Below are 105,856 nucleotides of genomic sequence, written 5' to 3'. Positions count from 1 at the left end.
AATGAGATACGATCTTATTTCCTTAAAATTTAATATGGGAAATGGGTGCAAGATAAAAATCTGTGATGTGGTTGACTTGTTTTTAAAGTGAACCTGAGTAAGGGCAGGAAATACAACATTATTTATGAGTAAAAGAATAAAATTCCTTCATAATTTAAATAGCTGAACAGGTTTTTAATGTTCTACCACAAAACAGCAAGGCAACAGATGAGAATGGCCTTGTATTCAATGAATTATCATGAACATCCACTGCAAACCTGAATATTTTCTGCAAAAATAAAACATCAGATTATGCACAATAATAAAAAGCATCAGAAATAGATGCACCTGGATTTTCTTTCCTCTTTTTAAACCACAAATATCAGAATTCAGCACTTATGTCACAGTCCTTGTACAGTTGCTCTGAGATGACTACATGAAGCACACTACTGCACTAAGTAGACACCCCACAACAGGCTTGCACTGCAGCAGTAACATAGTTTTCATGTAGGCACAGACTTTTTTTCTCATTCATGTTCAAAAACAACATGAAAGAAGCAACTCAAAACAACATTAGGATTCATCCCGCGGTTCCTTGTTAGCGAAAAGTTCTTGCCACTTTGGTAATCAAAGTCACTGAATGTTTTTTAAAAACTGCAGGTACCTCAAGGAAAAGAAGAGTTCCATATTCAGCAAGGCAGCATTATATCAGGATATTTTATACCAACTAAGGCATAAAGAACTTTGCATCAGGGTATACAATACTCAATCTCTGAATAAAGTTCTGTATTCTGTGTGTGGCGAAAGTGCATAGGAGTGGGATTCCACCAGAGCACAAAGAATCCTCTCACAGTATTAAGGCCTTTCGATTTTATGTGTGTGAGCTGAAGTCAGCACAGTGGAAAAAACAGGCTGTCATCACACTGGACACCACTGGAGCTCCCTTAGCACATCTTCTCTTCTCCTAGCTGTCTTTCATCATCTTCATCAGCTTCCTCAATAACCTGAATGTCATCTGCTTGAGGTAAAGATGAGATTTCAGTCAGCAGTTTGGCTCCTTCTGTTTTGTTTTTCTCTTCCTCTTCGATCGCTTTCTTCCATATTTTGTGATTTTCACTGAGGTGGTGTATTAGCTGGCAAAATATTCGTCTACCTTTTTTTCTTTGAGCTTCTGTAAAATTATAAGCATATTGGATTGTTTGACATTCTGAGTAATTGTATTTTACACAAACAAAACCAATGGCACATTGCAAGCAAGATGTACATTTCAGCGAGGCACGTGGATGATTATTCTGAATGTTTAAACAGTGGCATGGCAAAGGATATCAACAAGTCTCTGTATTAAACTGCAAATCTCCTGGTAGCAACAAAATTTTTGTTAAAAGAGGAAAATTTATTCAGCAGCAGAATAGCAAATGCTACAAGATTTGTACAGCACAATTTCAACTGCCACTGCTACGTCTGAAGCTACTGAAGGACAACTAAGCACCAACTGAAATACAGGAACTTACTTAAAATAAGATCATCTTCCATTTCTTCATCATCACTCTCTAACTGTGCACCATCATCATCTTCAATGCTTTCTGCATCCTCCTCCTCTTCATCAACCCACTGCCCTGGAAGCAACCCAGCTGCATTGTAGGAATTACAAAGGGGGCCAACTATGTGAGTGATGAAGGATTCCTGCAGTTTCGCCAGCTGGGGAGAAGAACGATCCATGAAGGGGCTTATAGGTAACCCAAGACTTGCTTCCTCATCACCCTGAAAAAGAAATGAAAAAAATTATCAGAATTTCTCACAAAATTGACTTTAAATTCTTATTTTAAAAATTACTTTTAATGAATGGAGTAACCTCCAGCTTCCTCACAAGGGGAAGCAAATTGGAAAGGCACCAATCTCATCTCTCCAGTGAGCAGTGACAGGGCTCGAGGGAATGGCATAAAACTCTGACAGGGGAGGTTTAGGCTGGATATCAGGAAAACGTTCTTCACCCAGAGGGTGTTTGGGCACTGAACAGCTCCCCAGGGCAGTGCTCACAGCATCAGCCTGACAGAGCTCCAGAAGCTTCTGGACAATGCTCTCAGGCGCATGACATGATTTTTGGGATGTCCTGTGCAGGGATAGGAGTTAGGCTTTGATGAGCCCTGTGGTCCCTTCCAACTCAGGATATTCTGTGATTACATGAACCACCACATGGACTGTATGTTTTTACTGGGGAGAAAAATTGTACTGTATGGACTAAGGGAACGAAAATGTAATTAGGCCAATTTAAAATAAAGACACATTATGGCTTAGACTTGCACAGTCCATAATCCTCCCACCAGCTTTGCTTGTGTCTGGATGGAGAACTAGTTCTACTGGAGCTGCCATTCCTCTGCCTTTACAGGATGGCTTCAGAGCAGGCAGAGACTCAACTTCAATTGCTGAGCTGATGAACAGGGAAGGTGGCAGAGAAATCAGCCATAGCAGGACATGCTGGTAATGGCATCCCCCACAAGGCCACAGGAAAATGAAATGAGCTATGACATCCAGAGTAAAGTGGTTTGTTTTGCTGCCGCCGATTTTTTTCCCATAATTTTACAAACTGGAGAAGAAAAACATTGAACAGTTGCTCATTGAAAAATCTGAGCTGTAATTACTTATCTCAGCACTTCCATGGACCTGAGAGCCTTAGAGCTGAACCTACACTCGCAGTCTTGAGGATATTCCTTCACCTAGAAACACATCTGTGAACTAACTTCCAAAATTAAAGACTTTTTTTTTATTTATTAGCATCATCCTAAGGAAAGAATCTCTCCCCCTCAAAAATCCCCTAATATCTGAAAAATGGAGAATACTGGCTGAGAGAGCTTGTTTTCTAACACAATTATTAGAAACTAAAAGATCATGCTAGTAAGCTGCCTGTGAAAATAAATTTCAGTATTCAGAATGAGAGGATGGAAATACCTTACCTGAAGATTTAAAACAACTTATAAAGCTTAATTTAATTAAACCACTGGTAAAACAAAGTATTATCTGCCCATCATTAAAAACAGAAAATTGCTCTTTCCATACCCACCTGCTCATAAAATTCATTGACAATGCCTTCAGTCCACTTCAGGTGCAGGTCTCTGATTTTGGCTGGGCCATTGATATCAGCCAGTTTGATGCATATTTGACAGGCCAGCAGGCGATCGTTCTCATTGCTCCATTCTATGCCATTGCTGTTCATGTCATTGACCTGGGGTAGGCACAGACACCCAGTTCAAACTATTCAGTCACGGGTTTATTAGGCAACCTACAAACCATCTACAGCTGGTTTGCACAAAGGAAATACTCTACTTGCATTTTAATAGCTTAAATTTGAATAATATAAAACTTTAAATGCAAGGAATTAAAATGAACAATAACTGAGAAGCAATGATAAAATCTGTATATCAAGACCAGATGAGTGCAGACACTAAAGTGGAACAAACCTTGGCATTAAATTCTGCAAGGAAATCAAAATGCTTCTTGAGGTCTGTGGCAAGGATTGCTTCAATCACTAAGAAACGAAAGCGCTTGAACTCCACGTGATCAAGGTTTGATAAAAAGTTGTATTCTGGTCGTGATAAGAAAAGATTCCAGGCAGATGCAGCATGGTGATTTTCTAGGACTGATCTGTCATTGTAGAGAACAGCCTACAGGAAAAAAAAACCCAAGTGAAGAATAGTAAATTACACAGGGAAGTTTTAAAGTTATCATTAAACATTCTGGAATTTCAGGGCTAGCCAGAAACAACACTAGGTAAAAGTAAAAAAAAAAAAAAAATTCGTCATTTAGTTTTGGGGTTAAAGTGACATAAAAAATTACAGATGAGGAAAACCCTCTCCCCACCCCCCCCAAACTTAACAATTAGTAATGTTCTTTTTTCTTTCAAAGTCCTTAATGATGTCTTCTTAGTTATAGCTACATTCAGACTGTAGGCACACACACAAAAAACACTTAAGACTTTGCACAGTGTATGTGTGGAGCAGTGCGTGTTTTATGTCACACAGTGATGTAAAAAAGAAAACAAGAAAAAAATAAATCTGAGTATTTGTTTTTAGTTCCTCTTAACTGCGTTGGAAAAACAAAAACGACAAAAACTCCAATCCAACAAAAATAAAGAAATAAACAAAAAAGCACAACAAATAAAAAACCCCACTAGAAAAAGGACTCCAAAACACATAAGAACTGTCATAGTGGAAAATGGTGCAAACTATCACTAGTTTTCAAAGGGCTATGTTTAATGCTAATGCAGAAATTTTAACTGTAAACAAGCTAACTAAAATATAAAAACAGTAGCAGATTTAACTCACAGCTTCCATGTTTATAAAAAACACCCTATAAAATGATTAATTCAATATAGATTAAACAGAACCTGAAAAAACTTCATTTTGCCAATACTTTTTACAATTTTTCAAGGAATGCTTGCATTTTTGAGACTTGGTGATGGATGTCTGTGTAGTTTGGTGTTGTTCCTCCTTGTATGCTGTTTTCAGCAGAAATACATAACTGCCTACATTCTAAACTCCCTTTGTGATAAGGAGTTGTTGAAAGTTCATTTTCAAAGCCTTTATCTCCAAACAAGCTGTACCATCAGTTTCTGATCTATTGTTATTGTTGATGCTATTATTATTATTATTTAAGTTTCTTGTCTGTAACTTACTAAGAGATCCAAACCGCCATCATAGTTGATTAACAGACCTAGGGCCAGCTCTCTATAAAATAATCCTTTATGCTATCCTGCACTGGTTTATGTTGTTATTTTCAATTTTGCAAATTGAAAGTTGTTTCTGCATGCATACACAACCAGTACATACAAAACACATCAGATTTAACAGGAAAGAAAAATAAAAATACTACACAATATAGTACATCTTAATTTCCCTATTTCTTAAATCAGGCCTTAAGTACTTCAATCCAAAACAACTTACTTTAGAGATATAGAATAGAAAAAAATTCTTCATACTGATTTCAGACAGAAATAAGTGATTTTCTGGGTGAAGAGGTTCTTACCTGAGGTGCATTTGTGGCCACTAGAAAAGCATTTGTACGTCCAGGATGATCATAGTCGTGCATGGCAGCTGCTACATACAAAGCCATCAATTCCAAAGCAGGAATGTTTGATGCCAGGCAGCCATAACTGTCATCAGTAATAGGACAGCTTTTTGAAGAAGTGTAGCTGACCTGAACTGGGGCAATACCACTGGCTTCATCTAAAAAAAAATCAAAGTACAAAACCAGAATATTTTTAGAACAGTATTTCATACATGTTTGTAATATATTATAAATGTGTATAAACAGCCAGACACTGTTGCAAACACAGTATAGTTATCCTTGCTGTCATGGAGCTGAATAATTGTCAAGGACTAATATTTTTAAAAAGAAAATTAATGATAATTTTTATAGATTAACAATTTTGTAGAAAAGTTGAAGTGCCATTGAGTTGCAAATTTGTAGCACTAACAGAGCATTCTACTGCTTGTCTCCAACATGAATTTGTCCAAGAAAAAATTAAACAGCACCTTCCTTAGTGTTTCTATAATTTTCCCATTTCTTGAACTTGCAAACCTACAGGAAAACTTGGAGGGGGGCAGTGGAGACTACTGCAAAAGGAATTAACTCCATTGAATTAGAAATACTTGCATGATAAGAAGATTCACAGTTTTATTATTATCTTTCCCATGGACAAAGTCACTACTTTAAAAAAAGGAAAAGAAATAGCACTTATTTTATTAATGCATAATATCAAAGGAACTCCCTTGCCTTAATAGAATAAACAAGGATTAAAAACCTGAGAATATTTGTACTGGAAGAGTTTCCAAGCAAAAAGATTAAAATTTCATATTTTAATTTTTCTTTTTTTTGTAGAGGAGAATAAAAATTGTTATCACTTTTTTCCAGTTAAGTCCCAATCCATTTAACACTTGGAGAAAGAAAAGGCAACAGGATGCAATCAACAGATAGGGACAAACTTGGAAAAAAAAAACCCAGCCCTTTAAAAGTCACATGACTTGTGTTTTGTCTTTTTCTACTACACATTTAAAACAGAGTTCTTGGAGAGTGCTTGATTTTAATTTTTCTGAAATACAACCCATTTAGCATCAAAGGCTATGTTACAACCTTTTTCTTTTATCCTTTACTTATAGGATACAATTAGGTAAAAACTACAAATTCTAAATTTAAAAGTTTGTTCTACAAAGTCACAGACAGATACACAAAAGCAAGTTCCACTGGTAGTACCTTCACACAACATTTGAATTTGGAGATATTATTTCCTTTTCAGGGATGCTCTGATGCAGTTATTTTTGGGGTGGTGACTTCAGTGTTTGAAAGTCTGCATGTGATACCTAACTGAAAATTCTAAAATAATAATTTTTATACTAAAGCTGTTAAGGAAAACTTCAATTAAGTTAAATACTTAGGTATTTTTTCCTTTGGTCTATTTAACTTTCCAATAAAGTTAAGAAATATTAGCCTAATGTATTTCAAATGCTAAAAATACCCTGACTATGGCAGAATACAGAGGTTTCATTCAGCATAGAAAATTTATTAAGTGAACCAGTTTTCTTGGCTAACAAACTAACCATTACTCATCTACTAATTTTTCTAAAAGTCAGTTGCATGATAGTTTCTGAACGGTGTGCTTTGTGATTTTTTTCTACTGCATTATATTAAAGTACAAAAAAAAAAGTGAGTCATAAGAATAATTCTATATTTTCTTCCAGAGCAATTTGGTTTCCCTGCTGTAGTTTCATTTTAACATTCTTCAGCAAAATAAAAACAGCCTGTGTGAATACATACCTATTTCAGTCTCCATTACGTGCTCATTGCGGATTTGCTGGAATCCAGGAATGGGCCGTGTGGTCAGGTACCACACTGCATGGAGAACATCCGTGGCATGGATACGATTGTGATCTGAAAATCAGCAAGACACAATTAAAAAATTGTTATCTAAAATGCTATGACATGGAAAACTAAAAACAACGAAAAAAGAAAAGTACAAAACGTACTAGAAGAGAGATTTTGATTGAGTCTAAAAGGAAAAATAGAATTTAAAATATTAGTGGTAGATATCTGTATCACTGAACATTTTAAGAAGGCAGTTAAACAAATAGTGTCTATGTACACTTCATCCTACCTGGGCCTCAGGAAGGGATTAAATGGCCTTTTAAATCAATAATGGTGAGAAACAAGTGTGGCCTGCAATCTGATACCTACAAGCACCTGAGCTGGGCAAACATCTGTGGAGTGGGGAAGTGTGTTTTTTTTGTTTTGTTTTCCAATAAATTTGTCTGCCTTGCACAGCAAGGTAAATAACTACCATCAAAATTCTACATTTTCTTCTCATTTTGTTAAGGACCTCATCCAAATTTCTGTTAAATCAGCAACTATTCTCCCATTGACTTCAGTGTGTTTGACTCCACCACTAGAATTCAAATTCTCTAAGGTTATCTTCAAACTCCAAATGAACAAATTCAGTTTTAGAGTCCACCTACTTTGTCCTGCAATTCTCTAGACCTGTTCTAAGCTCTGTCAAACGCATTCACTAAAAACACACTAAGCAGCCCAGAAATACAAATTCCCACACCAAAGGAGAGCCACTGATAACAAAATTCCATGTGTAACCAGGGAGCACTTACAGGGAATATCCCGGTAGCCGTTTTCCAGCGCACAGAAGTAATTCATAAATTCTTGAGTGGGGATTTTGAAAATTTCAAACAAGCCAGTGTCTTGAAACAAGGCATAAGTAACCTAAGCAAAGATTAAAATTAATTTAAATCTGAAAGATTTAAATACTGTTGCATGTTCTGCTTTTTGAACTTTAACAATATTCTTGTTTTTAAAATTTTACTTGCTGACAGACATGGAAATCACTGGAATTCCACTAAAGAATTATTGGAATGCTATTGTCATAGAGATATAGTTAATAAATTTTTAGCACAAAAAAGTGGATTTTTATGATTTTCTCAATTAAGAATAATAAAAGCTTTTATGTCATTACTGATAATTCTATGCACAACTTATTTGTAATAATATACCCCAAAATTTTTAGAGGGCTAAATAAGCCATGCTTTATTCCATTAGTGACCTAAAACACAGAAATTTATTTTCAGACTTATTATCCAAAACTTCAAATTATTTAGTTATAACAGCAAAGTCATAATAATAAAATAAAGAGAAACAAACAACACCAGCCCCTCCAAGTTGTTTTTGAGACTTTGGCAAAGAGATGCTATTTCCTCTATTTATTATGATTTCTCTTGAGTGTTTTTAACAAAACTAGCTGGCAAACGAAGAAGTACTTCAAAAAGGTACTCAGAACTTCCATATATGTTTATGGACCATATATCATTATTTACATGTAGAACTTAGTGTACTTCAAAGTCTAATCTCCCCCATGGCTGCAAATATTTTTAAAAAGTTTAAAACAAGTCTCTGCTACTCATTCTTGTAACTTTTTTTTCCTAGACACAGGAGAGGAACAAGAAGTTCTGAAGCATGGGAGGTGCTCAGAGGAACAGGAGCTGCAAAATAGGGGACATCACTCCAGGGTGGAAAACTAAGGTACTGGAAATAAAACTGTTTAGCAGTCAGATCAGAAGCTCCATGATTGCTAAATCCACTCTAAAGAAAGAGGCAGAAGGATTCCAGATGACCTTGATGAATGGGAGAAGCTGGGCAAGAGCAAACAAGATCCTATTCTTGCACCTGCCAGCAGGATTAGCTTCAGCAAACATGAAAATGTGTGGAAATAAATCAGAAAGAGATAAAAGGGATACTACGTGCAGAAAGCAGAATGGAAAAAAAGCCCACTGTTTGTAGGATCAAGAGACAAAAGGCTGCCTAAAAGATCACTTCTCTTCCCTCACAGGTGGGGCAGAAATATTTTACTGAAATAGAGAAAAAAGCAATGGTTGCCAAACAGAGTAGTAATTCTGAAAGCACAAGATAATTCTGCACAGGAAATTATGGCAAAACCTCGTCAGTGTGAGTCTAGCCTATTTACATTGAGAATGAAATTCAGAAAAACTGGAGCATGTTCTCTATATATAAACCATTCTTTATGGTTTACAATGACATGGAGTACATGAGAAGTCATAGTTCTGCTTTTGAAGATATTCACATAAATGTAATTTCAAGTATTCACATGAATGTTGACTGCAAAATTTCTTCATGGTTTAAATAAAGGACAACTTTACCTACCCTCCCCTCATATAATAAAGGACAACAAACCTGGCTGAGGATCCTTCCAGACTGATCTCCCATTTCTTTTACAAGGTCAAAAACTTGGAAATTCCAATTGCTCATCTTCTCCATTAGTGAATCATGGTCTAATAACATTGTTTCTAATGTAGAACTCTGTTCCACCTGTATGAGATTAAGATACTTTATCATCTCTAAAATAACAATGAAAATTAATTTATCAGTTGTGTTGGCAAAAAAAGCCTTGAAAATGATAAATCATTAGTGAATTTATTGAATGGAGCTGCAACTATGGCTATGAGAAAATCATAAATCAATATCACAAATAGCACACTTAAAGGCTTGAGTTTTCCTGTTTTGGGCAGCAGATTCTGGGGCTGTCTGAGATGGTGCTAAATTTTCCTTCTTATTTATTTTTAGACAAGATGAGTTAATAAAACAAAGCAAAAACATGCATAGACTAAACCAAAGATTTACTGAACTTTAAGAATAGGTTAATTTGATCTATTTTAAAGTTTTAAAAACACCTGAAGTATAAACCCAAAATGTTAATAGCACTGTATTGAACATTCATTTGTGTGTCTCACTGCTACTGCTGCATCCTTCATGAAGTTCCAAAAGAAAATATTAGCCAGTGTTTGAGCATACCCTCTCAACATTAAATCTACACAAATCAATATTGATCAACAAAATCAATACAACCACAAGCTTTCCCGTCATTTGCTAGTGACATTCATGTAAGATAAACAATTGTTAAATGAAAATTTGAATTCCAACCATGCACCATAACCCTTTAGAAATTACTATTTTAGCAACATAAAGGCCTCTTCACAGCAAGTTAGAAATGATAAAGAAATAGTGAATTGAGAAAAGTTATTGCAGGGGGGTTTTTTGGCAATTACATGCTTACAAGCAGTATATTTTGTGTTTGATCGATCATTTCCTTCCTTTCATCTTTCCTCGTCTCTGTATGGTGGAAAGATTCTTTGGAGACATTAAGACTTGCAATTTCACCTTAAAAAACACACAGAGAAATACTATGTCAGTAACTGATTTGTAAGTTACTACTGTCTAATAATTTTTAACTGATCATACGGATCTGTCATAGAAATATAAGTAATAGCTTGTTTCTAAACCATTTTATTTAGGAAATATGCAAAAGAAGTCATTGAGGACAAAATTTATTAGACAAAACCTATTTGAAGATTAAGAAAAACTATAAGCATAGTTTTTATAAAACAAAAGTGATTAGTTTAGCTTAGTAAAGCACTTGTTTGATACATGGAGTATAGAACTATAAAGGTATAAAGGTATTAGTGAAAGCCTGTTTTAAAATCCTTACTATGAAGCAGGCAATATTTAATCTTATTTTCATTATTCTAAAACACAAAATAAAATAAAATATGTACACAGGTTAAAATACAGGAAAAAATTAATTTAACAAGCTTGGGGAAAAAAAGCAATAAGTTGATATCAAGTATTTGTCTATTTTGAAATCCCACCTGATTTTCTGTCTCTGTATTCTGCAGAGTCTGGTTCTGGTATTGGAACAGGCTTGAGTATCTGACGTCCACAGCTTACAGAACACATGAAAAATATTTACAACATTCAGTAACTTTCTTCTTTTGCTACTGCTGTCTTCTACTGAAAAATATCTGCAGATTACTTTTTTTAAAAAGGCTTGTAAAGATTTCTTCAACAACTGACCAGAGTATTTTCTCCTAAATTTGGCACACATAGATTTAGTCTGTCCTTAGATAATAACCAACCATCACCTCCCCCAGACTTAGAGCCCCGAATTATTAAAAAGTAGAGCTCACAACTAAGCAAGCATTCAGAAACACAGAACCCAATTCCCAAGTAAGAAATGCTCCTTTTCTAAAATTCCACAGAATATTGCTCCTCTACAATAACAGCTGCTGAGAAGGATGGGCCATTTCAAAGCAGCGACATACATTCAGCATTCTTTATTCTCCCCTAAATAACACATTACAGATTATTATGAGATTTATGTCCTTCTTTAATCCTAGTAGGCGCACGGGTCTTGATTTTTTGTTTGTTTTTATTTTAATTGCATTATTTTCAACCCTTACGAAGCGACTGAAATTATAACAGAGTTTACAGTACCTGCTACACATATAACCTACAGGTGTTTTAACTGGCTGCTGAAAATCTGGAGAGCTAGGAGTGTGTCCTAGAGGCTTGTGTATATTAATGCTTGGTTTTGTGAGGAAATCAGCAGTGTCAGGGAACTCCACAGGTGACCAGTTGCTGAAAGCCCCGCTGGAGACAGATCCATGGCTTGGTGAACCCACGGGACTCAGGCCAGGAGAAGCACCTTCCAAAACAAACATGACACGGGGTCCAGATGACAATAAAGGCATTGCTGTTTACAAAAAGAGGATATAAACAACGAGGGCCATGCTGGAGTTATTTTAGTGCTTTGTCTACATGAAAAAACCTGTGATGTGCCATCCTGTTACTGTACAAATGGCATGATCCTACCTGCTCGTCTGGGAGCCATGTGATGAGTCAAGGTCACAGAGGATGATCTTTGCTTTGGTATTGTCAGCAAGTTTGCACCAAAAGACCCATTTGAGTGAGATCCTTGGCTGAAAAGAAAACAGTGAGGATTTTTTTTTCATTGTTTCTTAGTTTGTCTTCCACTTTTATTAAATAAAATGCTTTTAAAATAGCTACATTGCCCTGTGACAGGTCCACCACCATTCAAGAAAAATACTACAAAGCTGTCAAATTCAAAACCAGCTAGAAAATAAATGTCAATTACATGAAATAAAAACTGCTATGTACTGATTGAAAGCAACAAAAAACTTAACCCATCCTAAAATGATGCAGTAAATATACTCATATTATGTGTCATAGGTTTTAGTTTCTAACATGCTACCTTCCTTGAATATTTGAAGCAGGCTGCTTCCTAACAGATCTGAAGATTGATCACTTTGGAAATACAATTAAAACATTACACAGCCACATAAATTTTGAATATTCAATTAGGTGTTTGTTTTATTTATTATAAACTTAAAACTGAAGCTGTTTTTGACATCAAAGTGTGTTTTGCTTCCCTGGCCAAGTCCTTAAACTCGATTGCTCAATCCTGCCATCTGCTGTTCCAGGGACAAAATTTCACTCCATGGTTTAAAATTGTATTTCCTTTAGGGAACAAAAATGTAATATGCAATTAAGAATAACTGTATGTGTTTACTTCAAAGTGAAAATAGTTAATGTAAAACTATTTTTCTTCAGAAGGGGAAATGAGTATTTACCAAAACAGATTTAATCTTCCTTAAGCCGATGGCAAAAAAAGTCCAATACAGAAATAATTCTTGATCTCCCAACACTAGTTTAAATAGATGAATATGAAAAATGAGTTCAAGAATAAACACGGATTTATTTCTGTGTATCTCCAGCTACAGGAAAGGGTCCAGTGGAGGCCATAAGATGATGAGGGATCTGAAGCATCTCCTATATAAGGAAAGGCTGCAGGAGCTGGGCCTGGTTAGTTGAGAGAAGGCTGAGAGGGGATCTCATCAATGTATATAACTGTCTCAGAGGAGGGCTAACAGGATGGTGCCAGACTCTTTTCAGTGGTGCCCAGCAAGAGGAGGAGGAGCAATGGCCATAAACTAAAACATGAGAAGCTTCACCTCAGCATGAGGAAGAACTTTACATTTTGAGCTTGTGTTTGAATGAGAAACCAAGTCAAAAATCTGCATACAAATAAAACAGAAGAGCTGCTTTTGAATAGTAGGAAAGTGAGGAAGCCCTCTGTAAATGTACACTGAGACTGCAGCAGGAGGCCTGAGCCTCAAATTGAAATCCCATGGTTGCTAAGGTTAAAGCAATTTCTCTGGTCCCTGGTTATTTCCAGTGGCTACAAATGGGGAAGTTCATCTGGACACCAGGTCAGCATGGAAATACAATCTTTTAATGACTACTACTGCTCATATTAGAATCTTTAATTGTAATTCATACACAAATTACAATCGAGTTTACAAAGTAAAAACTTAAAAGACCATATTTTATTCAAGGGTGAAAAACCACTGAAAGGGACAAATTATTCAAGCGGGTCACTTTAATATTAAATATAATACTGATAAGTAAATTCTTGGACATGCGTATATAAATTCCATCTACTACTAATAATTACCAGTTATCAGCATAATTCACTTTTTTTTTAAAAAAAATGCATGTTATATTTCCTTATGACCTGTGTGGAACAATTTAAAGAAAAAAGTAACAAACAAAAAACCAAATCAAGTAAAAACCCAAACACAAAAACCGCAAACAAACAAAACAAACAAAACAAGAAAAGCAAAGCCACCCACATTTTTAACAGATTTCAGAAGTAAAGACATACTCATTTATACATTTAAATAAAATTAAATGTGTGAATTTTCACTAATATACAACATTATACAAAAAGGAAAAAAAACCCATTGATCTTAATCCTAATTCAGAATGTTATCTGATTCTGGAAATAAAATGTCTATTTGCACCATAGTTACTAACAAGTAGAGAAGAGATTACTACCTTAATTTATCTTGAAACTTGCTTGATGACTGGAGGAGTAATAAACATTATAATGCCAACAACAGTGGCTACCAACCACAAGAAAATTGTCTCACCTTTTTAACTATGCATGGGCATATGGAAGTTGGCAAGTGATACATATATTAAACAAAAAGAAGGAGGCAGTCAGTGCAAGTTTAGACACTAGCTTGTTTTGCAATCATGTATGCTGGACTTTTTTTTCATTTCCTACTCAAGCTTATATCAAGTTTTGCTTACTATGACAGAGCACACCATTTAACCTCAGAACAACCTGATTTCTACTTAAGATCAACCTGAGTTACACAGCATAGTACATCATTAACTTTTCCAGTTTATGCTGGCAGAATTTGGAGGCTTAACTCACAAGACTCTACATCCAGTACTTCTGCTGCCAAGTTCCAGCATTATTATTGCCCTTAAAATGCTGTCCCAGTGCTTACCTTGGTGTGTTATATTCCTGATGGGATCTCTTGCTAATGCTACTCCTTTCCCATCTGGATGATGTTGATTCCATAGATGACAAGCCAGAAACTCCTGAGGATCGTCTCAGCTGTGGGGTTGGCAGGCTGCTCCTGCTACTTAATCCCTGTTGAGTAATTTGAGCGTGGTTAAAATCCATGGAAGTAAAAGCAGATGTTAAAATTTTATTTATGGTTTGTAAGGGCTATTTATTGCTAATTTTTATAGCCAAACAGCTGATGTGGTACCTTACCACAGGTATGGTCTCTTACTCCAGGTGGAGGTCTCTCGAGGGCAACAAGGCCAGGAGATAAGAGGTGTGCACACTCGGGGGTTTGCCTAGACAACTTTTACTTGCCTTGACTGTGAAATCTAATAAAATCATGACTGTTAATAGCAGAAACCCACCCATCTGGAAAGCATCCTACTGTCATACACTGGGAGATCTGGGGACAGTTCTAGGGACAGTCCTGATTGAAGTGGAAACTGTTTCTGTTGCAGAGCAGCCTTGCAATGTTTTTTGTCTCCTATTTTTTTTTTTTTCTGAATACTGGGTAATTCACACTTTGAAAAAACCCAGGTGGAAGGGTTAGCATTAGGTAAGCAGTTATGACTAGCTGAAGATCTGAAGCCCAGTTACATTCTTTTCCATGTTTTTAATTCCTTTGCTATAGAGGAGAACAGGCAGCTCACCACTGAGTCATGGAATGGTCTGTGTTGGAAGGGACCTTAAAGATCCTGAAGTTCCAACCCATCATGCCACGGACAGGGACACCTTTCCCTAGACCAGATTGCTCACAGCGCCATCCAGCCTGACCTAATATCCCATCTAATCCTGTCCTCTTTCAGTTTGAAGCCATTTCCCCCCATCCTGCCACTACCTGCTTGTGTAAATTCCCTCTCCACCTTTCCTGCAGGCTCCCTTCAGGTACTGGAAGACCACAATTAGGTCACCCCAAAACCTTCTCTTCTCCAGGCTGAACAGTCACTGTAGGAGAGGTGCTTCAACCCTCTAATCAACTTGATGACCCCCTGATCTACTTGAAAATTATAACTGAACACATTTTGGAAGCCATTCAGGAAAGAGAAATAAAGATGTGCATAATCTACAGCAAAAAAATATGGAGGAGACCTTTTATATTCCTAGAAAGGGAAAGAACGAACGGGAACCTTTCAAAATTATCCATTTTGAAGAAATACTTTCATAATATTTTCTTTGCTGTGTTATAACCTGAAATTTTTGCTCACTTACCTGGTTTTTAAAATCAAAAGAAACCTTTTCTTGCAGTAACATAGATAGGGGGAAATATTTGGGCTTACTCTTAAACATACCAAAGCCAAAGAATTATTGAATGATTGTGGCAAGCACTAGAAAAATTTATATACAGAAAATCTCTGGAACTTGAGGAAAAAGTTACTTTCTAGGAAGGAAAAAAAGAGACCAGCTGTGAAAAACCATAATATTTCAATCTCGCATACTCTTTATAACTGGTCTGTAGCAATGAATATTTTTCATTTCACACTATTTTGACTAGCTACAAAGAAATTTTAAGAATTAAAAGGTATGCCAATCCTTAGCAGCTTTTAAAGACATCCACAAAGAAAAACATGCTGAATGACTGATCCCTGCCCAACTGATCTCTGCAAGTATCCATGTGACGTTACAAGGAATTTCATACTGAAGTGGTTCTGCAGGATCTTCCACAGACTAACCTATAGATACGGAGTTTTTCCCCCCAAAAAACATGGTTCCCAACAGGCATTTCACAGGCTGAATCAGGCTCCAAAATACTAAACCAATCAGATGATCAGTTTGGGTCAAGTTGCCCACTTCCTGGAAATGTAAACAACTACAGGGCATGTCCCAGAGCAGCCTCCACAACAAATCGCCTCAAGCTGTCAATACTGGGCTGGAATTATTAGCTCTGGTGCTCTGCAGATAAATTCCAGTATCATAATCTTTTTCCCACCACATTCTTTAGCATTTCATATAGTAACTACACTCTTGCTTTCACTTACTAACCCAGGCTAATGGAGAAGTGACAGTAGATTTTACACTGGTCACATCAAGTGATTTGCTGAAGAAAAAGAAGGGATACTTTTTCCTCTTACATAGCTGACTTGCTTCTGTGTGATGGCTGGTTTGCTGCCCACAAGAGTAAATTTCCTGGGGGAAAAAGGTCAATGAAAAAACCACACTGACATTAATGGTTAGATAAAGAATGTAGAAGAATCAAGAACAAGCCTGTTTGTCCCATATCATGAGACTATAACACCTTCAGTTTATATTTGCTGTTGTTTTGAGGAATGTCGTGATCAGGGTGCAGACCAGTGCTTGTACTGTCTACCCATCAACCACCTGAATTTGCATTTTAGTACTTATCTCCATTTCATTCAATGTGTTTTCACAGCCGCTCCCTTTTGACATTAAACATTGTCCACAGGTACTCACTAGAGAACCTGCTACGCATAGCATTCTTTCTAGATTAATTTCCCTTTTTCTATTTTTTTTTTTAATTACAACACACACGTGAATGCAAATAAAAGATGTTAGACCTTGAGCAGCTTCCGGTCTTTTTCAGCAGGATCCTCTATTTCAGGACAGGGGAAGAAGCCAGGAAAGGGAGTGAATGGGCTGGCCTTTGGCCTGCATGCTCCTGAGAAAGCACCAATGAGGCTGTTAATGCTTCGAAGGGAGGAGATCACGTGTGGGGGGAGGCATGGGTCACTCAGGAGCTCCGCGAGCATGTTCCGAGCCTCGTTCAGCACTGAGAGATCGACTCCACTCCCACTGCCAGCACTCTGCAAGAGATGGAAATGCTGCAAACCGTTAACATGCCAAAACACTTCATGCTATTCTTTGTTTCAAGTATCTTGTGCATTGCAAATTTAGCAAAAATAAATTTTAAAAAAATCAATGCAACCTAATTTCTTTTAAAGAAAATATATATATAGACATTCAGACAGCACTGTCTGCAGGTTTTTGTCACATATTAAAAAGTAATTCACAATTCAACATTAGCTTTCATCTTCCTTTTCTCTATTTGAAATCTGTTGGCAATTTTTAAATCTCTACTTTCATTACTTTGTCTCAGCATTAAACTCACTCTTCCTTCTCTTCCAACAATATCAACAAATTTTGGCAGTCAAACTTCTAGAGCTCCTTACAGAGGTACAATTTCCACAACCTCATAATTTTTATTAACCCTGATTCTACTGAAAGAAGTTATAAAAAATTTATCCAAACAAAAGTGATTCGTTTTAATTTTGCATAATGCTCTGAACAGGAACAACAAGAGTCTACTACAATATAAGAGACAGAGAGAAAAAATAGGCAAATACAGCATCAACAGAAGAACTGAAATTTGACATTTTGAACAGTTTTGAAATCTGTACTCAATCAGATTTCACAAAAAAAAAAAAAAAAAAAAAGACAATTAAAATCATAATATACTGACCTGGTAGTAGGGCTTGTACCATTGCTTCAAATCCCAATCCCAAAGTATCATCTGTAAAGATAAAAAAAAGGAGAAAAGAAAAAATTAATAAAAAGGTAATGTGTTAATGGTAATTAATGGTTAAAGGTAATTAATAAATGGTGATGTGTTAATGTTGAAAAACAGCAGTGGCATAAATTTTGATTATGTGATGCAAAGGGGAATGTTTCTCCTTTTGTTTTTCATATGTAATTTGGGCCATATTCTCAGTTAAGGCTACCCAGCAGGAGCCCTAAAGAAGAGTTTAAAGAAATTGCATGTAACAGAGATATCGTGATGACAGAATAATATGGTCTTATTTCAATATTTTTGGATTGCTCATAAATCATTCAACATACACATTAAATCTGATGGTGATGCTGCTTTCCTGCTCCTGTTCACTTCAACATAGAAAAGCAAATCTAGCCTAAAACCTCCAAAATATTTTTTCTTTCAGAATCATTCAAACAGAAGCAATTTTTGTAAATACAGTGAAGAAAGCATTAAATCATGTACTTTTAAAAGGGGCAAAAATCTCTCCAAAGAGAGGTTAAAAATTGGTATCTTTAAAAAGATTTTCTTGCAGGAGGTTTTGTTAGGCTTTGCTTGAACATGGCTACAAAGCCCCATGTTCCGAATAACCTCACTAAACCCACCAAACCCACAAAAGAACGTCAGCAACACAATCTGAAGATGCTATCAGCTTCAAGTACGTCAACAGCACTCACTTAATTTGTCTTTTATACTGACAAAAAATGAAAACAACATACAAGAAATGAAATTCAGATGTCTGTTCTGTTTCAAAAGCTTTCAGTCTTCATGACTTCTCGACAGATTCTAATTATTCTTTGATAAATTAATCCGTCTGCAAAATGTGTATTCATAAATTAAACATAGCTTTTCACTTTTTTACATTGCTACAGAGCACAAATAACATGCCAATACCCCACTTGGTAATTAATATTTTGCAATCCTGGAAGCTCTTCTGCTTATTTTTACAGGTGAGAACTAGGTATGTTTTTGTTCCTCTGGCACTAACAGCACTTCCAGGGAGAAAGCACAATGTTCCAGTCTGGTGCTTGTCCAGAGGAAGGTGCAGAAAGTGTCAAAAAAGAAACACAGGTGGGGACATGTCAACAGTGCCCAGGCAAGGGAGGCACTTAAAGGCTCTTTTTCTCCTCAGCTGTCTTCACAGAGATGCCACTAAACTGTGTTTAAAGTTAATAGTTATGACATCTACTTGCTAGAAAAACTGAAGAGATCTACCATGAAACATGTGCTTGAACTGGGAGTAAGTTGTGCTCTATCAGAAAATCATACTGGGTAAGGCAAGCAGATCAAAATCAAGAATTAAGAATTTAGGTATTTGAGAGTTTTGGGGGATTTTTTATGTGAGTAATCTAGCTACCATGTCTTTTTCTCTTTTTTTTTTTTTAAACTGTTTGTCACCGACAAACAGTAAGATAATGACCAACATTCTGTGGCCATACCCATTTTGCCATGATGCATTTGGTTTTAGCAACATCTTGCCAGACTGGGTTGTTTCTTTTCATTTGTTTGTTTGTTTGAGTGGTTTTATTAAATTTTCTTCGTTGTGAAGCGTCTCTTTCTAGATTGACGTTTCCTTACTGTATTGAACATCAGTAAATCTTTTGGTTTCATTCTGTCCCCGCACATAGAGACTGCATTAATCTGCTTCATTAACTTTTGCCTCAATCAGCAGCAGAGATCAGCTGTCCACATGGGTTTTGTTAGTTGTATTAGTAACCTTTGATACTAATGGGCCACAGAGTTGCGTCAGCTCCCTCGTAATCATGCAGCCTCCATTAGGGGACACAAAAGAGGTTTTCCTCTCAGAGTGTTTTATTTTTCTTTTGAATATGTGGTATGTTAGCTGATTTTATTTGTTTGCTACAAATGAGCTCACAATAACAATAAAAAAACCCTTAACTAACAAACAAAATACCAAACCAATAAACGTCTTGCTTACTCCAGAATATTTCTGAACCAAATCATTTACTGCAACTCCTTAATTCATCCTTTAAACAACATGTACTCATACACACGTTCACATCAGCTATAATTTTGGGGGTTAATCTTTGTGACCAAAAAGGTTCAAAACCTTCCTTTTGGTTTAAGCCTTGCTATGGTAAATAAACAGGTTCTAATGACCCACGCTTACCCAGTAAACACAAGGCAGACAAATCTTCCAATCTACTTTCAATGCAAATAATTGTTTGATATTTTAAATGATGGGGCATAACTTTATGTAGTTTTATTCAAATGAAAAATTTTACAGCTTGGATTCATCACTGAAAATTTTCTGTTGTCATTTAAACCAGAAGATTTAAGCTTCTTCACTTATACCAATTTTACAGCAAATAAAATAAAACAGTTTTGAAATTAATACAACTTCACTTTACATGTACTTTTCTATCAGATTTCTCTTTAATTCATTATATATCACCATTAACTAGAAGCCATATCTCCTGAGAGAAGACAAGGCAGTATATTAACACAGCCAGCAGGCTACCACAGCCTGCCATATTTTCAGGAGTCATTCCACATTCTACACATCAAAGTAATTAAAATGAACTGATGAGAAGTTGAGGTACAAAGTAGCAATCTCAGCTGCTAAACACGACTGGAAAAACATGCAGATCTCCATAAGCAATGAATATATTTCCAATAAATGGGACTGGGTACATCTCTGCACTAAGCACATCCTCGCAGGTTAGAAGTAGCGAAAGGGGGGTTACCTTTCCCTAGGTGCTCAGAACGCACCACAAGATGGCACTCAAAATCCAGAAAGCCTCCCCCACAAAAACAATTTCTGGAGAAAGTAGCAGAAAGCAGCAGGATATTCCTTAACACACCTTCTGCAGAATTGCCAGGATTTGAAAAACAAGGAGGGTGACGATTTTAAAGGTTAACAGCTGATAAATTCTATTTCCCCATTTAAAGAAGAATTTTCTCCTTTGCACTAAGAACATTTTATTCTTTCTCTCACTATCTACCAGACTTAGTTCAAGCAGCCTAACTCCTTGCATTGCAAGTTAAATCTGGAATACTAAACAAGCAGTATTTCTGGCATTACTTTTTTCTTGAGAGCTTAGCAGTCTAAGTTTTGTTTCATGACTGTGCATCAAGAAAAGTTACAAAGTATTCCCAGAGTCACACTAATCTTACAACAGGAGTGAAAAGACACCCTTTATTTTGACCTACTGTGAACAGACCAAGAGACCTTAAAATAGGTCTTAGGCAGAGCCTCAGCAATTTCTGATTTTGCAACCATGAGACTTGTTGCAGAAAGATCTGTACTCTGTAATACTAAGATTTTGTAATCCATTGCACATAACGTTCTTCCCTCACCTCCTCCATCAAGAAACACCTTATCTAGGATGGACTTGAGTCATAAAAGTTCCAAGCTGCAACTTAGACCTCTGCTTAGTAACTCACACACTTCAGCTTTGAGCGTCCATGGTCAGGGGCAACATCACAGCAATCGCACGCATTGGAGCCCCTCTGAAAATCCAGCTTCAGTGGGCTCTGATACTGCAGATGAACTTCTGAAAGGTGGCAAATACAGCCATTCCCACCAGAAATGTGCATAGGACATTACCAGTCAGATTGGAAGAGAAGTTCTCATTCCAAGCCCAGAGTCTTCCCAGTTCATCCAGAGAGCCGTGAACACTCTTTTCTGATTTTGTATAATTGCCTGACAAGCTGCTCAGGGGCTTGAAGGACAGCTTCAATAGAAAATAGCTTCAAATAGAAAAAAAAAAACTAACCAAAACAAAAACCCACACATACACCACACCTTGTTCTGTAACAGTCAGGGTCTGTATTACTTTCAAATATAATAATTGAATCTATTTAGTCTCAGAAATAAATTTCAATGTGGCTAAAAGAAGACAAGCCAGCTTAGAGAACCCCTTTAAGTACAAGTGACTTTTCCCTATTTGGCCATCATCAGCCAGCATAGGTCAAACTGAAACTTGTCACTCAAAACAGCCTAAGAGCCTCAAGAGAATGAATTTGCATCTCTGAAAATAAGTTTTTAAAGGCTAAAAAAGTTGTTAAAGTTGCTGTTCTGAACAATGAACACTGTATTCAGTACTATGGGTGTTCAGTCAGATCTTGGGAGATTTTAAATACCTATCACTTAGTGGATATATGCAGTAAAAAAAAAGGACAGTAGGCATCAGGCCTATGTTTTCTCAAACAATAAAAACAATATTTCCATGTACTTCAGAAGAGATCCCATGCTAGTTGAACACAAGGATATCAACCTAACCATCACCAAAGCTTAAGGACAGCACTTTGGCAAAGCACACATCATTAGCAACATCAGAAGCATGTTAAAAAAAATAACAAGGTAATGGTAACAGGGGCCTTCCCTAAACCAGCTTCGAGCTCCAGCAGCAGCAGCAAGGCAACTCTGTTTTTCACAAAATAAAAGGCAGTAAATGCTCCTCTGAGAAGTTTATAGTCTAAGCAAACTAAAAACAGATGAGAAATGGGAGAAGACAATCAAGGCAAACCAGCAGGGCTTCAGGGGGTTTGTTTGGTTTTTAATTCCTGTTCCATAGGAAAGGTTATCTTTCCTGTGGCAGTGCACCCAGTGGTTCCAGGGCCAGAAATAGATGTGTCTTTCAGAAGAGCTGATGCCATGGAGGGTGGAGGCTTTTTAGACCTTCTTTATACAAATACCACAATTCCATTTATCCAAAAATCTGTTTGAGGAGCATTTTCAACTTCCAAAGGCTTAACCATGGTAAAACAGTATGGATTTTACTTTTGTCAAGCTATAGATGACTGAAATTACTATAAAAGTACACTAAGCATTTTTAAACCTTTTTAAAAAAATTTAATCTTAAATATATATTTGACTAGACAACTTTGCAATGATGTTTTCTTAATAATTTAACTCATAAAATACAAAACCATATCAGCTTAGTTACCCTAGAATTACTTGTGACAAGTTATAGTAAGAACAATGTTAATGCTTATGCAGAGATTTAAAATACACAGCTAAAAAAAAATAAAATTTTGGAGCTTTAGAAATGTAAAAATAATTTTTAAAAGCTGAATAAAACCAACAATATTCTCCTTTTTCCAAGCTGAAACGTGCACACTAAGGCCACACACAATATTAAAATTTGTATCATTGCTATACAATTCCCTGAACCTAAAATAGGATTTCATTTCACTGATGATACTTTTTAAGAGACTCAATGTATGCTTTAATGCTTATAACAAAAATAAAACTTGTCCTATTTGGGAACATCCGTTCCATTCCATGCTCCAAAATTATAACGGAGAAAAACGAGCACAAAATTGAGTTTCTACTTCTGACTGAGTCTTTCATTGATCAAATATAAAAGATTCCTAGTTGCCAGTAGCATCTGTTTGACACCATTAGGCATTAGCTCCGTAAATAAGTATTTCCATAGCAACCAAGCATAGAATTAACTAAACAATGAAACCAACACCACAGCAACTTGATTCAGAAATCAACTCTGTGAAAAATCACCTCATTCAAAAGCCAAATTCTACAACTAGATAAGAAATAAATTTATTGTAAAATATGAAAAAGGTTGTGTTACATACCCATTTCTTTTCATGACTGCCTTTCAAACAAGATTGATCCATTGCTTTTATTTCCAGATTAGTCTTTTGTAGCAGCTTACAATCAATAACTGTTTTTTATCCATATAATTTAATAATGGAAAAAAAACCCCAGAGCATTTTACAATCTTGAAGCCTTAGGGGTCTTATTTATTATTAGAGGTCTTTTCCCTCTCTGTAGAAAAGGTAGATGTTGAAAAAAAGTATGTTAATAAGTAGTTAAATTTTATACAGTACGAACTAAAGGTGATGCAACCAAAGAATGAGTCTCAAAGTAGAGGCAGCATTATTTAGATAACAAAGACAACGTTCTGTTGTGAAATCCTGCAGGCCAAAACAGCAGCCACTTGTGTAGACTGCTGTGATCAAGACAAAATGCAGCCCTCAGTACCATACCCTGGGCATTTAGAATCATCATAGTATTTCTCCACTCCCTAAACCTTCCCATGAAAATAAACGGAAGAGGGGAAAAAAACTACGGTATTTTTGGAACCCTAATACTTATCACTTCCTGACTCTATACACAATTTATTTATCCAAGGGTGTAAAATGGCCAATGGGTTGTGAAGTCTGCAGATAGCCACAATCTTTGAACAGAAGCTGTGTGTGCTTTCATGGTTCTGAGGTTTGGACACATATCCTGACGGAAACAGTCACATCCCCTGTCCAACGACTCAGTTGTTGACTCTGCTGCACTCTTTTATGAAAGACATTACTTTTGCTTTTTTAAGAGCCCTAAAATCTTCCTTCAGTGAAAAGAGATTCACTTCTTAATTGCTTTAATTAACACTCTTCTGTACACTAAGTAGTCCCTGCAATATATTTGGCTGGACACATAAGAACAACACTGGATCATGCAGGTGTCTCGCCACCACAATGTTTCCAGCAGACTCCAAGTATCCTGATCTCCCCTGCAAATACAAATCTTTGACAAGAGCTGCACCTAAGTAAGCTTTAATAAGTCACTTTGGAGTTTTCACAAGCTTAGTTACTATTTTCAGTAACTTTGCCCTCAGCACAGACACAAAAAACAGAGCAAAAATGATCCAGTGTATGCTAAAGCTTCAAAGAAGCCTTCAGCAAGCTCATTCTTACAGCTAATACTACTCCCTGCAAGCAGATTTTTTTTTTTTTGTTTGTTTGGCTGGGGTTTTGTTTCTTTTTTTGCACGTTTGTTTCATTTGGTTGTTTTTAAAAAGACATGCTACTTCTGCTTTTGTACCCAGGAGTATCACAGCAGGACAGCATCTACTTTGTCTGCTGTAGAAAGTTCTCAGTTCTTATTGCCTGTTTTATTTGATCTGATCATCTTTTTTAGATATATTTTTTAGGATCTTTAAATGTTTCAAAAAGGTTCTAAAAGGTAGAAAGTTGAGGGGTTTTTTTCTTATTATGTAGGTAATGAAAAAAAAAAACTGTCTAAAACCACACTTAGATCATTTCCTGTTCCTTCTAGGTTTTGTCAGACTTGCACGTCAGAGTAAAGGCCAACCAGTAATTTATGACAACTGGGGGAGGGAGGGCAGAGGGGGGGAAAAAAGCCTGCTATGTGCAGATCCTTTAATTGCCCATTATAAGCATTTTCCTTTGGAGCATGTGGTTCTAATCACCATCAAAGGAAAGCAATAGTGCTAGGTGGATTACTGCTCTGCTCCGGTGCAGTTGCTTTGGTGTTCTGGCATTCTGCACCACTTTTACTGTCATCCAAAACCCAAACCCCTTTTTTTTTTTTAAAGTGGTGTTTATTTTGCAGAAAGCAAGATCTAGAAATTGCTCCCCAAACATCCTTTTCCCATTTACCTATTGGCATTATTTTACAATTACACACAGTAAAAGCCTTTACTGCTGTGTTGACACACTGTTAATGCATCATGTTGGAACAGACAGAGGGAACAACCTCACATTTTATCTTCCTTCAATAGAAGGATGTGCAAAAATCTTATGCTGAAATATTTCATTGCATGCTGATGTATTCTTAATACAGTAACTAGAAACACTAAGAAAGGAACCAATTTCTCCATCTTAGAACTTATATTTTTCAATCAATTGGTGGTTTTCCATCTATTATCCTGAAATACATCTTGGATTTTTTTTCTTATCAGCAAAGAGAAACAATTCAATATGAACACAAGTGGGTTTTTCAGAATCGAGCTGAAAAGGGGAGATACTGAATTTTTCACCCAGAGTTTTCTCACAAATTTTCTCTTTAAAATCTCACACATATGTATAAAACTACTTATATTTTCCTCTCTCCCCACTCCCTCTCTAAAACAAGAAGCATAAAATTAAAGTGTATAACTGATTTAGTGAAAAATTATCACAAATCTGAGAATGGTTAGCATCAAATGAATTAGACCAAATGATCATCTAGTTCAGTATCTTGTTATCAGCAATGGTAGCCACCTCAAGATAAGGCTATTCTTAAGTAAAGAGCAGCACAGCCATATGTTACAACATATATTTCATGAATATTACAGAAGTCAGTGGATTTTTCACCTTTGTCGTTCTCAGACTAACATAATGTTCCAACATCACACACAAAGGCATTTCAGAAGTTAAATGCAGATTTTGCAAAGTTCCCTTTCATTGTGGATCCGTTGCACAGTGAGGAAGCAAACAACCAGCAGCACTTTCATGCAGTTCACCCACTGAACAATTTGTTTTTGCAAAAGCTCCAAGTTGTTCTCCAGCTGACTTCAGGCACAAGACAATTTTTTTCAGACTATGAGGCTGCATTTTCATATCCTTCAGGCTACTTCACAGACACAACACCTTCAGCAGAACAAACCTCTAAATCACTGAACACCAACACTTTTCACTCGATTGTGTTAATTGCCATCTTAGGGGGTTTTTTTGGCAAAATTGCCACAGGGTACAGGCTTTACACAAATGAGTGTTGTTTTCTTTCAATGACTTGAGGATGACCCAAACAGAAATATTACAGGGACTGGAGTTAGAGAAGTAAGCTGAAAGAAGCTGGTCAAGACGCCAAAGAAGATATTATGTCATAAAGGAAAGCAAATATTGCTGCAGTGCTTTGGTTGGAAGTTATACACTGGGGCTGAACTGACTGCACCCTCAGTTGCTGAAGCTAAAGACTTAAAAGTAATAATTTAAAGCCAGATGAGAATATAATTATGAGACTGATTACAAGAGCAAATATGTTAGTGAAAGTTAAATCAGTATTAAGAAAATTTATCTTAATGGACAAGTTTCTGGTTGAAGTGCCAGGAAATACAAGATGATACCTCTTAGGGGGAGAAAAATATTGAAACTCTGAAGAATGTAATACAGATTGCTCTCAGTAAGAGAGGGGAATGCAAATTGCTGCATTCTACAGAAAGTGCCAATTTACTTTTCTCTAATGTATTCATGGTAAGTAGTACTTTAGTTGGCAGCTTCGTAAGCAGCTGAGAAAAGAATCAAATGACAGCAGATTTGAAAGAAAGCAGATTCCTTTTCCCCACATAGTAACACTGTGATGCTGTTCTAAACGAAAAAAAAAAAACCAACAGTGATGCCTTCCCACTTGCTGTAGCATTAAGTGATGACTAACTTAAACAAAATGACTTGGGAAGATCCACTTTGTGCCCAAAAAGCAAATCTTGCGTAAATATTTGTTTATCTCGCATGTGCAAAGTGAACAAAGGAATTACCACCACCAGTATGGGAGAGTCACAAACATCATTGCACCTTGCCTCATCATCAATTTATCAAAGAAAATATGCAGTCAGACTGCTCTGGTAGTGGCTACCATTTACTAATATAGTGAATGAGTTCTCTGTGAAAATACTGAAGGCTCAGATTTCAGCTAAAAGAGGGAAAAAGATTCCCAACCAGTCTCAAACTCCTGAAGTCATGGTGAAATACTGTGGGTTTAATAAGGTTTAGTAGCACATCCTTCTTAACGTGTGTAAACTGAATTTCACATTCAGGTGTAAACTGAAATTCAGGTGTAAACTGAATTTCACATTCTGCTAATGTGGTAACTAAAGGTGCCTGCCACAATCATCATTTCCTAAATCAGATGTTCTTTTTTTCACTGGCTTTTCACATATGATGTTCCATTCTGCTGTTTCAATTATCACAGGATTCTCACACACTTAAAGACACAGCTGTGCAACCTACTAAACACAAAGGTAGTGGAAAATTGTATCCAAAAGCCTATTTCCATTCCATTGTTTTGATTTACTCTCTAAGCTATTTTGCTACCCTATCTGTAGAGCACAAGTTACAGTTACCTACAATATTATTATTGCAAAAGTTTCTAAGTACCATCAAGTCAAAGCCTAGCACAAAAAAAAAAAACAGGAGAAAAAATATTATGCTGACTTGTTCCCTAGTTTTGTTTTTATGTTTTCCCACAATTTTGATGAGTGAAATCCTAATCCAATCTCCCCTGAACTAAAAGAAAATATATTTTTTTTTAAAAATCAAACTTTTGTTTCTATAACCTATCTTACTTAGGATTTTGATGAGTAAAATCATTACCCAAACCTCCCACTCCCCTCCAAAAGAATAAACCTCTTATAAATGCCCAGACTCAACAAAATCTTTTTTTTTTCCCCTTTCATTTTGGTAGCAAGACTCAGATGGAGAAACTAATATGAAAGAAAGAGGTCAAGATGGGTCAAGTGTCTTCCAGTGACTGTAAGATAATAAGGACAGCTTGCCAGTTTTTCCTATACAAGCAGAAAAGCATTGGAATCTTCTTTTAAACTGCAAGACAATTTTAGCAAAATCATCACAATAGTGAAAGTTACATAAACATCTACAGAGAACAACATTGGCAGTGAGAATATAATTTGCCATTTGGGACAAGTATTACTTACAATAAAGTTGCAGTGTAGCATGCCCAATAAATCCATCAAATTTTATAAATGCATGCAAAGGAACTTTTCCTTGGGGAACAACACTAATTTTTTAGTTTCTCAGCCTTTTTTTAACAGTGTTTAACGTGCTTGCTACGAAATCTCTTTCAGACCATGTTTTCAAAATACTTACTAATAAGATGAACCTAAAAGAAAGAAGCTTACACTCATCTGTGACTAATTCCATGTTCTTATCAACAAATTCATCTCTCAACCAGCATCTCATAGAACTTGCATATGTTTTGATTTATTTTCTGTAAAGCAGAAAAGGGGAAAATACCAAGAATTTTAACCATAGAAAAACAATGGGATGCCAAGACTCCCAGCAATATCTGACTAGAAAAATACTGTCCCAGTGAGAAAAGCAGGAAAGCTTTGACAAAACTCATCAGACCATTTTAATTTGCCGTTCCATTAAAAAAAGGGTCCCCAAAACCTCATAATCTTTATTTAAAAGGCAAACATTTATATAGCTTGGGGGTTTTTAACTGAAAGCTATGCACCTCATGATTTATAAACAAATGTTTTTTCCAATTCAGGAATTATAATTTTACTCTCAAATTAATACATATAAGAAATATCATCTACAGCATTTCATTTACTACATTTAAACTGATATGAAGCAATTAGAATTTTTTCTCTATTTGAGTGTTTTTAACATGAGTTAACTTATGATGTCCAAAATACACATATTAATCAAATACTCTTGCAAAGCATATACAAATTAAAGTAGGAGAATGTCTGGACAAAACAAATATTCAGGTATTTAGTCATTCATGTAAAATAAGATTTTATTGTAGGGACCTTCAAAGGAATAAAATCTGTACATTGTGTTAAAATCAATCACAAACTATGTCTTGTACCATAGGACCAGCAAATGACAGCTACACCATCAGCTTTTAAAAGGATGCATAAAATGTAAGGAAAATGTCAGAAAAATTGGATAGAAATTGGGGGGTGAGATAGGGACAGAACCCTACAAAATTAATTTATAGCTACAAAGTATAAATGTAATATTGTCAAAAATCAGTAGGATTTTCTTCACTAATACTTTGCCAAACAAATCTACTGGACTTTTTGAAACAGACTGCACACACCAATAAAAGTGGACCAGCCAGTCAGTGTGCTTTGATTTAAAAGCCAAACACAAGGCAAAACACAATGAACAATTTTGATATGGTCTGCCTTTAATGATCCTGAAGAAATTACATTTACATGGGAAGAAAGGAATGGCTCTCCTCAGGATGAGTGATTTGTTAACACATAATAAATCAAGAATGAGAGTAGAATGTTCACCAAAAAAAAAACCAATAGGTACTTCCTCAGAGTCAAGCTGAGATCTATCCTAATCAGCCCACTCAAAATGAATTTAAAGAGCAATAGATGTCTAAAGTGTCAACATCCATTGACAACACAAAATTCCTGAGGATATTCAGAAACAGTTGATTGTGAAAAAACAGCAACAGGCCTTAATATAGTGATTAAATAGGAATAAAGCATTGCTGAAATTCTGCACTAATGAGTAAATGCTGAGAAAAAAATTTATTTAAAAATATTTATATAGAAAGCTGGGCTTGTATTAACAGCAATAACAACCAGAAAAGACATCTTGGAGTCAATTGCTTCAGCCCAATTCTCAAAGACTCTAAATGAAATATTTAAAAAAGAACATCAAACATTACAGACAAAACAACATCACTGCATAGATCTGAGCAACACCCACAGCCCAAACTGCAGAGAGACACAAGTATTGAAGAAATAAAAAAGGGTAGGCTAATGAGAGAAATCAAAGGGATGGAGCAGTTTCTACTGTGAGGATCTGCACAGGCTGTGAGACTGGGATCCCTCAAGCGTGAGGAAAACAGGGATTATTACAACGCTCTGTAGTTACCAGTGGCATGGAATGGTTGGTCTGTGCTGTTCACAGGCACTAGAATGGGGGCCATGTAATTAGACCATCTGGCAGCAGGCTTAAAACAACCCTAAGGAGGTATTTCTCACACACTACATAAATAAATTATTGCAGTAATTGCTGCTGTTTTTTACAGGAAAAAAATGTAACCGAAGATGTTAAAAAAACTTCACACAGACTCATCAATCTATGGCTACTCACCACAGCCCAGATGTATCCTCTAGCTAAGGATGACAAAACATAGCAGAGAACCCCAGAAGCGAAAGAGTCTTCTGGGCTTCTGAAAGAAATGCCACTACTGACTATTGCTAAAGATAAAAACCCTGAGCTGAGTTCTGATATTATCTCCAATTAATGTAAAGAACTTAATTATAAAAATGGGCCCATCTTAGAAATCTTCCTAGTTGCATGAAACTGTACTGTTCTTTATATGCTTGGGAAGTTTCCTAATGAGGCTTATAGAATTGCTCCTCTCATCCATTTCTGTCTGAAATAGAGGTCTCCAGCCTTTTTCTGCAAATCTCACAGAATCACAGAATAGTTTGGGTCGGAAGGGACCTCTGGAGATGGTCCAGTCCAACCCCCCTACCAAGGCAGGGTCACAGGAGCAGTGATACAGGAACACATTCAGGTGGGTTTGAATGTCTCCAGAGAGGGAGACTCCATGGCCTCCCTGGAACAGCTGTCAGGTGCCCTGACACCCTTACTGTAAATAAAAGTTCTTCATTTTGAGATGCAATTTCTTGTGCTTCAGTTTATGGCCATTGCTCCTTGTTCTGCCCCTGGGCACCACTAAAAGAGTCTGGCACCATCCTCTGAACATCCACCTCAGAGATATCTGCATACATTGATGAGATCCCCTCTCAGTATTCTCTTCTCTTGACTAAACAGGCACAGCATTCTTCCTCCACACTGGTAGTTTGGAATATTCTTCCCTTCTGCCCACTCAATATGCTGTCAAGGGCAGCAGCAATCTCCTACTCCACCCAGAGAGTTCCACATGACCCAGTCATTCAGTTTAAAAAAAATATACTTTTATAAAATATATATTGTCCACTTGATTTGTTTATATTATGGCTTAGATATTACGTAATCAATTTGCTCCTTTTGCAGAGTAAGTGACATTAATGATCTAGCCCTCCTCCAGCAATAAGTAAGTTTGTGGCTTCTTCAAAACTTAAATACAAAACAGATCAAACAGCTTGGGAAAGCCTAATTTCCTTCCATTTCAGGCTGTCTATATTTTTATATACACATATGCATATACATCTGTATATGTATGCATGTATATATACACAAACTCTACAGAAAAGGCTATACAAAGTATCTAATCACATTATTAAAGCTCTTTAAAACATATCATTGCATCATTATCACATCTGTCATGCTAGAGCATCAGCAAACTAAGTAACACAAGTGAAGAAACATTAAAACATCACCTTGCATAATAGTCAGAAAATGCATGGAAAAAGTAAGCTACAGAACTTTTGCTTTTCCATGCAATGCATCTCTTATTTTTCATTACACTTTCAAAATGTGAATATCTGGCAGGCAACTAAAAATAATCAGGAAGGTTCAATAGAGACAAATAGGGGGAAGAACAGCACTTGCAGCAGCAGAGATCACAAGTAACAAAATGCAGCACCAAATATTAACCACAAAACTGAACCAAGTGCAGACAGCAAGGGAATAGAGCTGAGAAGTTGCTGACAATGGTACTGAACTAACCAAACACATTGATCAATCTGTTATCACACATCCAATTAGAATCTAATTTTGGAGATCATAGGAAATTGCAAGTCTAATCCAAAGATGACAGGCTCTGTCATAACTGTAACGATAACTGCTGTAAAAGGCACAGGGTGCACATCTCTGAACATCATCACTGAACAGCTTAAAAGGGCCTAAATTCAGAAAAGATATGTAAGAATTCTTGAGGAGATTAGCATTTCCTTAAAACTAGCTAGACACCTTCAGAGGCTGCATTTGAAGTTTGAATGTGTTCATTATAATTACATTTCTAAATGTGAACAAGTTTAGTTCTTTCCCCATTCTTCATCCTCTAATAATTTTACTATTACTGATTGGAAATAAATTAGATGAGCAGCAGCAAAAGGAGAAAAGGACGGCAAAAGAGAAATAAGGAAAATATTATTGTGAGATCCTAAATTACTGTTCCTTAACTCACTATTTTCTTTCAGAAGGATGATTTAATATTTTTAAAATATTTTACAGATTTCTCAGATTGTCATACAAAGATCTGTTCTATCTAGACAAATGTATATTTTTTAATTTGATGGGAGTGGCTGATGATCACGTGATCCATAAGAAAGAAGAGAAACATAAACAAACTGTATATATAGAAAAAGTTCTATTTATGCCAATGAAATGGGAAAGAAAAATCCCCAAAAGCACTGGTATATAATTTTATACACCTTAGACACGATTAAGTAAAGATATTTTGCAGACAAAAGGTTAAAATTAGGCAGCCTTAAACTCAGAAAAGTAAAAACAGATGGACAAAACCTTCTCTGAACTATATGGAAACACAGAATTATTTATTCTATGGTACCTTTTTTCCTTTTTTTTTTTTATCCTTTCTGTTCAATCTGCCTTTTTGTGCTGCCTAACTTTTTGTATTTGTTTCTGCCAAGGACAGTCAGCTGGCCAATAAGGGCAATTAGATCAGCAAGACATCACATAATTGCCATGGATTTTGACCCAAATATCATTCAGGAGGAAGTTGACGGGAAAAACAAAACAAAACAAACAACCAAAAAAACTCTCAAATTTTGAGGAAGACAGACTTCATAAAAAAGAAACAAAAAATAAACAAACAAAAAACCCCAAACCCAATTCGCCTGAAAATTACCCACTGCATTTGCTGCTTCTTTTTTTGTTCCTGTTTTCATAGTTTTACAATAAAACCCCATTAGAATTTGCCTTTATTTCAAACCCCTTCTTCTCCATAAGGCCATTAGGATTTCAATCTTTCCAGGCCCACATAGGCAGTGGTTCTTTCTTGGTCAGAGAACACAGTTACCATGGAATCACAGAACACCCTAAATTGGAAGGGACCCACAAGGATCAAAGTCCAGCTCCTGGCCCTGCACAGGACATCCCAGGAGTCCCACCCTGTGCCTGAGAGCATTGTCCAAAAGCTTCTTGAGCTCTGTCAGGCTGGCGCTGTGACCACTGCCCTGGGGAGCTCTTCCAGTGCCCAAACACGCTCTGGGTGAAATCCAAACCTTTTCCAGATATCCAGCCTAAATGTCCCCTGGCAGAGTTTCAGGCCATTCCCTCGGGTCCTGTCACTGGTCACCCCAGAGGAGAGATCAGTGCTTGCTCCTGTGCTTGGCCTCGTGAGGAAGCTGCAGATTTCAACAAGGTCTGCCCTGTCTCCTCTTCTCTGTTACACAGTTATCAGTCAGAAATGCTCATTAAAGACCCATTACCAATTCCAGGTTAAATTGGACAGGGAGGACACCCTTCTTCCTTCCGAGCTCTGTGCTGGCAGTTGCCTCTGCTCCCTTGTGCTTCAATTATGCCACTGATTGCTGAAAGTATCTTTTAACACTGAGGAAAAGCAGCCAGAGCAGCTTTAACAGCAGATGACAAAGCAGGATACACAAACAGTTATGAAATATTAAGCCCAGAGGGACTCATTTTATTCTTTAATTACATAAAACAGAGCAGAACGTAGTAATTTCTGCACCCATCCCATAACTACCAACTGGTTTGCTCTAGAACCTATTTTTAATGGTAATGGCTGGGTCTTATGACAGAAGTTAATTTCAGTTGAAAGAGAGAATGTGTGAATGAATGCTTTAAATATTTACTCTAGATTATGTCATATGCAGCATTATTGCACCAAATCACCTCACCTCTCCAAATTACATGGGAGCACAGAAAATTCATCCTCCAAAAATTACTGTGATTTTAAAAACTAATTCTGTGTTGAACAATTACAGCAAGAGAGAGTTTATATCTCTCTTCAGATTCCAACCTCCTACAGCATCTTTTGCATGTCCAAGGAGGAGTCCTATGTCAAGTTCAGCAGAGCAGGAAGATCACTGTTACACTTCAGCTTTTCCTCTCGGGAGTAAAATAAACAAATCTTGCATTTCAAGACCATTGCAAGTACTGGGGGGCTGAGAGATCAACATCCACCATAACCACAAAAACTAAACTATTTAAATGCTTTAACAACTAAAAAGCAATTTATAAAAAACATCATGAAAAAGACAGACAGACTTTGGTTCTGTGGGCAGTTTGTAATCAGAACTGCTCCCAAGTGCTTCACAGTCAGGCAGGAAAGCACAGATTTAACAGCAGTCCATGTACAAAGGCAGACTGGACCAATATTACAGATCAAAAGCTCTGACACAGCTCAACTTAAGAGAATTGCTTCCTCAAGAAAGAAGCAAGCACTGTTTTCTCCAAGATAAATTTGGTTAGAGACCAATTCTTTCTCAGAAAGTATTTCCCTCTCATTTATAGCAGGTCCTAACTTAGCCTGAAGTAGGTTTAGAAACCTTCCAAACCTTCTGCCAGAGCATCAAAGTTTAGGACTTCACTGGAGGAAATTATTGGTGTTTCCCAAAAAAATCCTTTCATTCCTGGGGATGAGTCCAGATCAAATATCACATTTCTCAAACACAAGTCTAACTGCAAAGGTGTTCAGAGACATCCAACCCTGAAGCAGCCTCCATAATAAATGCTGTTCTAAGGCATGGTTAAGTGTAAATGAGAATCTTTAAGGCACAAACTAGAAAAGACCAGAAGCAATTTGTTAAACAGATGTTACAGTATGGGAACAGAAGACTAATCAGACAGCAAAAGTAGTAAGTTGCTAAGGCTTAAAATTGGTGTGTAGTTTTAAGAAACAGTGATTCTAGGATTAAATTTTTAGGATTAGCATGGTTTATGGCAGTGAGAAGACACTTAGAAAGGTAAGGTTTGTGTGACTGCCCATGGGTCCTGATAGGGGAAGAGTTTTTCCAGTCTCCAAAGCAGTAGCATGTGTACACCTATGGAATTTAACTATGGATGCAGAAGCACAATAACAGAATTCTTAATTAGAAGGAAGATGCACAAGTCTCATACTATTCTTTAGAAGGAGTTTTCTCGGATTCTGGCTATAAAAATTCTTCCTGTGAGCATGAACTCCAGGAGAAAAATGTTACAAAAACTTGAGTAGACCATTGAAGTTTTCCTATTGTATGCTATTCCATTTCTTTTCTTGCTACAGCCCTTACTGCGTGCTCTTACTCTCATTATATAAAGGCTATCTCCTCTTTCTGATATAACTTTTTTTTTCCACCACCTTCTTTCACATAGACAGCATCACCAATGGTCTTTTAATATAATTTAACATTTTCATGCTGCTTATATTGTAGTGGCTGCATTGTCCTACAATTCTTTCTAAAAAATAGAGATGACTGTAAAACGTGCTATTTAGACACTTCCAAAGAAATTTAGCAAGGTGTACAAAACCCACTTTGAAACATCATCTCATCAGGTTTGCTCTCACAGAATAGTTTGAAAAAAGTAGCAATGGCCTAATTTATGGGTGCTTCTCTCACAAGCCATCTGCCTCAAGCAAAACAGCTGCCAGTGATGCAAGCTGGGAAAGTGGCCAACCTGGCTCACGTGCAACTATATACCCAATAGAGCAATTAATAAGTCACGAAACAGTGCCCAATTATGCAAGAACTTCTGAATCTTGGGGCTCAGAACAGGGTTGAGAGAGCATGAGACAGCCTGAAGGAACTCTCAACATTCAACTCCACTGGATAGATGCTCCAGCACCACCTGATCTTTCCCTCCGAGTAGGTTTTTCCAAAAAAAATGAACCCAGATGCCAATATTTAAATTGCAGGAAATATCTTAAATAATTGCTTAAGCCCCAAGACTCGCATAATGCTACTTTTCATTCAAAAAGCACAGGGTACTTATTCATGAAAAATGAGTCAATAATGATTTACACAAGTGACATTATTTTACCCTACTTATGCAAGCAAATTAGAACGTTATTTCTATTGTCTTCTTCCAAATAGCACCATCTGAGTTTTGTATATTTTGTTTTTAAAAAGAATTAATAATTTAAAATTTAATAAAGAAATCCTCTCCAGACACAAACTGAAATGCAGCCAGGGTTATTTTTTGGCAGGTAGAAAGCAAGACTCAAGCTGAGCACATCTGAGTAAGTTTTGACAGTTGCGTCATTTCAAATTAATTTTTCAATGCTCTTTTGTTCACAGCAAGTTTCACTAATTGCAAAAATATAGGAAAATTAAGGTCTACACATGTTTCAGTCTCTGGGGCCTTCATCAGGAAGAAGTCAGGTTATGTTAGAGCTAAAAAGATTAGTCTACACTTTGTGTTTTGTCAGATTAACTGGAGGAGCTGTGTATTATGAGACTGTCTCCAGGTTTATTAAAAAGAACACAGGCTCATCCATAATATAAAAATCAAACCAGAAATGTGATTAAACATGTAAATATGCCTTGTTTGATAGCAGTTCCTGTTTTGTTTCCTGACATATGAGGGATACTTGTTTGTCAAAATATTGTTACAGTACCACTGCTTGGCCACCATCACTACAAAAGGAGATAGTGTAAAATGAAGAATACAACTATACCTCTGTTACAAGTCCTATCCCAACATTACTTCCCCAAATAACAATATAAATTATATTAGTTTCAAATGTAGACAAACTGAGAAGAGGCCTAAATCTCTCTTACTTTCTCTCTCTTCCCTGCAAAACAAATTAAATTATTTGTAAAACATAGCAACTTGTTCACACTTGCGCAAAAATTAAAAATTATCCATCACATTCAATTAAATAGAACATTAGAAAGTCATAAGATCAAAATCAATGTGGCAAAATTTAATTTCAAAATTGTAAACATCTTCTAAGAGGTACATAACAGTCACATGTTTACTCAACCAAGCTACTTGATTCAACAAGACACTTTTAGAGTAGACAGGGAGCAGCTGGAGGAAGACAGAACCATAAAGAACTTCACCTCTTTAGAAACCCCAGGATAACAATGCAACAGGGAAACACCTGCTTGATTAACTGACACCTGCAATGAAGTTAAAGATTTACTGAAAGGAACTCTGTTCCTTGTAGTTTTAGCAAATCTCTTGGAAAGGTTTCACTTCAAGGGAGAAAATCAAGAATCAAAAATTCAAGACTGATGTCTCAAAATTCATGTGATTAAATATTGCATGGAAAAAGAGCAAAAGGGGACAGTCAAAAACAATACACCAAAATATTGAAATGAAATTAAGATTGCCATGCATTCACAATGTTTGTGAGGTCTTTCTCCCACAGTAATCTCTTATCTGGTAGAGCACAGACAAGAGCTTGCCCTGAAATCATTGATACCTGCAATCCCAAAACTTAAAGGAACTGGATTATCAGTCAAATGTCTACCCCTTCATCAATTTTTTTAATGATGCAACATATTCAAAAGCTAGCAAGCAAGAGGGGACAGGTGTACAGCTAAATACAGACAGCACAGACACTGTCCTGCACCCTTCTGCCTACAAGGCAGAATCACATGAGCTTCACTTCCTTTGGAAACTGAGCTAAAATACATATTATACCCCCAATATTATTTACTGAATAAACATACCTCTTCCTCCAAAGGAATTGTTCTTTCTGCTCCACTAACTTCTAAAAAAGGAAATATAATAGTTCGAATCTATCAGTTGCATGAATCTAGAATGACAAAATTGTGAAAGGCATGAAAAAATGCAAGGCAGCTTCCCCAGGACACTGAAGGGATGCAAAGGAGCTGTGCTTCTCCTGCCACTGCACAATCTCTCCATTCCCACATCACACAGAAATGCTGAGGCCATGGGGTTGCCCCTCAGACTCAGATAAGGTCAATATTTATCTCTGACCTCAGCCCTGGCACAGTTTTGCTACTTGCACCACCCTAAATTTAGCTTCGTAAGCCTCAACACAAAGTGCACTGTCAATACTCACAAATGCCTTTGTCACCTTTAAGGAGTGAAACAAAAACAATCAAAACCTTTACAAAAATATTTAGATAGATAATAACTCCACAAACTTTTATGACACCGCATTTACCCAACTAATAACTGGCTTTAGAAAAGAAGGCTTCCTATTACCTCACTATTTATACGCAAAGGATAAAGCTGACAGGACAGAAATGCCTACTTGGGGCCTGCCATTTACTTAATAAAGTCATGGCATGAGGTACAAGCCAAGGATTGACCACTTCTAAAAACCAGGAGCCATCTGTCACACACCAACATCCTGCAAGTGCTCCAAGGGCTTTATGAGCATCTCTAGTCAGCCACACCAGGGCACCGTTGTGAAATTTTCCATTCCACTTCACAATACTCCTGATTTTATGGGAAGTTTAAACCCATAAATAATCATTTTACAGAATAAGGAAAGAAAAGAAAATGCATCTTTATGTAATATAAATGTGGTTTGTGTAATCTGTTAAAAGAGTAAGATTTCAGTTTTTGTAATGCAGTCCTTTTGAGCAAGGATCAAGTTTAACTTGAAAAGTGAAACAAAAGTTACATAATCCCCACATAACAAGACTAAAATGTATAAAATGGCTAAAGAATTGTTTCCTTAATTTTTTTTATCCATAATAATACCAAATTATTTTTTTTTCTCTTTACTCCCCCTCTGCCATAAGCTTTTGTGTGTTTAAAGTTAAAACAATGACAAAGACATTTGCAGGAAAATCAAAGTGCCACAAAGCAAGGAAGGTCAAAAGTGTGACATCAGAACTGAACTTTACTCTACAATGACACCTTTTACACCTCACTATCACATTTCAACACACAGGTGGAATATATTTTACCAGTTCGTTTTTCAGTGTAATGCCTGATAGTTTTTAAAAATCTACAGATCTCCAAGGTCCTTTTCAACCTCAACCACTGTGATGGGCACACAGCAAGTCTAGAGTCCCAAATGAGATCAATTAGATTTCTAACATTTCAATAAAATTCTAATATTTTTCCCATCATCATATCACTTTGTGAAAAAAACCATAAAAATTTGCTTGTATGCCTATATCTAGACACGCTAAATAACTTTAGAATTGGGATAGAAGTTGATTTCTTAATTAGGCTTAAATTGGAGCTTTTTGCCTTCTTTGCTTTTCTATACTAGTTATTACATTTTGAAACAAAAATGAGAGTATATAAATACCCAGTATCAAAACACAAACCAAATACAATCACTAAATATTAACAGTAGTATGAAAGTAAACAGAAAAATCCTACAGGTTGATTTCTGCATCATCAATTTCCTAATTTTAGTTAAAAATTCCAGTACTTCCTGCCACCATCCCTCTTCCTTTGTGGCACTGATCTAAAATAGGAGGGATTTTAAAAACTTCTTGATGGCTTATAGTTATTAGATCTACATGGTTCACACTATGGTTTTCTCATCCTTGAGTGAACCTTTCTGGAAGGAGGCTAATAAATGTCTTTATTAAAAAAGCTCCTGAAAAACTTTCTTATTTCAAAACAGCCAGAGCTTCTGATAATACCACAGATAACACCATGCTGGTCATAATTTTATACACAACTACTGAGAATTCAAACGGTGTCATTTAAAACTTTGAAAGGTCTAAGGATGCAGCCTATTTTCAAGTTACCACACTGAAAAACTACATCAGACACCATAAATAAAATAATTCAAGAGGCTTAATGGTCTCTCTGGGCTCCCCAGCAGGGTGCTGAGGCACTGGGCAGAAGATGCTAAAGCAGCTCCTGCCTTCAGTCAGCTCAGGTAACAGCCCTGCTGCAGCAGAGAGAACTAAACTCATTTAAAACCTTTTACCACTGCTCTGTCATTCCAGACACACGTCATCATGGCCATTAGGGAATTTCAGAGAGCTCCAAGTTGCCCAAATCTGCACGGTGCCATGGTTTTGTGCTGAGCTGTGGCGTAAAAGGCCCTGGATTTGCAAAGCAGTAAGCCCCAGACCCACACAGCCTGTGCAAATGTTTCATGGGGTATGACAACATGAGGACAACGTGCTTGGATTATTAAGCACCTGATAAATAAGGGCTGATGATCTTACACCTCAGGCATGTGTTCAGTGATTCCTCTTTATGGCATCACTCCAGGCTGATTATGTACAATGACTGTCAAACACAAAATATGTGCCCAGTGAAACTACAGGATTGGTCAGTAATTACAGAAAAAGTTTATGCACTCCATCAGTCTGGCACATAGCATATGGAAGATAAAATTTTTAAAAGGAGACTATTTTGTCTGGAAGATACTTTCTACAAAGTGCCACTCACTATGTCCCTTGACTGTGGTGGTTTTTGTGGCAATAATATAAACTTATGGTCATCTTGATTTGATTTTATTTTTTTTAAGACAACCTATGCCTTCTTCCCCTGAAGAGCTTAAATTCCCAAAACAACCTCCTTAAAATCTGGGATTAAACTGAGAAAGTGCACAAAGAATCACATAAGCACCAACCTTTTTGGATGTTTCAGACAGGCATTTTTTTTCTCAGAGACAACTTGTGAGTTGCATTTTATAATATTATGATAGCAAAGGCTACTTAAGTGGACAGATTGACAGATAAGAGAAAACAAAAATATTTTTCCTTTGAGAAGACACCAGTCTGCACTTGGACAATAGCAAAGTCTCTGCCAAGCAGAAACAAGTTTAGAGGTCAAAACCTAGCGCCAGTATTACTGTCTTGAACAAGAATCACTGTATCCAAAGAACGCCTTTGCTGCTGCATTAATATTTCTTCTGTGAAGAAGGAAAAATGCAGACTGAACCTCATAGGATTGCCAGATGTCCTGTATAATTAAGAAGTTGTGTTCTAGTGGCCAAATCTATAGCCTCATGAAAAGCCTTAATGGTATGGCTTTTCCTTCATTTCTGAAGTAACTGTTGTTTTTCCAAACACACAAGAGTCAAGGCATCCAGAAGAAGTGGTTATTATGCAGATAAATTGTACTTTCCATGCACAGTTAATCTACATATGCACACTTCAGTTCTCTGACATCATCCAAGATTTTAGCATCTAAACTCTGGCAGCCCTAAGACACTGCCAAATTTCTACAGACAAAGAAAGAGTCTGTTTCAGCTCCAGATGTGATTGTGACTAAGGAGCTACTTCTGACCCCCCTCCTCTCTCTCACTGACCTTGGCAAAATACTTGTAAAATGGGACTATTTATATTCATGAGCTGCCCTCTCAGAACTGGTTCATCACTGCATCCTCAGTCTGTACACAAAACAATTACTGGGGGCAAAAGATGCAAATTTGACTTTTCTGATATTATTAACACACAAATGTTGAACCAAATTGCTACAGGCTGGTAGGAAAGAAAAGAAGTCAAACTGCTGAGAAATCAGCATCTTACATAGTGAGCAGACACAAGCTGTCATTCTGAAAAACAGCATAGAAACTGTTAACTCAACCTTTAATCAAAACAAACAGAAATGCTGACATTCCTCACATTAATGTTGTAATAAATTCAGTCAACCCACTTAACTTTCTTATATATGCTGTGCAAGCAGTAGTCCAAATTTTTTTGGAGTATTGTAAAGAAAGTGCAAAGTATACACTTAGAAGTCATGACTAAAGTAATGAAAGCTCTAAAATTAAAATAAACTTTTAAAGGAACAGGATGAATCCCAAATCCTCAATATACATCCCTCTTAAGTCTAGGAAATCTGAGTTACTAGGTTTCTCAAATGGAAGAAGCAGGGTGATAATGCCTGACTCGATTGCTGCAGTTTCACATGGAGTGACTCTGCCCCAGCTCTCTGGGACATTTTCCTAAGCGTTAGGGCCCCTCAGACACAACCATTAGACAATTAGAGTGGCTTGAGCTGCTATTTTACAAATGCTCTAACAGAAGCATCTTAGTCTTTTTAAAAACCAAAATACTTCAAGTTATCACCCCTCAGAGATAATACACAGGGAATGTCTAACTGCACTGGAAATAAAAGCAAATCCACGGACAATTACTGCAGAACAGCTGATGTACCATAAACCAGCCAAGCCATGGCAACACACCCACCCACACAGCTACATGATCATGGGATAAAAAAGGTTAACTTAGACCATTTTAGAGTAAGGAAACAATTTAGTATTTCTTTCTATTCCACACTTTCAGTGTGATCTCATATGTTCCTTACTGTAAACCTTCCAAACTGTGATGCAGATTAATTTTCTAATGTGTTTTTTATGATGATGTTTAAAACAACTTCTTCTCCAAGACAGATGAAAGCATTATGATAAATACTTTAAAGACAAAGACAGAAAGACAACTGACATAGACTGGTTAGCAGCATAACAATGCTGTATCAGGCAAAGATTCTTTGTCACTCGCTTTTTACAACCATAAAATGACCTTCTGTCACCATATTTTCAACTCTGAAACAAAACAAGGCATAGCTCTTAAAGTTTCATCAACTATAGAACGTCTCTAATTACCAACACTGATTATTTTCACTGAACACATCCAGGCTGTACCTGGAAAAGAGAAAAATGATAGCTGGAAAAGCAAAGGTCTTATGATAATCCTTTGCAATGGAAGAGATTTGAGGGCTGTTAGTATGGTAATATTTCAGGCAAAGCTGCAAAGCATAAATGCAGGTTTCTCAAATGCATCACATGCTTTACTGCACTTAAAACCCCAATATTTGAATTGAAATATATAAAAATCACAGTACCACTGCCACGTGCTGCTGTGTTATTAACAAAGATTTCGATTCATGACTGGCAGAACTGGTTCTGTTGCAGCAGTACAATTGATGAGCTGTCACATTCCTTTTTGGTGATGTGTTCAAGCAGTTCGTCATCACTCACTCCAGCAACCAGAAAGCATTTGTCAAAATTCCACGGAGAAAATGTATCTGTGGAGCTCTCAGTCACACGAGGTTGCCTCGAGTTTGATGCAATGGTTGTGTTTGGGAAACATCATGCTAATGTGTGTGTCTAAATAGAAAAAGAAGCAAACACTCCCCATGTCAAAACACTAAGAGGTAGTTCTAAGGGACCTGCAGATGGGCAAATGAGGTAGAAATTTTGTCTGCCAGCAAGGATTATAGCAAGTGTGAGCTGTCACACTTGAAAAACAACAGATCAGGCCCACAGAAAGAACAGAGTGCTCTGCTGCTTTATTGTTCAGGGTACAGCCCCGAAATTGCTGACTACAGTTGAAAACTGCTCAACCATTTTTCTTTTCACTCCCTCTGCTTTTGCTATAGTGCCTCCCATGATAACACCTGAATATTCACACACATTCTTACAAAGTTAGTAACAAAATGCTTGCAAAATATTGCAGTACTTTACTGATCAGTACCTCAGATTTAAAAAAAAAATTAAATTACCTTCCTAAATTTGGATGCCTAAATGTTTGTTCAGTTTCTTTCACCACAACTTAGACTTCAGCCACTCAAAGTAGGATTGACGGACTTCAGTTACAGCTGCTGGTTCCTGTTACTGCAAAACAGATCCACATTCACAAAACACAAAGCTAACATATAACAAAACTGAAACACACACAGGCAGTTAGGAACCACTTGGGAATAACAAGATTTTAGTGAAATGCCAAGGATCTCACACACACAAAGAAATTTTGGTGACAAAGTCAGAATAAAATTCAGTTCTCCAATGTAATGTTTAATTGTCTCAAGCCTAAGTACATCTCTCTTTCTTTTTTTTCCTGATCTCCAACTCAATTCTTTACACTTACTTGTGGTCACAGAACTGGGAACTACATCAAGAAACAAAGAAAGAAGAAAACAAAACAACAAATTTCTCGTTGCTCACTGTGATGTACAAATGTCAGGATTTGGAGGGAAAAGGGGGACAGAAGACACGAGTGGAATTATATATTTAGAAGTGGCAAAATCATAGGCACTTTTATTTCCAGCATTATTTAAATTCTTAAGTCTTTCAGAAACACAGAATGGCAGAAGTCAGATTAGGGTTTCTTTTTCTGGTGAGTATTAGATAGCACCAAGAGCCCTTCTCAAGAGCTCTTGCAGCAGAGGGAGATGGTGTCATTCAAGCTCCTGATGTTCCTCAAGAGGCTCAAATTTCAGCATGTTCTCTCAAATACAAGATTTACAGCCTCATCCATTCAGCATTAATCCAGACCCACCCCATCCCTCCTTATTCCAGTTTCATTCTTCAGCAATCTCCAGCTATGTTTACTCACCAAAACCTCCTTGTCTAGCATGTCAATCTCATTACTCCAGACATAAAATTATCCCACCCTCATTCAAGCTCAAACCACCATTTCAGCCTCCTCTCCTTCAGTCCCAAATTCTTCCCCTCTGCTTGCCAAAACATTGGACTTATTTTCTTCTCCACACCCACAGCCCGTTCTTATCCCTACTGCAATCAAATCAGGCAAGACAAGGCAAGGGAGAGACAAAGCACAGAGGAAACTGTTCTCCTGTTCAGTTCTGGGGCACAGCCCAAGCTCAGAGAAGAAACTACAGGCCAAGTCCACTTCAGATCAGGTCATACACATTGTGATTAAGTCCCCAGGTGCTCTGTTATAAAAATGAAAGAAAAAGGAGCATATGCAAAAAAAAAAATTTAAAATACAGCTACTCTGAGAGCAGAACTTCAGAAAGACAACACCCCACACATCCTTGCCATAAAGGCTATTTCTATTCAACTTCCAGTCTTGTCCTACAACAGAGGACTTCGAGACAATATTCAAACCAATGAAGGAAAACGAAAGAAAAAGGTAAGTTTAGTCTGTGTGCCAATTTAGCAGCTTTCAGTTTGGAAAAGGGAAGGAAAGACAAATTAGATTATAATTTAGAAATCAATTTACTAATCAATTTTGGCTAGACAGGTTTAACAGAAGCTTGACTTCCCTTCAGAATCCTTTATCTAACCTAACAAATGTGAGCTCCTATGTGGAGAGGTGAAAAACAAACCATACAAACATTAACTCAAATACATCTATGTTCAGCCCAAGTTTCAACATTTTCATGATCCATGGCATTATGTAAAAATGGGCTTTACATGCTTGTATTTTGAGTTGCTTGAGAGGGACTCCATGCATTCATACTAAAAAATGCATAAAGTAAAAGCAACTTGTGGACCTACTGTATATCCCGTAATTCTTGCTGTCACACACCAGCTGCCCCTGTCTTTGGCACTCCAATCAAACCACATTCTTCCAGCTCCTCAAATTCCTGATAACTGGTAATTCAGGTGACAAAGTGGAGGGAGCACAATTATTAGAAATCCAAGCAGACTGCAGTAGATAGATCTTTACTATCTACAAACTTGTAGTTCCTTCAAAAAATTCTCACAAGCTGGTTTGATTAAGACTCAAAGTAGCAGTGTTGATTCGCCCCCCAAAACATCTTTCTCTGAAATTAGTTAGTTAACATTTGTTATGATTTCTACCAATTTGCTGCTATGAAAGTCATAATTATTGGCCAACAATTCTTTCGAGCTTTTTTGGAAACTTTCATTAAATGACTTGCATTGGCCAACTTGCAGTCAGCAGGGACCTAATCAAATTTAAGTAAAAAGTTGAACATGACATTCATCAGTTTGGGTGGTTTTTCCTCAAGTGTCTTGAGAACCTTGGGCATGCATTATATAGTCCTGAGAGTTTGCTGCTCTCCTGCTAGCAAATGTATTTTGCAACACTTAAATTTTACTTAGAGCCTCTGAAACATTGCCTGTAAACTTCCAGCATAGGCATTTTCTCCAGATTCTCCCACAATTAATTTCCTCAAAAACAATATTTTCTTTACCTGCTGTGGCCTTATCTTGTATGGATGGTACCTTCTGTTTCTGAGAGCCTGCTAGTCCTATAGGCATTCTAGGAGGCTTCAAGCTTCTAATGCATTTGTAAAAATATTATTAATTTTTTAGTATATTTTCTACAAGCTGATAAGATTTTTTTTATCTGCTTTGAATTATTACATTTATTCTGTCTGTTCTAAATACAATTATTTTAAGAATACTTACTTTTCCTATGAGCCCTTTTTAGCATCCTCTTTATTCATGGCATTTTTCTTTTTACATTTACATCTTGTTCTGATAAATGGCATGCATTTGCCTAAAGTTTGCAGTATGATGTCTTGGAACAGTCCTGATGTTGCCTGCAGGGATTCTACTTCATTTACTTTCCTCTTTTATTTTAAAAGTTTTTCTGAGCCCAGCTGCAACAGATATTTTACCTTCCACTTCTCCAACATGAATTCTGAATGATCATTGACACTGCCATCATTATTATAGAAATGTAGAAATGTTCTCTGATTGCTATTTTGAAAGAGAACCTAAATATCTTCCTCAGGAAGAAGTTAACACTTGTGTTTCCTTTTCCGATTGGCTGCTCCAATAAACAATCATTGATGTTATCTAAACATTTCATCCCAGCACTTCACCTTCATGCAAAACCTGCACAATCCACATAAAGATATGCCTAATTCATGTAGTGTTAGAATTTTTAAGGTACCACAAAATGCAAGACCTCAGAGAGGAGGAAAAAATCTTCAGTTAAAATTAATATTGATACTACCTCCAACTCATTCAACCTGCAACAATTTATAATTATCAGGATTATTTAGATTTGTGAGATTTTTTCCCTATTCCTAATTAAACATGAAAGCCAACTTGTAAAAAATGGCAACAGTGTTCTTTATTTTGTTCAGACTCAAACTATACTAGTGCGTTATTTCAATCCATAATATCACTCTTAATTTCTAACTTTCTAAATAAAGCCTGGTGTAAGTGACTATCCAACTTCTTAAATCCTATAACATAAACCTAGTGTACTGTGTACTGATGCAATGAGGAATTTTTACAGACCTCTGAAGGATATTTTTCTGTTACAGAGTGTTTAGTAACGATCTCTTAGTGGTCCAGTCCATCAAACAGCTGCTTCAACCCTTATAATAATGAAGATATTAACAAGTATCAAAAGATCCAAGCCTCAAAAGAGATGGCAGTACCATCCTCTGATGGAGGAGAATGACATCTAGCAAGGACCTTTGTTTGTGTGGCAAGGTTTTGGTAGGAGGGAGCCACAGGGGTGGTTTCTGTGCAAAGCTGCACGTGTGCAGTTTATTCATTCTATATTACATATCTGTAGTGAAGGACAAGAATCATATGGCCTCACTTCTTTCTCCAGTTTAAGAGGTGCAAATTTCTGATAGTTCTATATGGAACATTTAATGGAAGGCACAGATTTATGCTGTTCAGCAAAACATACTTCAAAGCTCATTCCATCATGACTTCCTTCAGCAACCTTAAGAATCCTAAATCAACAAAAGTTACACACCAGGATAGGGATAAGAGAACTAAATTAAAAATATCCACAAGACATTCAATTTTTGAAGAATTCAGTCACTGACATGAAAGGCAACTGATATTGCAGTCAGAAGGCATTGCAACACAGAGTTAAAGCATATGAACATCTTCCTCTAAAATTCACAAGATTCCATCAAGATGCTGAGGCAAACATCAGAGCAACTAGAAGTTTGTGCTGTGTTATCAGAAGTATTCAGGTTTCAATTATATTCAAAGGCACAATGTGACTTTAACACAAAGCTGCTCTGACTGCTGTGCTACAGAATGAGAAAATGTTAAAGGCATCTTAAATGCCTCCTTCAGAACACTAAACATTTATTCTGCTCCCACTACCTTCTGAAACACAGATTTAATATGTGCTGATAAGTTTACACTAACACAATGAGCTAACAGACTGTTCCAGGATCCTGGTTATAGCAATAAGGGTCTGGTTTTTTGCAAGTTTAATCTCATGAACAGAAACATGGGAAATGTAATGAAATGTGGCCTATTTCTGCAATGACAGGAGAGTTATGAGCAGTCATCAAAGCTGCAGAGATGCTTCCAGTTCATTCATAAAGCTACAAAGGAGCATGCTAGAAAACTAGAGAACCATGAGCTAAAAAGCTCAGGCAGCACTAGCTCAGTAGCCACTGAGTGGCTGGAGTTCAACATTGACTCAATACTTAAATATTTGCTCAGCTCCTTTCCCAGGATTCACAGCCTGAGAAGAATTATGTGCTACTGCAAACATGCCCTCAGCAGTACCTGCACTAGGTTAGCTGCGTCCACACAAAACTTCACACCAACAGGTACAGTCTTCCAGGATAATTCTGCTTGCAAGGAGCCTCAAGGGGTCACAGAGTCACAGTGTGTCAATAGCAGACGTTTTCTATGAAAGAATAAACGTTATCCCATATCCCCGTCTCACCTTGGAGTAGTTGCCAATTTTATTTCCCTTGTGATAAGTTCCATTTCAAGCCTCATTTCTCTCAGGGTTAGAACTCCAAATGCTAATGAGCAGTTAAGCTTTTACACCAGGGAGGGAATTCCCTTTGCAAGTGCTGTTACCCAAAGTAGGATGACAACCATTCGTCAACCCAAGTAGCTCAGGAACCAAAGATGTACACCACATAAGACAACCAATACTTTTTTGCCAAGATGAACAGTCAGTTTCTGGAATAAAGCAAAGCTACCAAGAGCAGAGAGAGAATAACTAATATTTCAGAAAATATGCTGTGAATCCACTCTAGAAACACCACATAAAACAGCTGGATCCAAAAAAGAACACGGCAAAAGGAAATCACAAAGCCTGTATGTCCAGACTGCCTCCAAAAACTGCACTATGCACTTACATACTGAGCTGAAACTAATTCTTTCAGCCATACATAGCTTAGGTACAAACCCTCTCCTATTTTTGGCAGCCATATGTGAACTATCCCTCACAGAAGTGTTTATCCTGGGCTACTAAAATCCTCTTCAGGACTTATTTGCAAATATATTTGATTTGTAACTTTATAAATGCACTTTATTAGCTAACTTTTCTGTTAATTGTTCAACACATGCTAACCAAACCCAAGGTGTATCTGTTGAAGTCTCCTAGCCATCCAAGGTGTTTCTGAAGACAAAAGCTGCCCAACTTTATATCTAAATATCATGTGACTTTTAAGCAAAAGTCACATGAAATTTAGGAAGACATTTATAGGATCAAAGATCAAATATGTATTTTCCCTAATCTTTGTATCAACAAAAATAAAATCTCACTGATAGCCAATTATCAGTGGGAGATTATTTAAGTTCCAGCATCTCATACTAGCATACACATCTTCACAAGTTTTTATATTTCCTTATTTAAAAAATCCAGCAAATAAGTCATCAAAAAGTTATAAAGAGTCAGCATGGGTATTCTTGCAAATCTCGACAAATACTTCTCAGTTTGTCTATTATAAATCTACAGAGAGCAGGTTATGGATCAGAGCCCAGTTACAGTTCCACAAACTAACAGAACATACAGGATGGTAACTAAGAAACCTGAGACCAGAATGGTTGTTATAGGCTGTACTGTAATTAAGAAATATAATAAAAGCCTGTTGTTTTGTCTCAATTTAAAATAATTATGGTTAAGTCACAAATATCCTTAAAAACGTTATTTTACTATTTTATACCCTTAATTCAAGAAGGGGTTACAGTAACCTCCAAAACTGTTTAACAATTTAAAGAGCTTCATTTAAAAAATTATTATAGAAATTTCTTTTGTACAGTATCCTAGAGCAGCATTTTGAAATTGGACTGTTATAAGATCACAAGTCATAAAAAATGAACAAGGAAACAGTGACCTTTTCTGTCTATAGACCTGTATTTTGGGATCTGCTGCAACTGCTTTTTGAACTCAGAGACAATGAAAGAATAACTTTTGGAATAATACATTTCTTCACAAAATCTTTAAAAATTTGTTCTCTGTGAACAACAGCAGAACAAATACTTGCAAAAACCCAAACTGTATGTCCAAGGTGCACACATTTCTCTGGAATTATGTAAAGACAGTTGAGGTAAATCCAGCTGATCTCACAATACCAAATCAACAACATTCCCCTGCAGAAAGAAACCAATGTAATAGCATGGTATACACAGTGGATGTATACCAATAGCACAGGGGGTGGATTTTTTTGCTTTTCTTTTGTCTCCAGAGTTTTTGCACAGGAACATCTGCTATCAGTGGGCAGAATTTTGAGTTGCATCTGCCTGCAACAAAAAAATTCTAATGGCAAATAGTTATCAACCTTCAGGAAACAGAAAACCTGTGTATTACTGCAATATATTCAGAATATAAAATCTTATTAAGATTGCTGTGCCAAGAGGGTATCTGAAGAACCTTAAAATAATTTTAAAATCAATCACTTATTTTCATTGCTACAGTGAACTCATGATTGTTGCAAATTCTGCACAAGGAACTGGTCAGCAGAAAGTTAAACACATTAGAATACTTTTTACAGCACAAGAACCAGATGCCATTAGCATGGGCTAGGAAGAAGCCAGTCCAAACCAGAAAGAGACAGTTCTTCCCCAACAAGGAGGAAGTAACCTACTTTATAAAAGGATGCAAGGAGTTCAAATGTGTTCAAGAGAAAACTGGACAAAGGAGGAAAGGTCCATACATTGAAAAGGAGACTGAACAGCACTCACAACGAAAGAACTAAACCACATCAGAAAGTCCCCCAAGGTGAAAACAGGTGGAAGTTGGGAGAGTGTGGGAAGGTGGTATGGGCAAAAAGAAAGAAGAGTATCATATGTGATCATATTTTTATCCTTCCATTGGCTTCTGATTACAGCTACTTTCTTTTCCCCCATGACCTTTAATGCGCTTAATTGCACGTTAGCCCTTGCGATGGACAGGAAGATGATAAGCAGCAACTTGTGATTATAGTTTTTATTGATTTTTCCCTTGGTGTGCTGCTTCTAGAGACACTGCAGTAGCAGGCAGATGCATTGGACAGACAGAAAAAGTTCTAACACATCCTTTGGCCCCAAAAGTCTTTAATATGACATCTTCAAGCCAAGGAGGTAGAAGATATTTAACTGTTATGAACAGATGTTAAACTTGACCTTAGACAAAGATCAGAGATTAGAGACAATATTAATATAAATGAACTTTTAATCTGAGCTATTTTTATGTTTTAATACTACTAAAACTCAGAAATAACTTCACCAATTGTTTAAGAGCAGTTTACTGAATTAAATGTCATTTCCTAAATCTGACACTCCTGTTGAAATCTGAAAAAATATCTTGTAGCATGAATGTGGTTAAAGGGAGTGGAGAAGCTAACCTGTGAGGAGAGGCTGGGGGAGCTGGGCTAATCCAGGCTGGGGAAGCAATGGATTTTTGGTTTTGGGGGAAAAAGTCCTGCTAGTGTCTAACAGGAGGCCAACACAACAACAAAGCCAGGCCATACTCTGTGGTGCAGAGTGTGAAGATGTGAGGCAATGTTGAAACATGGAGTTCAGTCTAGAGGCAAGGAAAAAATGTCTCACAATGAGGGCACACAAGCAGGGAGACAAGGTGAAGCAGAATGCCCGGAGAAGCTGTGCAGTCTCCAGCCATGGAGGTCCTCAAGGCAAGAGTGGATAGCATAATATAACAGCACAGGATACATAAAAGGTGGATGGGGACTTCAAGATTGGCAAGACCACCACCACAGCCACATTCAAACTGGACCTTATTTAGCTTGACCTTTTCACCTTTATACTTGCTAATATCCTCCTATGTCCCACTGGCACTTTTTGTTTTGCTTTAATCTGATTTAAGTTTATTTGGAGCACTTGCTCTGAGCTTTTATTTAGTTCTGAAAGTTGCTGCTTCCATTCTTCAACCTGAAGAGGAGATTCTATGCTTGTTGTTTTTCTCCCTCCCCTATTATGCCATTCAGTACTGCTACTACAAAGGCTTCACTTTTTGGCCTACCATGACTGCAGTCCCACTACTTTAATGAAAAGATTTTCATACAAAGAGGTTTTGCTACAGGTAATTTCTATTCATTATGGGTATGCTGCAAGTATATTCAAGTACAAAAAAAATTCGCAAAGGTATTTTAGCCAGCTCCACTCCAACTCTATTTGACACAAAGGCATGCAGTAAAATATTCCAAGAGTATCATTCCAGTTTTTCCAAACGTATAGACTGGCCAAAAATCTCTAAGTAAATATCTTTCACTTAAACTGGAAATTGTAAGCCTGCTTTTGTTTCTAACAGTTCTATTTCCACCCTTGAGATCAGGTATGTGAAAGCTTCACGCTATGACACAGGCTCCTTTTAAATTCTCATTCTAACTGTGCTGCAGAAAAGAAGCAAAGCAGCTTCCCCTTTAAAGCAAGAGGAAAGAGAATATATAGCCCCTCCTTATCATCCTCTGCAAACGAGATACTGTGGCATATGCAACAGAAGATACAACTGCTAATCAAAATAAAATATATTTTTAAAAAAATTAAAAAAAGGAGCAAGGCACTGCAAACAGTACGTATGCTTATTTAAAGCAGTAATCTCTTTGGTCTAATCTAGTTACATACTTTCGTCTTTTCTAAGAGTCTGCCCACAGCAGATAAACACACAAACCTTCTTGTGCTGCACCAACTGACGTCAGCAGTCGCTTAGGAACCGCGTTTGGTGCAAAAGTGGTAGTACCGAAACTATGTTTACAATTGAAAAAGAATGAAGTATGCAGGGCTCACCAGAGCCTTGGGAAAAAGAGACACACATTTATAAATGTAAACTACAAAAGAGCTTCTTGAAAAATTCACTGGGCTTTCTGAGATATTTTATCTGCTTAAATACCATTTGGTGAATACCTAGAGCAATAGATTTATATATGCAATGGTAAAATTTTCACCCTGCCCAGAAAAAAATAAAAAAGTAGTTGTCAGTTTTGTCAGTTTGGAATGTAAGCTTTGAGCTTCTTTCACTTCTGTATAATCTGTAAATGAAAATTCAAATCCAGTAACAACTTTATTGGGTAACTGTTTACAGGAACAAAGCCCTGTTGTTCCCACAGTGAGAAAACAAAAGATGCCACAAAACAACCTGCACCAATAGAAATAATCATCCCATCACTATTTTCTAAATAGTCAACTGTTTAGGAAGTCTAGTATTTAAGGAACTTAGAGGTGCTGTATTTTAAATAACTCAGTAGAAAAATTATTTAGAAGACCCTGAAGAACAAACAACATAAAACTACACAGATGCAAAGTTGTTTGAGACAGCTTCCAAAATAACCTGAATTTACAATTATAAAATTTTAATTTTGAAAAAAGTGTGTAAAAACTCGATGCAGAGGCTTACTTATTAGTCCAGTGTAATTTACAAGTAAAGCTCAAATTCTAAATAGCCTGATACCTTCCATTCTATACAGTTTCTAACCACTTCTAGAAATCTATTGAATGAGGAAAAAAAAATTGCAAAAGTCTTTTTAAATGGCATTTAAAGCGCTAGATACAAGTATTATATTTCTAGTAAGCACTCTCAGCTCCAGTCTATGGAAATGAAGCAGTTTTCTCATCAGAGCTGGCCCTAATAGGAATGCACTGTAATGTTAGACATCATAACAGAGGGAGTCTGTATCCTGTGTGCTCACATTCCTCCTGCTGGCTCTGAGAAAACATGAAGGAAGAAGCTAAAACTCAAGTGGCCAAAAAAAGGACACTGCAGAGAAGAACACAGAATAATCTGAGTCAATATTACAAAACCCCGAATGCTTATTTTCGTATTCTTTTGACAGATATCCAATATGAAACCCCACATTCAGCAGTCCCTCTCAACCCCTGAACTGTAATTATTTACTCAGACCTGAGAGGCGGTGTGTGCATTTATCAGTTTTTTGCTGCACACATCTCCAATCAAAAAAACAAAATAAAAAACAACCAAAAAAAACCCAAACAAACAAACAAAAATTGCACAGAAAGAGAACACAGTCTGCCTAACATAACCATTACCATAAATTTAGGAAGGCTAACTGGAATAGATGCTATATCAAATGGAAGTGATCAAAATCAGGAACAACTCCCCTTCACTTCACCAAAAAACCCCACCATCCATATGCAAAGTGGAAAAACCATAGAAAAGGCAGTAAACAGGGGTAAACCTCTCTTTTTAAATACCTAGTTCCTGACACACAAAGAATTTTACCAAAAGGAAGCAAAACAAGCAAAAGGAGCAAGTAAAACCAACTTGATCTGAAGCAGATAATGACTGATTTTATTCATCTCAGTATATTTTGGTCTTCTATCAGGAGTGGGAGAAAGCTCTGATTCCAATTTAGGGAGGATTCCAATGCACCCCTAAAGAATATTGTCTCTGGATAAAGCCCAGAGGTAATTTGGGCCAAGAATAGCTATATGATCCCAAACAAACATTTCAATACCACCCAAAGGTCTAAGTAGTTTATCTGGAAATGAAGCAGAGATATCTGAAGGAAAAAAAGGCTCTACTAAACTCAGCAATGTCTTACTTATTGATTCAGATAGAGTTCCGAAATCGCCTCAGCTTGATTTCTGATTTATATGCCTGTACCTGGGCTCTAAGTCAACTTTTCCAGAATTCTGAATTTACTTCCCATCATGACAGCTGAAAACTGAGTGGCCAATCTTCTACCACCCTTGGAAAACAAAGCATCACTTTTCTGCTGCTGTATCTGGAACCAATCAAGGTGCTGAAGGGAACAACTTGCTGTTCAAATTGAGAATTTTGAGGGGCTAGAGCACAGTTCAACTCTGCTTCCATGGGCAGCAGCAGCAGGAGACTCTGTTCTCCCAGGTCCCACTGCTGGCAAACCTCCCAAACAAAGACTTTCAGAAGCCACCTGGATAATCTTTTCAATATGACTTGGGATAGGAAGGAAAGAGCAAGAAACAAATGTCCGGTTGTTACCAAGAAACAACTGTGCCTGTGCAGTAAGCACACGCTACACAGAATTCTAGTCAGAATTATGCCCCCACAATGACAGCTTTGTGACCCACAAAGAGGTAAGGCTTACTGGGGGAATTATTTTGTTGTTCTAATAACTGGTCTTGAAAGTGGCCAAGTTTTAAGTAAGTGTCTTTTTCCTTCTTCACCCTCTCCTTTTTAAATGTTAGCTAGTTAATTTTAAAACAAACAAAAACATCACCTCACTGCCTAAACAGATGACACATGCCTATGAGCAATGTAATAAACTATAAACATAAAAAACATCTTTTGTGCAAGCAAAACGTGAACTTGGAGATGCAATGAGAAACATCCTTCACCAACACAAGTTCCATTTCTTAGAGTGGGGCAAAAATAATTCTGAGCATCAGAAAAGACTTCAGAAAATGAGTGGTAAGCAATGTTAATAAGTCTTCAAGCTTTCTGGTCATTTAGTGAAAAGAAATTTTATGAAAACTCATATTTTGCTTGAAAAGCAAGCTTCTTTGCTTCATCCTTTTATCTGTCCATTTTACCACTCAGGGCTCCACAAGAATAGGTTGTGACCTATCCTTTTATTGCTGAATAGATACAACACAAAATAAAATACCAGTGAGACAACTTTCTTTTTCATCCCAGCAGCAGCAGTGAATCAGGCCTCGTGCCAGATCAAAACTTTTTCAAGCTCATCCTCCAAAGAATGGCCATTGCCATTCCTATCTAGCAGCCTACTACACTGAAAAAGAAGTTGTAGACTCTGCAACAAATGCACAGAGCACAAAAAAAAAAACCAAACAAAAAAACCAACCAAACAAACAAAAAAAAACCCCAGCCATTAAATAAGTCAGTATTTAAATAAGTCAGTATTTCATTTATATTGGTGTTGTCATTGCTAGACAGCTCGTTTCCATAACTGGTAAAGACTGAGGAGTAACAAATTAAGTCCTTATAACATCTCAGGAAATACACTGTCATGTCTCACTACATAAGAGAGCATCTTCCCAAAATTTGAATAAACATCTCAACAAGGAGTATCAGGACAATAAATACACCTTTTCAGTAAAAGGGTAAGTGCCTCTGTGAGGAGCACAAATGATGAAACCCTTAGAAATTTTGTCTTATGACTGGATTACCTGGCAGTTTGGAGTTGGATGTTTATCCTGTGTCAAATTTCACTGAAATAAGCAAGGATTTCAAAGGTACTAAGGATGAATACTTCAGGCTGACCAAGCTGAGGCTGTTCAGCCTAGAGAAGAGCAGCCTGCATGGAGACTTCATAGCAACCTTCCAGTGTCTGAAAGGGGACTACAGGAAAACCAGGGAGGGACTCCATCAGGCACTGTAGTGACAGCACAGAGAAAAATGGCTTCAAACTGAGAGAGAGCAGGTTTAGATTAGATATTTGGAAGAAATTCTTTACTAGGAGGGTGATGAAGCAGTGGAACAGAAAAGCTGGAATTGTTCAAGGCCACATTGGATAGGGCCCTGAAGAACCTGGTCCAGTGGAAGATGTCCCTGCCCATGGCAGGGGGGTGGTGGAACTATAACATTAAGGTCCTTCCAACCCAAACCATTCTATGATTTTAGGAATGATTGCATGACGGAAAGGTATTTGAATTAAACTACAATGCATGCATACATACACTATGTGCTGATATATAAACTTGTCTATATTTACATTAAGGTCTTCATTAAATAGAGGGTTATATATCCCAAATACATTACCCTAGAGAAGTATGTCCAAAAAGAAGGTCAGAACTGCCACTTCAGAGACAATTTGGAAAACAGACATCTGTGGTAAGGGAACAAAAATTCTTTACCAAGTTCAGATACATTTGTAGAATCATAGAATTTTTAAGGTTGGGAAACAACTTCGAGATCAGCAAACAAAAAGTCTAACCAGGTTTAGCACTACCACCACATTCACCATTAAACCTTGTCCTCAAGTACCCTAACCACATGCTTTTTGAACACTTCCAGGGATGGTGACTGCACTGCTCTCCTGTTCCAATACTTTACAACCCTCTCCATGACACTATTTTTCCTATTATCCAATCTAAACCTCTCCTGGGGCAACTTGAGGCCATCTTCACTCATCTTACTGCTGGCTGCCTGGAAGAAGAGATGGACTCCCACCTGGCTACCACCTCCTTTTAGGCAGATGTAGAGAGTGATCAGGCCTCTCCTGATCCTCCTTTTTTCCAGGCTGAACACCCCCCAGCTCCCTCAGCTGCTCCTCACAGGACTTGTGCTCCAGACCCTTCCCCAGCTCTCTGGACTCACGCCAGCCCCTCAATGCCCTTCCTGAATAGAGAGGTCCAGAACTGGGCATAGCACTCAAGGTGTGGCCTCACCAGTGCCCAGTTCAGGGGACAATCCCTGCCCTGGTCCTGCTGGCCACACTGTTGTTGACACAACAGTGCCAGGATGTCCTTGGCCTTCTTGGCCACCTGGGCACTGCTGGCTCATGTTCAGCTGCTGTCAACCAGCACTTCCAGGTCCTTTTCTGACACTTTCCCAGCCACTCTTCCCCCAGCCCCTAGTGCTGCAGGGGGTTGTTGTGACCTGACAGGACAATGTCTTGTATTGGAATTTAACAGGAAAATAAAACAGGAAACAGGAAATTATTTTTTCAAGACTTTTTGTCTTGTATCATAAACTTTAGGGATATATTTATGGTTTAGCTTCTTGAAAGGACTATGATTTCAAGAATCAGCACAAGTTCAGAACTAAAGCTTCAATCATGAAAGATGTTCAGAGGAAATTCAACTTGGGAGTTCACAAAAACAAGCTGGTTAGACTACAAAAAGCTACCTATAAAAGATAAGCTGAATCAAACAGTTCAATTAATTTCTCTTCAATGAAAAAAATCTATATTGGTACTTGAAAACACTGATGTAGGAACTTCAAACTTACTAACACCATAAGACTGAGTCACATTACCATGTTTAAACAATGTTGACTCCCACTTTCACACTGAAACCGGTTTAATTAATTGCCTCAGGCCACAGAAAATGAGCTGCTACTTTGCAAACTAGAAAATGCAGTTTCCCAGTGCATATAAATGGTTATTAAAGATGATTACAACTGCTTCAACAAAGATATTCTGTACAGTTCAGTTATCAAACTAGTAAGAATACGAAGCAGTACAGTAAAAATGTCAAAATGCAAAAGCTGTTATTTGATTTCAATCATTTTTGATTATATTTTTGACATTGGCAATTTTAATAATATAAAAGATTGTGTAGCTCTCTTGAAGTTAAGGGACTTCAGTGTGAATACACCGGAAATTTTATAGTATTTAGTCATTAAATAAACAGATCTTAAAATGGGGTGGGGAAGACAGGTATATTCTGTGAATGCTGCACATTCTAATTTTCTTTTTTTTTCCTTTTATAAAATTTTCAAATTTTGGGGGAAAATGAGTTTTTTTTTAATTCAAGCTTCAAAGTAAATGTTCTAACAATCATTACCAAGTAACCAGCACAGCAGAATGCAGCAATTCTTCAGACAAAAAATACTAATAAAGCTACACAAAGAACTTACAAGAAGCTGTAGAATGAATGGCATTAATTATCATGTCAATATTCCTAATTTTCATATTGAAAATCTGAAACATTTTGAATACTTAGTTGAAATTCTCTGACAAAATATTGTCTTCTGAAAGTACTGCCTTATTTTGTCAAAAGAAGAATCCTTTGCGAGTGTTCCAAGAAAAGAGACTAAAACTCTCTTTTACATAATGAATCTAAAAATTACAAATCTATGACAGCTTTTTTTAGCATTTTAAAAAGCAACAAAAATCTGTAAGGTTATCATGAATCAAGCTATATATTAAATACCAAAGCAAACACTTAAGAGATTCTGAAGTCACTTCTGTTTGATGCGTGTTTCTGACCAATAGATAAAAAGGTGACCTTTCCTATTCCTCAACTCAAACAGGGCTGTAACCAAGCTAATTAATTAATTAAATTCTGCACACAGGACATTTGCATTGAGAAGCAAGCCTGCAATATATAAAAAAGACAGATTTTTGTCTGGAGGCCGCCAGACAGTGAGGTTTAAAAAAATAAAGCAGGGAAATCAGATTAGAATTGCCTGGTCTGGCCTGGGGCTTTATCCCTGATGGCACTGAGCATTTACAGGAAACATTGGCTAAATTCACAGAGCATTCAACTTTTGACAGTTTGTCAGCCACAACAAGGATATTTGGCAAAATATTTAAAGTGAGCAACTTTTCCAAATATTTAATTTATCAGAAAGATTAATAGCGGAATGGAATTCAGCACAAAATATCCACCCGTGTTGACCCAACTTCCTGAGCAGATTTCACAGTATACTGTACCATTAGCAGCATTACATACAGCTGGTTTAGGGCCACCACAAAGAGGAGTCACTGTGCCTCTTTTCTTGAGATATTATAGGGTCATTTATAGCTCTTTACAGTCATTATAGTGGATGACTGCTAAGAGCCACACTCTTCCATGTGCTTGCCAAATTGCCTCAGCCAATGAATAATTCTCAACTATTTCTTGCAAAATACTTCTAATCATGTTTTCAGTTGAGAAGTCCATGTTCTATTTCAGCTTCTCAGTGTATTTCTGCCAACAAGGCATACTTACTGAAAACCTTACAGAGCACATCCCTGGCAGTGTTCAAGGCCAGGTTGGATGGGGCTCTGAGTACCCTGGCCTAGTGGAAGGTGTCCCTGCCCATGGCAGAGGGGATGGAAGGAGATGATCTTCCATTCCATTCGATGATTCTCTGATATTCTGGAGATTCTGGTGACAGAGGACCCTGCACATCCTTCATACTTCACACCACGTTGGCTAGAACACATTACCATGTACAGTCACTACCAAACAGATAAAGCCCTAAAAATTGCTTATTGGACATTGTAAAATTAAAGTGTTCTAACTCCATCTTCTGGCTAGGAATAATTGATATGGAAAATTAAAAATGATTGAGTGAATTCAGCTTGACATTAAGCTTTACTTACAAACTACAGGCTTCTAAAGTTTCCTTTTTATGTGATTAAAGCTTTTCTCCAGTTTACTTCTCACTTCCCTCTCAGTTCTCCCAGGTTTGAGTTTGATCTTTGTCTTCATCTATGTAACCAACATTTTTGTTAATGTTTTGGTTTAAAAAAATGTGTATTTAATCAAGAGTAAATTTCCTCCTTATCTTCCTGAACCTTATTTTAAAAGATAACAATAATAATTAGATGATAAGTAATGGTCCTTGTGCTAGGAACGCATCATTAGTCGCACAGTGCAAGATTTAACATTTCTGATTTCATAAAGGAATAGAGCTAACAATTCCAAACAGCAGGGCCACAGATGCTTTCACACAATTCTCCCTTTGATCACAAACCTTGAGACAGTAGAAGAAAACACAAGAAGTTCACAAAAGAAACAGACACCTAATGCCATTTCTGTCTATTCCTCAGCAGCTGAATTTGTTCAAAAGCTGAAATGAGACACACGGTGCTCCTGCTTCTATCTCCACTCCCAATCCCTTCTGCAAAAAATTGTCTTGGTGACTAAATGCATCTTACACTGGTGATTCTACTGAAGCAGTGACAGACACAATAGATAAGCAGATAACTACAAAATTAACATACCACAGACTAGGAGTTATTATAAAAGCAGTAAGTAATACACAATTTGATTGCTCAGTTCTACATTATAGAAAATTGCAAACAGGATGGAAAAGGAACTTACAGGAACAAAGTCATAGGACCTATTTGTCCCATGAAATTCAGCCTGGGCCTGAAATATTAAAGAGAAACTGACATTTTCATCATATTTTCCTATTCCTTGTTTGTCACATATGCAAATTTTTGGCAATGTGAAAACTAAGAGGCAAAGAGGATTACTACAACAAGCTGGATAGAAGCTTCCTGACTGTAACAATTTACTTATCTGGAACTTAAGGTACCCACAAAATTCAGAAAAATCATCACATAGAAGCATCAGAGGGACAGACATTTGCTGACTCAGTATGAGAGGATTTCCACTTCTGCACTCCCAGGTAATAGCTTTTCTTCACTACCACATTACATATTCAGTCCTGTAGATGGAAGCATGATGAATTGATGAGAGTCCAAGACTCAGAAGGTGACTCACAGAAGTGTTGTTACAGTTTCATGAAGTTTTTATTTTATTTCGCTCCAAGAATTATGAAGAATTTTCACATAAACAGACCAGTATTAAAGCACTGTTTTAAAAGACTGCCAAATATTCTGGTGTTTGGAAGAGCCTAATTCACGTGTGCCCTTTACCAGTTCATTCTGTACTGACATATCAATGCAGTAGGATTCTGTCTGTGACCACACGATCTCAAATTGTTCTTCAAACAAACCCTCTGCTCCATTTATGTACAAGTCTCACTTAAATATCTGAATTGTACCTTTCCATTTACAGCTTTTGTGAAAACTTTGTGTAAAACATTATCTGTTGCAAGCATGGTACCACATTTACCTGCAACTGCTTAATTTTAACTACCTGTTTGCCGTATTTCAGCCACCCAATGCCAAAGCGTTTTGTTCCTTCACATCAAAAAGACAATGCAGAATATATGGCTCACTCAAGACATGGAAAAAAAATATAGAGGCTTTTGGGCATGAGGGGATGCTCTTTTGACTGATTTATTGGGAAGTTCTAAACACACCATTCTTTACACGGCAGTGCCATTAGTTCTCTTAAATCAGCCCAGCTTGGCAGGGCCACAATAAAGCTGCAGCCCTGCCCTCCCTCTGCTGCTCATTCCCACCCCAGGGTGACTCCCCCCTTCTGCAGCAAAAGCCTTTACACAGACACGTGGCAAGGAGCTACAAAAAAGAACTGATTACTTTTAACACGGATTAGTTCCCCAATTTAGTTCACTGTGTAGTCTCATGAATGCTTGTGTCAGCACAATGGGGGATGGTGCCAAGGCAGGAATGAGCAGACAGGGCTGGGAAGGACCACTCCTCTCAGTGTTAGTGCCATAAAGCATTCAGGGAATTGGAATATTGGAGTAGAGGTGTTCAGATTAGAAACTTTAAGTCCAAAGGTCAATATTTTAAAAAAAATCACTTTTTCTGACTATATAAAAACTAATTTAAATTGAACATAGTTCTTAGCATCAAAAAATTACACTCCAACCTCAGAACTCATAATTTTAATCAAGACTTGCACTGCAATTGTACCTCCCAGCCAACAAAACCTGCTGTTGCACCACACATTTTACTTGGTTCTGCTGCTGGTATAATGAGCAAAAAAAGAGGGGGAAAAAAACACCTAAAGAAAAAACCCACCAGTATGTGAAGGAACAATGAGGACGACTGGGGGAAAAAATAAAATATAGCAGAGACAAATACAAGAGGTCAGCATTCCAATTTTTAAAAAGTAAATAAATAAAGGAGGGTGGGAAGAAAGGAAGGATGTACGGAAAAGTTACTGATAGTGTTAAATCACTTGATTTTAAAAGTAATTGAAGTCTTGGCCTCTAGTGTGCATCTTAAAAAAACCAGTTCCTCCAAATTGGTACAATATATAGAGGATAACACTTTTAAGTCAAAAATGCTTATAAAATTACTATCCCAGAAGGAAACTGCAGTGGAATAGGAAGACTGAGGAAAATCATCTGCAACTGTAATCCAGAGCAATGAGAAGGAGCAAGGAGCTCACTGCTCCACAGGATTTTAGCAAACTGTTACATTCTATTGATTAGTTAAGGACTCAAATTCTGTGTGGACACCAAACACGTTGGGAGGAAGCCTAACACTGAAGAAACTGGGAACAAGTTAGTTACTTGGACACAGCAAATAAATAAACTATGAAAATCACCAAATAGTAAAGGAAAACTTGTGACATGCCAGGAAAATTTAGAGATGGCTATGGCATGCCTCTCTGTTATCCTCCCCAGCTTTTATCCTCTGAAAATCCAAAACAAACAAAGAAGCCCAATGACAGGTTTACCACAGGCTGAAGTTGTGATGTTCTAGGGTGGAGATGTAGAGAAACTTCCTATTCCTAAGAAAGAGGAAGATTTTATTATCAGGAGAAAGGGGCTGGAGAACAGAAATATATCTACATAATTTCTTCTGTTGATCTAAATGATTACATGGAAATAAAAAAAAAAATCCCAGCAAAGATAGTTTGAAAATAAAAAGACCTGGAAGAAAGTTATTCAAATTAGACAGTGGGAATAGTGGGAATAATAATAATAATTTCTAAAAAGCTGCCCATTTAAGGGATTCTAATTTCATTTAGGAATACGATGAGGATACAAAGCAAAGAAAGCATCCCCTTGTGCTGCTCAGAAAAGCATGCAAACATTCCTGATGCACAAAACTTTCCATGCAAGGTGATCTGACTGCTGGTCATTGTAGCTTCACACACTTAAAAAAAAAAAAGATTGTCAGTCACTTCCTTCATGTTTTCAGTGGAATTTTGTACAAAACAGTTCATAAGAGCTGCAAAAACATTTTGCTTACTTGTAAAAATCACAATCAGAAGGAGATGGTAGAGACCTTAATCCCTTTTCTTTCATAGCACCACCTATTTGACTGGTTCTGTTACAGAATAAACATTATGAGACAAGATGACTTGTCATGACACTGACAGATATAAACCAAATGTTCCACCAGGAATTGGACAAAACATCACTGATTTTGCTGAAAAACATGCAGTCCCTTACTGTAATGCCTGAAAGATGAAACAGCCAAGTAGCATCCAGTTCCATCTGTTATTACAGACTTATCTTTTGAAACATGCATGTATACCAAACAGTCTGGCTGAGAATCCACAAAACAACAACTGAGTATTGTCAGCTCATAAAAGCACTTTGAAAATAGCTAACAAGTGCCAGAATGAAGATCAAATACAGATAATTAAATAATGTTAAAAGTTATGCAGAAACATAAGTATGTGATCATGTAACTCCCATCTCCTTCATTGAAAGAAAACTGACACAGCTTACAGGGCTAAAATATCAAACAAGGATAAAACAAACTATCCAATATGCCTGATGTACTGCATAACTTGCAGGAATTGCCCTAAAAAAAGGCAGAATTACAGGACATAATCAAACCAACATGGACCTGATGACACCATAGCCGCCATTTTACTGCCCAGAATTGAAGAGGCAAGGAAAACAAAGGACAAAATTCTGATTTCCCCATCTTGCTTTGTTAACATCTACACTAGCTCTTTATTGATCACCCAGATTTAAGTTCTAATACCCATTGACTTCAACAGTAAAATTCATGTCTTGCAGCTGAGCCAACACAAACCCACACCAAGTACAGCCCTTCCCAAGCAGCGGCCACATACAATGTCTCAGTGAGGCTGGGCAAGGCAGCCAAAGGACTCTGAAATATCAGCAAAACCTGGTGCTCTTCCTTTTTAATGGCCAATAAACCCCTAGTGTTTTAGCCACCTCCACACATTTATTTTTTTTTAATTTAAGTAAAATACAATTGGAGAGAAACTTGCACAAAGGTCCCAGGCCACACAGACAGTGATCACCATTTGGAATGCAACCCCAGTGACCAGCTGACCATAAATGACACTGGCCTGCAGTCCAAAAAATGCCCCAAAGAATATGGGCTGCCAGACTCCTACAGCCAAGGCAATTTATCATCAGTGTGCAGAAATGAGGGTACTCAGTCTTTCTAAGGCTGGTATCCAAGGGTTTGGGGGGGGAGGGGAGGAGAAAGTAGGGTTTGAAATTGGGAAGGTTCAGTGATTTGTTTGGTCGTCTTTTTCCCTTTGTGCTTTTAATAAGAATTAAAATATTTGAAAACCCAAGTATTCAAGCATTTAAATTATACTGACTTTTTAAGCATTGCACAAACTGAGGAACATGTGTATTCTGTATTAGTCTTGATGTTTTAACAACTCTGGCCTTCAGCTATGTACTATAATTCTAGTTTGTTAAACCCTGCGTTTATTTGTGTGTTTGCCTATGTAACAAATCCATGGAAAAATAAAAAGAAAACAAACATTCCAGGTTTAACCTGATGGTTACTCTGTGATTTTTCCCTACAAAACCCAGCCATAGACAAGACAATATCCATACTAACAATATACATCAATATTAAGCCAATTAGTGTAAATTTGTTTACAGTTTTTAAGTGAAATACAGGAGATATTATGATTTTCTGAGATAAAACACGCTGCTTTCAACATGAACTGGTTTATATTAGTGGCTAGGTTACCACTGGAAATAACTGAATTTTAATCAACAAAGAAAAAAGGATTTAGAAAAAAATCCCTTGCTTTAGAGGTTAAGCCTTAGGTAACATTAATTTTGAAAACATTAATTTTAATATGTAGCACACAAAAAACTTCAGGTTAATTGCTGGAATAGGTGGTGATATCAAAAATGTTGGTGAAATTTAATTTTGGCAACAAGGGAAATTCATTTTCATACAGATCACAAAAACGTGACTGCACATTTTTGAGAACCAAGTGCAGCTACAACGCTCTTTTACAGAAGCGGCATGGAAAGTTTAAATAAATTGAAATTTTTTTTCCCAAGCAGCGCTTCACAAATTCTCTTGAGCGCCGTGGCTGCAGTCACAAGCAGAGGGCTTGAGATGGAGCCAGTCTTTCCCTTTGTAACAGGCGAGTTCAGCTTGCAACACTATCAAAAATAAAAGAACTGTAAGCTAATTGCTGGCGAGTATGACGCAAGCGGTTCCCTAGGTAACAGCCCAAGTTGCTGAAGTGCCTGATCCAGCATTTCCTCATCTGTTTGCACTCACACCAGCAGTCTGACAATGTAGTCACTGCATCCTGTTTCACTCAGCAGCCAGAGAAACGCTCAGCTTAACCCTTCACTTACAGCTCCCCACCCAGCCCAGCTCAAACTAACTTTTTACAGCCAGCCTTTGCACAGGCGTTTGCATTTTCTCGCAACTTGGCAGCAGTTGCCTTTTCTACTTTTGATTGAGAAGGAAAAGATAAGAAAGGAATCTATTTAAATTATTTCTTTAAAGCATCTTCCAATTTGTAATTTGTATTTGCACTACTGAAAGTTTCGGCCACAAATTAAATTTTAAAATATTACTCACCCGCAGACTTTACATAACGCAATGAGTTATACGTATTTCCAATCTTAACTTTACAGCTACAGAATTTTCCTGATTTTATACTATACTTAAAGTAAATTAAGTATAAATATCAAGATTATCTATCAAACTGCTTCTCATTCAATTCAAAGAGATGTAGACTCATTTCTAAGTAGCTGTAGGCTCATTCATAAGCAGCAAACATTTTTTAAAATGTATCAAAAAACAGTATAGACACCAGGGAATAAAACAAAAACCACATTTTGATTTAAAAAAAAATGTAGAGAACACAGATCTCATCAGTTTGCACAGAAACTGCAGATCCTGGAGAAAAAAATTATAAAAAAGAACAAATGCTGGCCTTTCTGGCAATATATTAAATACGCAAAAAAACAGATTATTTTACAGTTTACTTCTTAGATGTGAATTTGAATTTGGTAATTTCAGGACATGAATAAACATGAAACAAACTATTTTCAGCACAGAGCTTTTCTGTGCTGACATCAGTGCTTATCCGGTGTAAAACACGACTGTTTTTCTGTACTATGGGAATAGCTGTGGGCCACAAAGAAAGCAAAAAGGTGAGATAAAAGTAATTATTTGTTGTTGCTGTTGTTAAAAATTCTGAGCAGTTCTTCACCAAGGAAAAATGCGCATGAAATTTACTGGTGAAAAAGGCTCCCCCTTCACAGAGTGATCTCCTGAGTGCACTTTCAAATGGGAAACCCCCTCGAGCATTCTGAAATGGATGACAGCCAGCCAGAACAACCTGTCACAGCAGCTTCCTGACCACCGAAAAGAACTGGGTACCGAAAACGTGAAGGTGCAGGCAGGAGGCAGTGGCAGGGACTTTTCAGAATTCCTTTCCCCAAAGCTTACTCACTCAGGGGCCAGTCTGCATCACGCCAGAACTGCTCTGCAAGACAACATCCCGATTTTCCACTAACTGGCATTCTCATTCTTTCTAATACACCGTGTTTCTCCTTTTTCTTGGGAAGCCTGCCTGCTCAAATCTAGCATCATATTGTAACAATATTCCAAAGCAAAAAATAACAAGTTTTATGCTAAAAAGCCCAGGGGTACAGAAAAAGGAGCAGCCTGAAATAAAACTCCTGAGAACAGTTATGCATTGTCACCTGTACTTCTGTAAAAAAGAAGAAACCAAAAATTTAACACAACAGGATCACTGCTCTGGCTTAGTCAGCAATCAACTATTTGCTAGCATCTCAGTGGTGTATTTCTCAAAATACAGATGTTTCCATCAGTAGGCTTTTCTACTCTATTAATATAGATTTTTCTCTGCATCACTTACTAGCTTCTTCCCATTCACCGGCATTCCTCTTATGTTATTCCTGTGTGTTACAGTACCCAGATAACTTGCAGGAAGGCAGAAGAAAAACAGAAATAAATGTTTTCTTCACCCATAGACAATTTTCCTCAACTGAATGGAAAGGCTGCTCAGGAAAAAAATAAAGGAAGTAGTCTAGTATGTGATTATGGAAATTCCAGAATGAGATCAAGCAGTTTCAGGGATGAGGAGCAGAAAACCAGGGATGGCACAAGGCATGTAGAGAAACCCTAATGTCCCTATAGGGGAGGGAAGCAAACCAGCACAGGCTAGCAGGATACAAAAGATTCCCACCCTAACTGTATTCAGCAGAGGATTAGGGAGCCCTAAGAAAAGTGATGAGCCATATGATGGCTTTAGCTTATGGAATTCAAGGTTCAGACAAGTTCTCCAAAACTAAAACATAAAACAGTTACCAAGGATCTCTTTGATAAAATGAGTTTTTAGGTGAGTGGATTAAAACCAGGTGGAAGAACACCCACATACAAGTTCTGTCAGAGGGCATAAGATGTTTACATACAAATATGAACAAAAGCCTCTGCAAGAGTTGGAAATCTATCCAAATACTACTGACTTAGCACTTTTACAATCGTCAGAATTGCTGTCTGCCTTAAAACAATCCACTGAGTATGGAATCCACCATCACAGCGTAGTTTTCTCCAGCTCTGTCTCCTGCTACACTCTGGGACACAAGGAGAAAAATACAGATTTGGTCACCAAGCTAGGTGACATCTCAAATGATGCTCATGACAAGAGCAGGGCAGGGAACTAGCTGTCCTCTTTAACTCTGTTTATTTCTTGGCTTACCCATCCTACTGAAATCTGCAGGGGTACCACTGCAGAGCATCTCAGAGAGTGAATCAGAGCTGATGGCAAGAACAAGACAGACCTGGAACACAGCTGGGAATCTAACAGATATACGGAACCAAAGTATTACTCAGATATTGGAAATAAAGTTCAAAATTTCTTTTAAATGAAAGAAAAGTTAAGTGAAAATCCACTTAAATGCGCAAACCTAAGGGAGGCAAATAAAGCTCAAGGTATCAGGACAAAAAATATCCCTCTGCTCCTAGTGATCCTGTTACAGCCCAAGCTGTAATCAGAACAAAACACCTCAACCAAATTCATTGTCAGTACAGTAGAGATGAGGCAAAGCTTTCCTGTAGCTCTCAAACACTGCAGGAAAGTACAACGACAAATACAAATCCTCTGAGTCTTCATCTCCATTTTTAACAGTGAGGTGAAGGGAGGAAGATGTTCAGTATTTATTTTCTGAGGCACAGCTCATTCCAGACTATCATTAGTCAGCCAGCTCCTCTTGCTACAACTGCAGCCCTTGAGTCAATACTACTCCTATTTCTCCCTCATCACTTGCTTACAAGAGGAGACAGCAAGGCAAAACATAAACAAGGAGTCTGAAGAGACATCTTGTTTAACAAAAAAAAAAAAAAAAAAAAAAAAACCAAAAAAAAAACCTGCCCAAAACCACCAAACCAACCTAGAAATCCTTTGTCCCCACCATCCAGGAAATAAACAAACAGGAGATTGTTTTGAATCTACTGAACACATGCAGATGTTGTCATCTTATTACAGGCATTCCATACAGTTGTCTCCTTATCACAAAAGTTTCATACCTTCTTGGTGTTCCTCGTGGGCAGCTCCTCAGAGCACTAACTCTTCTTCACAAAGCAGACAACTGACTCCAGTTCCCTTCTCAACCAGCCACCCCACTCTTTTATAGCACTCTTCCTCTCATTGGTTACACCTGTGGCCTGGTAAAGTCAGGCCTGTTCCTAATCTTTGATAATTGGCCCAGCTGCAACTCCTTAGGGCTAAGATTACTTTCTACACTATCTTTATTTTCTTCTATTCTATCCCCCTACATGTAGATACTCTTTGGGCAGCAAAGAATAAGCTCCCAGCCACAAAAGCCCACATCTTAAGAGCTCAGATGTGACAAATAAATTTGCAGGTACACTTACAGAGAAGCAAGCAGATCAGTGAGTGCCTTGCATCTAACCTGCAGAACTAAAAAAGCAAAATGAACAAAGAACTTCACAATAAAAAATCTCAAGGAAAAAGAGAAGGTATGCACAACTGTAAAAAATAAATGTATGCAGCAACTTAAATGTAACTGAATTGTGCATAACTTTTCCACAATGGACAGTTACAAGTAACAGATTCTAGAAACATTTTAATGCTGTAACTATAAATGATTATTTAATTCCTCTGTGTTAGAAGTTATAAGTTACAAAATGTTCTATAATTTTTTAAACAATAATTTGATTGCTAGGTTTCTAAATAGTAAAGTATTTTGTGTCAGAACATTTTCATATCTCTGCTGAAACAGACACTTGTAATTTTGGACCAAATTATGGTACTGATCTTATAACAAAGAAAGAACACACTGGTAGGAAGAGGTGTTCAAATTATTGTAAATTAAGAAAAGGTAAAAACAAGGACAAAGCAAGAAGAATGGTATCTCCAAAAAAGACAAGCAAATAAGCAATTTATTTTTGAACATTAATCTCCTCAAAAACTATTTTCCATGTACTTTCAAGGCCCAAATAATGAAGAATAAAAACATGGCTTCTAAAGGCACACCAAACCTATCCATCACCAGACAGGTGAAAGAAACATAGCTCTAGGAGTTTATTCAAGACTGTTAACACTTGTTAAAGTTATAAATTACATTAAGCTCTGTGAATTTTTAAACAAGTAAGGACTATAATCTCAATCCTTAAACACTGCAAAACACATGTTCTTTTCCACTTGAAAGCTTAAGTGCTCTGCTGACTCTAGGGAGCTTCCTACTAGAACAAGTGTTAAGGCAAGCATGGAAGACTTACTAATCTTTAGAAAGGAGATTTTAACAGCAACTACTCTCATAAAAGACAAATTACATAGGACTAAATGTACCTTCAGAGGTCCATTATTGAAGCTGTACTGACTTTTGCAGATACCTGAAATGGCATCTCTATTACAAGAAACACAGTTTAAATATTTTCTAATATTGTGAGACACTTTCCTAAAAAATATATCAATTTCATGTTTACAGGTGTAATATCAGTTTCTAACTTAATTTGTCCTGAAATGTTATGCCCAAATGATGAGTTATGTAAATTTTACATGTAAGCACCGAGTTTTACTCGGTTTTAACAAGAATGAAGCTTAGGGTCTCTTATCTAGTTTTGATTTTTGATCTTCATAAAAAATTCTTATCCATCACACATAGGATAAAGTACTGGTTTTTTTCATCAGACCATTCTGCAGATGTCTCTGACAGTCATTGCCTCAGAGGATTTGAAAACACAGACCACACTTAAAGCAATGGCCAGCATCACATCTGCCTCTGCTCATCTACTCCCATTTTCTTATTTCCATCTTGACATCATAGAAAATCACTTGCAAACTTATTATTTTCAAACTTCTTTGAAATTCTCTGGCATATAATGAACAGGCTGCCAGTTATGAAAAATAAATGAAGTAACAGCAATGACAAAAAAAAGGACTGGTCATTAACACAAAAGCTGTTCCAAACTCTTCCTTCTCAATCCAACTTGTTCAATCAGAGACTCCAAATAGAAGGAAAAATTAGACTTTCTGTATTATGAGGGCATGGAAATATTCTGCTGTGCTGAATAAAAAATAGCAATAAATGCTGATAAAAATTCTAATTAATGCTTTCTACAACTGCCTAAAAATAAGCTAAGAGATACTTATAATCTTTCAACTGTGTTTTGCCATAACAGCAAATGCTGTCATTTACACCATGGCAATAACACATTTTGACTTCAGACAGTCATATTACAGTCTTTAATCATTAGAAAGATCCTAAGTTCCACAGATTTTTTACTATTAAAAAAAAAAGAAGAAGATGACTAAACATCTGTATGAATAATCTATGGAAATTCTCTCACTGCAAGGCTTGTTTGAAATCTGCTTTGTGAGCATTTTCTAGTGATCCGCAAAAGGATACTCTGCTGCCCCAAAAATGCAGTTAGCTGAAACAAGGACAGAAGGAGGATGCATGCAGGGTGGACTAGACAATTCTGGTTGTGTTTTTTGGTTAAGATATGAAATATACTGCTCTATTCTATACTAACATGTTAGGAATAATCATGTCATCATTAATGATTTCTTTACATCTGCGTCTCAGGCCCTTTTGTATGGACGATCTCAGTGGAAACAGTAAAACCTGGACCAATATTCATCTTTCCCTGAGCAAAATAAAGTCTGTTTCTTGCAGATCCGACTGGCCAAGAGGAAAGCTGTGCTAGTGTGCCTCTGCTCCTTCCAGCCTCAGCCAATTCCTTCAGGGCACTACTCCTGCCAGAGCAGATGGCATTTCACAGGCACAGCAGGATCTAAACTTTTTCAGCCTGCTAATCACACCTTCAGGTTTCAACACAAACTTCCCTCCCTTTCTACTCACACATCTGCTTGTATCTGCAGAAATGCAGTTTAAATAAACTGAAATTTAATTTCATGCTATGTAATGAGGAAGGGAGAATGTGTAGGAAACTATGGAATTGCAAGAGCAGCTATGAAAGAGCCTGTGAGTGAATTTACACATTACACTGTCTAGGTGGCAAATCAAATGAAATGAAGGCCACTGTGAACAGTAATCAACATAATAATCACTTAAGAGTTCTCTCAAAACACATCACTTTTTTTTTTCTTAAGTCAGCAACATTAAACCACGCATGACACTGGGTTTTATTAACTATTCATGACATCCTATGAATACAGAGATCTATCCCTGCCTGGGAGATAGCTCACAGAGAGTCAGCTCACTTTGAGAGGTACAAGCCCAGCTGAGAGGCCATCCCGGCCTGTAGAGCACACACGGTGTAGGGTTCCTTGGCCACCCCACAGCCCTCACACAGGAGATCATGAGGTATCTGAGGACCACTGTTGAGCAGTCATCACATATTGAAAAACAGGAGGTGTATCGACAACTTCTGTGAAAGGATGGAAACTCTTCTGGACAGCCAGAAGGTACTAGAAAAAAACTCCTTTAAAAACCCTGTACTTCTTACATTAGTAACTTTAGAGTACACAGAAATTTAGAATTCTTTTAAAAGAAACTACTAGGCAGAACAAACAAAATTATATTCTTGAAGTGGCAAACAGGTATCACATAACAATATTTAGGAGGAAAAAATAAATATGTTGTGATTGAACACGCAATATCAACTGACTCTAAGAAAAATAAAAATACCCTAAATGGAAACATAAGCCTTTAGTTTTAAGTCACAGTAGAAAAAAAGTCATGCAGACATTAAACCTAGTAAAAGAAAGTCTTTTTTACCCTTTAATTTAGCTCCTGTCTTGTTAAAGGGCATTAATTAATCAAAAACAAATGAAGCATGACCAGTAATGAAGGTTAAAGAGACATGCTAATGCCATAGTGCCTATGAAGGGAGTCATAATGAAGCTCTTATTTCAATAAAAATGATAATATTTCCCTCTGGTAACTTCAGTTTTCACAAACTTTTAGAGAAGTTGATTCTATATTCTGAGCTTTGCTGACAGAAGCATCCTGGCAGTAGATACTAACAGGTAGGTGTGACACAGGCTTGCTGTATCACCACTCCTCAGAGGTACAGTTCCTCTGGGGTGGGAAGCAGCACTGGCTGCTTTGGGCATAATGAGTGAACTCACCCCAAATTAAACCCCATTCCTATTTCTGTGACCATCATCAGCATGGATACAGCTAAACCAACATAACTCTAACGCTAATTCACACCAAAAAGCCTGGGATTTTCTTCACAAAAGAGAGAAGACCTCTCAAAGCCAAAACCAAAGCACTCAAATACAGCCTCATGTGGTACTCTTTCTACAGTATCTTAAATAACTTAAAAATAGTAAATTATAGAGGGAAAATATTATTTTCATATTCCATAAAACAAATCTTTACTTATCAAATGAACAACAAATGGAACATTTGCTGCAAACATGCCTTTAATTAATGAAGGTATTTGGGTTTGCATAAAGGGACATTAAGGCTGGCAACTCAATACTGGGTAACAAAACCTGTCAACATTACCATTTGATCAGACATTGAATTGGAAATATGCCAGGTTTTTTCACACACCCCTGTACAAACTGAAGTGAACACTGGTGGTCACGAATGTTCTGCATAACAGCACTGTTTTTCATAAATATTGAACTATCAAGCAAATAGGGGGATATAAAAAAACTGCTTGGGTATCTATGCCCTAGTCTGGCCCTCTCCCAATAAATTTGCTCTTGTTTCAAAGGAATGTGCTACATACAAAGGATCTGTGAGAAAAAGTGAGGATGGCCCAATACATCAAAACTTACTCCTCACCAGCTGCCCATATTGATATAAATGACGTCCTTCTCCAGCTGAATGATCCATTTTCAAATACAAAACTGCTCTGGAAGCTGACAATTTGTTTCAGCAGTCATGCCTTGTTATGGCCCTTCCAGTTCCTAGAACAGTTTGTTTTGCCACACTCATCAATAAGGCCATTCACTTCTCTGGTCTTCCTTAAGCACAGAGTTCCCTGACCTATTTCTTTCACAAATATCGGTAACACTTCCCTTCCCCAAATATCATCATCTGCCAGTTTACTTGTTACCCTGTGAACTGTCATTTTTTGACATCCATGGCTCCTGTCTGTTTTGAAGGCTCTAGCACAATTTTACTGCCACTGACTTCTTAAAGTCATTGATCCTTTTTATGCTTCATCAACAATCACTCAGACATTGCACAGTTTGCCCTGACCAATCCAAGCCCTAGCTGTAACCTTAAATTTTCATTTCTGCTATTGAGTTGCAGGAAAGTCCCTTTTGTTTTTCACCATTAAAATTTATTCTGTAGTGTCACTGCATCTTGTAAAGCATTGTTTTCAGCCACTGGAAAGGACATGCTGAAATTCAACATTTCCTTCCACTCTCTTTTATTCTCATCTTCAACTATTCTTTCAGCTTGCTCTCCACATAGTTTTATCCTGAAAAATCTGTGAGATTCCAGCAAAATATTCCATGTCTGTAGCCTTCTGTGGTCTGTCCTCTCTTTTCTCTGTTTGGCAGACACAAGTTTCTCATCTGTTTTCCTCCAGAACTTTTTACATCAACAACAGAACAGTACATCCCCCAGTTTCTCTGCTTGTAATCCCCAATCTTTGCACAAAAGTACAAGATTTACCCTTTCCCATCTTCAGTAGCTGGTATCATCTAATAGTTGTATTTGGCTTTGTTCAGTGATTTCTTTTGAGGATGGTAAGGCTGCATGAAGTCTTCATTTTAAAGTATCAGAAAAGCAAAACAGGAATAAAAAAGCTTTTTTTAGAGATAGAAGTTTCCAACCAAATGTCACATAGGGCCTAGGCTGTGACAGACTCCCCACCCCACCTGCATCATTCTGGTGCTCACTCGTGACATGAGACTGTCATGGGGATTCTGAGAGCTCAGCTCACACTGCAGACTTGCCCTGCATATCCCATAGGGTTTCTTCATTCCCACTCACGTTTTTTTCATAAAATTTGCTGGGATTTGATCCTGTAAGGCCAATATACTACAATCAGTTCCATTGCTCAAGTTCAATTATTAGAACAGTACTATCAGGCATATACACACACAGACACACATTGTGTCAAAATATGAGTTTTTCTCAGGAAAATATACCAAATTTCTTGCCATTCTCTTCCCTTTCATATTTAACCTCCCAGAATACACTGTTCACAAACTCCAGCATGGAAGCTGCCCCTCTTTTTCCTTCTAGAGACACTTCTAGGCACCTTTTGTTTCTCATCTCTACAAGTTTCTTTCCTAAATTTAAAACATCTTCCTGGTCCAAGCTGAATATTGGTACTTTATGCAATTTATTCTGCTATTTTTCTTCAACACAGTCAATCATACAGTTGTTGGAACTGTCTCTCACAGCTTCTTTCATTTCTTTCCTACCCATACTCTGTAACATGCTTCCCTCACCTTCCAACAAATTTCTCCAGCATTTCCACAGCAGTGGTCTTTGATCTCCTTCCTTTCTCCACTTATATTTTCTTTCCAGGAAAACACACCTGAAGCAACAGTCAAACTCCTTTGCTACACAGCTCAGAGACACTCCTGCCTGCTTTTACTTATGCAGAATATAAACTGCCACCAAGTCTGGGATATCTAAAAGCCAGCTTCAGCTAAACTTAGCTAACAGAGCTCTTAAGGGCACTCAGTCTTCCTAAAACCCTTCTTTGTCATTCTTGGAGGTCCCAGGTAAAACTGTGCCAGAGGATAACATCTTAAACTCTGACCTCTCTACGGGCAAACCATGATTTAATCAGCCTTTCTCTGTGGTATAATACTACAAGAGAGAGAGAGAGAAAGAGACAGAGAGAAAGAGACAGAGAGAAAGAGACAGAGAGAAACATGAAACTTTTACCAACTTTTACTTCTCATTTCATATTTCATCTAGCTCAATATATTTTGCCAGCATCGGAGAGAACCAGACAGAAACAACACAATCCTACTCATCCAAAATATGGTTGCAGAAACAGTTTCCCAAGTCTGTTTCTTTCACCATCCAATCCTTCTCTTTGCACATTCCTCACATTCAGCTGCATCCCATTGGAACTGATTCCATCCACAGCTCAACACACACTGCTACCTTGATTTTTTCCCCATAAGACAAACCCCAGAGACAGGAAGATTTGGTGAACAACAGAAACACATCTTGCCATGCAGGTACAGCTGTGGTAACAGTCATTGGAATCATGAGGGGGAAACTTCAAACAGCAAAGAGCTGGTTTGTCAAAGACACAGCAAGGAGAATTGTATTTTGTTACTAGCTGCACTCAATAGGTAAAGGTTCACCTGTTTCTGGGTAGCAAACAGCATCTGAGTGTAACAGATACAAAAATCTGTTTCACTATCAGATTATAAAATACACATTAACAGACAGCTTCGGCACTAGGAAGTTTATGCCCTGAAAACTTAAGGACAAAGTGTAATTTGTTTCACAAACAGGTAACAGACACAGATGTAAATTTCATGAGCAAATAAGGAACTGCATTAATTTCAAGCTACACAAATATTTCAGACTCCTGAAATCAAGTCCTGATGTTCCTAAGGTAATACATCAAAGGTATGAGATAGCTTAGAACAGAAACTGGGGAGAGGTGGTGGTCAATCCAACCCTAACCACAAGACAATTCTTCCTGTAATTAACAGAGTGCAACATGAAAGCAGTCTTTGTCCATGAAATATCCCAGCTTTCCTACGTGTTTGAACCCAGTCAGATAACCAGAAAAAGTGTGTGTCAGCTCTGTTTACAGACTGTTTGGGACATGTATCGTGTATTTATATAGGCAGGCCTATTCTTTAATCAAGGAAAAATATGAGTATTCTTTCTGGATTCTGAGAAGCTCCTATGTAAGATTTCTTACACATAGGTGTTTGCTCTCATATACATGTCCACTATCAAGTTAAAGAAAAAAAAAGAGTCTTACTACCATATTTTTCAGGATGTAGTGTTTTCAAGATCTGCAATGCAATATTGAAAAGCACCTTTTAGATTCCCTGATTTGGCTTTCAAACAAAAAAAAATAAAATTAAGTGCTAAATGTGCAACAGTCAATAAAGATAAACCCTTTGATATCAGTAGCAATAGGTAGAGCTAACAGATTACCATCCAATTAATACATGCAGTCAAAATATGACCTACACAAAGTTTGAAATACCAATCAATACTGCAGTCTTACTGCAATTCCTCTCTGGGTCCGAGAAGAATATTGAAGTAAGAATACAAACAGCCTGTTTACTGCTAAAATCATATCAATTTCTATTGGCAGAAGCGTTAATGCAGTAGAGTTCGGAAAAGGCATTGCCTTTGCAAAATTTTTAGCTGTAATTTGACTCATATTGTTTCCCACAACATGTATTTATATATTTTGATATTGGCATTTAAGGATACTTACATAAAAACATAAAGACATAATCTGTTCAAGTTTCTTTCCTCCCACCTCAAACTATGTTGCTAGACATACGTACTGCAGAAGAGACACACACAGCACGAATTTAGACACTTTGATTGCTAAAGTAGATACAGATGCTCATATAAATGGCAAGAATAATCTAATTTTATCAACTTCCCAGCCTCATAGTTACTGCACCTGTTGAAGTCCAGAAAGCAATACCTAAGTATTTGTCAGGAGGATTACTCAAATTTGCAAGCTTCTACAGGATCATGCTTTCAGGGCCTCTTTCCACTTGTACCCCATAAAAAAATTATTGTTCCATCCAATTTCTGTGCGCATGTGCATTGGTTGTACATTCCCCTGTGTGTTAGTTCCCACCCCTCCATGCACACAGACCCCTTGGAACTGTTGGCTTAAAAAAAAAAAGAAAAAAACCCCAAACAAATAAATATCATTATTTTCTTGTATACTTAAGTAGATAGAGAGCACATATAACTTCAAATCAACACATTACTGAAAATTTAAGGTCAATACTAACATTCTCTACTTTTATCAAATAATAACTAAAATCTACACAAAATGAGATTTTTTTTTTACAATAAGAACAATAAGCCACTTGACTAATCTCCCCAGAGAAGTAATGGATTCCCCAGCATTGGACAAGTTTAAGATTTAGCAGGACAGAGTGTTAGGCCAACTTGTCTAGACAGTGATTTTGCCAAGAAAGGTATGATCAGATGATCCTTGGAGTACCCTACTGACCTGCTATTCTATACTTGACATAAACTTCTTCTACATATAAGATGTTTGTGACAATCACACAAAATACATCTAATAGAATCACAACAATAACTTATCTCTCATTCATTAAAGTATTTCTGTCATGGTGGACCAGCAGCATCTTCCTAACAATGTTCATTCACCCCCTTGAAATATTGGAAAAAAACCCCACTGTACTGCTTTATAAAGACTTGCAAAATGTGTAATCAGCCCTTAAAAAAAGCCATGCAATAGATGCTCTCTGAAAAGCATTAAGTATACACATTCCTTCAGTTTCAAGGAAGCAATATAAAAACCTTGTACTGTTTATTCAAATAAAGTCACACATTATGGGTTTACTTCTCCCTACTCCTGCCCAAACAATTGATGTTTTATCAGCTCTGCAACATCTGATCTCTCTCCAAGTCAGACAGGAGATCAGAGGATTTAACCTGTGTTATCCTTGTAAAATTGCATATAAAATACAGCAGAGAACATGTATCTGTGGATCTCATTTAAACTGTGCTCAACAAAGCACAAATATTTATTGTAAAGCATAATAGATTACTAGGAAAATGAAGAACTTCATATCTCCTTGTTGTTCACATCTAGTGATAACAAAGATATCAAATTCTGGAAGTCTACCAAAAAGTTACATTTTATTATGAACACGTATGATTTAAGCATTGCCAATAAATTCTACGTATTTAGTTATAGCTGACATTTATGATGTTACTTGAAGAATAATGAATGCCCTAACTTGAAATATGCACATGCCTTTAAGAAGTGAGCTGAACGTCAAAGGAAGCCTTTAGTAACTTGCATATGAACAAATATCTTCTATCATCTAGAAAGGTTAATGAAATCACATTTTCTGAGATTTCTGCACTACAGACAAATGTGACAGCAAAAGAGAGCATTTACTATCCAGAAGGGAACAGAGAAAGTAAATTATTATATGATAGTCCCTACATATCTTAACTGCTAGTAAAATATTTTAATGTTTCTTTCATTGTATGCATTAGATAATCTGCAACATACTGAATGAGTTATTTCTGAAGACAGCATACTTGCATTTTAACCTTTTATGCAGAAACAATTACTGTATTAATCACTGTAAACAATTACTGTATTAATTCTGTTGGGCAAACTCGGGGGGGAAATGCTCGAAAACTACTCCACCGTTTCAGATCCACTTCGTATTTCATCAGCCCTAATTCACAGTCAATCACAAGACCTGCATTATAGAACAAATGTCAAGGAAAAACTAGAAAATTTCATTTGGCACCGATGAGTTTCAGCCACGACAGTAACAGACGGGGGATTCTGCAGCAACAATCACTTCGCAGAAACTGCCCACTTGCGCGTTTATTAAATACACTCCCCTCATCCTCCCTCCTACAACGGGCTGATAATCCACTTGCAGCAGCCTCGGGCCAGTTCCAACACAACTCGATGTTCCTGCAGTCGACGTGCAAGTGCCCAAATAAAAACAAACTCCCCCACACGCACGGGGGTTTACGCTACAAAAAACAAGACTCATTGAAAAGTTTTCCGGGAGGTAGAAACCAACAGAGTTCCATTCAAGAAAACCGAGCGTTTCGGGCATCCCTCCAGCCCCTACTGAACAGCTCTCTCTTCAGTAAAAAGAAGTTTCTTAAAACCCATCAACCCAAAACTAACGTTAACTTATGTGGAGCGAGGAGCAGGGGGTGAGAGAGAGGGAGAGAGAGGAACAAACGACAGTAATCTGCAGGGCAGAAGGACAGCTGCCACTCAAACAACGCCAACGCTCGATAAATAATATCCCTCAAAACCCGGTATTTCTTTAGCACTTGGTAATGGTTTTGTCGATAGAAAGCGGGAAGAACCAGAAGTGTCGGGCAGCTTAGAAAGCTGTGGTTTCTTTCTCTCGGAAAGGCTGCCAGACGGTGGGGGGCTTCGGAAAAAAAAACCAAAATAACACGGTAACTGAAAGCTGAAGCTGACTGGCTGGAGGTTTTGCTCTAATCAATAAGAACTGCTGTTTAATAATTGAGATTGCATAAAAAAGCGAGCGAGCCTTCTGTCCTACAGCAAATACATTATTATGATTTAGCACCCACGCAGAAATAAAGGGTTATATCGATTCTGCAGAACCGAGCTGAGAAACCCGCTAAGGGACTAACGTTCTCCTCCATTCCTCTAGCAGGAGTTTGTTAGTGAGCAGACATCCAGCACAGACACACACAGCAGTCAGGAAAAGCTACGGAGTGGCGCTCACTCCTCCGAAAGTTTCTCCTTCAAGTTTTGGAGAAACCTACCTGCTCTCTGGAAATGCAAGGCAACGAGGGTCTCCTAAACATTTTGCAGCTGCCGTAGTAGCTGACCGAAGTTTCCCCTAGGGACACGCAGCTAGATCTCCTCCTGGGTCTTATCACAGGCACTTTTTCCTCCACGCTGGGGAGCCGTGGGTGGCGGTGATGCTGGTGGTGCGCTCCTCGGCTCTGCGCCGAGAAGATGCCGTGCTCCCCGGCACAGAGTGCCAGGAGGCAGCCTGCCACCCCGACCGTGCCGGCCAGCAGCGGGCCGAGCGCTGGGGGCAGCGCCTGGAGGCTGCTGAGCGACACCAGCCACACCAGGCTGCAGAACACCAAGACGAGGAGGCTCCGGCGCAACTTCAGGGAGCTCTGCGGCAGGGTCAGCGCTGCCACCGGGACCAGCACCGTCAGGAGCCTTCCTAGGAACATCTGCGGCTCCTCTTCGTGCCCCTCCGCGGGCAGCAGCCACTGCAGCGCCACGAAGTCCCCCGAGTAGCAGCACAGGGGCAGCGCCAGCAGCCACCAGCGGGTCGTGCCGCCGCCGTGCTCCCCGCGCCGGCCGCCGACCAGGTAGCAGGTGAGGAAGAAGAAGGCACAGGCGATGCTGAAGAGGGGGCTGAGGAAACGGGTCAGGCACAGCAAGGCGTGCAGCGGCCGCGGGCTCCGCCAGCTGCTCCCGTCCTGCTGCTCCCGGGCGCTGCCCCGGCCGGGAAAAGCCAGGAGCGAGAGGGCAGCGGCGGCCAGGACGCCCAGGGCGAGCCGAGCCCGGGAGGAGGAGGCGGTAGGAAAGAGCAGCAAGGAGAGGAAGCTCTTCGGGGGGTCCTGCCGCAGCGGGGTCGCGCAGCTCTTCACGTATCCGTTCCGCAGGCTCTCCGCGCCGCCGGGCAGCGCCGCGGGGGCGGCCGCCCCGCCGCCGTCCGGCTGCGGGCAGTGCTGCGGGGCTCTGCCGGCCCCGGGGGGGGAGGCGGCCGCCGCCGCAGCTTCTCGCTCTTCCCTCATGGTGGTCGGGGACGCGGCAGGGGGAGGACGGCGGAGAGGCGCGGGTCGCGCTAGCTGCGTCCCGGCCGCGCCTCCCGCATCCCTTCAAGAGAAGGGAGCCGGGCTGAGCCGCCGCTCGTCCCCCGCGGGCAGCGGCGTCCGCGGCATGGTGGGTGAGGACGGGAAAAAGAGAGAAAAGGTAAAAGTCTGGCTCGCCCGCTCGCGTTCCTTAAACGGCTCCGGCGGCGGGCACTCGCTGCCGCCTCCCAGCGCCCAGCGGCGGCAGCGGCCGCGGCGGAGCCAGCGGGGGTGGGAGTGAGGCGGGGAACAGCTCCCCTCGCCCGCCCCCTGCCTCCCCTCCGCCTTCCCTCCCTGCCCGCCTTCCCTCCTCCCCCGGGCCCGCGAGCCTCACTTCCCGCGATCTTTTTTAAAATATAAATCTGTATGTCTGTGTGTAGGCAGCCGCCCCCCGTGCCGGCTCGGGCCGGCCCCCGCCCGGCGCCGCAGCCGCAGCGAGGGACGAGGAGGAAGCGATGGAGGGGCAGGAACGCTGAACCGGCGCGACTTTGTGCTTTATTCTTGTCATCTGGCTTCGAGGTGCCGCGGAAAAGTTGTTCGTACGGGCTATAAAGCACAAGCAGAGTATCGAAGTGTTTTCCCTCTGAAGAGCATCACTTTTTCCTTTTTATTCCTTTTTTTTTTTTTTAATACCCGAGAAGTAAGTATGGATTAGAGTAATTATCTACTTTTTTTTCCGCCCTCGTTAACTAAGTTACAGACTAGACCTCATTGCACGACCAGGTTTATTTGCACAGCTAATACCTTTGGAATGGATCAAAATAATAATTTTGGAACGGATCGTTGGAAGTGTTTAGACTGCTGTAAGGGAAAACAGGCAGCTAATGGGATTTTGAGTAATACCTTTGCTCATTTATTCTGTTTGGTTTTTTTTCTGGAAAAGTAACTGCTAAGCACTTCTAAATTTATTATAATTGTGCATGTTTACCTTGTTACTTAGAACAAAGGTCCTTTGAGCCATGTTTCCACATAATATTGTACTGCTGTACTTACACTGGTTCAGAAATCAGTTCGGGTAAGTCAGTGGTTGCACTTTTTGCCTTTTTTATTGAAACAAGGAGCTCTTGAAATTATTTGGTGCCATTGCTTGTAATTCCCTCCCTGTGAGCAGCCCCCGTGCAGCAGCTGGTTTGTGAAAGCTGTGGGGTGGCAGGAAGCGCTGCTGCAGGACACGGGCCTGAAAGTTGGCCATAAACAGAAATCGTCAAGTGTGATTCCTGGCAGAAAATGCAGTATGCAATGGCAAATATAGTAATTTGCAATGGTAAATTTCCCTCCTGTACATGGCAGGGAAATAAGTAATGATTTATTTTTTCAAAGGCAGATCAATCTGGTGGAATTTTAATACCATCGTACATCTTCCTCTGTTAGAAATACCCCTTTGCTCTTTTTCCAAAGGAAAAAAAAAATTCTCTCCTGACTTGGTACACTTAACAAAGATTCTGTGCCATCATATTGGTTCTAAAATGTTTTTGAAAAAGGAAAATGTGTAGTTCCTTTGGGATTATATTCTTACATTTTCTTGTATTCATATGTTAGTGATACCAATTGGACCACAATCAAGTATACTTGTAAATGCTTTTAAGGCTGAGAAATACCTTGCTTTTATGCATATTCTTTATTTTTTTATTCCCTTGTATTCAGCCGTAAATAAATGCATTCCAGAAATAATTCACTGGTGTAATCTTCATTTAAACACCTTTGGGTATATTTGCAGCAGTGGAGACTGGGAAATGCCTAAGGAAGACTACAGAGACAGGACATTACATGATCCCTAAATACCATGGATGAAACCATCTGTGGCTTCAGCACTTTCTGAATCAGAAGTGCTGTCTTAGTGTCTTATTCTTCACAGTTCTTGGTAGATTTTTAATTCACAAATGTGCCCAGTCTTTTTTTTTTTTTTATTTAAGTCCACATAGGCTTTTAGCATCTGCAGAGTAGTACAAGAAAAGGTCCCTACTCAATGCAACTTGACTACACAAGTGTGAAATATGGTTGTTTTTTTAAAGTTTCCTACTTGTCTTAATTGATATTCTTCTCATTTTGATAGCAACAGTGAACAGTTGCTCTCTAGTCACCTTGTCTCTTCAATTCATGATTTTATATCTTTCCTCAGTCTTGCATTTATTTTCTAAGCTGAAGAGTTTGGGCATATTTTTTTTCAGATTCTTTTCATGTTACTGGTTTTTTGTTTGGTTGGGTTTTTTTTTTTTTTTTTGAGCACCACTATATGCTTTTGTAGAAGAGAAGATCGGGAGTTATACCCAGTATTCAAGACAGAAGCCCCGTCCAAATAATGGTTTCTTCCCTTATAATTCCTGTCTCTCATTTGTTTTGCTTTGCTAGGGAAGTGATACAGCAGATAAACCAAGCATTGTTGAAAGTGGTTCTGTTGAACATTGAACACTGTTTTCACAGTGTTAAGTATATAGATCCTAGGCTCTGTGTTCTGATTGTTAACATCTACATCCACTAGATAATTTTATAGGTAAGATTAGGGGGGGTTTTTTGTGTTTACATTATAGTTATCTACAGTAAATTTCACCTGCCTATGAAGTCAGCGCTGTGAGGCTGTAAGCACATTCTCTCAGTCAGTAACTTTGTATTAACAGTATGCTTTACCACCTTCCCATCTTTTTTCAAATCATTTATCATTCATTAATTAGCTTTAATTTCAGTGATGTATGTGTGCTGAAGAAATGCATACATTCCAAAATGTAATGGGAATATAGCTGGTCTCTAGTAATGTCTCTGCTGCCTAACAATACTCTTCCTCCCACATTACAGGACCCTGTCTTGAGGAGTTTCCAATCTAATAATGAATTTCAGTATAAAGAAAACTTGGTTTGAGTACTTTAGTGTCTGTTGTAAATTAGAATAGCATTAACTAAATTGCTCCTTGTGACAGAATATTTTTTAGAATACGGAAATAACTTTCTTATTAGCTATTTCTTAAATACAGAAAAACATATTGTTTTATTAAAATTGAAGACATTTATGTCAGGGGAATGTAATTTTTTTTGATCCTCCTCCAGTTTCAGTACCAAAACAAAATGGGTGGCTCAGTCATTTGAGTCAGGTTGGCTGTCTCTGACTATCTAATAATAATAAATACTAATATAATTAAATATTCATTTTAAATGGAGATAAATAAGATTTTCCAAGTTAAGTCTCTTTCATCAGTAGCCTCCCTGTCTTTATGCTGAGGCAGCTTTCTCGTTCCTGCTTTTCTTATTTTCTCTTTTTCCTCCTGAGCAGAGGGAATGAGCCAATGTCTGGGTGAAAGTTTGGCTGCCAGCAAGGGCCAAGCCAGCACAATAACCATGTATACTCAGCCCTGGAGATCTGATCAGGAAAATACTGTTAAATCTTAGATTTTCATTGCAAAGACTGACCCTGCTGCCATCACTGTGTTTTAATAGAGAGTTTCCATTTGTTTGGTCAAACTCAAAACCAGATTTTAAAGTGGAATTCTTCATGGATGAGACTATGAAAATATGGTGTTTATACCCACAGCATACTGGCAGTAGAACAGAAAAACTCATAACTGATTTGGCAGTAAAGACTTACTTTTTCTTCATTAAATCTATACTAGCAAAATTCATAAACTGGTGGTATCTATCTCTACAGTGAAAAATATTCACTGACTTTATTGAGCATTTAATATATGTTGTCAGGTTGTGTTCGTTAGTTTCCATTGATCCTGAGACATGTGAAGTTCCTTTTGCTTCCTAAGTGATTAAACTTGCAAACACTTAAAATCATATTTTGGGAAGATGGGTGTATATTACTTTGTATCTCACTTCAGAAAAGCATAATAATGATGAATAGTTCAGATAGAAATAACAATATTTAACATAAAAATATGAACCAAAAGCAGTCATAAAACAGTTAATTTAAATTCTACTAATTCAGAGGATAACTATTTTTATAGCATTGTTTTGAAGGTTTGGTTAGGTTTTTTTTCTGGCTAAGGAAATTGCAAGTATTTATTTATCCAGCTACCTCCACATTTTCCAGTGTCATTATTCCCAGTGATCCCTACAGTGATAAGTGGTCAATGACCTTTGCATGGGATGAACTACAGGAGTCTGACAGACCTGCCTGTTATTCATCACAGTGGTAGAACAACTGCAACAGCACAGTGGCATTCTGCTAAAAGCTAACATTTTCCACAATGGGTTATTATACAGGCAGAATAAAATGCGTTCTTAAAAACCAACTGTGTCTTTTCTCTGCCTAAAAAGAGAAATGTTTGTTTTATTCTCAATTTGGTGAAAGAAAAAATAAAAAGGAAACTCACTGGAAAGGCCAAACCTAACAACTGGTAGTGCCTCTGTGTGAATGTCCCCATTTACGCACTCAAACTTGCACTGAGAGACCTTAAACTAGATTTAAAATGTCATTTATCGGGTGGTGTCAACTGCGGACTATCTTCGTCCTTGTTTTCTGCACTGCTTTGGTATCACTTCAGAACATTGCCAATAATAAAACTGATGTGTAAAACTTGAAGGAGTAGTTTTTGAAATTGTAAAACTGATTTGTAGTCTTTGTCCTATTGGATTGGTAGAAATGGGTAAGCCATCAGTATCACCAATTTCTCAGAAAACAGGAAGGTACTCCTTTATCCAGTGAAGGACCTTTATATTCATAAAGGATGGAATATCAAGAAAATAACACAGCAAGCTGTAGAAAAGCTGAAATTTATTCAAGTGGATTATTCTAACAATTGAAAATTAGGGCCTGAAAAATCTACATGGGGACAACCTTATACCTAAAACACTGTCAACTTCTTACAACTACAACTCTAAAATACTTCATCTTCTAAGGGAAAACATTGCTGGGAACCTATAACTAAGCTATGGCTAATAAACAGGATATTCACTAAAACCTATGGTGGGGGATGTCCCAGTGCCCAGGCTGAGCACTGCTCACACATCCCCTTGCACAGCTCTGCCAGCTGAGAGGTGAGCTGGAGCTGGGGACCTCAGAGCTGAGGGGAGAAGCGCACTCTCCTCCTCTTCCAAAGGGCCCATCTTGGCGCTCTCTTGTGCCTGGGCCTCTGCAGAGAGCTGTGGCGCAGGCACAGCCGCATCAGGGCACGGTTGTGCCTCAGCAGCTGCAGCAGCTCCTGGCATCAGCCACATCCCCGCCTGCAGCACGGCCCTGCAGAGACCGAGGGGCTCTGGCGCTCCTCCTGCAAGACACAGAATGGGGAGAGCATGGGGCTGAGCCCTCTTGGGATGCCTTTGGACACCCCTGGAGACACTCGGGCCTGGCTGGGCTTTCCTGAGCTGAGGCTGCAGGAAGAAGGGCCCTGGCCTGCTCAACCTGGTGTCCCTGGGGCTCAGCCCCTGGCCCCAATTCCTCACCAGGGCCTGAAATTCCCCTCTGCCTTGGGGCCTTGGGCTGAGTGCTGCCCAAGAGGTCCAGCCAGGAAGCTTCAGATCTGCCCAGCTTTTCTCCTCCATGGGGGCTCTCATGCCTTGCCTGACCCCAGCTTGATCCAAGGCCTTGTTTCCTCCTCACCCCTGGCCCCATCCCACCTGCCAGACACCCCTCCCTCACCTCTCCCCAGCATCTCCAGAGCCTTCTGCCAAGGCAGCACCTGAGGACAATTTCTGCCAGCAGCAGATCCAGGACTAAGTCCAACAAAGCACCTGCTGCCATGACCCACAAGGGGGGCGTCTCAGGGCCCATGGCCTTTGGCTCCATGTCCTCGGGAAGCTGGCCCAAGGTGCCCATGTTCCCCTCAGGACGGCTGGAATGGCTGAGGGGCTGGACCAGCATCAGGAGCACGTAGACTCTCAGAAGCCACTGGGAGCCGTGGCCAGCCATGGTGCTGCTGTAGGTTGAGCTGCCACCTCAGCACACACCCTGGCCGTCTCTCTGCACCAACTGCTGCTCGTGCTCTGGGCACGGTGACAGGCTGGGGACAGTTCCCAGCCACCCTGCTGGCCCCAGAGGCTGTGATGTCACAGAATGGCAGAATAAATTGCCTTGGGAGAGCCCTGTGAGATCACTGAGCCCAGCTGGGGACCCATCCCCAACACGGCAGCTCCAGCAGTGCCCTGAGCGCCACACCCACTCTTTCCTTGAACTCCTCCCACAAAGGGAGCTGCACTACTGCCACAGGCATACTATTCTAATGTATTTTGCCCTTCTCTGGGCAAAAGTCCCTCCTAATGTTCAACCCAAATGTTCCTTGGCACAGCTTAAAATCCTTGTTAGCATTTGCTCTCTCATGTCCTTCCCTTCTCTGAGAAGGCTGGCACTGCCTTGTCAGTAAGTTGCCTTTCGGCAGAAGAAGAGACTTTGCCCATGAGTGCTGCTCAACTTTTTAGCCATGCCAAGGGGCTGCTTATTCTTTCATGTCCCTGGGATCTTTGGAGTTGGAGCACAGTGTGGGCCCAGAGACAACCATGCTGCTCAGTGAAGTGGGCTCTGCTTGATGCTGCCCAGCAATTCCAGAGATGTGCCCCAGGCCTTGGTGGCAGCACCGGCTGGAGCAAGTGCCCCTGGTACAGGAGGGAGCTGGAGCCTCACACAGAGTCCTGCAAGAAGGATGGAGAGGCCTGGAACTGCTGGGGATTCTTGTCGTACAAGGGCAGGACCCAGCCCTTGGTTCTGTTGAACCTCCTGCCTCTCCCAGAACTGGATGATGCTTAAAGCACCATATGATCGAATACCTGCACCTGTGTAACAGTGGCTAATGATATTATGGCCTCTATACACAAACAAATATCTTCATTTTCTATTTTGTAATTTCTAAATGAAAATTTGTCTGTATTTCAAAATGGGAGCTTATTTTAGCATTTGTGTTCTCTGTTCTAGTGAAGAAAAACTAGATAGAACTTATAACATTATAATGACTCTTTTGACTCAAGGCTGTGATCCTGGCATCCTCTTCAGCCTATTGCTTTTGACCCATGCATCCAAAATCTAAATTTTACCACATCCATTTTAATATTTCTCAGTTTTAATAATTGCCTTCTGTTTCTACTGCCCAATTTTATTTATTTTTTGCCAGTACCCTGTAATCTTGGTAGGCACAGAGATCAGCTCTGTTGAGAATTGCTTTTGTTTTCCCCTCAAAGCACCTTTTTCTCATGTTCTTCAGACACATGAAATACAGACATTTGATTATTCCTTCCTAATGTAGTGCTGCCATTCCTAACAGTTTCTCACTGCGTGGACAACTTTTCCATCTGTTTAGTAACTTTGGACATAGTTGCCCAGCTCTTCACTTCATAAAACCTTTTTGTGCTTTCTTTTGAATCAGCACAGAAATGTTAGGTAAATTCTAGAAAGTCCTCTTTAAAGTTTCTCTTCAAGCACTTCATACTATTAAGCATCAAATTAATAAAAATCAGATCTGATTGTTATTGCATGTAAACCTGCCCTGACTGTAGTCCTTGCCCTTTTATTCATGGGGAAAGAAATTATCACTTTGGTACCTTATTTGGAAACTTTCACACTGTAATATTCCAGGAAATTATGAGACACATCAGTGCTTTCTAGAGACTCCTGTTTGGCTTTCTCATCCTAATCTGGGATCATTTTTGTGGAAAGTCTTGTGTATGATCAAAGAAACAGTAAATTGATGCCATGTTCAGGGAATAGTATTCTACTACCTGACTACTCTGAGATGTAGAGCATAGGAAAGAAAAGGTGGGAAGAAAGGACTTACTTTGTGTGCAAGTTCCGAGTTAAGTTACTGCTTTTGCTGCTTTTCTTTCATTCATATCCATTAGGAATTTGATGGCCAAATATCATGTTTTGAATTGGCTTTTCTTTGAATACTAGATTTTGAGAAATTAATTTTTCAATTAATTTAAATACAGTTAGGATTACATAGGCAGTAATTGTGTCTGCCTCAACTTTTTTATCAGTTGTGCATCAATGCTTGAATAAACAGAGAAATGGCATTATTACAACATAACCAGTTAGAAAAAAAAAAAAAAAAAAAAAAAAAAAACAAGCAAACAACAAACTAAAGAAACATTTTGCTTCCAGAAAACCCATGAAAGTGTGGCTCACTTAGGGAAGTCAGAAGTTTTGACCAACATCAATGCTGGGAGAAACACCAGCATTGTGCCTTATCTTTCTAAGTTCATGTGGTGGCAGTCACTGTGGTTACTCAGTAGAAACATGTGCTGCAGCCAGCAACTGGAGCTGCCTGGATCATCTCCTGGCTTTCCAGAACATGTGCTGCGTGCTCTCTCCTAAATGCAGCCTGTATCAGCTGCTAAGGTGTTTGTTCATCTCCAGTGCTGAGGGCTGAGAGAGAGCTGTGGTGGTTTGTAGGCCACCAGACATAATGGGAACAAGCTCCTGAAGGAGATGGCAAAATGCAGTTATTGGAGGAATTCAAAACATATTCGTGAAAGAGGCTTCTTGTGCAAGTGTATTCACTAAGCATGGTGTCAGTATTCTTGCAATTAGTTGTTGTTAATCTGTCATGTCTAAGGGTGACAAAGAGAGATTCAGTTGCATTCCCCATCAAGCAAAGCACTCACTTCCAAAGTTACAACACTGTGATCTTCATCATGTGGCAGCAAAGACTGAGTTACTAAAAATTACATCTTCTGGTTGAATTTCTCAAAAAACAGGCCCATGGGAAAGAAAACTGGAAAAGAGTAATAAAAAGTAAGTTGTTTCTTGTATGATAAGGTGTCTTTAATGGTTGTTGTGCTTGTCAGTTTAAAAAGCATGGGCAATGCACTGGAAAGCACTGGAAAGATGGAGTTGCTCTGGAAGGCCATTGTTAAATGAGATTTCCTATTTCTAGTGAAGGAAAATATCCATGAGATGATCTTTGACAAACTGATGGTGAATAGCAGAAATATTTTATCAAGTTAATTAAACAAGAACTCTCTTTAGAGACTACAAGGACAAAAATCTTTCCTATGCCCATATTTTTGTTTTTTTAAGAAGAAGCAGCAGCATGTTGGCTTTTGGTACTAAATCCAGATGCTTCCACTATTTTATTTTTTTAAATCTAAGGAATTATCCTCCTCATCTGAACAAACTGGGACTCTTTGGAAATGGACCAACATGTGCAAGCCCAGATAAGAATGTAATGATGTGCACCTCTACAGCTGAAATGTTTCAATCATGGACAGGCTCTCACTTTGACGGTGAAAATGTCAAAAATTATTTTTAATGTTTTACAAACAGAATCTGTTGATGTTAATGTGATTTCAGCAGTTAGGCCATGTAAAATCTATATGTCCCTTCAAATAAAATTAATTGTCTGCCACTTCATATTGAATTTATGGAAAATTTGCATGGAATTGCATAACTTTTAAAAACAACATTTTTATGCTATATATAAAGTATAAACTAAAAAAAATATTGAGAAGTTGTTCAGAAAGTACACATTTAAATAAACTCAGATGTCTTTGGCAATTGTTTTTTCCAAGGCAGCATGAATTTGGATGTTCACATCCTAGCAAAAATAAAGATAATGGGCTATTACGTTCAACAAATAGCTGTCAAAGTTCTGGCTTGAAGATACTTGAGAACTATGTAATTATACATGGTACCAATTTTTTTTACATAAGCTTATTTAGAGAATAGTGTTGTAGTTTGGGGTGGTTAATAATAAAAATGTAGGAATTCATCAAGCATTACCAGATTTCACTTTTTCACCTAATTATTCAAGTACAATTTGTCATTCTATATTATAAGTGAAATTGGAGGTTAATAATAAAACAGAAGGTGACTTTCTTCATATGTAGCACTTCTATAAAAAGTTTACTTTATGCTGAATTGTGTTTTATTATAAAATCTGCACTTTCAGTGAAATAGCATTAAACTTTAAAATACATACTAATATTTCAATGTCAATTCAGTCCTTAACTTGCTAATTGAAATTTCTGTCTTGAATTGAAATAAAGGCATTTTATAGACTCTGCTTATTAATAGAGTTAAAGATTAAATCTAACTAGGGAGCTGGTTTGATTTTTCAGAGAAGTCTGACTTAATGCATGAGCATCAGATGCATAACTATATTCTGAGAAAGATCAAAATCAGTCTGAATCAGGTAATTTACTGGGAGAGAGAGGGGAGAAAAAAATGAGCTGAGTCTTTCAGTGAGCTTCCCTCATTTCCAGGCCTTTCAGATACCCATTTTATTGACCTTAAATCAGTAAGACAGGTCCTTGTTAATTAACATTCTTTTAAATTCTGTTAAATTGCTAAAATTGCATTATACTGTCAGCAGGCATAAAATAACCCAGTAAAGAAATTTGCTGAATTATACCTCTTCAGTGTCTGGCCTGTTTTAGCACATGCGTGAAGATAATCTCAACTGTTTTGCTTGGCTGTATTATTCCATTCAGTTTTGGGCATGAAAATCTTATAGACCTTAATGTATTTAGAAAATCATCAGACTTTAATGCTTTCTTGTTGTAAGTACTGAACAAGCTTGGACCTTGAAGAAAACAGCATAAACAGAGTCCCTAATTTTTTGTTCATAGTTCAATAAAACTGGAACCTTCAACTTGAAGTATCAGGCTGCAGATGTCTGACAAATAGTGGAAATATGTATAATATTTTACCTCTTGAATAAAAAAGTCTGGACTTATAAGCTTTCTGGTCTTCTCTATTGTTTGGAGATTAATTTTATTTTTTAGCATCCAAAGCAACAAGACAGTCTATGCAAGCAAATCTCCAGAACAAAAACATGTTCCAAAGAAGGAAAAAAGGTAACAGAATCCTGTAATTGTGACTTAGTAATTATATCTGCTAGAGATTCCACATGAGATTAAAAATACAGCAAAATTATGCAATTAAGCTAATTAGCTCATTAATGTGGAAGTATTTTGTCATTCTAATCACAGAAGGAATTCATCTGAGTAAAAAAGCAGACAGGAATAAATTATGGTAGGAGACAGAAATTGTCTGGTTTAAAAATTATAAATTTATGTGGTTTATGTCTGTCTTCTAAAACCTAAGCACCTGCATTTCTTAGTTAATTTTATTTTTATTACTTGTTCAGGGCAAGTTGCTGATCACACATAACCTGAGCCTTCTGTGTGGTTAGGAAGACATCACAGGCAGTGAAAGTGTTCCAGTTTCTAACAACTTGGCTCAATAATTTTTCCTATTTAAATCTACTTTTGTAGCTAAAAGTCACTTTTGTTCCTCATATAATACAACAGGATTGCTTAGCATTTGTAATCAATACTATGTAAAATTGCAGTAATTCATCAGCCTGCTCTTAGCATCTTAGCTGAAAGTCCTGTTGGCCATTCATTCATGAAGTTGTGCCAGGGGATATCTGGAAAACGTTCCTCACCCAGAAGGCACTGGAAGAGCTCCCCAGGGCAGTGGTCACAGCACCAGCCTGACAGAGCTCAAGAAGTTTTTGGACAATGCTCTCAGACACAGGGTGGGACTCCTGGGGTGTCCTGTGCAGGGCCAGGAGCTGGACTTTGATCCTTGTGGGTCCTTTCCAATTCTGTGAACCACAGTTTATTGAAAGCAATACCCATTAAAACAGCTCAGAATTTACCACATAAGAAGCTGCACACTGAGTGAAATGTTTTTGTTATTCTGATGGGGTTGCTGCTTTTGTCGCCTCTGTACAGCACAATGATACAATCCTCAATATTTATAAATAATCCAGATGTATTTAGTTGTCAAAAGCAAACAAATGGAGGTACAGCAGTGTCACAAGATCAAGTAACACATAAGAGACTGGATTGTTTAACTCAGCTATTTTTGTACTCAAAACTAGTGTTTATCATCCTAATGCATGATGTTACAGTAAGAGGAGGAAGAGTTAGATGTGGAAATGTGTTTAAATATTTCCAATATGTGTATTTTTTGCCAGTTGATATTTTTAATAAGTAGGATCTTTTAGAAAATTCTTAACAGTATGTTTGAACTGACTACATAAGTAAAAATAAGGGTATGCTGTGGAAATTTTACAATTCTAAATCTAAATAATGCAAGTTATTAACTTCTGTTGATTAAATTTTATGTGCTTATTTATAGCTCAAATGAACCCAGCATGCTGGTATACAAAGTAATGGTGTAGAAACAATCAGCCATGTGCACCTGCTGGACCTTGCAATGAAAGGATAACAATTGACCTGCAGTATCAAAAGCAACACATTCAGAAGGGTTCTGCCGTTGCTTTGGAGTTTTTTGTATTTGAATTTACAACAACCTTTGAGGAAAGGACCTGGAAAGGAAACAAACTGGACACAGCAATAGGTTTTTACCAGAGCTGATTAGGGAAACCCAGAAGTTGACATTATGATATCTTTGCACTTATGCTCAATTAGTAGTAACGAGCCAGCAATGACTGATGCTTAACATAAGAAACTCAAACACTGTGTCAGCCAAGAACTGTGTTTCAGTTTACATCATTAACCGAGTTCCTATTTGTCATGCACTTGCAATATCATTTATGCCATTCTATAATGTTTCCTGTTGTGATTGTTAAATTATGTGTCATCTAATCGCTCTCTACAACTCCCTGAAAGGAGGTTGTAGCCAGGTGGTGTCAGCCTCTTCTCCCAGGCAACCAGTGACAGGATGAGAGGACAGAGTCTTAAAATGTGCTAGGGGAGGTTCAGGCTGGACCTGAATTTGGATATATTTCTTCACTGAAAGGGCTGTCAAACATTGCAACGGGCTGTCCAGGGAGATGGTGGAGTCACTGTCCCTGGAGGTGTTCAAGGAACGACTGCACGTGGTACTCAGTGCCATGGTCTGCTGGACACAGTGGTGATAAGTCAAAGGCTGGACTACAAGATCTTAGAGGTCCTTTCCAATCTAAATTATTCTGTGACTATGTACGATTTTATGAAAGCATGGAAAAAAACTGTCTCAAGGGTTTCTTGTAGCCTGAAAATCTGTCTACTTCAAACTTGATGGAATTTTATTTATATTTGGAAAAATACTATAGTATAAAACACATATATCTTATTTTCTTGTAACTACTAGTGTAACACTGACCATAAAATGAGTTACAGATGTTTTTATTTAGTCAACACTCAAATATGTTTTCCAGAGCAATAGACATCACATAGTAAATTTCACTGCTACAGCATTCACTAGCACTGACCTACAACAAAATGCACTGCTGTATTTATTTGAGTATTTTTTACTGCTGCATTAAAAATGTTTTATTTACTACAATTAGAATGTTTATTAAACATGAATACTGTATTATGCCAATATATTGGTAGAGACAAAAGCAGAGTGAACAAACAATACAATTAGTAAATGAAGTGAACACAAACCTGTATTACCCTTTATTATTGTTTACTTACAGATTTGTAAAAGTTGCTGGTTTGTAATCTGTTTCTCTGTGACTGCTGCTAATTACAAAGACTCTAAAATTCATAATAATTACTGCCCAGTACCAGTGTGTGCTTGGTAACAGTTTGAAAGTTTGTGATTCCTGGCCACTTTGGTATTTAGCCCTTAATTACTGTAGGGCTTATTGCAAAGTAGCAGTTCCCTAAATGTAGGTCTCCTTGATGTATGCAATCTTTGGGATTTTAAATACTACACACTACTTTCATTATTTGATGTCTGAAAATTACAAAAAAATCTATGTACCAGGAGGTTACCCAGATACCAAAGCAGCTGAGTGACACACTTTAGCTGAAGTTCTTTACATCATATATTCAAATTGCAGCTGTTAATTCTGAGGCACTTTTGTATTAAAAAGTGATCATCACGTGTCCGGTGATACTGCTAATGTTTGGGTCTAAACAAGATTTTATGATCTTCAGTTTTGGCCTTGATTTCTTACTGGGAAGTTGTTTAAGTAGTCCTGATCATTAAAATAATACATACTTGGCATATTTGCTTTCTTTAATGCTGAAAGTGAGAAATACATCAGCTACACATAAATTAAGTTTTGCTTTTATTTATTGCCGTGTCTCCTTCTCATGATTGATGTATTTTTTATGTGAGTTCTGAAAGGATTGGAGGGAAAAAGGAAAACAGCATTCTAGTTTTAAGGAAAAGTTTAGTTGAGTTTTCAGTGCTTTCTGATATATTAGAAGAAGAAAGACATTTTTCCAGACCCAATAGTTTAGTTGTTAAAAGGTACATGAGACAGTTGTGGTGTTAATTGAAATCCTGAGATTATCCCACTCAGCTACCCTCCCTAGTCAGGTCTCCACAACAAACAGGTCTGTACCAAATCTAATGGTGAAATTAGCATATTTCTGAACAGAAAGACCTTGAACTGCTGTAAAATATAATAATCTGGCATGTAAATTAAAATAACTAGGTAATTTTCAGCTTTTCACTTGAGAGGCCTGATTCTTTACTGCCTAGCAAAGTAAAAAGACCTTAGAGAGGATAGGCAGGACTACTGCTTTAATATATATACATTTTATACTCATGCTTTGGACAATAATTATCTATAAACATGCTTCTGAGAGGTCTAGCTAAAAGCCTTTGTTTTTATAGTAGATACAGAAATATATTGACCTGGGATGTAAGTGAAATGAGTATATAATTGATTACTATGTGGAAGGTAATAAGGTCCGACTTGCCACAGCAGTATCCACAAGCACATTTGGTTAAGTTTGTATTAACCTGAAACATAGATAAACTACTTTTATAAATAGACATGATGATTTAGATGTTTGTGAAGTCAGGCCAAGCTTTTCAAGTTACTTGAAAAGTTTGTATCAAGTGACAAAATGACCTGCAGAACTTTAACTTATGTGAACCTTAATCAGTAGAATGGGGTACTGCCCATGAATTTTTAATTGCTGAATTAGCAGGAATTGTTCACAAATGCAAATGTAAAATTTTTAGCTATGGAATGCAAACAATATGTTCCAAGAGTCAAAGGGTCTTTCTTCCAATAAGAAACCTTCCATCTGTTTTTCTTCCTTCCTCACCTTTTTTACCCCCACTTTTCACTTCATTTTTCCATCTGGACAGGCTACAGGACTTGAAGAGCTCAGGCTATAGGACTTGAAGGGCTCACTTCTTTAAAAGCTTTCTTGATGATTAGAAGTAAGCTAAAGACACTTTATTTGAATAAAGCAAAAGTTCCATACTCTTTATCAGCTGATCTGTTTCTGTTCACCCTGAGGGCCTTATCTGTACCAGTGCTCCAGGCCAGATAATCTTACTGATGGCAGCAGGATGTAGGGGGATACAATATAAGAAAATAAAGGTAGTATAGAAAGCAATCTTATCCCTTAAGGAGTTGCAGCTGAGCCAATTATTAGAGATTGGGAACAGGCCTGACTTTACCAGGCTGCAGCTGTAGCCAATAAGAAGAGTGTTATAAAAGAGTGGATTGGTTGGTTGAGGGGGAGTGGAGTTAGTTGGCTACTGTGAGAGGAAGGAGGACTCAGTGCCTAGAGGAGCTGCCTACAGGAAGCATCAAGGAGGTATGAAACTCTAGCAATATGGAACCCTTGCCATGTAATGACAATAGAACCTTTGTAATGTAATAACAACAGCAGAGGAGGGCCCAAATATCAGCCCCCCACATAATGAGAATGGGACAATAAGCACAAACCTATTTCTACTCATTGAGTTGAAATGTCCACTGAATCAAAATGATTGCTCATTTCATGTAGAATGCTGGCTCCCAACCTGGGAACTTTTTCTGTTTTCTTACAGCTAAGAGGGTTTTGGCTACTGCTGGAATTTTTATTCTACTTCTTTTGGGTTTTGCTCTGGGGTCTTGAGAGGTGCATTGATCTTGGCAATTGTTTCCTAATCTCAGATGATCATTCTCTTTACACTTATAGCCAATATTCCTTGGTAACTTTCTCTTTATACCCACTGAGATCATTAGCACTAGTGTCAGGAGCATTTGTTAATTAGGTTTTTGGGCTCTTCAGCACCAAATATAAAAATACCTTATTATCCTTACAACTACAGAATTGCTTCTGAGCATTGTTTCAATCAGACTGGGAAAGAGCAGCATTCCAAAGACAAAACCCCATACCTGGGACTCTGATTTCTGAATGAGACCTTAGTAGCATGTCAGCTCCATTGTGGCAACTGGAGAAGCTTTTCAGACCTGCAACATCACATTATTTGTTTTCCAGAGAGCCCTCAAACAGGCTATTGCCTGTTATCATATAGTTTAAGGAAAAGATCTCCCTGTGATCAACATCTTCAGCTCCCCTCAGAACATCAGAAGTACTTTCAAAGGCTGCTTCTCTAAAAACTCAGGAGTTACTTGTGCTCCATAAAAGACTGGACTCTTCAGCCTCATTTCAGTTCCACATTTGGAACTACCTTGTGTGCTTCTCAAACTATATCCGCACGATCTTTGACCATCTGGTGACCTTTATCAGATTACTGCCTAAAGATTTTTGCCAGAAGCTTGACACTCCAATTATTGAGGGTCATATATCATCTAGAACAATCCTGCAAGCCTCACTTGACACAGGAGGGACAGCAGTCTGGGCTTTCACTGCCCCCTTATTTCTTAAACAATTTTTTTGGCTCCTGTGTTTCCAGGAAGAATAAAGCCATTATGAAAAAAAGAGATTCCTGAACATCCTTTCCAAAGGAGTATTACAAAGGGGGGTGAGCTGTAACATCATACCAGAAGTGATAGGAAATTACTTACTCACTGCTCTACTGGTTGTTTAGTCACGTTTTGTCTTTTTTTTTAAAGTATAGACTGTTTCATGGATGAGTTTGAGGAACCTTATTATTTGAATGTTCATCTAACTACCCATTCTCCCAAGTCTTTGTAGCAGACTTTTACTTCCTTGCCTAGAAGTTGTGTCTGAGAGACTTGAGATGGGAAGGAGGTATGCTGTCCTCTCCAGAAGTAAATATATCAGGTATCAGACAGATTTGCTAGCAGTCTGCCCCAGTTCTTGAATGAGCTGGGAAACAGATTAGGTCAGTCAAGCATCCCTATCCCATGCAGGAAGTCCATGCCAATGTTCTTGAGACTTTTCTACAAGGAATGTGGAAACCAAGAACTACTCTTTCCATGGATGTGAATAGGAAATGCCAGTCTTTTATTCCAGAGTGGCTTCCAGACTCTTTTGTAATCAATTGTTAAAGGAGACAAATGTGTTCATGTCCCTTTTTTTTTTTTTACTGCCCAGAGTGATTTTTTTTTTCTCTTCAGAGAAATACGATAATTAATAGAAAAAGTAAAAACCAAATGTATTTGGCCAAGTAAGCTTAATTTTCCATGTGATACACAAAAAGACTACTTTGTTTTCCTTGTCAGGAATTCTGCTCGATTTCCTGGATGGTGCTGGATTCCTCTAGCAGCTCAATCTATTTGACTGCACTTCCAGACTAGTACCCTCCTCGGCTTTGTTGCTACAATAGTAATTCTATCTTGAAAGGCTTGTTAGTTATTTTTTCTCCTTTATCTGCTAGTTTTCAAGTAGCTTTTGAGTATCATAGTTGTTTCTTCTGCTTCTCAACAATTTGGAGTGGAGAAATGTCACTTGAACTTTGAAGTACTTGTGAATGTTCATCACAGATCCTTCATAACCCAGCCCAATCTTAGAAGAGTAATCATTAAGAAAGAAGAAGTATGGAAGAACATATGCAAAGATAGATATATGTTTAAAAAGTTACCAACTATTTCAAGAAAAGACCTTAAAACTATGATAATGCTTATGCAGCAGTGCAGATTAAAAACTGGCATTTCATGAGCTGAGAAACATTCTCTGAAATTCACATTCGCTTCACTTTGCAGACGTGAGTGTATAATGAGTTCATCCCTGGCTAGAAACCAGAGAGAGTTGGTCAATTTCTAACCAACAGTCAAAAGTCTGCTAAAGGAGAGTTAAACCCCTCCCAAGAATGAAGCACTGCTGCTGTTTTACTGGTATACTACACTTGCACAATGCTGTGTTACTAAAAACTTGGTAAAAATACAAATGTACATAATGAAGTTGTTATAGTGTCAATTTCTGACCTATTTTTCAGTTTCTTTCCTTTGTGGCTAATTTAGGCCAAAACCCAGAAGACAATTCACAAATGTGTAGCTGGAGGGTGATACTCAGTGTCTAGATTAATCCTTTAAACTCACCAGGCAGATGTTATGATATGGAATTTGGAGATTTAATCATGTAACTGTCATATCATGTAACTTTAAATAAAAGCAGAAATACAATATATTTTATATGCTTTCCTAATTTGTTTTAAATTTGCCAGTACCAGTTACATGTTCAAGATCTAAGTACAAGTGTGGCTATACTGAAGTAAGTCAAAAAAACCCACTGGTAATGCTCTCAAGAGTGTAACCCAGAAACTGGATTTTAAATTCTAGGTTGAATATATTCTGAAGAAATTATTAATAAGTCTGATTTGCATTTTAGAAATATATACTGATGTCACTTTAGAAGAAAGCTACAATATGAAAGGGCAAGCTACATACACGAGTGAAGCTTGGTTATTATTGATAGGGAAGCAGCACCAGGGAATACTACAAGTTACATTGTGTAAGTGATTTTTTGGATAAGATCCTAAACAAATGAACTTAATGTTTAGCTTTAGAGGTAAGAGGAGTATTTTTGTTGGAAACTAACCTAAATAATGTGCTGAGTATTGTGTAAAGGTAATTGTGAGAATACAGAATTTGAAGGTAATAGTGAGAATACAGAATTTGATAAAAGGAACATACTGTTTGAAAAGAGATTATTTTGTAACTTTCACCCATGTGATTTTTCTGCAATACGGAAAGAAATACAAATCCATTCATATTCACTGCTCCCTGTGAGGCAAGAAGGTGTCCAGGGCTTTCTGGTAATTGTATTGATGTAATACATTTTGAATTGCATAAGAAAAAATTGATAGCCTCTATCACGGGTCCCTTCAAAATCCTAAGGCATGTATTCAATTTTCAACCTGGAAAATATCTTCTTGTGCTTATTGAGTATTATAAAACAGCTGAAAGCATCTATACAAATGCAGGAATAGTCTTCTGATTTCAGTATTTTCTTTTTTTTTTTTTTTAATTTCTGTGCTCCAAGTATGAAACCTTTCATTTGGTAACAACTTTTATCTGAATAATCATTATTACCATTCACTTAATGATGTGATAAACACAGCTTAAAAATATTTTCATGCCGTGGAATCTGTTGTGAATGAGACATCTGTAGTCACAAATTTGATACATACTTCTTAAAATTAAAACCAGACATGCAGATGTGTGACTCTGTGCTGATATGTTAATAACAAATGCAGAACATTTTAGACACTCACTCAAGGCAGGGTTACATCAAGGTGTTCTGGAATTAATTTAAAGCCCTTTTGGCCCATCACTGAATCCTTCCAGGGAACAGGCAGAGAAGCCAAGGGTTGTGCCAAATACTCTGGATTTAGAATTATCCTTACATCAATGGAATTTTTTCATAATTTAAGCATGTGTGATGCAGTGTCTGAGCTCCGTGATCTGTCCGAATTATTGCAGACAATGCACACAGCAGTGCCAGAAGCTCTCTCACATTTGTCAGGACAGGCTTAAATTTCTGCTTGCATGTTAGTTTAGGAATAATTGCAATAAGGATGACAGTGCCAAACAAAATTTGTTCTATGAAAACTGGGATATGCATGACAGCAAAGCTGTTAAAATCCATGTAGCAAAATTAGGGGCTTGGCAAAATGGAAAAAAAAAAAACCCTGGCTGATGACAGCAGGATTTTTAAGACTAAAGCCTACTCAAACATCTATTTTTCCTGCATATTAATTCTCTATTGATGTCTTTCCTAATCAAAAACTCAATCTACAGTAAGAATAGGCTGAGTCACTTTTAAAAAGATCTAGTCTACAAATACCAGAACCATTGCCTGAACAGTAACTATTACAATGTTTATCTCTCTCACAGAACTTGAAAATGCCTGTAAAGAGAAGTGTCACATAAATCCTTAATGCTTTGCCATGGATAGTACGTCATTCCTAGGACCTTTTCTTTTTTTTTTTTTTTTTAGTTTAATATCCTCCAGAAAATTTGTTTCTGTATGTAAAGGTCTTTCCATTTTTCAAGCAGAAGTTTTTGGCACCAGTAGATGCGGCAAAAATATTGTGAACATTTTATTGTGTGATCTACATACAAGCACTCATTGTAAAATATTTATGGCATATAAATGCATAAGTAAGAAGGTAATACTTTGTCTACTCATTAATTTAATATGACAACAATGTTGGTGGTAAGGAAATGGGATCCATTAGTGGTCTCATGGCTTCATTTCTGTGCCACGCTGTTATTTCATATCTGTGATGATCCTTTCATAGGGAGAAATTTTGAACCTGAGATAGTGTTTATTAGTGAATCTGTTCTCCATTCTGTCTCAAAATGTTATATATCCACTGCTGAAGGTTTGATGATGCTTTGGTTTTGATTCAGGTATACTTAAAAATAGTTCCAACAATATGAATCAAGCGAGCAGTTAATATATTTGAAAGAGCTTATGCAGCTATATGCCCACTGAAATGGATCTCTTATCCACAGAAACTTAGTAACTGCCATCCTTTTTCATTGAAATGAAAAGCTTAGCAGACTTTCTGATAACTGCAACAATATCTTTCATAATGCTCCATAAATTATGATAATAATTCTTCAGTTGTATTTTGATGACTCAGACAATTCTATGTATGCTGTTTAAATCATAGCTTCTAGGCTAGCAAGCAATTTAAAGCTCAAAATATGTTTTTCTTGTACAATAAAAGTATATTATACAGAAACTCTTCCTCACTCAGAGTGAAGAAATAAATTTCAGGTCCAAGAAATAGCCAGCAATAATATCCATCTAAATTTATCTCTAAATATATTTTTGGTCTATTCAAACAAGAACCTACAAATAAAAACTATTTCCATGACCAGGACATGCTACAACAGCTCTGCTGTGTTGAACCTTGTGTGCCCTTGTTTGTTCCAGAACTGGACAGAAAGAGCCAGACTCTTTCCTGCAGCTCTCTTTCCACAGGGATTATTTAAGCCTGCTTTCAGCATTGCCTGGTCTTTCCTAGCCAGCTTTGATGATCAAGCAAGGTTAGTTGCCCTGTAGGCCTGTCCTGAAAAGGTCAACTGACGTCAGTCCACAAAAGCTAGGGATTAAAAAAAGTAAGGCATGGACTTTAAAATGTGAGTAGTTAACATCTTTCGTGACAAAATATTCCAGTAATTGAAATTGGTCAGTAGTTTAAAAATGGTAAAAAAAGCCTTTGGCAACATAAAGGGGAGTTTGTCATAGAGACTGAAATGTCTGCATCTCTACTAATGTGCCAGCAAAAGAATAGGAAAGAAATCTGCTATAATTTATATAGAGAGGCTATTTTTTCCTATTTACAGTATTAATACAAAGTGATAGATTTTTTCTTTGTAAGAACTTCTAAGATTGTCTTCAAATTATTTTAAAGACAAGTATGTACATTTTAGCTGCTGTCAAATTTTTATTTTTAGCCTTAACCTGCTTGATGAAAATGTCATATACTATGTATGTCATACACCAAGGCTTCTAATTAAGTAATCTTGTTAACATATATCTATTAATGAAGCAAATCTCTTACCTGTATTAAATCCAAATATGGATTGTTCACATTGTCAAGGCAGTAAGACAGTTCTCAAAATAACTTAGTCAAAATGCTCAGTCCTGAGTGCATTATGACAGCACTGCTATTTGTGGGCAACCACTTGTCCATCTGACAGGAGTGGCTCTGTGATCTCTCTGGGACCTATCATTCCCCTTCTCCAAGGGGATGCAGGCACAGCCTTCATTCAGTCTGTCTTTTACTGGCACAGCAGTTTTCTTCCTCCTCCTTTGGCAGTCTGCTGTGCCTAAGCAGCACAACGTGCAGCCCCTGGGAGTGCTCCCAGAGTGTCGCCACTGACCTCAGAGGAGCCAATCTTTTGCCAAAACACTCCATCTAGCTACAGGAGCATAGCACACAGGGGTTAATGTGGGCTGATGGTGAGCAGTATCCCAAAAAGGGACTTACAGGAATGTTGTTTCCTCTTGTGAATCAGCAGAAGCGGAGGCATAATGGCCTTGCCTTTCAGTTGCTGTACATTAATCTCTGCAGAGCAATGCCTGTCATCGCTCAGATGTCAGATGCTGTTTATAACTCTGCTGGAAACACAGCATAGAATAAAACAGGCTCATTAGTTTCTCTTGAGACTGTATATGCGTGGTTTAGGTTAGCTATGCTTTCACTGCTGCACTGAGCTCAAACATTGCAGCAGCAGCACTGGTGGGTCGGACAGTTGTTTAGTCTGTGAATCTGTCCAATATCTCCAATGTGAATCTCTCAATACATGACCAAAAGCCCATGTTGTGTTCAGATGCAGAGGTTTCCACAGCGCAGGTATGACAAGACCCAGAAGTACCCCCTTGGCTTGGCTTGAACCTGCTGCTTTTAATGGCACCCTGTACCAGCACTGCAGGACAGAGAGAAGCATTGAATCTATTCAGCATCTCTGTGCCAGCTGTGATTTGGCAAGAGTTCAAAGCCTTTCCTGCTATTTACACTGAGGAGTTCTACTCCTTACTGTCATCCTTTATATGAAGGTTATAACTCTATTGAAGCTATTCCATAATTTGAATCCTTCTTTCTACTTTTCCCAGTGCCCCATCATTTCAAGGGGGGAAACAACAGTCACGGCCAATGTTCAGCAGTGTCAGATGCAGTATGGATTTATACAGGGGCACAGCAATGCTTTATGGTTTTTTCTCCTTCTTAATCATTCCTTACATTTAATTTGGATCCTACTGGGCACTGAACTTGTTTTCATACAGCTATCAATTGTGTATTCATTGCTCTGAAGTAATCCTGGTTACCAGGTTGCCAGCCGTGAAACTAAAAGGGGGAAAATATTATTTTCTGTAGAAACCCAGGCCACCAGGAATTATTCTCTGTCTGCTCAGGGGTGTCTTGACCCCCAGGGAGCACTGACTTTGACCCTCATTCATGGAGAAAGTTTCCTAGACTTCAAGGTAGACTAGAATCCACAAAAGTGTGAAATAGATTATGGAGAGTAGTGTAGGTGTACCACTTGGTGAGAAATTTAGGTTTTGGGATTTTTAGTGTGTTGTGGATGGAAGCAAGATGGAGGGCACAGGGTGTCCTCCTGGGTTTCTTCTTCATGGGTTTGGGTGGCATTTTGTAACTGGGCAGAAAAGTCTGCCTTGTGGGCTCTTTGAGATCAGTTATTGGGTTAAAAGGGGAAATAATCCAGGTGTCAGTTCTTAATTGGATAGTTTAGTCTTAAAAGACCCTGTAACAAGAGATTGTTGGCCATTTTGTGCTTTGCTAATGAAAAGCTGCCCAACTCACAGTAGTGAGACTGTTTTACTGATAAAAAATAATCAACACCTGAGTCCAAACATGAACTACTGTCTCAAGTGCCTTCAATGCAGACCCCGAGAAACCAGTAATTTTCTCCTTAGATTTTTTTAATAAGTAGTTCATTTAAATGAGAGGATAGTTTTAACTTTACTTTTCAGTCCTGTACTCTTTTACACTGTGATGTCTCAATGTAATATGTTGATTGCTGCTTGTCATTCACTTATTTGCTCTGCAATTAAATTCATAATATATGCAAAATACTTCCTTTCTGCTGTGATGCCTTTGTTATCTGAAGAAGATCTATTTGATTTTGCCTTGTTGATTTTGTTTTTCTCACCTTCTGAATTGACACATAAACCCTCAGTTCAAATACTTCAATGAGGAATAGGCTGGATGGAACTCTTTAGCACCAGCATGTCGGGATCTCTTGCTGGTCAGAGTGAAAAGTTGGAAAGTCTCTTTTCTAAGCCTGGCACTTGAAGAGTCAGAACTCTTCATTTCTTGGTCTCAAGGTTGTTTATTTATTTATAAATAGAATTTATAAAATTCTTTCTCCTGTCCTGCCAAGGTCCACTCAGCAGGGAAGTCAGAGGCATTCTGCCTGCCCCTGGGCTGGTGTTATGTCTTTATACTAAAAACTACGTATACAATGTTTACAATTACTTTCCAATACCGATCACCTATGTTAGACAGTGAGCTTCTACTCTAAACCAATCTAAAAGTGCCAACATCACAGCAGAAGGAGGCCAAGAAGAAGAAGGAGGAAGGCTGGACACACCATCTTGCCCCCCTGAATCCCCATTCTAAAAACCCCAAAAATCTACTTTTTCACCTTGTGATAAATTCACTATCATTCTATTTCATTTTTCATGGCTTGCAGATCTTCATCTAAGGTTGGTAACTTGCTCCACGGGTCATAATCAAAACCACAGGCATCTTGGGCTCTGTGCCAGGGTCTCTGAGCCCCCTGGCAGGGGTCTTGGCTGCTCAGCACAGCCAGAGGGATGTCCTGGGTCCTGACCCCAGCACATGGAGGTGAAATCTCAAATACACCTCCAACCCTCTGGCTCTAGCCCTGCCTGTGGAGGTCTCGTCCTGAGCCTAAAGGGCAAGAAGGAGCATCCAGAAGGAAGTGAATGACTTCCTCCCACGGTAAGCATTTCCCCGTTCTAGAGATTATTCCTGCCTCCGGCATCCTCTTGCACTGCTGCCCTGGGAATACCGAGCGCTTGTGCGGCACAG

At 38.0% G+C, this 105,856-nt stretch overlaps 1 protein-coding gene across 4 annotated transcripts; it reads right to left on the bottom strand.

Moving 5' to 3' along the window:
• Window positions 1-318: 318 nt before the first annotated feature.
• On the bottom strand, window positions 319-81,508 carry PDE3B (phosphodiesterase 3B). 4 transcript variants are annotated; one of them, XM_030948923.1, is made up of 16 exons: window positions 80,279-81,508; window positions 17,679-17,729; window positions 16,777-17,040; window positions 14,202-14,347; window positions 11,695-11,801; window positions 11,317-11,575; window positions 10,692-10,765; window positions 10,100-10,203; window positions 9,220-9,354; window positions 7,626-7,737; window positions 6,787-6,900; window positions 4,999-5,198; window positions 3,435-3,638; window positions 3,038-3,199; window positions 1,491-1,740; window positions 319-1,150 (listed from the first exon to the last, which is right to left on the bottom strand). In XM_030948923.1, exons 1-16 carry the CDS (start codon window positions 81,272-81,274, stop codon window positions 924-926), a joined length of 3,405 nt encoding a protein of 1,134 aa, XP_030804783.1. In that variant the 5' UTR covers window positions 81,275-81,508; the 3' UTR covers window positions 319-923. The 4 variants fall into 4 exon arrangements, with proteins under 4 accessions (XP_030804783.1, XP_030804786.1, XP_030804784.1 ...); XM_030948926.1 differs by having other exon boundaries at window positions 11,317-11,527; XM_030948924.1 differs by having other exon boundaries at window positions 16,777-17,022.
• Window positions 81,509-105,856: the final 24,348 nt, after the last annotated feature.

This window comes from Camarhynchus parvulus, chromosome 5 (genome assembly GCF_901933205.1).
Source record: "Camarhynchus parvulus chromosome 5, STF_HiC, whole genome shotgun sequence".
NCBI classification, from domain to species: domain Eukaryota; kingdom Metazoa; phylum Chordata; class Aves; order Passeriformes; family Thraupidae; genus Camarhynchus; species Camarhynchus parvulus.
The sequence above is the reverse complement of the archived record's forward strand: the minus strand, read 5'-3'. Positions and strand labels throughout refer to the sequence as shown.

Coding starts and splice junctions, on each gene's coding strand:
- PDE3B (XM_030948923.1), bottom strand. CDS start 81,274: ATGAGGGAAGAGCGAGAAGCTGCGGCGGCGGCCGCCTCCCCCCCCGGG. Junction 10,766..11,316: donor GTAGGTTATATGTGTAGCAG/GTACTGTAAACT, acceptor GTGTTCTGTAAG/CTGTGGACGTCAGATACTCA. Junction 7,738..9,219: donor CTGGAAGGATCCTCAGCCAG/GTTTGTTGTCCT, acceptor ATCTTTGCTTAG/GTTACTTATGCCTTGTTTCA.